General features: G+C 31.6%; 11 protein-coding genes, 1 long non-coding RNA gene, 1 other non-coding gene and 1 pseudogene across 16 annotated transcripts; 4 read left to right on the forward strand and 10 right to left on the reverse strand.

Annotated features, from left to right (window-relative positions):
* Window positions 1-4344: 4344 nt before the first annotated feature.
* LOC108347308 (FCS-Like Zinc finger 17) lies at window positions 4345-5080 on the reverse strand. Its single transcript, XM_017586475.2, has 2 exons — window positions 4727-5080; window positions 4345-4635 (listed from the first exon to the last, which is right to left on the reverse strand). Exons 1-2 carry the CDS (start codon window positions 5011-5013, stop codon window positions 4449-4451), a joined length of 474 nt encoding a protein of 157 aa, XP_017441964.1. The 5' UTR covers window positions 5014-5080; the 3' UTR covers window positions 4345-4448.
* A 13102-nt stretch (window positions 5081-18182) lies between these two features.
* LOC108347724 (AT-rich interactive domain-containing protein 4) lies at window positions 18183-26357 on the forward strand. The gene is made up of 15 exons (XM_017587146.2): window positions 18183-18741; window positions 18839-19027; window positions 19880-19933; window positions 20081-20169; window positions 20596-20872; window positions 21157-21213; window positions 21544-21575; window positions 21740-21875; window positions 22291-22464; window positions 23295-23933; window positions 24690-24827; window positions 24918-25016; window positions 25419-25519; window positions 25662-25752; window positions 25876-26357. Exons 1-15 carry the CDS (start codon window positions 18595-18597, stop codon window positions 25996-25998), a joined length of 2346 nt encoding a protein of 781 aa, XP_017442635.1. The 5' UTR covers window positions 18183-18594; the 3' UTR covers window positions 25999-26357.
* Window positions 26358-27748: 1391 nt separating this feature from the next.
* LOC128194084 (uncharacterized) lies at window positions 27749-28433 on the forward strand. The gene is made up of 2 exons (XR_008245387.1): window positions 27749-27888; window positions 28113-28433. It is a non-coding gene; the product is annotated as an uncharacterized LOC128194084 (long non-coding RNA).
* A 4808-nt stretch (window positions 28434-33241) lies between these two features.
* On the reverse strand, window positions 33242-37702 carry LOC108346313 (uncharacterized). 2 transcript variants are annotated; one of them, XM_017585364.2, is made up of 6 exons: window positions 37326-37702; window positions 34921-35270; window positions 34677-34829; window positions 34455-34596; window positions 33958-34199; window positions 33242-33465 (listed from the first exon to the last, which is right to left on the reverse strand). In XM_017585364.2, exons 2-6 carry the CDS (start codon window positions 35245-35247, stop codon window positions 33289-33291), a joined length of 1041 nt encoding a protein of 346 aa, XP_017440853.1. In that variant the 5' UTR covers window positions 35248-35270; window positions 37326-37702; the 3' UTR covers window positions 33242-33288. The 2 variants fall into 2 exon arrangements, with proteins under 2 accessions (XP_017440853.1, XP_017440852.1); XM_017585363.2 differs by having other exon boundaries at window positions 33242-33495; window positions 37326-37696.
* A 1248-nt stretch (window positions 37703-38950) lies between these two features.
* Window positions 38951-40738, reverse strand: LOC108346316 (protein LURP-one-related 11). The gene is made up of 3 exons (XM_017585365.2): window positions 40486-40738; window positions 40179-40409; window positions 38951-39260 (listed from the first exon to the last, which is right to left on the reverse strand). The coding sequence occupies exons 1-3, from the start codon at window positions 40717-40719 to the stop codon at window positions 39126-39128; spliced, it is 600 nt and encodes a 199-aa protein (XP_017440854.1). The 5' UTR covers window positions 40720-40738; the 3' UTR covers window positions 38951-39125.
* A 12409-nt stretch (window positions 40739-53147) lies between these two features.
* Window positions 53148-62971, forward strand: LOC108347388 (1-phosphatidylinositol-3-phosphate 5-kinase FAB1B). Of its 3 annotated transcripts, XM_052868256.1 has the most exons (13): window positions 53148-53347; window positions 53438-53845; window positions 54371-55019; window positions 55456-56196; window positions 56966-57119; window positions 57227-57571; window positions 57846-58742; window positions 58829-59160; window positions 59504-59627; window positions 59709-59879; window positions 60159-61628; window positions 61966-62232; window positions 62348-62971. In XM_052868256.1, exons 2-13 carry the CDS (start codon window positions 53803-53805, stop codon window positions 62672-62674), a joined length of 5520 nt encoding a protein of 1839 aa, XP_052724216.1. In that variant the 5' UTR covers window positions 53148-53347; window positions 53438-53802; the 3' UTR covers window positions 62675-62971. The 3 variants fall into 3 exon arrangements, with proteins under 3 accessions (XP_052724216.1, XP_052724217.1, XP_052724218.1); XM_052868257.1 differs by having other exon boundaries at window positions 53149-53845; window positions 53938-55019; XM_052868258.1 differs by having other exon boundaries at window positions 53149-53845; window positions 54310-55019.
* Window positions 62972-64366: 1395 nt separating this feature from the next.
* On the reverse strand, window positions 64367-64439 carry TRNAA-AGC (transfer RNA alanine (anticodon AGC)). The gene has a single exon. It is a non-coding gene; the product is annotated as a tRNA-Ala (tRNA).
* Window positions 64440-65159: 720 nt separating this feature from the next.
* On the reverse strand, window positions 65160-66352 carry LOC108347254 (uncharacterized). Its single transcript, XM_017586417.2, has 3 exons — window positions 66086-66352; window positions 65798-65919; window positions 65160-65490 (listed from the first exon to the last, which is right to left on the reverse strand). The coding sequence occupies exons 1-3, from the start codon at window positions 66248-66250 to the stop codon at window positions 65361-65363; spliced, it is 417 nt and encodes a 138-aa protein (XP_017441906.1). The 5' UTR covers window positions 66251-66352; the 3' UTR covers window positions 65160-65360.
* Window positions 66353-66812: 460 nt separating this feature from the next.
* Window positions 66813-76742, forward strand: LOC108346350 (uncharacterized). The gene is made up of 7 exons (XM_052868818.1): window positions 66813-70685; window positions 72634-72696; window positions 72795-73040; window positions 73110-73668; window positions 74153-74633; window positions 74808-74889; window positions 76443-76742. Exons 3-7 carry the CDS (start codon window positions 72972-72974, stop codon window positions 76665-76667), a joined length of 1416 nt encoding a protein of 471 aa, XP_052724778.1. The 5' UTR covers window positions 66813-70685; window positions 72634-72696; window positions 72795-72971; the 3' UTR covers window positions 76668-76742.
* A 1358-nt stretch (window positions 76743-78100) lies between these two features.
* On the reverse strand, window positions 78101-84156 carry LOC108347646 (alanine aminotransferase 2). Its single transcript, XM_017587031.2, has 15 exons — window positions 83779-84156; window positions 83058-83108; window positions 82751-82801; window positions 81960-82025; window positions 81815-81876; window positions 81381-81459; window positions 81195-81299; window positions 80972-81082; window positions 80595-80732; window positions 80249-80323; window positions 79914-80034; window positions 79662-79816; window positions 79092-79166; window positions 78595-78798; window positions 78101-78418 (listed from the first exon to the last, which is right to left on the reverse strand). Exons 1-15 carry the CDS (start codon window positions 83995-83997, stop codon window positions 78302-78304), a joined length of 1629 nt encoding a protein of 542 aa, XP_017442520.1. The 5' UTR covers window positions 83998-84156; the 3' UTR covers window positions 78101-78301.
* Window positions 84157-90256: 6100 nt separating this feature from the next.
* LOC108346263 (pectinesterase 3) lies at window positions 90257-93089 on the reverse strand. The gene is made up of 2 exons (XM_017585295.2): window positions 91874-93089; window positions 90257-91078 (listed from the first exon to the last, which is right to left on the reverse strand). The coding sequence occupies exons 1-2, from the start codon at window positions 92943-92945 to the stop codon at window positions 90396-90398; spliced, it is 1755 nt and encodes a 584-aa protein (XP_017440784.1). The 5' UTR covers window positions 92946-93089; the 3' UTR covers window positions 90257-90395.
* Window positions 93090-101170: 8081 nt separating this feature from the next.
* LOC108346405 (uncharacterized) lies at window positions 101171-102871 on the reverse strand (annotated as a pseudogene).
* Window positions 102872-102898: 27 nt separating this feature from the next.
* On the reverse strand, window positions 102899-103531 carry LOC108346404 (putative dynamin-related protein 4A). The gene has a single exon (XM_017585488.1). The coding sequence runs from the start codon at window positions 103529-103531 to the stop codon at window positions 102899-102901; it is 633 nt and encodes a 210-aa protein (XP_017440977.1).
* Window positions 103532-108516: 4985 nt separating this feature from the next.
* Window positions 108517-113550, reverse strand: LOC108347495 (pectinesterase). Its single transcript, XM_052868489.1, has 2 exons — window positions 112308-113550; window positions 108517-109526 (listed from the first exon to the last, which is right to left on the reverse strand). Exons 1-2 carry the CDS (start codon window positions 113419-113421, stop codon window positions 108835-108837), a joined length of 1806 nt encoding a protein of 601 aa, XP_052724449.1. The 5' UTR covers window positions 113422-113550; the 3' UTR covers window positions 108517-108834.
* Between the last annotated feature and the right edge of the window lie 5607 nt (window positions 113551-119157).

Below are 119157 nucleotides of genomic sequence, written 5' to 3' on the forward strand. Positions count from 1 at the left end.
TATATATATATATATATATATATATATATATATATATATATATATATATATGAATATATATATATGAACGTAAACTGGTGCATGGTGGGGATCTCACTCATTTTTCTTCTTCTGTTTGGATTGATTGATGTTGTTTGACTGTCAGGATGTATGTATGGTGTTGTTGAGTGGTTGTAAAGCATATGAATGTGAACTACAATGATGTAATTGAGTATGAAGTGGACATCTCAGGGTGAGATGATTGAAAGTGATGTGTGGGGTGTTGTTGTTGTTCTGTATAACTGTATGGAGCTTTGAACTGGTATGTCTATCCCTACACTCGAAGCACTGTTCATGCTCAAATAGAGGAGAGCAGTGTAAGTGGTGAGAGTAGAGGGAGGTTCTCGTCTATAGTCTTAGAGTTTAGACATAGACAGATGAGGGATTTACCTTGCATAGTGTTGGGGAGTGCCAGCTGAACTACGCAAGTGCAAAGACGACCAATAGTTCGACAGTTATACCAATCCGGATGAGTCGTGTGAGTGTTTGAGTCATGGTTTAAAGTGGTATGCCTTGATTGTTCTTTATATGTAGCTAAACACGATGATATTTATTGATCGAACTATATGATTACTGCTTGTTTATCTAACTCACCCTTACTTCTTTGTTGTGTGCTGCCTGTGTATGTTTTCCTTTGCGATGATCATCCCCTTGGATGGGAGGCAGATGTTGTTGAGGAGGTTCCCTTGAAAGAGTTGGAGGATGCTGATAATGCAGTATAGTATTTTTGGGATTTCTAAATTTAAGTTGGTGTTATTTTGAAGTACTCTAAACTGTTTAAGTTTTAAGTTCTGTCTTTTTGTGGATGACTGTAATATCAGCTACTGAATTACTATTTTACTCTGACTGTTCTCTTTATTGAAATGTGGACGCCTAAGTTATATGATTGTGGTTATTATATATCTGTGATGTCAGAGTAGAACTAGGACAAATTTTATTCTTTAAAGTTTTAGATTTTTAAATTTAAAATTAAATGCGAAAGAAATAAATATTTTAAGATTTGATATGATTTTAGCTAGAAATAATGAATATGAGTAATTTCTTTAAATATTTTTTAAAGGGTTAATACATGATTTATTTAATATATTAATTGACATAAAAGAATCACAAATTTACACACCAAATACAATTTCTTTTTATACGGTATCAGTTACTTGAAAAGGAAGTAAAATATATATTTTATAAATATAATTGTATGATTTATTTGTTTAGTTATTTTTTGTTATTTTAAGTGCTTATTAATATTTTTTAAAGTAACTCGTTTTGATATCCGATTGTTACAATGTACCACTCTACCTTTGCTGGCCATGTCATATTATAAAACTATTTAAAGTAATTCAATTGGCTAACCTATACTATAATTTAAACAATTTACCACTAGTTTATTTATGTTTAATTTTCTTAATGCACGTCTTATCTAGCATTGTATAAGTATTCGAAATTTAAAACAAAAAAATGTTGTGATAATATGTTCAGATTTTTTTATGTAGCTAATTGTAGATGAAATATTGTTTTAACCAACTTACAATATAAATCATCTACTAATTCAAATTACCCACGTAAAATTATTAATCAAGTAACAAACTTTACAATATTAACCATCCAAAATATCAAAATCAACATCGGTTCAGCTAATATGATTATTTCACTACATACGGTTTTAACCATTCAGTTAACCTAATTAGCCAACACAGATAACATAACTAATTAATTGAACAAATCATATTAATTATCCATAAATCCAAAATAATGGCTACAAATAAAGCATTACTCAACACTTCAAAAAGCGTGATAAATAGGATAATTATATGCAATATAAATCCACAAACTATGACAGCTCTTTATAACGTTCATATTAAAACCCAGAAACTAACGACTTTCTTTTAGAGCAACCCCTATTCCTTATAAACATCCATGCCTCTCAATTTGATTTTTATTTTGAAAATTTTGATACAATTAGATTATTTCTGTTTGTAGTTATGATTTTTTTTTAAATATTTATTTATAAAAAATAAAAATTAATCACGTATCAAGCTAAAATCATGTCACATGACAATGGTAGTTTGATGTGACAGAAGTCACTGTCACACGGCATCATTATCTTAATTTTAATTTGGTTTCCGAATTTTTATTTTGTCTTAATTTAGTTTTATTTTTTTTAAATTATGCAAAATTTTCCATCTCTAAATTGAAACCAAATTTATTTTTTTTATAAATATTATACAAATATTTTTATTAAATATTTTGATTAAGATTAAATTTATTTATATTTATATTTTACATTGAACTTTATTTAACATTATTTAGAAATGTTAAATTTATTTATTTTAAATTATTATAAAATTGTTTTAAATTTTACATTTAAATTTATACAATTTTTATTTTTAAACCAACTAAAATATTTGTATATAAATTATTGAATTTTACATATTTAAAAATATATAATTATTTACAAGAATTGAAAAAGTTGATAAATTTATTTTATTTTATGAAATGAAATTGATAGACAAATTTAAATTAATTTTGTTGAAATCAATTTTGAATTTTTTTTATTAACATTACTTTTAATTAACATTACTTTTTATTAAAAACTTTAAAACAATTTTAAATAAAATTCAATATAAAATATAAATTTAAATGAACTTAATATTACTAAAAATATAAATTTTAATTAAAATGTTTGTATAACATTTATATAAAAACTAAATTTTGTTTTAATTCAGAGATAAAAGAAATTGTTTAATTTTAAAAAAGTTGAGATCAAATTAAGACAAAATAAAATATTATAAAGATTAAATTGTGATTAAGACAATGATACATGATAATGACTTGTGTGTCTCGTTGTCATATATTACAGACAACCTTCCCGTGACAAAACATCAATTTGACACACCATAAATTTTAAATTTTTAAGAAAGTTAAAATTTAAAATTTAAGAAAGATAAACCATACCTAGTATCTGTTTAACGTAGTAAAGTACTAATAAAAGTAACATGATTGAATCAAAATTTTTAAAATAAAAACCAAATTTAGAAAAAAAAATAAGTAGGACTGATTTGAAATTTTCATAAAAATATAACAAAGAACATGATTTAACCTAAAATTTAATATATATCTTTTCAAGAAATTTCAAACTATATATAAGTATTAATAGAATATATAAATAACATTTCCCACCTGTGTTTTATTAATATGAGTTAGATTTAATAACAAAATTTTTGTACTTTTCAAGTAAACAAGTGTTTTTTTTTCAACTAGAAGTCAATAAATTCATTCTCCTCTTTATTGTTTTCTCCATTAACTTTTTTTTTCTTTATTTATCTCTTCATCCTTTCTTCATCTATTTAATTCAGTTCTTCTATTTTATTATTTTAGAACTAAATTCGCATTACCTTTCACTATACTTACTCGAAAAGTAATAATTTAAAATTGAAAATAACCGCTTGACAACTATATAATAATATGAATGGATGATATGACTAAAATGAAAGAGAAATGTTTGATGGACATTCAAGATATTGATAGACACTTCAACTAAAACCTAAAGAGAGAAAATAAATGATAAATTTATAAGATATATAAAACAAGAGATAGAACTAAAATAAATAGATAAAAAAAATGTATATTAAGTATTTTTCTTATAAGAATGTATATATATTTTTGTCCAAAATAAAATCATCATTTAATTGTGAATTGAAATTTAAGATACCTTTCCAAAGCAATAAATAAGGGTGGACAGTGTGACTCAGCAAAAATAGGATGTAGTCAAGTCTGTTAACATTTTCCTTAAAATATTTCTCTTCTGTCACTTTCTCTTCTCTCATTTCCATTAAATACAACTGATCCATAAAAAAAAAAAAAATATATCTAATTGATTTTTATTATAAACATTTTATTAATCTGAAATAATCTAACACAAAGTCACTCTCGATGAGAAATCTAACTTTTATAAAATCGATTAATAGCAAAAATATCTTGATGGCAGTCCATATCAGTGTTTAAAGCTGGGTCCAATATTTATTATTCCTATGCAACAGTTCATGTGATAAGATACTCATTAAGGAAAATTGAAGGGCTAGAAACGGAATTTAAAAGCGTATCCTTATCCACCATTTTGCTTACATAAAAGAAAGTACGTCAGGGTAGAACAGCCAGCATAGAATATTCATAATAATTATTATTATTATATTATATTATTATTATATTTATTATTCTAAAGATTAAACTAAATAAACTATATAAGAATATTAATATTTCTTCCAGTTAAAAAAATATTGAGCAACACGTCACATCATTCTGTCAAAATTCTCAAAAACAAAGAAGAACTGTATAACATGTTTCATATAGTTATGCAGCAAATCTACAAAAATTATTTCCAATGGTTTTCATTATACTGATAAGGATTTTGTTCAGACTCTAGATTTGAGTCTCTGCATTCGAAGGTCCTTCAGTATAAGGCGAGTCTCTTGACGTGCCTCACTGCAACATTGTCTGTAAGATGCTACCATTTGCTTGGTTGAGCTTTCTAATTCCTTCATCTCATCCAAAACTATTTGTCTGTTGCGGCACTCTACACTGCAGAAACCTTGATCCCCTCTGCACAAACATCATATCACAAATCAAAACACATCCTCGTAAAATCACTATGCTAATTCCAATGTTAAAATAACTATGTATGTATATATACCTGTACATGTAAATATCTTTGTCTGGACTGAGCTGCTTATTGCAGAGATTGCAAGTTTTAAGGAAGCAGAAGTCTTGAGGGATGGAAAACTGGTTTGGCTTTCTCATTGCAGATTTCAAGAGAACGTTTGATGTGGTCTTTGAGCTGGTGATTTGAGGGAGAAGTCTCAAACCAACATCCATGCTGCTACTCTCGAATGATTTCTCATGCTTTCTTCTTTTGTTCGTGTGCTTCAATTCTTGGTGTTCAGCTTTGAAGGGGCTGATATTGATGAACTTTGGAAGCATGGTGAGTGGAGAAATAACGCAGAAGGAAAATGGAATATAGAGGAGAAAGAAAATGGAAGTGGATGAATTGTTGAAAGGAAGGAATGGCTGATATTTAAAGGAAGCATGCCCCCACAAAAAGGGCATTGCATTGCAGCATCACTCATGTTTTACTGTGTAAGTTATATAACACGTGTTGCATGAAGTTACATTAGAATACAAATATTTTTATCTGAGATTGATGCAGGCTTTTACAGCATGCTTTTCCATAGGTCAAAAAAACGAAAAAGATGACAAGAGGGAGCATAAAATAATGGAGTAGGTGGTGAAATTATGGCTTGTGTCTATTTCTGGTGTTTGTATTATTGCTTTTGTTTGGCCCACTGGGACACGGCTGAGAGATGCTGACAGAGATTTGTTTTTATAATTATAGTTTGCAATATACACACATGAAACTTGTGGTACCAAAGAAGACATGACTTAAAGTATGGTTAGAAAATTAAGAAAAATGTTTTTTCAATAACTTTTTTATAACCTTTTGACAATCGCGTAGCAGTATGAATTTGTTTTATAAGATCACAGTGACACGTAATCAATTGTGTTAAACATCGTCTTGAACATCGAGATTACACACATGGCACTGGCTCAGCCGGACACTAAACCTTGGAATCGCACCATTGTTGCAAAGAGTTCTTATATATATTCTTTCCGGTGGGAAAGGGAGAATGGCAATAGCCACTGACCATATATCTATGAATAGAATATGTACCATATGTATTGATGGAATATTCAAAGGTTGTGCCATTAATTTGCATGGTTGAATAAATCAGTAAAACATTCTTTTACTTAATGAAAAAAAAAAAAACTGTCATATGAGTGTGTTATAAATGAAAACAAAAATCTATAGCTTTTTTCTTTTTTACATCAATCTAATCGCTTTAAATTATTAAAAAATAGTGATTTGTATTTTTGTAGAGAAACCATTTTTTAATTTTTGAGAAGTAATGCAATCATCAATTTGAAATCTTTAAAATTAAGACTCTGTTTCACTTTTAGGTAGAGTGACATTTGATTTTCTTTACTGAGTATTAAGTGAGTTATTTAGCAATTGTAGCAATCCAGTGGATATATATAAAAAAAATCAATGTACTCTCTAAACACGTCAATAAATAATTCTTAACCTCAAGCTATAATAAATATCTCTAATTTTTCTAACATCATCTATAAACATTTAACAAAAATACAGTTGAATGCTTCTAAACATTTCCATTGAAGGTATTGTAGCAACAGAAATCGTGACGGGAGTTTAAGAAAAAAGTTTTGAGAGTCATCATCATAATTTATTTTAAAAAAACTATGTAAAACCATAAAATAAGACATAGTCTACGAAAACTAAATTTTAGGTTTGGGAATTGGTTACGCATGTATAAGAGAGGTATTGTCCAAAAACAGTACCTTTCATTAAATGTATAAAATTGATGTGGTTTTCCAAAATATTTAATTTTCCTTAAAAAATAATTATATAAAGAAACTAATAAGAAACACAAAATATATTTTTTTATGAGTTCGACAAAGATTAACCTTGCTTCTACGTATATCATTTATGATGAACAATCAGGGATCACGTAGTTTTTTATCTAGAAAAAGGTAGGTTTGTAAATCTGTTTGAAAATTATTATGTTTGTTTTAGATTTTTGAAAAGTGAACCCGACAAGCATTAACATTCCTCGTACGTATCTCCATTCATGATGGAAAATAAGGGATCATGTAGTTCTGGTAAAAAAAAAAGTTTGTTTAACAAATGTTGTCATTTTTTTATTTTAAAGATTTTGTATTCTTTTATTTTAAGAATGGTGAAAAGGAAAGAAACTGGTCATAGGCCGCGGTACTTATACCTTTTTTTTATGATTTATTATTTTTTTTAAAAGAAAATACTTGATAAGAAAATATTTTTTATTTTTGGAATAAAATTTAAAAATAAATATCACGTGATGTGAGAGATGTAACCAATACGAAAAGAAACGAGGGAAACTATTCTTTTTATGTTAAAAAAAACGTTATTTGTGTGTAGTAAAATAATACGTTTAGAAAAAACTTCAGAGTACAATCAAAAGAGAAAAAAGAAAGGTGTAAATGTGACATACCTTTTAAGCTTTGGGTACTTCTCTAATTCTTCCTTAGTGGTTGTCGTTGACAGAACCTTCTTGCATGAGAACTTATCTTTTTCTATACTTTCTTCCTCTCTTTCTATCTCTTTATTTCTGTGTGTCTCTCTCTGTATTTTTTTCGTCTCCCCTTTTTCTATCACAGGGTACGTATTTATATATACAAATTGTAATATTACTCCACTACCCCTCTTGCCACCTTTCATGAATGGTAAGGTATATTGTATTTTTTTTTCTTTTATTTATTTATTATTTTTATTATTATTATTTAAACATTCCTAATTTTATTTATTTGGAGATCTTTCATGGATAGCGTTGTTGGTCCCAGATCAGGTGACGTTGGATCTTTTTCCAATCCCTCCCATTCTTGATAAAAGAGAGATTTCTCCTCCCCTACTATTCCAGGTGAAAGCTCCTTCCATTGAGCTTTCCTTACGATTGCCTTCCGCCGAAGAATAGTCTCCTCGAGAAGACTACAATTGTCTTTAATTATTTCTATTACTATGAACTGTATTCTTTAACGACCACTTGTGATCGACTTTTGAACATCTTTATTATTATTATTATTATTAGTATTATTATATATTTATTTATAGACTTAAATCTAACGTAAACTAGCTAACCATTTTTTTTAAAACATGGTTTAAAGTTGATTTCTTGATTCACGGTAAAGTAACTTTGCGTCCTTACTGTCAGATCTGTCGGTTTATTTTTATCTAGGAGCATTAATTTGTTTATTTATTTTGTTTAAGTAGTGTAAGATAGATTTTATTTATCACAAGGGTAAGACCATCTTCGGTGTAATGGTTAAGACATTTGGTTTTTCAATAACTCTACTCATATTGGTGTTTCTTCCTCAATAATTCTATAGATGTTCAATCTTTCTTCCTCGGTCTATACTAAGGTAAAAATTGGACACTTGAAGAGTTGTATTGATTTTGGGTATTTACAAGACTCAAGCCACAAGTGAAATTGTCAAAGGCTTAGGAAGGAAAATCTATTATTGTAAATTTTTACTCTAATGATGAAATTAATTAAATCTTATGTTTTTCCTTGATTCATTCAGTTTAAACATATCCTACTTACCTATATATATGTGTCTAGTCGGTTTAACGTGCAATGCTAGTTATTAATTAATTCACTTAATTAGTATCTACACTTATAATATTAAGACATATTCTAATATAATTTAGTACACTATCCAGCAGTACCTTATGTTTATAACTCCTAATCCTATCATGTATCCACACCATAAAAATTATAAATTCAACAAATCAATGACAAGTAATAGTTGAGACTGTATCAAACATGTTTAGAATTGAAGTTCACTCAAAACAACCATGAATCGCTACACTGATACCATAAAACAATGACAAGTAGTATTTGTTCATCATGTGAATTATGAAATCATGATCAGCCCTATACTAGACATAATGTATGTAAATTCCACATAGACTAATAACTAAAGATAATATCATGTGGAAATCAATAGCAAAAGATTGACTTCATTTACCTAATTAATTTATTATTCATTTCAATAAACAGTCAAACATATACGCATCGTAATGCCAAAGTAATTAATTTCCACTTGCTCATTCGATACACGTACTAGAAACTAGATGAGCTGACTCCCCAAAGCCCTTGGCAAGCTAGGCATATTAGAGGTTTCACAGTTGGGTTGTGTGCGTGTCATTTCTCTGTTCACACAGAGAATTATTGTCATTATGATTCATAATGAGTTTGTAGGATAAATCCACAACTCTTAGGTCGTCATAAGGACGAACCGCTCTGATACCATTAATGTAACATCCCGTAATCTCACACTTGATAATTCATAATTTATATATTGTAGCATTACATTTAAGGTAACATCCCATAATCTCACACTTGATAATTCATAGTTGATATATATATATATATATATATATATATATATATATATATATATATATATATATATATATATATATATATATATATTATGTTTTAAACTCAGATTTCAACTACAAACTCATAAATATAACTCGAATTCTTCTATCTCTTTCTTCATTGACACTGAATCAGACGACATTCCTTCATCTGCTCCCGTATAACGAATTATACGATCATCGCACATACACAAATATAAACAAGTAGGGTGAGCTAACATGCAACCAATCATTTATAAAACATGCATAATTACTTTGATACACTTAACAAACCTCATATAATAATTATGTCAGACACCCTTATACCATCATACAACAATCGCATCATAGATACTCATACCATCATACAACAATCGCATCATAGATACTCATCCCACAATACCACAATTACTAATAGACACTCATCCCACAATACTTAATAGACACTCGTTCCACAATACTCAATAGACACTCATTCCACAATACCCAATAGACACTCATTTCACAATACCCAATAGAAACTCATTCCACAATATTCCATACCATCCACAAGGTTAGTCCTCAACACTATGTCCAAAACTGGCACATAGACTAGTACCTCCTGCCCCTCTCACCACATAATTCATCCTTCTCTACTTGAGACTGAATGATTATTATAGTATCAAGATAACCTCCAACTACAGGACCCTCAACATCAACATATACACAAATACCATATCATTACTGAATCTCTCCACGAGACTCATACCATGCTCATATTCCTCAACTCACATTATACCCTTACAAAATCTCCCCATAATACTCATATCATGTTCAGATGCATAAATTCAAATCCAATAAAATCCAATCATCGCAGAAATCATACAAAATGAATATATCACAAAATAAATTAACAATACTAAAATATCACCATAAATGGTCATCGGAGAAGAATCAAATGTTTGATGAATCAAACTCACCATAAACGCCAGTACATATGACTAGTCACAACTTACTGGATTTGACCAGGGCTGCTCTATGATCAGGGATGTACCAACTCCGATTTTTAAGATTCCTCTATCCTACCATCACAATTATAATTCATAATTCCATATCTACCACAATAGCATGAATTCATCAGAAATTTTCATTCCAACAAGATATATTGCACAATAATTTAACAGTACATAATCTATTCAACAAGATTTAAGTTAAAAACTTGTTGAGTAGACTTCCAGGAAAGAGAGGTGTGTCACAATGGACAACTTAAGTATCAAGTCTTTCCTTAGCCAAAGTGTTCCTCAACTAGTTTTAACAAATTTCTTATTTACAGATTCAAAACAATAGCATATAATATTAGCACAAAAATTCACTATAGATAGATATACAGTAAGCACCTATGTTTTTCATTAATAGTATTCACACAGAATTTTAAGACATGAATAGTAATAAAACAATACTAAATCATAGTATAAAAGCTTAGAAAGGTTAGCTCCCCTACATCTATTCCAAACTCAATCTCTTGCTCATAATTTGTTTCCCCGAAAACCCTCCAGAACCTCTACTCTTCTTGCTACTAAAAATTTCTTCCTAACTCTTTCTTCTCTATTTCTCAAGCTTTCTCACTTGATTCTTCCTCTCTTTGTGCAGAATAGTCTCCCTTCTCATGGCTATTTATAGTCCAAAAATTTTACTATTCACCAATTTTTTAATATTATTTATTATTTTAATATTATTTTATTATATTACTATTTTAATCACCACTTGACATATTGGATCCCTCAATAATGCCTTCAAACCTGGAGTGCTTTATCCACTATCAATATTTTAATTTTTTATTTTATTTATTTATTTATTTTAAAGAAAAAGGTAGAAAAGAGTTTGAACCCATGTTCTTGAAATCAGCACAATTTTCTATCATTTAAGCTACCAAAATTTCTTATTTAACTTTCCACATTTTATAAACTTATTATATTTTCTATTCACAAATAAATTTATTACAACTAGTAATAAAATTGTTACTATTAAGGTAAATATTTTTCATGGATCTTACAAAAAAAAATATAATAACTTAAATTAAAATTAATACAATTACTAACAATCAAATTCTAACATGTTGCAATAATTACATTAGGCCTATTTTGCACCTAAAAATGTACCAACTAAAACTAAAAATTTCTATTCAACCCTCACATTAAGCTAAAATAAGCTAACATAATAAGTTATTTCACTAAAATTCCAATATTTTAATTTTAAAAAAATACCAATTTCAATCCATAATATGCACTATGTTATCAAGACATAAATAATCTCTATGAACAAATGTATGTTGTTAGCTCTCATTATATAGATATAGTTTATTTTGCAAAGGAAAATATTTTCAATATTAAAAGTTGTCAATACCCAATTTCGTCTGGGTAAATATAATTCATCACAAAAATAAATAAAAAACATAAAAAAAACCAAAATGAAAAATACTATTTATTTTACTTTTTGCACCCCCAAATTTTCTTTTAAACACTTAATCCAATGGCCCAAAATAATCTCTTACTTTTTTACTTTCTCATCACCTCTTTTCTCTTATCACACCCCACTCTCCACATCACCATCCACATCACCCTCCATATCTCATTCCACATCATCTACCTTTTTCATTTACTTTTTCCACATCATTTTCATATTAATTTTATATATCAACTTTTCTAATTATTCCACTTACATTTTTTAATTATATCTTCTCCATCAACATTTTTTATTATCCATTTTTCTCCACCTTATTTTTCCACCCACTTTTTATATTATTTCTTTCACTTATTTTCCACATTAACTTTTACTATTCACTATATTTTATTTCACCTAATTTCTCCACCAACTTTTTATATTATTTCTTCCACTTAATTTTCACACCTACTTTCTCCACCAACTTTTTATATTATTTCTTTCACTTAATTTCCACACCTAATTTCTCCACCAACTTTTTATATTATTTCTTTCACTTATTTTCCACCTTAACTTTTACTATTCACTATATTTTATTTCACCTAATTTTTCCACAAACTTTTTATATTATTTCTTTCACTTATTTTCCACATTAACTTTTTCTATTCACCTTTTTTTAATTCATCTAAATTTTCCACCAACTTATTATATTATTTTTATTCATCAACTTTCTTCATCCTTAACTCTATAAATACCTACATTCTCTTCACTACACACACAACACAATTACATAATATCCATCTCTTCTCTCTAAAAATCTCTTCATTCCATCCCAAAACTCTACTTCATTTTTCTCTCACATTTTACTATTTCCTAATCTCTATATACATAATAAATCTCATACCCCATTTCTACTATAAATCTATCTTCTTCATCTTCCATCTATCTTTCTCACAACTTATTACAAGCAAAGTCTTGCTTCATCTTTCAAATCTTTAACAAGGTACACATTTTCTTTTCATTCTACTTATATTCATTTTGATCATTTTTTAGTTTATAAATTTATCCTATTTTCTACCACAATTTTATCCTATGCTTTTTGATATTTTTACGTCATAGATATTTCAACTCATCTCTCTTTCTTAATAAAAAAAAATAAAAAAAATATAAAACTTTAAAAAACATGTAATAATAAATATCGGTATGAGTACTTGTGCGATCGTACGCATCAGCCTAGTACTCGTTACCCAAAATATAAAATAAACAAAAAAAGCCGTATGAGTGCTTGTGCGATCGTACGCATCAGCCTAGTGCTCATTACGCAAAACAATGAAAAATAATGAAAAAAAAGCCGTGTGAGTGCTCGTGCGATCGTACGCATCAGCCTAGTGCTCATTACGCAAAACAATAAAAAACATTGAAAAAGCCGTATGAGTGCTCGTGCGATCGTACGCATCAGCCTAGTACTCATTACGCAAAAAATCTAAATATTACATCAAAATACCAAAAAAAATATAAAATCTTCAAAAAACCAAAAACATTCACTTTTTTCAAAACAACAATCAATATCGCCTTGCCAGAACTACGTGATCCTTGATTCTTCATCAAAAGTGGAGATACATAGGAGCAAGGCTAGTCCTTGTCAGGTTCATTTCCCCAAAAAATCCAAATTTATCCATAATCATTTTTCAAGCAAATTTCTCAAACAATTTCAAAACGAACTACGGAACCCTGATTTCTCACATGAGAATACGTAAGAGCAAGGTCAATCCTTGTCGGGCTTCCTAAAAAATAAAAAATATATTTTTCTTTGCATCGTCTTGTAATCTTATATTCGGGGAATAATAATCATTTTGAAAACCACATCATATTCGTGTATTTAGTTAAAGGTACTGCCTCAAGGCAGACGTTGTAGGGTGCTAATACCTTCCCTACACGTAACCGACTCCCGAACCAAGAATCTGGTTCTAATAGACCATGCCTTATCATTTTATGGTTTTTCCGTAGTTTTCTAGAATAAACTATGGTGGCGACTCCAAAATCTCTTTTTTCAAATTTTGTTTTCCTTTTTCGGATCGTCGTCCCGTCGCGATCCCGGTTGCGACAAAAGTGTTTCCAATATAAGATAATAAAATCTTCAAATGTTCAAATATAACCAAAATCTCCAATTATTTAGACACCACTCCAACTTCTAAGTTGATATCACCGAAAAGGAGAAGAAAACTTCCATATACAAAGAAAAAAAGAAAGTAAACCAAATAATATCAAAACAACGAATTTACCTAGATAAAAATCGTAAAAAGGATAAACTCTCGGTCTTAAATTTTAAAAAGTATAAAATATTTAGAAGTTTAACTAGATAACATTTTAAAAGAATTGAAAATTGAATTATTTTAATTTTATTTATAAAAGTTGCTTAAAAAAACACTTTCATTTTCCAAATTAAAGTTATATTTCTTAACCTAAATAAACTAACTCTTACCTTGTACAATGTATAAAAAGTAACAACACATATCACGAGTAATACATTCGCTAGATGAATTGAGAAAAATAAATTTGTCCGTTAAATAAATTTGTAGTATTTTTTTAATGGAAATTAGTATTTTAAGTTTTTGTTGTTTTTTAAATGTAAAATTTAGTAAAATACATCAATGTAATTATATTAGTTACTTTTAACTTAACAATATTAATATATTAATCTTATAGCGGTCATATTTCAATATATTTGTAAATATTAAAATAATTATATACCAACATTCAATGAAATTAGTATAAAATCTAAACTAACTTATTTATTGGATATTAAATATTAAATTAAAACATTCCGAAGCATCAACTGAACCTATTTAACCATAAATAAAATAATTCAAAGGTCAAAGTATGAGCCGACCAAAAAGGTACGGAAAATTAAGTCTTTATTGTCACGTGATAGAAAAAAGAAATCTCATATAAGCATACATAAGGCGTGTACTAATTCAAGTTGCTAAAATAAACAAATGCTGCCGAAATATTTAGTGAAACGTGGGATTGTGTTTTACCTGTTTCTTTATAAAATTAAGTTGAACCAATTTTAATGCAATATCTTTAAACGTATTATTTTGTGCACTTAAATTAATTAAATACAGCTATAAATTTATATTAAAATATAAAATTTAGTAATCTAATGTCCAGATTTTATGTCTATTTTTTAAAAGTAGATAGTTGAAATTTTAAAAAACTATGATTTTCAGTAAATTTATAATTTTGGAAAGATAAATGTTGTTGTGGATAAAGAAGATTTAGGCGTCAATACTCTTATTAAAGAGAGTTGATTAAAAATTTAAGAAGTTTAAATTCGTAGGTTTTTGTAACTTCAAATCACAATGTTGTATAATATAATTGTTATGATTACTGAGTTTCTAGATAAAACGAAGGAAAAGCGGTTCGACGATTCGATTTGAGAAATATCACACCACCTTTTTGGATATTGATCAAATTAAACAGCTCTCTTCAGGGGAGATGATATCTTAAAGTTCAGAAAGAAAATATGTACGTTAAAGGATTGTGAATTAAAATATATAGTGTTATCTCAGTATCATAAAATTAAGTTCAATTTACATTTAAGTGTGACCATGTATCAATATCCTAAAGTCTTATTGGTGGCCTTACATGAATAAAAAGGTTGTCAAGCTTGTAGTTGTTTTCAAACATTAAAATTATTATGATAACCTAACTAAACATTCCATTGTTGATGAAATAATATCCTCTAAGTTACATGACTTAAACTAAGGAGAGACTTTTAAATGAGTAGTGGTTTATGAAAATTTGATGGTGGTAGAAATATGATGCATATATGATGATTTTAATATGATGATTTATCCTTTTAAGTTATATGATTCAAATAAAGAGAAATGTCATAATTGTGTTTGAGTGCTCTTAAGAGAGATTGGATAAACTCTTAAAGAATAATGATTATAGGAAACCTAGAAGGGGTAATATAATGTTGATGACCTAAGTTGAGTAGTATGATACAAAATTAACAACATAACTTCACTAAAATTCAAATGTGATTTTTATTGGAGGAGACACTTCTATTTATAAACTTAGGTAATTTTAAAGGTGTCTTCAAATTATAAAAGCAAAAAATCCTAATACTTTAACTTGAAGACCCTATAAAAATTCTATCCATTAGGAGGAGGACACATGACCACTAATACTCTTTATTACGAGCATGATACATATTCACTACTAAAGAGAGATCCTTTTCATTAGGAGCATACCACGTGGCCATTACACTCTCAAGAAAGAAAGACCAAGAACCCCTCAACCTTGGAGAGCAAGCCTTCTCCAAAGGCGCATGTTGACTTGGTAGTTAACCACAAAATGCCCCCACCTCTAGGTCATTACCAAGCCCAAAAACCTTACATTACTTGACCCAAATATGGAAATCTAGATAACTTGATCCATTATATAAGACCTAAAAAGAAATATCCTATAATACTAGATCCATAATACAAGATCCAAAATAAACATATTATACTAACAACTCACTCGTGATCCATAATGATAAGAGTTTGTACTCACTTTTTATAAATGATTCTAATTTTTCTTGAGTGTGTTTGATCATGACTAGGAGGTATGTCATTAAGTATGGAGGTGATATAGTATTTTTATGAAATTTCATATTGACTTACCATACATTGAGGAAGCATGATTCAATTTGGATCATAATGGAAAAATTGCCAAAAATTACACACTTTCTACTTATAGTACTAGTGCAACAAATACTTTTTATGCCTATTTAAAAATATTTTTTATGTCGATTTTGAAACTAATATAGATACACTTTGACAGAGAAAGTTTTTATTTTTTATGTTGATTTTGAAGCAATTGACACAAAAACATTCTACCAAATTCTCCATAAAACTCTAATTCCACCATTTCTTGTTACATTTAAATCCTTAACAGTGACGCAAAATCTCAAACATTTCATCAACTCTTTATCACTTCCCAACTTCTTATTCATTTAAAATTGGCACTGCACAAACTTTCTATGTGGATTTTAAGTATAGCTAACATAGAAACTCTTTACTTTATTATAAAATTATCATCATATAATTTATTATAGTGTGTAAATTATATCCTGACATAATAAATTATTATAAAAAATTAATTTTGCACTAATATAAATTTAAATTTTTTTATAGAAAAGTTAACTCAAATTTATGATGAAATAGTTAAATTATATGATATTGTCAAAAATTCAAAATTTACTTATAAGTTTTGACAAACTCTGTAGGATAGATGGTAAAATTACCCAAAATTAATACAGCAAACAAATGAGAATATTAAGATGATTAATGAAAGATTGAAAACATCTCCGAAATGGATAAAATTTTTATACAAATGATATTTAGAATTCCGTGAAGTAATCATATATTTACAAAAGTGGATGGTATAAGAAGAACAATCAAATAAAATATAAATTGAATCCAAAATTTATAAATCCTCATCAAATCAAATGTTCATTTTTTTTGTTAGTTTATAGCTTAGAAAAGAATAACATATAGTCTTATTATTGTTTAAGATTTAGAGAAATAATATGTATTTTACATTATGTATCACTGTTGAGTAAAATATAGTGTTTGTTTTTAAAATTTGATTCTCCTTTTAATATTTGTTCCTATAAATAGCAACATTTTTTTAAGAACTTCAGCTGTGGTTACAAGTATATATTCGTCTCTATTAAATCAATTTTAAAATTCTATTAAAACTATAAATATTAAAAGTTCAACCACATATTATAATTTTAGTACTAAAAGATATATCCTAATAATTTTTAATATGTAAAATATGCTTTATCCACTAGAGATAAATTTTATAATATATATTAGTTTTGCATGATAAATATTAATATATAAATGAACTTTTTTGTAAAATTTTAAATATGTTATTATATTCTAAAATTCTATGCTTAAATACAATAGTTTTAATCCACAGTGTGCATGCATGATGTAACAATGCTATTCAGAGTTTTTTTATTTCTTTATTAATCTAACATCAATTTTAAGTTAACCATTTTCTCTCATTCTAGTATAACTTTTTTTTATGTAAATTTATTATCTAATCAAATAAAAGCAACCGAATAATTTTTAGTTAATTAGTATTTTTATTTAGAGGAAAAATGACACTCATTCACAAAAAATCTATATTTTTAATTTTAATAAAAATTGTCATAAATTTATTAAATTTATTATAACTATTATAATAAGATTAGATTATAAATAAATGTTAAATATATTATTTTTATTTAATCTTTATTTTTTATTTTTAGTTTCATTTTTAATAACATTAGTATAAAAAAACATAGATGACAGAAGTAAAAGATTGTATATCTTCATGATACCAAGAAACATCTGGCATTATGGTATATGTCCATGATCTGCAAAGGCCAGTTTATTTGGAATCCCAAGGCTAACATAAAGCAGTGGTTTGTTAGTTTTATATAATAATAACAACAAATTATTTACTAAAAGTTGTTATATTTACTATGATTTTTTCTTAGTCAATATGTAATAATTTTAATTTTTCTGTGTATAAAAATTTATCTCTTTAATTTGAAAAGAAAATATAAAATTATTTTCCAAATAAGTCAACAAACAACACAAACTTACCAACCGCACTTCGATAGAACTAATGCAGTGTAATTTTGTAAAAAAACTAAATTCGGAAGCAGAACGACGCCGTCTTAGTCTTCAGAAAGAACAACATGAGAATATGTGAATCCCGAATCCGCATCACGTTTTTCCAATCTTCTTCTTGTTCAATCTTCATCTTCCAATCCCAATCCATCCATCGCGTTAGGGTTTTAATACTTGCAGTTCCTCATCCTCTTGTTCTCGCGCACTGTCATTGCCGCACCTTCTCTCCTCGATCGCCAACTATCTTCGTCCCTCCGACTATGCAACGCACCCTCGCAATTCCTCCGTAGTTTTGCGAAACAGGTTTTCTTCGGTGCAGCAAAGTGCGTAACTGAGTCCCGTCGGAGTCCAACTTTACACACCAGAAGTTTGTTCGTCGTTTTCTCAGTGTGAGTGCGTCTCTGAACGGTTTTCCGTTTAGCTTGAACAACGATGTTTCCTTTCCATCCGCATGGAGTTCCGAAACACGCATGCACTCTTCTTGCTGTAACCTGTGGGGCTAGTTTTTCTGAACACATGTCCTCACAGAATCAACACAAATATCCTTTCCCCGAGCTAGTTTCAGCAGGGCGTCTTGAGGTATGCAGGATTAACGCATTCACATTGTTGTAATGTAGGTTTTGGTTTGATGTTGGGGCCACGGGAATAGCATGATGTGGATGTTTTGTTAATGCAGGTTCAAACGCTTCGGAATCCAGATAAGGATCAGTTTAGGAAAGTGCTGGAGTCGTACCAACCGAATTTTGTTTATTTGCAAGGAGAGCAGCTAGAGGATGGCAGAGTTGGTTCACTGGTTTGGCAAGGATTGGAGTTATCGACCTCTGAAGATATCACAGAACTCTTTGGTTCCACATTGCCTACGGCTGTATGTATTCTGAATTTTTAGCTTCTTTTTTACACTGTGTGTTTTTTCTTGATGGTGCTCTAGGTTACATGTATTAAGGTCAGTGAAGAAAGTGGAGAGCTTGTAAAATTTGTAGTTTCTGTATCGTTACTTGCTTGGTTATATTATGGTGACTAATAGCCTTGGAAAAAGAAGGAAAATATAGGAAGTAGATCTGCATACTATTAAGAATGTAGGAGAGAGAAAGAAGGAAAAATAAAGGAAGAAGGAAAAATAAAGGAAGTAAAAATGCATACTGTTAAGAATGTTAGAAACTTTCCTCTATATTTTCCTAGACCAGTTGTATGGCACATATATTTGAACCACGAGTATTGGACCAGTCAATGTGATATCAAAGAATTTAGACTATGGAAACTTGGTGATGTTTGGAGAGTTTTGAGAGGAATCTGGGTATTATTATTATTATTATTATGTCATTTTTTTATTATTATTACTATTACTATTACTATTATTATTATTATTGTTATTATTATTATTATTATTATTATTATTATAGGATGACTAAGTCTCACATTGAGTAATATGGGATGCTTGGTTGGTTACTTAAGTACTTGTCTATCCCCTTAACAACTAGCTTTTAAGGGAAGGTTTCCCAAGTTCTTTGGTGCTTATCCCTTTATTCATGAAATTTAATTGTCTTTCTCTCAAAATTTTGAGCTCTAATTCAGCCTATTTCTTAAGACATTTTTTTTGGCCAAATAATTGTCTTGATCTTATAAAAACTAATATGGTTCATCTGATTTACATTTGTTCCCCAGAGTTGGCATTGTGGGTATGGTATTTCATTTGATGCAATTTCATTGATTTCTTCAGGTTTATTTAGAAATACCAAATGGTGAAAGTTTTGCAGAATCTCTTCATCTTAAGGTAATTTTGTCTTAGTTGCTTGTTAAAACTCAGGTATCAATACTCAACAAACTACAATTTTTGAAGGATGATAAAAAGCAAAAGAACCCATTGCATTCTGATAATTCTATGGTGAAAGTTGGCTTATTTAATTGGTTGACTTTGCAGGGAGTCCCATATGTTATATTTTGGAAGACTGCCCTTTCTTCTTATGCTGCCTGCCATTTTCGTCAAGCATTTCTTTCAGTTGTACAGAGGTATGATATTTTTTATTTTATTGCAACTTGCAAGCATGTGGTGCATTCACAATGAAATGATTTTATGTCCTAAATCCAATTGTCCTACTGATTAAAGTCATATTGATGGATGGTTGCATACGTGTTTAATGATGCTTCCAGTTGTGGCTCATCCATGACAGGAATACTTTCTTGTGAACTCTGGAATTTTTCTAGTTTATCTATTGTTAAAGTAAATCTTTGAAAATTTTACTAATATTTTTGTTTGAACTATGAAGGGCGACACTTTGCACAGTCCTGTGTGCCATTTTTTTTCTCATTTTCTGTGTTCATGCAATATTTGAGACCCTTTATTTTCTTCGGAAAAGGAGAAATTCAAGTAGTGGATTTTGGTAAGATTTTGAAGGCAGTACTTAACATCTAGTGCTGTTTACAAATGTTTTGCAGTTCGTCTACACATACGTGGGATGCTTTTCATCTTGCACGTGCCTCTTTTGAACTTTACTGTGTCCAAAACAACCAAGTACTTTTGACTGACAGTCATGGTGCTCTTAGTGAGATGGGGCCATACCTTCTTGGTGACTGTCTCAAAATCAATGTTGACCCTCCAGAGATTGATGAGGAAGATGATGACGAAACTTCCCCAGGCACTCTGCCTGCCATAAAGATACATGAAGATGAATTGAACTTGAGGTTTCTTATTTGTGGTGCACCTTCAACTGTTGTAAGCTTCTTTTGAATTCTACTTCCTATTAGTGTGCTCTAAAACCACCTTTAATCTTTGATGCTAATTTAATGAAAAATGTTTGTGGTAACTGTGACATTTTGACATGCCCCCAACTACATATGCATGTTAAAATAAGTTTCTCTGTTGTGGAGCAAAGCAAAAATATGTTTACCAATTTGCGACTGACGAAAGGATTGTTATATAACAATTCACTTAAATAAACACACCCATCCACACTAGATATCATTTATCGATTACTCATGGCTTTTGTTTCTTTCCAGGACGAGACATTGCTGAGATCTTTGGAGAATGGACTCAGAGCTCTCTTAACTATTGAAGTACGTTGACTTTAAGTTTAGTTAAAATATCTTAATTGGATGATAAAACTCCATGTCAGCAAAATCTTTATATGTATAACCTTTCTCATAATGTAAAACTTAAAAATTTACTGTTAATGAATAAGATTCACTGTTTTCCCCCCTTCTATTGAATCTGGCGTATTCTTTCCTCAGGAGCAATTTAAATATAGTCTAATAAAATGCAACTTCCCACTGTAATTTTAGTAGTCTTTTACCCTCTCTTGTTTTGTAGCTTTTTGCTACAACGTTTACATCTGCTTGAGATGGTCTCTTGGGAGGTTTTCTCAACTTTTGTATTTATCTTTTCAGATCCGAGGTTGCAAGCTCCATGGCAAGTTTAGGTATGTCAATATAACTTGCGTATGATTTATACTCATACATTTGATGGCTTGAAAAGTGTTTCTCATTCAAATTCCTATATTTTCATGGATATTCACTGGGACTTTATTGAACTGATGAATATGATTTGCCACTATGTAATATATCTTTTTATCCTATGGTACAGTGCCCCACCACCACCTCTTCAGGCAGCCACTTTTTCTCGGGGAGTTGTGACCATGCGATGTGATATATCAACTTGTAGTTCTGCACATATTTCACTTCTGGTATCTGGCAGTGCACAAACTTGTTTTAATGATCAGGTACCCTCCAACTATCTATGCTACTGTTGTTTAAGTATTATTGATGTAGCCAAGAATAAACACTATTTGCTCTGTGATATATAATAATTTTTTAGTTCTAATCCTACATTTCTCTCATCAACTTTTTATAGGCATAGATACATATATTGTGTTTCTTAATGTTGGAGTTATAAGGTTATATATATATATATATATATATATATATATATATATATATATATATATCAAGATGTTTTTTAGTACTATTTTATCATTTTCTTTATCATTAAATTGTCCAATGACTAATTTGCTAAGCATCAAGTCAATAATTTTATATATATACATCGCGGAAGATAATATATACATCGTGCAAGATACTTTTACCTGTTGAAAATTTTAAATTCTTATTCTTTGGTCTATTTGTTTTACTTTTTAGCTCTTGGAGAGTCACATAAAAAATGAGATAATTGAGAAGAGTCAACTAGTTCATGCACAACTCAACAATGAAGGAAACAAACAGAATATTTCTGAACCTCGCAGATCTGCTTCTATTGCCTGTGGAGCACCTGTATATGAAATTTGCATGAGGCTTCCTCAATGGGCTTTGCAGGTTTTAACATCTTTCTCCTTTCTCCTTCTTTATTATAATGTTATCTTTGTTAGTGTCTTATTGCTTAAAGTTATTATTTCTCAATGTCTTTCCTTCTTGCTAGTTTCATACTTGGGATTCATCAATGCTTTAATCATTGCTTGTTGTTCTCTTGTGGGATTATCTAACCTATATGTTAAAACTTTATCCTACATTTTCTGCTTATAATACGTTTCATGTCCAATTTTGTACTAGGAAGGATTAGATAGTAGTATTCCTGCCTGGCATCTACCTTTGTTGTAAAGTACCCTGAATAACTGCTTTTTCTTTCATCTCTTCCCCTTTCAAATGGGAGTACCAAGTTCTTTAAATATGCTGCTGTTTAGCCATATTATAATGAGAATGGTTCTAAGATAATCAAGGAATTTCACTCTGGGATTTTTCATTATGATTTTTTCAAGAAGTAATCATTGTCCCTACTAATCACACTGTTTTGACCTACCTGCTTAACCTGTTTTCAAATTGGATAATCTACATTTGCATAGCTAATAATCTAAGATAACCAAAGATTTGCACACTGGTATTTATCATTTTTATTCTTTCAAGCAGTAATCATTGTCCCTACTAATCACACGGTTTTGACCTATCTGCTTATCCTATTTTCAAATTGCATAATTTACATTTGCATGGCTAATAATGAACGAACTCAAACAGTGACAAGGACTTTTTCATAAATACATGGATGTTAAGTTCAGTATCCAAAGTTTGCATCCTATAAGAATTGGAGTTGTACATTAGGCATATTCGTTGTTATTCGGATTCATAATTGCTTGTTTTGTTGCTCCCTTCAGATTTTGAGACAGCTAGCACCTGAGGTTTCGTATCGAAGTTTAGTTGCACTCGGTATTGCTAGTATTCAGGGGTTGCCTATAGCTTCTTTCGAGAAAGATGATGCTGAGCGTCTACTTTTCTTTTATCAAAATTGTGAGAAAGATAGTGGTACAAGCAAAAATAATATAATATTTAGCAGTCCTCCTGGTTGGTTGAAACCACCCCCTCCTAGAAGAAAAAGGTGTGAACCAAGCCAAGGGGCTAGCCCTGGTGTTCATGACGGTGTCTTTGCAGGGCACGGTACTGTTTGTAAAGTAAATGAAGAGGAAAAGGATAGAAAAATGGCGAATGGCATTAGCACCCCATTAACTCCTGCTAGACAGAGATTAAAAGTATCTGCAATGAGGCCAATCCCTCACATTCGTCGCCATAGAATGACACCTTTTTGTGGACCTTCTGAGACAGACGGTTTTAATGGTGCCCAAGTTGAGGCTAATTTGCCACTTGTTGCCCCAGCAAAGCGGAGTACTGGGTCAACATCTGCAACACACAGAAAATCATTTTCAAGTGCAGCTCAATCTAAGCAGGTTATTTCATTGAACCCATTGCCTCTTAAGAAGCATGGTTGCGGTAGAGGCCCAGTTCAGACGTGCTCTGAGGTTAGTTTTCCTTTGTCCATTGTTGTAAGATAATTTGATGAACTGTAACCTATGGCTACATGACAATTTTTTATTCAAAAATTCTAATTATAGGGATTATTTCTTTTAAAGATATAACTCGAGTATTGTGCTCTGTTTTGATTTTGAATATAGCATTAGCTTACTTGAGAAAAATACAGAGGAATTAGAATGAGTTTTAGAGTGTGTTTTCCCCTCTCTTAGGATTTCATATTTATAATAACCTGTCATACATAAGATATAATAATGTATAAGAGAGAAGAGAATTCGAAAAGATACACCTAGGAACTAGGTCTAGCACAAAACACACAATACCTACAATAAATCCTATTCAAGACTATTTATTGTAACAATCTTCAAATAGAAACGTCTAAATTACTGCATAAGTTGATGAAAATGGTTGCTGTCATCCAGAAAAGAGAGTTTTCTTATATGGTTTTAACATTGATGTGAATTTTAATTGCCTATCCTAGAAGGACGATCTTCCTTTTCTAATTAATGATCTTTTTGGATCAATATTTCATAAAAGAATGTTATTCTAAGACCTAAATATTGCTAAATCATACTGGGCCAAGGGCCAACTGATATACGATGCAAACATTCAATGACAATCTATATTTAAAAAGCAAAAAAAAAAAAAAGAAATCTCTTGCTTTTCTTGTTTTCCTTTTAGTAATTTTTGGTCTGTATTCCATGAAGAAATTTTGTCCTAATCATTCCTGTAACTTTCTTTATTAGGAGGAATTTCTTAAAGACGTCATGGAGTTTCTAATTCTCCGGGGACATAATCGCCTAATTCCTCAAGGAGGGCTTATTGAGTTTCCTGATGCCATACTCAATGGAAAACGTCTTGATCTCTACAATTTGTATAAAGAGGTGAGTTAATGACTCTATTCTTTCAGAATGATTATGGATAAGTCTTTTTTTTTTTGTATATTTTCTTTCTCAATTTGTTGGTCTTTTTAGGTGGTTACGAGAGGAGGATTTCATGTTGGCAATGGCATCAACTGGAAGGGGCAAATCTTTTCAAAGATGCGGAATTACACAACTACCAATAGGATGACTGTAAGTTCTATGCGTTGACTATATACCTTGAGTAGTTCATTTGGTCCCAAAGCTGAGTGTTGCTTGCCCCTACCTTAGACGGAAAGAACCTTAAATTAATGCTTTCTTTCTTTTACAGTATTCTGTTCTGTTCCTCTTTCCAAAAACTAAAAATGGCGCAATCAGTTTATTTTATGGGTTGGGTCTTTGACTTAGACGTTGGTTTAAGTACTGATAATCATATGTTGCTGGCTATGCCTCTGTTATAGGTTCTTTAAAACATTGTTAGTTATATTGGCATAGAAGTTAAGATTGCACTGATGAGAAGTTCTTTGACTACTGAAGAAATTATGTTCTGACTGAATGTTTGTTTATTATGTGAAATGAACTGGAAGCTAAGGGTTTTTGTGCCTTCTTCTACAGGGTGTTGGAAATACTCTGAAAAGACATTATGAGACCTACCTTTTAGAATATGAATTAGCGCATGACGATGTGGATGGAGAATGTTGCTTGTTGTGTCACAGGTTTGTACTTAATATTTTTTTAGCCAATGAAGCTATGCAGTCTCATTATTTTAAGAGTCTTAATGTATCTTTCACTTTATGATTGGCAACCGTAGCAACAGCTAATATATAATTTTTATGTACACTCATTACTGCTAAACAGTAGCGCAGCTGGTGATTGGGTGAATTGTGGCATATGTGGTGAGTGGGCCCACTTTGGCTGTGACAGAAGGCAGGGTCTAGGCGCATTTAAGGTACTACTTCATCACATAGAATTATTGTATATACGATTAGTCTTGATGTTATAAAGAGAAAAATAATATCACTTTGCTTTTAATTATATTAAGGTTCTTGTCTTTAATTGACAACTTTTGCAGGATTATGCAAAAACAGATGGGCTAGAATACATATGTCCTCATTGTAGTGTTACAAATTTCAAGAAGAAACAAAATGTTGGTAATGGGTATTCTCAAGGGTCAATGCCTTCACGACTCCTTTGATGGTTTCTTTTCTGGAAGAGCAGACAAATTACTTACCTGCTTTGCGGATTTATCTGTACTCTATGTTTTAGATAGATTAGTAAAATATAGGAGGAAAAAAAAATTAAAATTAGGTCAATCAACAGAAATGTCATTAGGATTAGGCGAACCCCTTTCACCTTTGTTATTAATTAAGGGGAACAAAAATTCCTAATTCAGATAATGGAACTCTTACCACTTTCCGATCCCATCACATCAAACTCTCCATTGTGAGTTCAGAGTTAGTTTATTACGAGTGTCCTATTGTATTGAAAGGAAAATGTGTATAGACTTCTGCACTGAGAATGTTTATATGATTTAATTAAGCATATCATTTTCAAGTCTTTTTATTATATTCAAATACTACTTCTTGGTTGTCAGATTTGATTGAGTAATGTCAAATAGAAAAAAATAATGTATATAATTGCTCATATAATTGCGTTCTGTATACGATCTAATTGCTCATATGTTCACAACCAAGACAACTTTTGAATACAGAAGGAATACTTTTTTGGGAAGAGATTATTTTGATAAAAAGCACTTTTTTTTTATCAAAATTAGAATAAGCACCTCGTAACATAATTTTAAGACTTTTAGTTTACTTAGAATCACTTTTAATTCTACTTTTAAGTATAAATTATTCTGTTTTGAGAATTTGCATTTTCTTTTGTGAATGGGCTGTCTAATGAAACTTCAAGAACAAACTTGCTCTTTTTTTTTTATCATGAATTAGATTTTATTGAAAAATCTACCGCCCTTATAACTCCAATAAAAAAAAGTAACATGCTTATTAAAAAAAAGGATATAATATATAATCTTCACTTAAAACTAACGTGTAAATTGTAACTTTTTTCTGTTTTGAAGCATTATTATTATTATTATTGATGACGAGACAATGCATCCCATACTAACTAAAAAAGAATAAACTTACTTTTGCCATTTGCATTTGGGATATGTTCTAATGTTTCGAAACACATGTCAAAAACAATATTTTGTAAACATTTCCTAATATTTTGATACGAGCTGCACAATAGAAAAAAAAATACCGATTCTCTTTGTCCCTGCAATCGAACAGAGAATCTAATTAGGTCGTTATATTCAATACGACAAGGTGTTAAGTGGGTAGTTATACTAATTGTACAACGTGGAGAAGTTTATATTTTGGCCTAATTAATTTTGAAATAACTACTTCTAAAAAGTATTATAAATTAAAAAGGCTGAAAATAACATCTCAAACGTGAATTAATTAAAAGAATTGATTTATTTAGATTATGAAGTAAAGTTATTTCTGGAATACCAATTTGTTTCTATAAAATTGATTTTGTATCTCGAATCAATCCTATTTACCATGAAAGGTTTCTTTTAAACTTTTCTCTCCATCAATCAATTTTATATTAAGTCTCTTTTTTGTTTAATATAGTAATTTGTTACAAGTTGTAATCAATCTCGCCCTAATATTTTTAAAATTCTCAATCAACGTGGTCCTTTCTGAAAATTTGGGAAAGTTAGTATAGAAGATTCTAACTCAAAATACTAAAATTACACGGTAGCATTTATAATGTTTTTTTGAAAGAAAAGAACATTCTCACGAAGGAATTTGATTAGAAGTAGTTAAGAAAGGAGAAAGAAGTTATCAAAGCATTATATCAGATTCTATCATGGCGTGGATTCAACATAAATATTCCTAAGGAATAACTGCTTGAGTTAATGTTCCTTTCTGAAAACACCACACACTCACTCATTTCTCTTATATAAGATTCATTCTTCCAAACCAACCCTTCATCCTTCAAAAAACACATTTCTCTAATTTCTCCTTCACTTTCTGCTTTTCATGGCCAACATTATTGTCAACCCTTCTTCTTTCCTTCTCAGGTTAACCCCACCACTCTCATCTCTTATTCTTCTGCTTTGCATCACTATAATCCATTCTCACAAAACTTCAAGACAATATCATAAATTTTTTGGTGTTATAATATATATACACATTTCTTTAACGATTTTAACTACTGAGAAAGAAGTTGTCCATAGTTTATTGTGTACTGTTTTTGTTTTATGGTATGCAACATGTTAAATATATGAAGGCATTAATGGTGCAGGAAGCGATGGTGTAGTGTTGTAACAGAGAGTTTCAGGATGCAAATGGAAGGCAAAAGAGTGAAAGGAAAAGCAAATAAAGAAGATAAGTTTTGGATGAGAGATCCAAAGAGTGGAAATTGGATTCCAGAGAAACACTTTGGTGAAGTTGATGCTGCTGAGCTTAGGGAGAAGTTTCTGCCCAAACCACACACTAAATCTACCAATCAACTTAACTAGAATCTCGTTCAAACAAAAACCACTTATATGTAATAAATATATGTTCTTGATGGTCTCGCTTACCTCTATAATAAGTCAATTTCATCATCATTAATTGTTCTCTATATCCAATAATTCTATATTTACTTGCTCTCTTAACTTTTCATTGCATTTTTTAAAAATAAAATCTTAATATAATTTCAAATTTTAAAACAAAAAGTACCTTTAATATATATAATGTATAACTCAATTATAAAATATCTTCATAGAATATATTTTTCTAAAATAAAAGAATTTTCAATGTGAGTTTTCTTCAGGAGAACATCCTCACCAAAATGAATCAAACTATAAGTAGTAAATAAATTTATGTATAAAAACTTAAGATATCGTAACTCAAAATCTTAAAATAATTAATTTATGAATTCATTTATTTATGTATATCATTCAACTTATTTGTTTTTAGTTAGGGTGGAAACTTCCAACTTGAATTCTTAATCAATTTTGTATTGGATTACTAAATATTATCATCGTAATTTATTAAAGATAATAGTATAAAACTATTTGCATATATAACTACTTTATTTAGATAATATTAAAGTTATATATAGTTTCATTGTTTTAAAAGATTAATTTCATTAATCAGTATGTGTCAAGGAGATTCTTTTGTGTGTATATATTGAATTATATTATAAAAAGTGACTTTTAGTTTAATTAGCAAATAGTAATGTTAAAATTTTACTTTTAATATTGTTCAAAATGTAATTTTAACTATATTTCTAACTAATTTACAATTTGAACCTCTGAAAACACAAACATTATAAATAAAAGATTTTATTTTATTAAATTAGATGTATTCCTCTTTCAAATTTGTATTCACAAAATAAAATTTAACCATCCAAAAATATTTGTTGAAATATATTATAGAATTTTAGTGTGAATTTGGTAGTGACTATATGTATTCAATCCATTGTTATCCATAGCTAACATCACACGTTATAACTAATTATGAAGAATTGTCTCACACTCCTATCATTTATAGGAATGACAATGAGTCGGATTGAACATAGATAATGTCTACTTACTACCCCATCATACTAAAATAATCTATCCATTATCCATCTTGTTATTTATTGGATATTCGTTTAAAAAATATTTGCACGTATTATAAAACTCATAGATACCCACGAATATTTAAAAAAAATATTTTATAAATTTTTAAAATAAAATATAAATAAAATTATAAAATAAATAAATAAGATATAATATAAATTAAATTAAATTCTGATTTTAATTAAATTTAACCTAATACAATATAAATTAATTTTAATTTTAATTAAATTTAACTTAAAATATAAATTAAATTTTTATTTTAACCTTTTGCAAGTAATAGATATCTACGGACACTAATAGTATAATATTCACATTTAACTCGTTTATAAATAGATATTAAAATATTCATTATTTACTACCATTCATAATAAATATTTACGAATACTAACTGTCCGTCACAATAAAATATATTTTTCATTTTATAAAAATATATCAGTGAACACAGGATTTAAAGTGTAAACTTGATGATTGAAACTAATAACATGATTGTCATTTTTCCTCAAAAATTGGAATTGTTGAGAATGAGAATTAGAATATGAGAATGACATCCCTCTTGTTCATCCCTCCCCAAGAAGAGCCCAATTCAGTTTTCACCTTCTCTTAAAAAACAAAGTATGAAATTTCTTTTTCCAAATGTGCTTCCAGCTAAAAGGGTTAGTCCCTCCCATACCCATTGGAGAATAGATTCTTGCAAACTCATTGGGTGAAAATGGCTCCAATAATTCTTCTTGCTCGATTCTTTTTCTTTTATTGTGTCTATTCAATGGATGATTGATTGCAGAGTTTGGGTTTTATGCTTCATAGGTGGCCACTCATTATGGCCTTAGTTAAGTATATTTTACACTCATATCACAAGGATTTTTTAGACTAATCTTACTTACGGTAACATGACATTATAAATACTTCAAAAAGTTTTTATATGTAGTCAGAATTAGATTCTCTGTTACATTAATTACTTCTGAAACAGAAAATTTGTTTAATCACTATGCAAACCCATGTGTATATGTCAGACCTCGTAAATTTCACCCAAAACCCCCTGCTCAGACTCATTAAAAACGCACCCAAACCCTCTGCGCGGACGCCAGGTGTCAAGCGTCGAAAATTCGAAAATCAGATAGTGGAATGCAGGTGTCAGCAGACGAGCGGACGTTCGTTTTAAACAAAACTGATTTCTCTGAAAACCGCGTCACACTCTCTGCATACACTCATCTTCTCCAAAATCCTGATCTTTCAAATTCTCCTTCTTCTCTCTAGAAGTTTTCCATTCTCTCTACCAAAACTCATCTATTTCCTCCTCCGATCATATTTCAGAAACCGTAGAAGTGTTCCCGGCGTCATAAGCTTCATTTTGAACCGATCATTTCCGAGTTCTGAAACTGGTAAGTTTCCTCTTCCTTAACCGTTTGTTCTTGTAAACATGCAAACCAAGTTCTGGTTTCATGAGCCCTTAGTTTAATTCTGAATCCTTTTTGGTTTGTTATTTGATTTTTGGTTCGAAGAGTAGTTGAGCGTTGAGGGTAGAAGGAATCGTAGTTTTTGCAAGCTGAGTTTTAGTCTGAAGGACGTACGTTCACACTAGAGGTAAGGGAAGCTTATTTAATTTAATTTGTATGCTGTTGAAATGTTTGAACGTTCGATGAATGAATGATTTGGATGCATGATGGTTAATATGATTGGATTGAATGAACGTTCGTTGATTTAATGAGATGAAATGAAATATGGCTAAGTTGTGTTATAATGTATGAAATATATGAAACTTATATGATATGGATTGTATGAAGTATGAAAGTTGATAATGATATGAATTTTATAAAGTTATGGAGTTATAAGTTAAGAAAAATGAGTTGGAATGTAAACGGATTCTGTATATGAGATTTCACTATGATAAAGTACGTTCGTTATTGAACGGTCATTGACCGTTCGATTTTTCTATTAAACCTAGTTGAAACGGGATTCTTTCATTTGGAGAGAATCCTAGTGTAGGACGAGTGCCCTTGTGTGGTAATACTATGTTTGAGCGTTCGGCCAAGCATAGTTATCCTTGAGTCTAATGTGATGAACCCAATATATATTTATATGTAATTGTATATTATTGTTGTTCGAAAACACCAAGTCAATAGTAACTTAATATATTTACCAAACCCTTTTATTATAAGTTTATTAGTGCTCGGTCTTACACCTAGCACACATTATGAGTAGTGCTCGGTCTTATATCAAGCGCTCGTACTCGTTCCTGGCAAAATCAATCTTGATGAATTAGCATTCGTCCAAATTTCAGTAGTATATTCTTACTATGTTCAGTCATTGACTGGCATTCGGTTTCTGTATATGAATGATTCTAAAATATGGTTATTAACGTTCTGAAGTGTCTACGTTCATTTGATCCGGCCTACAGCCTCTGTACTTGAATTATTGTTGAGTACGGATTTGAATTCACGAGAGTCAGTTCATTTAACTGATTCACGATGTAAATAACGTTCGTCATATATGGTATATATTTGTACACGAGAGTCAGTTTCTTTCTCTTGGTCTTATTCTATTATGGAACGAGAGATTTTATCGGTCTCGTTTCTATCGTTCGTCCTCGTTATGAAGAGGGCGAAACGTTTGGTATTTTATGTGTTTAGAAAGGATGATGAAAATGATGCCTAAGTGAAAGGTTATAAAGAATGAAGAGTATATGAGATGAATGTAAGATTGTGGATTTGAACGAGCGTTCCGGGGAGGAACGACTCTTGGATGAATATTGAAATTTGTAAAGTATGAATGTGGAAATGCTTAGCTGGCGGTTCATCCTGATGTTCCATGAGTACTCGTCCTCACGTAGAGGAGGGTAGATCATGTGTGGGAACGGCAGGAGGTCCTAGTCCTTAAGGGTACTTTGGACGGAACGAACTAACCTTAGGTGGCAGCTGATGAGAATTCCAGTTACTACATCACCCGGGTGCACGAACGTCGTAGCTACACAGAATTCATACAGTCCGAACAGTCAGTCTAGTAGTAGGTCTTTTTTGTATAGTATGTTGAAATGTACTTGATGTGTTTGAATTGATAAACGTATGTTATTTCTTGAATTAAATTACATAAGCTTACCCTGCGTTTTCCTTGTGTTGTCTTGTTGTACGTCCGTCTTGTTTTGCAATGATCATCCGTGTGGATGTGAGCAGAGGGAAGCGCGCTACTGGAAGAGGCGCTTGGAAGAAGAAATTTTGGAAGATGCGAACCTCGTAGAAGTTGAAGTAAAGGCCGAACAGTAGGACGTTCGGTTAGTAGTTAGTAGTTTAGCATGACCATTCGGTCACTTCCTTTCCTTCCTTGTTATCTGACCGATCGGTACTTTGACTTTTGTAAGCCGTTCGGTCATGTTTTCCCTTAATCTTGTACAGTCTATTACTTTTGGAAATTCTATGTAAGGCCGTTCGGCCAAAATCATACACTTGTTTAGTATAAGACTGAATTGATATATTATTAAATGTAATTAATTCTATTATATGGTTTATTACTGTATTTTTGGGATGTTACAGTATATTGAGTGAATGATGGTTTATGAAATTAACTGAATTATATTAGTTTATTAAAGTTAATTTTGACTAAAGTTTTGATTATAATTAAAATATATATTTATTTTAAAGTAATTTGTGATAAAAACTCCTCTTTTAAGACCATGTATATCTCTATCCGATATAAATTTATGTGGAAAAGAAGGTCAACTAATTTAGACTAATTCGTTAGGTGTCTGACGTGAATCAGAGATCCTTGGTTACACTGAACATGCTAGTGCATGTCTTGTAACAAAGTTATGTCATAAAACACAATCTTGAAGTGAGGCGAACAATTTAAATGAATGGAAAGATAGTTATAAAGGAATAGCTACAAGTATAGCTGGATGAGTTCATCACTAACAACTGATGGAGTAAGAACACCTAAATCAGTGAAAAGCAGAGTGAGATACTGTGGAGGAGTATAATCCCGCGCAGAACATTCAACCTCAACCTTGGATGGAACAGGCACACCAAAATCAACAGGGCGTAAGGCAGGGGCCAAATCCTTTTGATCCAGAGGGTAAAATCGAGCAAACTGTCAATTACATACAGGTATGTAGCAGGTCCATTACTAATCGAGTTTTATTTTGATACACGGTAATTATCTTATTCTAACAATCAATTAGACAGAATTTTATACCCAACTTTTAAGGAAACTGTCTATTACAAAACATGATAATCTCACCATTGTTCATACATGGGAACCATTATTGGGTGACTCTTATAAATTCCACTTTGAGCAGAAGAAGAAGCATAATGTTGAATTAAGTCTAAGAGGTTCTCATACGGAATCAACTGATTTTTTTGGTTAAGACTCTTTTCTTATAACTTCTTATAACATACTGTACTAATAAAACAAGCCAAGACTCGTGACACTATTAATCAATGGCCTAAGTCATTAAGTCATAAAAATTACCGTGTTAAACAGTAGTGTATTCTAATCAAATTCCTATTGATCAATATAACAACTAGGCAGAAAAATGGAATCAAAGCATACCTTGTAACTTTCAGCAGCCACATAAACTGGCTTGTTCATACTCTTAGCCACCATTGCAATTTGGTAAGTTCCCATCATGTTGATTATACCACCACTTTCAACAACTCCATCTGCCCCAACAAACACCATGTCAACCTCATCCATAGTATAAGCCACTGCAGAGTCTATAACAAGCTTCACAGCCACATCAAGCTTCGCCAGCTCATTGGAAAACCGCAACCCCGTTCTATCTGGTCTCCCCTCTAAAAATTAAGAGTGATCCATCAATTCCATCCTTAAAATATTACCCTCTTTCTTAGTTACTCCTTAAAGTTACTCCTTTAAAAACTATTTAGCTAATTCTGGCAATAATAGAAATCAAGCTGAGTAGTAAGCTCAAATACAAAACATTCTTCAAATCACTGTTTGAACTTAATCAGAATACAATAATTAAGAGATTAAAGCGGTAAATATATTTTCAAAACTAAAAAACCTCGTTGCTTTAGAGAGAGCAGAACCTGTGCACAAGACTCTAAAGAGCTTGTTATTCTGTGCAGCGAGTTTGAGAATCTGAAGCACGACTCTGGAGAAACCGTGAACAAGAATTGTGCAACCGTCGAATATAAAATCCTGGCTCAGCATTGCAATGATTTCGCGAGCCTGAAAAAGGAACCGATTGAAAGAGTGATGATGCGAGTGAGTGAAAGGGGGGTGGGGGAGTGATTGAGTGAGTGAGTTACCTTGAAGGAGATTTCGCCGAACTTATCGGCGCGTTCGAGCAAGCGAGACTTGGCGGAATTGAAGTCTTCGTACTCGAGAGCGGAAGTCCTGGTGACGTATCGCATGAAGAGATCGCAGGCGGCGGTTAAGGAGATTGAGGTTGTATCCCAACACTGTGTGCAGCGTAACACCGGAACAGAATCGGTTAATGATAATAATCACAAAATCAATTTCAATGAGAAGAGAAGGGATGGGGGTGGTTACTTTGAGGGAATCAGAGGCGCTTTTGAGTTGGATTTCGAGCTGCATCATGGTGGTGGCCTTGCTGGAGCGGATGACGGCGGCCAAGGCACGAATGGCGGCGACGGCCTCCGCCAAATCGGGGTGCTTGCGCCAGGTGTCGAACTCCTGGATGACGGAGAAGGGTTCGTCGGCGTCAGTGTGGGAAGGAGGAAGAGGAGGAGATGGAGGAGGAGAAGAAGGGGTACGAGGGACAGTGGCGGACTGAGCCTGAGCAAGCCAATCGGTGCTCACTACCCCGAACTGCACCGCTCTGTTCTCGTAGTACGCTGATGTCTTCCGATTCTCCATTCAATTCCTCCTCGTCTCACTTCCTGTAAATCAGCCAATCGGTTATTTTATTTTATTTTTACACTTTAGAAATTATTTTTAATTAATAAATCAAAAACAAAATCCAGGGTGAAATAATTATATATTTTGTTGAGATATATGGTGAATGTTGATATATTATTCACTTCAATAGAGAATAATACTCCTGGAGAAGTGATAGTTTTTAGACCAATATCTCCTTTTTTGGAAGTAACAAAAATCATTTAATACGTTCCCTTAAAAGCATCTATATTTATGATGAAAATAAAAATATTAAGAGATTTAGATGTTTAAATAATTCAATCTTGAGAATATAATTCGACTCAGTTTACTGTCCCATCTTAAGCCTCGCATTGACGACTTAATTTTGTTACAAATGATCACACAAAATAGGTCACAAGAATATGTAAGCTAAATTAGCTGTTCTCCCAAAGTTTACTCCAGCAGCTCTGTGAGAAACACTTAAAACTCTTTCCTCTCTACCCTTTTCTTATACCATCTTGAAAATTTTTCAGAACTGAAATTAGGAATGAAAGGAACTGCTGACATGTATAAGAGAGCAGAACTGAGAATTAGATGAGACTAAAGAACAATATATGTTTTTCTCTTGAAAAGCATTTTATTACCATCCCCTCAAGAAATGGCCTATTGCCCTATTGACATGTTCTCTTCATACCACAGCCTGAACTCATTCCATGGCTTTGGAAAGAGAATTTGATCCCATGTGCCAAATAACTGATTTAGGAAAAGCCGTGTCTTATCATTCATCTGTAATTTGTTTCCGTGTTTACCTGAGGCCAGAAACTAATTATATTCAATGAACTGTGCCGGTGTATTGAATAAGCAGAGTATAACTAATATTGCAATCACATTTCAAAAGTTACACAAAGTGGATTAGCAAAGAACTTGTCCAGATCTTTAGTTTATCATCTCCATTTTCAAAATCATAATAACACACAGGATAAGGTTCAGATTGGTGGCACTCCCATTGCTCCTTAACAAAGGCTAGTATCCATTATTTTGTAATGATTTTAATCGTAAAGAGTTTCCTGCCATTTCTGATGCCTTCAAACCTAGTATCACAAGTTGGTGGGATCAGAATAGGATTTCCGGGATTACTTGTAAACTCATGGAACTGGCAAGCTTTCTCAAAGTTCTAGATATGCAAAGTTGTCAGCTGGGTTGCGCTATGTGGAAGAAAAAAATGCATCCCATGGGTCTTTTTATAGCACGATATCTACTTTCTCCTGTTTGACAACTCACAAGGGATACTCCCATCCCAACTGATTCATCTCCCCTCTCTATCCAAAAGCTCAATTTTCATTGCCATGTTCGGAGCTTCCAATTCCATGTCTTTGCATTTTGGTATGTCCTTCATGCTCAGGCATTCCCTTATCTGATTCTTTTCTCCGTTACCTTTTTCAGGCTTAGCTTCATTGAAGCCTTCAGGCTTAGCATTCAGTTATGATGCCTGTGCTCAGGTTCATTGATGAGTGGCAGTTACACTTTACACATGTTCTAAAAATCATCTACTATATTACTAAGCATGACCATTTTATTTTATACACAGCCTTTCTGCGTTAACATGGGTATCATTTGAAATATAGTGCACTTTCTTTAGATATATTTTGACAATAAGTGTAATTGCGTTTTCAAATCACATGTCAAATCGCATGCTTCATGTTCTTCTCCTCTTCAATCATATACTATACAGAAAAATATAATGAACAGGAACCAAATACTGAAAACATGGCAACACACTGTTAAGAACTTATATTCAAAGAAGGTTGGGGAACCTTCAAAACTAACATCCACTCAATAACCCAGAAACAGAAACTAACTCATACGAGAAATCCTAAATAACAAGCTAAAAGATAGATCAGGTTTAAATCCTATTTTCCCCCATTTTCCTATAATACATTTTGAAAGGTTTAATTGTATTCAGTGGTTCCTGATATCTAACATATGTAAACTAAACCTCACCAGCTACCAACAAACAAATGCCAAATATTAAGCAGTGATGAATAAACAAACAAGAGAAAACAATAGCTGGAACAAACCTTGCTCGTTACAACCAAACACCAAAGATGGAAGGCTATAATTGGAGGCATCGTAGTAGAAACTGGGAATCAGCGCCTTAACGAACTCATGGTAAAGCGAGGAAACATCTATGCCATCCTCCACCAGGAAGGCGAACACGTGATCGGAAGCAGCACACCAGGCTTTCAACCAAAGGGCGTGCAGGCCACATTGCCCGTCCTATAATGCACAACCTTTTCATCGATCGCGTCCACGAACTCAAAGATCCGAGGCACCTCTTGGAGCTTCTTCGGAGGCGGCGAGGGAGTGGAGGCACCGGGAGAGTGCGGCGAGGCGGTTGAAGACGATGTCGTTGACAACGAAGTTGAAATTGGGTTCGGGTTTTGGGTTCGAATCGGGTTGGGAAGGTGGAACTTATCATTTTTAATCTTATATTATCTTAGAATTTTGTAAAGAATTTTTTTAGGAGTTGTGCGAACTTAAAAGGCCAATTATTTTGGGGGTAGATTCAAATTTATTCTGAAACCAAATTATTTTTGAAATATTTTGGAAAACAAATCCAATTATTTGATAAACTTAATTTGTTTTATAAGTATTAATATAAAAATAATTTAATGAATAGTATTTTGTAAAAACAATGTTCATCTAAACTAATTCTGCATAAGTTTTAAGTTAATCTTTAGAATTGAAGAAATTTGGAAAACTATGTAAGCATTAAAACAAGTATTTTTAACTTAATACACGATTATTTATATTTATTCCACACACAAAAAAAATACAACTAGAATACAATTACTAAATTTATAAAATTTAAATTTAATAATTTAATAGTTTTTATTTAATTTTTGTAGAACATTCTTACAAATTTTAGGAAGTGCTTATAGAAGTTATTAATTGTGAATGTTAACAATTAATCATTTTAAGCAATATTTAGCAGTATTAAATCGAATACGTAAATGAACATTATGAAATATATATGTGAGAATTTGACTTATCATTTAAAAAAACCCAAACAGGTTCTATGTTGAAGAAGACATTTTCTATACCTTTTTTAATAAAAAAATATTGAAGTAAAATATTTTTCCTTCCAAATTAAAAATGTAGAGGATTAGCTTTATACTTGTAGGATCAACATAAAATAGATAGCCAAAGCCTCTTAAATCTTAAACATCGAATGAATTAATCCTTTTTTTCACTTCTAATTCATCCGTTTGAATTTACACTTCTAATTTTCTTAAATATTTATAATCAAATCCTCCAATGACTCTTTTTACTGAAATAATTAGGAATTTAAGTTGATTTTTTCAAAGAAAACTATTTAAAGGATTTAACTCAAAAATAAACCAATGTTGATTAAGACTTAAAAATATAAATGTAAACTTAGGGTTGATATATATTAGGAAAATTTGAAAGATGGTGTGTTATTTATGTAGAAAATTTGTTCATTAAAATTTTGTTTTTTAAAAAATATTTCGAAGAATGAAAAAAGAAAAAGTATTTAAACTGTTTTAAACTTTGATTCTTAAATATATAAAAGTATTGAATATGATAGAAAGAAGGTTATTTCAAATATACTATAAAAGAAACTATGCTAAAGAACGTATCATTAACACTTGTATGTAGAGAATCAAAGGCTGCATTTCCGGAAGAAAACAAAAGTGAAATTAAATTTGATTTCAATCATTTTGTGATTGATTAATCACACACGCACACTTTTCTGCAAAGCTCAACACAGAAACTGTATTTAGCAATCGATGTGCTATAATTCTCACTCAATATGTAAATCACTAGTGTTGTGGAAACTGTTGCTTCCAAAATACTTACATTTTAGAGTTTATAAGATTGTATGCTACAACAAGTCCCATAACTAGAGAAAGATCTATATTTTGCTCCACTACCATTGTGAAAACATCATCTCCTAAATCAACTCCACTATGTGACTTCTTCCTCCTTAGCTGCAAACACAAAAAACAGGTATAAGTAAAATAATAATAACAATTCTAAAATCCTTCTACTATGTTCTTCTACCAATCTTCTACTTTCTACATATATATATATATATTTTTTTTTGTAGGTATTCATCGATTTTCAATAATACTAAAACATCTTAAGTCATTACATCCATACCTTTCAAAAACCAATTCCAAAACACAAATGACTTAGTTGATGATACATTGATATACAACTTTTTTATATTCATTTCACATTATTTTTCTTTACTTTTTAACTTTTTTTTTCTAAAAATATAAAAGTTCACTTTTTTATGATCATGTTATCTTTGTAATATGTGTCAAATGAATGTAAAGGTACGTCAGTTTATCGTTACTATAAATTTAAAAAAATAATTCTTTAAGACACAAATTTTTTATATTCATTTCATACTATTCTTTTTTACTTTTTATTCTTTTTTTTCTTGAAAAAATACAAAAAAAATTACACTTTATAACCACTTTACCCTTATATTGTGTGTCAAATGAATGTAAAAGTGTGTAAGTACCATTACTCCTAAATTTAAAAATAAATGATACTTTGACACGTATAAAATTTTTACATTGATTTGATAAAGTTTATTTCTTTATAATCATTTTATTCTTGTATTGTATTGTATCTCAAACGAAGATAAAAGTGTGGTAGCCAACCATTACTCAAATTTAAAACTTACCCATTCCCATAATTTTTACCTAAATCTGCACTACATGTGTAAAAGAAAAACCAACTAAACAATCTTCATTTAATGCATTGTTTTTTATGCATATATCTCCCTCGCTGATAGATATTAAAGATGAATGAATTGAGTTCATGAGACATTTGAGGAATTATGAACTTAATGGTGGGTTAAACTTTGCTGATTAACAAGATGTAAGAAACCTTACCTCTGCAACCACCACTCCAACCTCATTAGATATTTTGCAAGCTGAATTGCAGGTGCTGCTTTCTATTTTATGAATATAGGGTTGGTTTTTGTCCAAACCAAGTTCAACTTCATAGATCGAACCCCCTTTAGAGATCTTATAAGTTTTTGAAACTCGAAAGCATGGTCCTTTGTGGTCATTTCTTGTTGCTGGAAATCTATAACCCTCCCAGAATCTGGACAACTTATATTGCTGAAACCACAAAAGACTAAAATAATGTTATACATCAGTTATTTTATGTGAAAGACTGTGCATGAAATTTGCTTACCTTTTTTAGCATAGTGAACAAAATATCACCATTTTGGTCCATGAGATGAACTTCTGCTCTATGCTTGCAGTTGTAGTTATCAACTCTGTATGCAATCTGGCCATTGGAATCAAAGACAGTGCACCCTTTTCCATTCAGTACAAGAGATTTCATCCATAGGGTAAAAGTTTCTTGCTTGCAAGTGAAACTGCAGGTAGTAGAAGATTCTAGTGCTTGGGGACAAACTTTTCCCATGGTTGAAATTGTGTGTAGCATGTCACTGATAAAAGGTTTTTATATACTAATGGGATAATCATATATTATTATAGCCACATGAAATTTTTAATCAAAGTCGGTTAAAGAAAATAAAGCATAGAATGATTCTCAGTGAGTGGTTTGAGGATGAAGGCAAAACACAAAAATAATAGTACAAACCACACATGATATAAAATACAATATCATGTCTCATTTGTTAATTATGTTTTTGTTTAATATGATTTCTTGGCGTGTTCTTTGAAATTAAAGCAAAACTCCACAACTGCAGCCGTAAGCTTGTTTAGAACTAATTGCCCTAAACCTTATCATCAATATATAATAGTGACTTTTTGCTGCAGGTCATATCAGACGTTACATAATATAATCCCCACTTGTTGCTTGATGATGAAATGCAGATGAATGTATGCCATTCAATAGTTTTTTTATAGTATTAGTAGTTGCACAATGCAAAGGTTTCATTGTATGATCTTGTTATTATTATTATAAACCAAAGTATGTACGGAGACTTCAAAATGATAGTATTTTATATTATACTTGTTTGGAACAAATTTAATGCACTGGTCTGCATTTTTACACTTTTAGTTTTAAAACTTGTATGCAATATTGTATCACCATATAAATTAAGTAAATTATATCGTTTTATTAGAGAAGATAGTATATTGTATGGGCTTTAACATGGTGATTATGGAGACCTTGACATATTAAAAAATCTCAAAAAGTAAACTTTGCAAAGGAAATTTGAATGGTAATGAATACAGAAAGTCTGTAAATAAAGAAATATAATCAAGTAGCATAGAACTGGAATGAAATTATCACAGCAAAAATATTTATTTCATTAGTACACTGGTAAATAGTTATACTATTAGTATATTAGTGTATCAAAAGGTGAGATAATTACTATCTCTCTTGTGATCATGAATATTTTTTATATTTATTAGGTCAGGACTATTTTTTTCCATATTAAAATTATAGTTTATTTAACAACATGGTTAAGTGGTTAAAGTGACTTCTTCCATGTGAATGTTGGCATTTGGTCCAAGGCTTCAAATTTATTAGGCCACTTGAGTCAAATAATATGGCCCCAAGCAGAATTGAAATAAAATCAGCAATAAAGTTATAATATATATATATATAAAATAAAGTTATGGAAAATGTTCTTTTTAATAATTTTTTTATAATATCACTGTGGTTAATCCGTTTTAAATATACAAACTAATAAAATAATGATACATTCGTTGTCAAAAAGTTGTTAATGAATCCTAAAGTTATAATATATATTTGTGTGTGAGTGAGACAGAGAGATAACAAGAGTATTTATTTTGTTAGTATATTGGTAAATATTATATTCAATTATTAGTATACTAATATTATGTATGAAGTAAATTAACTATTTTTTCGATATTAAAATTATAGTTTATTCAAGAACATGGTTAAGTGGCTAAACTAACTTCTTCTGCCATGTGAATGTTTGCATTTGGTCAAAGTCATCAAATTTATTCGGCCACTTGGGTCAAATATTGTTCCAGAACAGTTAGGGGTGGGCAAAGTATACTGCACTGCACTATACTATAAAAATTTGCAGTTAACTATAAAACAGTTCTCCTAAACTAAACTGAACTAAAAGTAGTTCGAGTGAACTGAACTGCACTATTTTTTAGTCCACTCATAGTATAGTGCAGTTCAGTAAACTAATTTATATTACACTTTGTGCTCATTTGCTGAAGTGTCTGGAAAATAAAATAATACAAGGACACATGGCCCCCTTTTCTTACTTTTGTTGATTAAAGAATTTGTAAACGACAAACACATGGGAACTCATGCTGAAAGGAAGAAAAGAACACGGAGCAAAGAGGAGTGATGTCTCGTCCTATGGGATCCATCCACCCAAGAAAGTGATCTTTTTCATTGGAAAAGCCAGCCAGCATGTTCACGGAGGAGAAGAAACTTCATGTAAATTGCAGCTGGAAGAAGTGGATGCATGGATGGCTGTCCAAGGACCTTCACGGTCCAGCAACAAGAAGAAGACGTCCAGCAACAAGAAGAAGACCTTCACGGTCCAGCAGCAGAGAAGATTGGCATGGTGATTGGAGAGCTGGAAGAAGATCCCACACAGAAAAAAACACGGCTGCCACATGAAGAAGCACACATCAGCCCTAATCCTTTCGAACCCTAACTTCAAGGGTTTTCAATTTGGGGGTGAAATTCTCAGTTAGGGAGAAACTGTGGTTCACAGTTAACTGCACTTAAATTATGTAGAGTTCAGTTTGTTTTAACTGAACTGTAAAATAGTTTAATTAGTTTTAGTTAAAATAAGTTTAGTTTTTTTAAGTATAATATAATTAGGGAGAAACTGTGATTCACAATTTAGTTTTTTTAAGTAAAATTGTTTTAACTGAACTGTAAAATAGATTTGATGACTACATTTTCCTTAAAACGTGTTTTAGTTTAATTATTTAGTGCGAACTGGGTTAGCTCTTATTTAAGAAATTTTGTGCTTAGAAAGCAATTTATACAAATTTAAAATTGCATTGTATGATTATCCAATCAATTAAAGACTAAATAGTTAATCTTAACTTAAATCATCCAATAAGTTATTAATGAGACTATTCAACCGGAAAATAAAAATAAAAAGTATGATTAATTTATATTTGGATCATAATTAGATTATTATTAATTAAAACTTTACTCCAAAATTTATAAATATAGTTTTGTGATAAGGAAATAATATATTTATATGTACCATTAATTCATAATTGTAGAACTTAACATCATCTGAACGTTTTCTGCAGGTATTCTCTAAACAGTTTAGACGATAGGCCTAAATCTTTATCAATAGTCACAATTTAAACAATAGACCCCAACCCTATACTCCACACTAAATAAATAACATGTGATTTAAAAAAAATAATATATATATTTTATTAGAGGTTACATTTTAACTATTATGATAAACACTAAAAATTGTTTACCATTGTGACAATCTTTTTTACTGCTAATACTATTTGAATAACTTTAAACTTAGTTAATATTTTATTTTAATATAATTGTTTTTTTCTAAATTACTCCACTCGTTCTAGAATTGAACTCTTCCATCACCATTTCTTCATGAACGTCACTGCTTCTACTTCTTCATGAACACTACGTACCCTTATCATTGTTTCTTCGAGATCAACATTTTTCTGGTATTTTTCATTTAATATTTATGTTCGCACAAATTTTTCGCATGAGCTCTGTTTTTGTTTTCTGAAATATTTTTTTATCTTCGACTGATTATTTAGGGTTCTTGTTCACAATCAATAATTAGCGTTTTCGTTCATACAACAGATTCATAATTACCTCATTTGCTCATAATTTATTCGTTTATTTAGGTAAATGTTTGTAATTACTTTTTTTTTCAGCTTACTCTTCTGCTTAAAGAAAATTAGTTGTTGATTTAGAAGTTTTTTGCCCAAGGAAAAATAGGAAAGTCTTGAGAAAGAATTGCTTAACAATATTCACTAACATTCAAGCATGTTTGTATTTCATTTGCTCTGTTTTGTATTCTCTTCCTTTCTTTTTATTTACTTGTTTTCAAGATTATTTTGAAAAAACGTATTTTAAATATAGAAGTATTTTAATATTTTTCTTTAATTTAAAATAAAAATAAAAAAATCAAAAATTATTTAAATATTTTTAATTTTAAAACTTAGAATTCATAATACATAAAAAAAATTTGTCAACTAAAAATTTAATACAATTTGAAAAGTTATATAAATTAACAAACTCATATATATATATATATATATATATATATATATATATATATATATATATATATATATATATATATATATAGATTTAGTGAAACTAAGAATATGGAAGGACTTACATCTCATCTATCTTTCTATAATGTAATCACCTGTTATTTTTATATATAGTTACTATTATTAGTATTAATTTTTCTTTAAAATATAAAGGCACGTGTCTCTCTTTCATTTATAATCATATAAAATAATCTAACAATAATATGATGAAATCTCTCAATAAAATATTTATTTTAACTTGAAAAAAAGTTAGATTTCAACTTTCCAAAGCCGCATATGAAAGTGCGGTTACGCGCAGCCGCAAATTGAAGTGCAGTTTTTTGTAACCGCCATTCGAACGACGTTAGTATAGAATCATAGATCTAACTGCGGTTATATGTGTTGAAATAAAATCCTACCTGAAAATTGTGATATCTTCTTCCTTTCATAATCACCGCCATCAAGGATCACCCGCACAGATCACCATCACCACGATTCACAACCACCAACTCAAAACACTGACTCAACCAGTGACCAAAATGTTGAAAAAATGTTATGCTTGAGTGAAACAATGGAACGAAGAAAAGGGGGTGCATGTTAGGGTTTATACCAATAGAAAAATATTTGGGTGGTTGGTAGTTACAAAAATTGTTGTGGTTAGGAATCATTAATTAAATATTAATTATGTTTTGACTTTATTAAATGAAGGACAAAAATGTAAATTTGGGGGTGCAGGATGAAGGTGGTGAAGTGCAAGGAGAATCACTCTTCTAAAAGTAAGTCCAAATATTTTTACTGTAAATATTTAATTGGTTTAAACCCTCGGATGGTCCTCATATTTATATGGGAATCTCAAATGGGTCATCGTTTTTTTTCGTCGCAATTGGGTTATATTTTTTGTAAAAATGAGCCAATTTTACCCTAACCGTTAAGTGTTCTCAGACGGCGTTAAGTTTAGGTGAGCTGTATTTTATATTTTGATGGCGTGACATTGTTCATTAAAATTGAATGACTGATGTGGTTTAAAATTGTTCACATCACACCTCAAATCAACTTCTTCTTCTTTTGTCTCATCACTTTCTCTCTCTCCCATCTCTTCCAACGCTCAAAAGCTGCAATCTTTCTTTGTTTTTCCTCTTCTACTTCATCTTCCAACTTTTCCAGTTCTTCTTCATTTTCTATCATTTTTCATTATCATCTCCTTCTCTTCATTAAAAATATCTCTCCATTGCTCCATCCTTTATTCTTCTCTACTTTAACTACTTTGGACTTTGACTCATCACTAAATGGAATTTTAGAATTACAAAAATATCTAATTATGTGTTAAATTAATTTAATTGTAAAGCAGCTGATGCGTGGTGCTTTACTAACATTAGTTAGGTCAGGATGCAAAATTCATTGATTGAAGACTTTGAAAGGGTTCTACCTGTATGAATGAGGCATCCATTAAAAACAAAAATAAATAAAATAATTGACTTTATTTCTCTGCTTTTCCTTTCGAAAGCAAAGTCTAACATGACAGCTGATGCATCATGCATCCATGACATCGGATGCATACTGGCCTTTTTTGTTCAAAGACTGTTAAATAAGAGGAGATGAATATTTAACGATTATGCAGACCTTCTTCCCATCCAAAAAACACTTTTTCATAAAAAGAAAAAACTGACTAAAATACGATAAAGCTAAGCAATGAAGAACAGGAAAAATACTGCAGAAGTCAGAAGTAGTGTATGTTTAGTGCGTAATTGATATTGGTCAAGAAGAATAAAGCCTGCTTACCATACATGTGTTTCGGATTATGTGAAACGCGATAATTGGTCAGGAAAAATAAATGATGATTCAGATGAAAACTAGTGATTTGAAGAAAAAAAAACAATGAAAAATAAGTTAATTTAATTTATTGAAAGATAATAATGAATTTGAATAAAAAACAAAGAAGTTGGAAGATGAAGTAGAAGAGGAAAAAACAAAGAAAGATTGCAGCTTTTGAGCGTTGGAAGAGATATGAGAGAGAGAAAGTGGTGAGATAGAAGAAGAAGAAGTTGATTTGAGGTGTGATGTGAACAATTTAAAAACACGAGTCATTCAATTTTAATGAACAATGTCATGCCATCAAAATATAAAATACAGCTCAGCTAAACTTAACGTCGTCTGAGAGCACTTAACGGTTAAGGTAAAATTGGCTCATTTTTACAAAAAATATGACCCAATTGAGACCGAAAAAAAAACGATAACCCATTTGAGATTCCTATATAAATATGAGGACCATCCGAGGGTTTAAACCTATTTAATTTATTACTATATAAGAAATTTAAAAAGAATAAAATGATGTTTTATAAGTAATTTTTTTACAATTTAAAAGAGTTGAATTTTCAGCTCACATGAAGATTATTTTTCTTAAATTTAATTCAAAATCGTTCCCGTTGTATTGCTTTTTATAAGGTCAAATAAGAGAAACCAAATTTAGCTTCTGTTTGTTTCGTAGATGGAAGTGTACAAATGGATAAAAGAGAATTAAATCCAAAACAAGAAGCGCGAAATTTCGAAAAACAAGAAAACTTTTCACCCATAACTTTTCCCTCGCAAAGAAAAGTCTTTAAGTATGATTATTTTATTAATTTTTTCAATAAGAAATTGATTAAAATAATATATTAATTGATAGAAGCTAAATAAAAAAGATCGAATATTCAATTTTTATTCTAACGTAATATAAATAATGATAATAATAATAATTATTATTATTATTGTAACACAGTAAAATTATCTTACTGGTTAAAGTATTAAGAATAATCAAAATTATAAATATATAATATGTATTTACAAAATGAAAACTCATAATTTAAAATTTTTATAAATTAAAAAATCAATATAATAAAACATTTATATATTTAAGTTATACTTATTAACTATTAAACACTTAATAATCATCACACTCGTCTCTTTTATCTATATATTCTTTACCTACATATAATTTACAATTTCGTAAAAAAAGATAAAACCACTACAACATACAAAATAAGGGTTAGTTAGTGAAATTTTAGTAAGATATATTCATCATACACTTAATAATATTAAAATTTAAAATATAATGGTCATATCATATAATAACAATTCATAAATACAAATACATTCAAGACTAAAATTTCGGAATGATATATATTAAGTTGAATGTTCATGAAGTCATGCACATGCCATGTAACCTTGTAAAACACTATAACAAACAATTTTATTAAAGAAAATCTCTCGTGAAAAAGTTAGTTCACTATAACTTAACCAAAAATGTATTCTTGCACCAAATTTCACTTTAAGAACATTCTTCAATTCTAACCACCTAAACTCTATTATCTATGAGTTTAGTAGAGTTAGGATGATCCTAGACAACGTGTCAATTCTCCTCATAATTAATCATAGTCATACAATACACACAAATAACAATATATGAAATTCAGAAACTTAAACAATAACCAATAACTTATCATTATCACTGAAACTTAATTTTTCTTTCTCATTCATAGAACATGTTCATCCATAAAATGTACACTTAACTCATTTGTTACATAGCACAATACCCAATTTCTATGCAACCTAACATATACCTTTACTAGAACCCATGATCCTTCCAAGTGTTCATTATATTCCAAAATTTAATATCTTATTCTGTTAAATCAACACAATAATCATCATTGAAACCTCATATTTTCAATCATCACATATTCGCTTAGCAAGTCCCCTTCTCGCTTAGTCAAATACTCATGGATGTAAACTTGACCACTAAAAAAGTGTTTTTCCCAACAACTTCGACACTAGAGCTAAAATCCTGCATATTTGCCCAACAAACTCAACCCTTGCCCAACCATCACGAGCTCTCTAGATTTCTTAAAAATAAACTCACCCAGTGACCATTTTGCTTACTCAACAAGCAAGCCCCTATAAGCTTGTTTTATCAAGCTCGCTCAATAAGCTCTAACTCACTCAGTGAGTGAAACGTTTAGAGCTCTTTAGAATTACACTTTCTCACTCTCGCTTAATAAGTATGCATAAAACCACAATTTATATAGGTGTATTATATCATCCATTTGGTCCATCTAACCACTTTTACAAGTGTTTTAGTTCCCAACAAGCCTACATATGCACGTTTAAAATACATTATGTGGGCCAAATTGACCAAGTGATGGATCCTAGGCTATTCATCAATCACAAACCATAGGCACATCCCATGATTTCACTACTTCATTCAATAACACAAATCAATTCATCATACAATTTCACTAATCTTATACATACTAGATTATATGACTCAAAATACAATTACACTATCATTTCAATCACGTTCAATTTATCACACATTTTATAATTTCAGACTATTTCAATTAAGCTTATAGTCAACCATACATACTAACACATCACTACTTTATAAATTATTTTATCAAATCAAAGCATGAACATATATAAAAATATCACTTACTTCCCTTATCTTAAAATATTTTTTTCTTAAAACTAAACTCCCTCAACTCATGAAACACTACCACTCACAATTAAAGACCTATAATAGGTTATCTAAACGAGACAAAATTTAGTATAATAAATCATGAAATAGCAAAACAAAAAAAAAAGCAAAACAATTCAAATCAAGAAATCCATATATCCATATTAAAATGATGAAGGTGTATAATTCAATACAACAAATAAATATATGACTGAAATATTAAACAAATATCAAATAAGCTAAAATTACAAAATATTATTATTAATGAGATAAAATGAACTAAAAACTAAAAATAAAACAAATAAAAATATAATTGATATATAATAATACTATAAATATGTATATAAAGTATGTTTTACTGGTAGTCACAATTTCAGTATCCCACACAAAAATAAATGTAACCTGTAAGATACAAATAACACCATCTTTATAAAAAAAAAAAAAAAAAAATCAACGTTGACATAATTATCACCATTTCATTCATTTTAAATCTGCATTCATATCCGTGATACTAATGTGTTAGAGTAAGTTTAACCAAAACATTATACTCTTTTCATAACTATATATCTGGATATATCTTTAGTACATTGAATTATATTAAATGCAAATCAAACATCTTTTGATACATTTATTAAGTTCAAACAAAGTCTCACATTAGATAAAAGAAGAGATAAACATGAGTTTATATATATATATATATATATATATATATATATAAAAGATACTTCCATTGATAAGAGACCTTTTGGAATGATACTATAAGCAAATCCATGAGAGCTTGACCTAAAGCGAACAATATATTAATAATCCCTACAACATATATAGAAACTTTTGTCTAAGTGAAGGAGTAAAAAGTGTTGGATTGCTCATACATAAAATTATAATTTACAATTAATTATCATGGAAGAATTTTAAGAGGGTAATAAGGTCCACATTTCCATTGAGATTTATTCTTTAGTTTTCTCACATTTGAAATTTAAAACATATTGTAACTATCTATATTTTTCTTATTCTATTTCTATTTTAATGATTGTTTTCAATTTAGTTAACGTATATTTGTCAAAAAAAATTATTATAATTATTTCATGTTCAATGATAGAAATTAAGACTTAAAGCAGATTAAATATTTTTTTTATTTTTTTTAACGTTTCTTAAAAACAAATCTAGATTAAACATACTTCATACTTAAAATAGATAATATATTTAATAATTCATATCAATCTTCTTAATAAATAATAATTATTTTACCAAAAGCCAAACTTATGGCCCGGATTGTTGAATTAGAAGTTTAAGTTTTGACTACTAATAAATATTCAATTCAATAAAATACAATTTTACTAACTGAAATAAAAAATATAACTTAAAATATTTAATATTTAATAATTTTCTTTTAAAATCCATAATAACTCTTGAAACATGTACTAAAACTTAAATAAAAAAATATTTAATATTTTGGTCAAACAAGCATAAGATGCATCACCAAACTAAAAAAAAAATATTTGAAAAAGTTTATGTGGAACTAACTATAATGAGATAAAAGAAAAACAATTGGAGACTATCACTTTGATATTATAAATATGTTTAATTTGATGTCGTGTTAATTTAAACATGTAATGTTACCATGTATAATGTACATTAACATTGAAGCTGATTTGAATAGATTTAGCTTTTACATCTTAAAAGTAGTTTTAAAATTCCATATTCTAAGCTAAACACATTAATTACTTATGCTAATATCTCTAACACATTAATTTATATCATTTTTCCCAAGTCAATGCTATAAACTACCTTTATTGCAAAATTAGCAGAAGAAGTAAACATTAGAGGAAGGCATTTACAAGCCAAAACATATCTTAACATTAATTTGAAAGTGATTAATAAACCAGAATAAAAAATATATTAATTTGAGTTTCTCAACCACTATTTTGTAATTTTAGTTTAAATTACTGGTAGTATATTATAATAATTGTTATAATATTAGTGGCGCCAACTATATTTGTTTTTTATAATGACTTCTTATCAAAAAATACATTAATAATTTTTTTACAATTACTTTTCCAATCAATTTTATTTTTTCCGTAATACTCAAATTTTTTTTATTAGAGTGTATTGTTTTTTCTACATTTTTTCTTTTACATTCTTTATTGTTATATTGACTATAATTTATTAAGGTTATTAAGTATTTAAAAGAATCACTAAATATAAATTGTAAAGGTTATGCTTGTTAATTAAGAATAATGTTTATGGGGTTGGTAAAATGCATTAGGCTCACGTCAACAGCATAGAAAGTTAGTTTTGGATGGGTATGGTAGAAACTTGGGATGATTAATTACTGTTTTAAACCAACCAAGTTAATTAATGTGAAAAATTGAAATATTCAAGTCCATAATTACACTTATTTAAGTATTCAAGTTCAGTTCATAATTACATTCATACTGCTTTTAAATTTATTTCTATGAATTTGTTTTAAATCCAAATTTATATTTTTAGATTTTAAACTTAATATAATTAGTTGGATAATATGAATTATATTATTTTTCATTTTAAAAATTAAAAATCAATATATTCCAAGAACTTGTTTAATTAATACAATATTTTCTACTCAATCTGTAAAAAGTTTCTTAATTTGAGTTTCATTTGTCAAATCCACTTCAATCAATACCCATAATTATATAAACAGTGAGCCTTATTTATTATTTGAACTATTATTCATTTTCTAAAAATTAATATGGAAGAGAATAAGATATATATATATATATATATATATATTAAAAATATTACATTAAAACTGATATATACACAGAGTATACATAAGTGCTTATATTCTCATAATATAAAAATAAAAAAAAGGGTTTTATAAACAATACTAATCAAATAAGGAGAGAAAAAAAATACATAAAGAAGACAAATTTCAATTAAATGATAGACACTTATACCTTATCAATTTAATGTTGAAAAATATCTTAACATTTAAATAAATTAATTTAAACTTATCATACATATATATATTTTCGTTTAAAAATAAGTCCAAATTAAATAGATTAAATAAATATTCATTTAATGTAATTTAGATCTAAAAGTTTATTAAAAAATGTAATTAAATGCACATGCATTTCACATTCAGTTGGAATAGAGTGGGATATCATGTATATTTCTTTCCTTGTTTATTAATTTATTGAATAAAAAAACCACGAGTTAAATAAGTTAATCACTTTGCTAATTATAATATATTTTTCTATATATAAACTCAGACTTTATCATATGTTTATATAATTAAAAGTGGTGATGTCAATATCATCTTCAGATGGACTGCATTTAACTTAAAAAATAAAAATTAAATCATTATTAAAATTTGATTTTCACTGAATATATATATATATATATATATATATATATATATATATATATATATATAAAAAGGAATATGTTGCTTGTTGCTTAAACCATATGTTAGATTTTGAATTATTTGTGTCCAACGTGTTTTTTGATTCAACCACGAATCATACGCGGTTTTGTTTGTGGATAACGTTAGTGAATGTCACGTTCCTTTCCTGTCAAATAAACCTTAATTATGTACTTTTCATTTTTCTAAATTATTACAAGTCAGAATTAAACTCCACTAATGTCTTTTTTAATTTAAATATTTATTTTTAATATGATAATATACAACAATGTTGTACACATTTCCATTCTTAACCCTTGTACATTTTCTTTATTGTGATTGACACACAAAATTTTATTGTTTGATTTTGGAATTATGTATGAAACAAAAGGACATTTAAGGAATTGTCCGGGTGTTGTTGAATCTATTGCTTTTGACTTTCAAAGCGTTCCCTGAACTCTGACCAGTCATGCTAACATGTTATTTATTATCTTGACTTTGGTAAAACGGACAAAATAAAATTAAGATAATGGATGCAAGAAAATCTTTGATTTTTGTGAAACACCAATAAAAAATATTTATATTATATAAGCATAATAGTTTATTATCTAAAAGCAAACCTCAATGAATTTTGATGCAAGTATAAAAATGAGTTATTGACATGAAAAATGCAGAAAATGTACTTAATATTCCTTGAGAAATGGATTTGTTTATTATTATTAATTAATTAAATTGATTTTGTCAGGCAGTGGGGGTCTCCTTCTGGGGTCACAGGAAAAGAAATTAGAAGGGTAGCCAAAACGACGACTAGTTTCTAACAGAAAGAGATGGAACAAAAAGGGAAAAGTCTTCACTCAATTTGCATATCCAATTCGGAATTTTCTAACGATCCTTCCTTTCCCAATTTCGTGTAATCGGATAGAATTCCAGACAGTTGTGACAACAATTATTATATTTGTGTGTATATACTTTTTTTTCTTCTTTCCCTCAATTTACATATAAAATAATTATAGATTAATTTTTGTGGATGACGATGATGATGATCAGGATCCAAATTTGAAGTCGTAGAATTTCCATTCTACAGCGAATCGTTTCTGGGTTGGTCTTTGCGTTACCTTCTTCATTTCTCTGTATATCTCTTTGTATATTTGAAGTTTCGGTGTAACAACAGGGTGTGTTAACTACGTGGGGGCAAATCTGGTTTGCAACCTTTTATTATATTTACCCGAGGAGGATCTGATTGTGATTTTGGTCGGAATTTGATGTGGCCGTCTGCTTGAATATCCTGTTTGATCACCAGGGCTGTTTTGTTTGATTGGCTAGAGAATTTTGGTTTTTCGGGGTTTGCTTTTGCAATGGGGGACAAGTGGAGTAGCTTGACTTTTTGAGTTGGAATTTTTACATGAAGGGTGATGTTTCAATTGCGTATGATTGTGAAGAAAGGTTTTCATCCAGGTGTGAGCTTTTTTTATCTCCTTTGCATTAGGTGGCTTTTATCTTCCTGGTTCTTTTAATTTGACTTGGGTTATTTGAAATTTGCTGTGAAGTTATGTTGCAGTCCTTGTTTAGTAGTGAGGAGTATTTCTGAGAGTTGAATTGGTTGAAAGGTGGGGAAAGTAGGTTTCCTTGTATGAATTTTGAATTCAATGGCCAAGAGAGGTGGCGATTGATTTTTTTTCCAAATTGTGGATTCGGTGATGAATTTGTTTCCTATGCTGAATGATGAACCACAAACCGCCTCGACAAGGTTGGGGATTGTTTGTGAATATAGAAGCATGGAAATTCGGATTGTGAGGGTTTGCATCTGAGTGGTAGCTTACAAGTATAATTGCTTAGGATATATGGGATTGATTTTATATCTGTTGGGGTTCTAGTTCTTTATGTTGGATTAGTTCCCTATTCTAAACATGGTCTGTTAGGAGTGGCAAATGGGCAAGTCATAATGAACCGGCAAACAATATTGTTTGTCAATGGATGCAGTGGACAAGACTTTTTCTGAGCTTGTCAGCATCGTCAAAACGTGGATTCCCTGGCGATCTGAACCGGCAAATGTGTCTAGGGATTTTTGGATGCCCGATCAGAGTTGTAGAGTATGCTACGAGTGTGATTCACAGTTTACCTTGTTTAACCGTAAGCACCACTGTCGTTTATGTGGACGGATTTTCTGTAACAAGTGTACAACAAACTCGGTTCCTGCCCCAGTTTGGGTAATAGCTGGAAAAGATTCATGTACAACAAACACGAGTGCATCGAACAAGCTTGAGTTGGAAAAGATTCGTGTATGTAATTATTGTTACAAGCAATGGGAGCAAGGTGTAGTTGCTTTTGATAACAGTATTCCGGCTTCCAATCTGGATAATAGTGCTTCAGCATCAACTTCAAGCTTGAATAGCAGTAAAACCAGTGCCACTGCAAACAGTAGTAATATTACTCTTTGCTCCATGCCTTATTCAGTTGGATCTTATCAACAAACGCAACAGGGTTCTGTTCTGAACCTACATAAATCACCTGTGAAGGGAAAAGACACGGATACTGATAGGGAAGGCTTATCGGCATTAGGAGGGAGGAGTGATCTTGTAGCAGATCTGGGTGATTCATTCCCGAGGCAATGTGGATTCGCAATTAATAGGTATTGATTGTACTGTTTTGATTTAGTTTACTGATAGAGAGAACTAATGCTTGATTGATCACATTGATATTTCTTTAATTAGGCATTTGTCATGTAGTTTTGTATTTATATTTGTCTTTTGTCAATATATTCTTAATTGTGCTTATGAAAACATGAGAATCCAAAGGGTGTGTAATAACCTTTTATTATAGTTTTTATGATAACCAGAATTATGCCGGGGAGTCTTATAAGTGAGGACTTTTAACATTTTGTTCGAACTGTCATCTATAGGTATCAGGAATCCTTGAATCCAAATATGTGAATGTTATTTACTATTTGACCTGGTCTTTATCTAATTGGCTCTGCATTCTCAACCAACCAGCAGTTTTGTATTTAACCAGTGCTCTTATTTTTTCTAATATTTTGTCATGGATCATGTGATTTTTTCTTGTTTCAGGACTGATGATGATGAGGATGAGTATGGTGTGTATCGGTCAGATTCCGACACTAGACATTATTCTCAAGTGAATAATTACTATGGACAGGCTGAGTTTGATAAGATAGGCCTCATTGATGGCTCAAGGAAAGTGGATAATGATGTTGAAAACATTGATGCAAAACTCCCTTCAAACTACAGTTTTGACACTGACATACAGGGTTTGGAAGGAGCCTCAATTATTGCAAAAAATGAGGATGAACCTGATATCTGTGATGAAAATGAAGCCCCTTCCTCATTATATGTCTCAGAGGACGTTGATGTTGAACCTGTTGATTTTGAAAATAACGGACTTCTCTGGCTCCCTCCTGAACCAGAAGACGAAGAAGATGAACATGAAGCTATTTTGTTTGATGATGATGATGATGATGATGGGAATGTCATTGGAGAGTGGGGGTATATACGTAGTTCTAGCAGTTTTGGAAGTGGTGATTATAGACAGAGAGATAGGTCAAATGAGGAGCAGAAGAAGGTAATGAAGAATGTAGTTGACGGGCACTTTAGGGCATTGGTAGCTCAGCTGCTGCAGGTTGAAAACCTATCTGTTGAAGATAATGACGAGAACAGTTGGCTGGAGATTGTCACATCTCTGTCATGGGAAGCGGCTACAATATTGAAACCAGATATGAGCAAAGGTGGAGTGATGGACCCAGCTGGTTATGTGAAAGTCAAATGCATAGCATGTGGGAATCGCAATGAAAGGTAAATGATATACTTTAATATATTTCATATTACATGTTCTATCTACTGTTCTTGTTCTTCTGGATCAGTCGATATATCCAATTTGTCAATTTGGAATGCATTTAGCAATGGGGTTTTAGAGCTCATACCCGCTTTTTCGTGCATGTATACACACAATGTGTGTGTTTCCACATACAGATTATACCGGCTAACAAATATAATAAACAAAAAAATTATTATAGAGAATTAGTCCTGTGGTTTTTCAGTATTATATTTCTGATTCCCACTTCCAACAGAGAAAAAAAAAGAAAATTGATAATAAAAATAAACTAAAGAAAATCACTGGAAAAAAAAACATTTCCAAAGAGTCAGGAAAATTGTTTGAGTGTTAAAAGAAAAACAACAAATCAAAATACGTGCAATTACATTATTTGTTTAGTCTGGGGATAGATAGCATGTAATGCGATGAGAATGTGGCCGGTAATTATGTAGAGAATAATGGATCAAACGGAAACTGGCGCATGAAATCTAGATAGTAGCACTAAACGTTCTTTGCGACAACTCATGTATCTCTCTTTGTTTTATACTAAGACATAGGATTAGGAATATACAAATGATAAGAGCTTCTACACTAGTAATTATTTTATTAGTTTTAAAAAATCCGCATTTTCTCACTGGCCGAAATTGAACATAATTTAATTCACCTGATTTTATGTTAATCACTAGGTCTTATCTCCTGTTATATGTGACATTCCTTTTTCCTGACTTCTTGGATTCGTATTCTTATTAGTGTGCTGGTTAAAGGAGTTGTTTGTAAAAAAAATGTGGCTCACCGGCGAATGTCATCAAAAGTGGATAAACCTCGCCTGTTGATCCTTGGAGGGGCTCTGGAGTATCAGCGTGTTACCAACCTCTTTTCTAGTGTAGATACCCTATTGCAGCAGGTTGTACATGTTACCATTTTTTTTATCTTTAGTCTGGTGCTTGCTTGGTTGTTGGTACACATGCCGGTATCATGGGTTCATGCTTGTATTTTATATCATTTATCTAGGAAATGGACCATCTGAAGATGGCTGTGGCAAAGATAGCTTCACACCAGCCAAACATGTTGTTAGTGGAGAAATCAGTCTCACGATATGCACAGGAATATCTTCTTGCAAAAGACATAACTCTGGTTCTCAATGTCAAGAGACCACTTTTGGAGCGCGTAGCACGTTGCACAGGTACTCAAATAGTGCCTTCAATCGACCATCTTTCATCGCAAAAGTTGGGTTACTGTGAATCAGTTCATGTTGAGAAGTTTCTTGAAGACCTAAACTGTGTTGGTCAGTGTGGGAAAAAAACATTGAAAACATTGATGTTTTTTGAAGGTTGCCCAAAACCATTTGGTTTCACTGTAAGTCTTTATTTGTTTTTTCTTATCATTTTTATTTTATTCAATGTAATAAGAAAAAGGCCTTCAGGGCATCAGGCAATTGTTGACTTTTAATTTCTATATACTCTGATCTTTATATACTATGCAAACGCAATGAAGCATGTCTGACCAAGTGGTTAAGAGTTTGCCACCCCTACACTCCAATTAACTATTTCAACAAAAAGTTGGCCTATTTATGGTCATGCTTCATGCCCCCAAAGGAGTTCATTTATCTTGTGTTTCTAATTTTGAACAGATTTTACTGAAAGGGGCTGACAAGGATGAGTTGAAAAAGGTAAAGCATGTGGTTCAGTATGGAGTTTTTGCAGCTTACCATTTGGCTATGGAGACATCTTTTCTTGCAGATGAGGGAGCATCCCTGCCAGAAATTCCATTAAACAGTCTGGCCCTTCCAGATCAAGCATTAGCCATTCAGAGGTCCATTTCAACAGTTCCGGGCTTCGGTATTGCTGACAATGAAAAACCTCAAGGGCATGAACCTGACACTGGACCACGGAGAACCAAAAGTGTCCCAATTTCTGAACTAGCATCTACGACCTGCAGTGCAGGGCCATGTGTCTCTAATGGTGCTTCTCAATTGATGCCACTTGGATCAAGTCTCGACCATTCAACTGCCTTTTTCTCCTCCATTGCTGCTTCAGGAAATTCAATTGCAGAATCACACTATGATAAGCTTCATCCATGCTCTAGTAGAGACAGAAATGAAATGAACCTCAAACAACCTGTGGTGGAAGAAACTTCTACGGTGGACGACACCCTGGTTATTTTGGATGATCCTACTGCAGTCGACCCTGGAACTTCAAAGAAATTATATCAAGGCTTGTCAACTAACACTCCACAAAATGATGATAGCAAAATTTCTACAAACCAGTTAAGTGGATCAGGATCTCTATCTCCAAAAGATGGTCCAAACCATCCCGAGAATCTTGAAATCCCAAACGAAGAGTTTATTCTTGAAAAAGAAGAGTTTCCTCCATCCCCGTCTGACCATCAAAGCATTTTGGTGTCTTTGTCCTCCCGGTGTGTATGGAAGGGAACTGTGTGTGAGAGGTCTCATCTCTTTCGAATTAGATACTATGGCAATTTTGATAAACCATTGGGTCGGTATCTGCGAGACCACTTATTTGATCAGGTAATTAATTGTCTGTTCTAGGAATAAATGTCTTTGTTGGTTGAACTATCGCAGTAGTTTTTATTGTTATTGTCACTACTTTTCAGAGTTATCGATGCCATTCTTGTCAAATGCCATCAGAAGCACACGTGCACTGCTATACTCATCGTCAGGGAACACTTACCATATCAGTCAAGAAACTACCAGAAATTATCCTACCCGGGGAAAGGGATGGAAAGATTTGGATGTGGCACAGGTGCTTGCGGTGTCCAAGAATCAATGGCTTTCCTCCTGCTACACAGAGGATAGTAATGTCTGATGCTGCTTGGGGTTTATCGTTAGGGAAATTTTTGGAGCTCAGTTTCTCAAACCATGCTGCAGCCAGCAGGGTGGCAAGCTGTGGCCATTCATTACACAGAGATTGTCTTCGTTTTTACGGGTGATTATAGTCTTCCCTATTTTTTGGTTTTAGCTAAACAAGTAATGGTCTAAGGTTTATGAGTGAACAAATCTTGGTCTCATTTTTACAACGATCTTCTTGATTTAAGACACAAAGGTTGGGTTAAAAAAATAAAGCATTTCTTTATTTTTCATCATCCTGATTATGTAAAAGAGAAGGATTTTTATAACCTATTTTTTGGAGGACTGTTAAAACCTTACAAAACTATTTTTTTTATTGTGCAATTCAAGCTTCTTCTTTTTTTCTGTTGGGCTAACATCTGTACTTTTAGCAGCCTTTTTGTGGCTTTCATTAATCAATCAAACTCATGATTCACTTGCAGATTCGGAAAAATGGTTGCTTGTTTTCGATATGCATCCATTGATGTTCACTCTGTCTACCTTCCCCCCCACACACTTATATTTGATTATGGGAATCAGGATTGGATACAGCGAGAATCAGATGAGGTTCAATACTTGCAGTCTTTGGATCTTAAAATTAAAATTTGGTTGTATGATAATAGTGCACCTAATTTCTGGTTGTTACAGGTGGTCAACCGGGCAGAGCTTTTATTCTCTGAGGTACTCAATGGTCTCAGTCAAATTGGAGAGCAAAGATCTAATGCAGTCCAAATCAGTAATGGCCATAAAACACCTGAAGTAAGACGCCAAGTAGCTGAGCTAGAGGGGATGTTGCAAAAGGAGAAACTAGAATTTGAGGTGGGGTCTTCGGTATTATACTTTATTAATAGCTTCATTTAAGTTCCCTTCTCTAGTATTGGCATGGTTTAATGATTAATCTTGTTACTAGTAACTGTTAGATATAAAACCATCCATGTGTTAGTAGAAATACTCTAAACTTTATGTTTTAGCAGTATTTTTTTGGTTAGAGTTTTACTGGACTGGATATTTCTTAAAATTTTATAATTTAAATTTGAAACAACATATAAGAAGTTTGAAAGGCTTGAAGTTGAATCCTTCTCTCTTCTAATTACTTAGGAATCTCTTCGAAAGATTTTGAATCAAGAAAAGAGAAATGGCCAACCGGGGATTGACATTCTGGAAATTAATCGATTGTGGAGGCAGTTGCTTTTTCAATCATATATGTGGGATCACCGCCTTATTTATGCAGCAAACTCAGTCAATTCCAATAATGGATCCGGTTCAAGCAGTCCAATTTCCGAAGATAAGGAGAAAACTGTTGATGAAAATAAAATGACCATCAACGCTGTTCATGGTGGTCCAAACCTTAACGAAAACCCTTGTCTTGGAGGAGGAAGTGCAGTAGTTGATGGGAAAATTTCACAAGATCTAGAAAGCGAGATGACCGAAAAAGAAAATCATGAGAAAGATGACAGATCTATTTCAAACAGAAAAAGTATAAATGATCAATCTGATCTCTTAGAACCTGAATTGGGTGTTCGCAGAACTCTATCAGATGGGCCACCCATCGTACCTAGTTTGTCTGAAACACTTGATGCAAAATGGACTGGAGAAAATCACTCTGGATTTGGCATTCCAAAGGATAACAGTTCTGTGAATCCCGATTTGGCAGATACTTTGATGATCGGTGTACAAAAGGAAACATATCATCTAGAAGATCAAAATGGTTCCAAGAGTTTTTATTCTTCTTTTAAAGGTCAAGATAATATGGAAGACTCTTCGAGCTGGTTAGGAATGCCCTTCTTGAACTTCTATCGCCAATTTAACAAAAACCTTTTTGCTAGTACGCAGAAGTTTGATCCCCTAGTTGACTACAATCCTGTTTTCGTGGCATCTTTCCGGAAGCAGGAACTCCAGGGTGGGGCAAGGCTGCTTCTGCCAATTGGTGTCAATGACACTGTAATACCAGTATATGATGACGAACCCTCAAGTGTTATAGCTTATGCCTTGATGTCATCAGAATATCATCTCCAATTGACTGATGAAGGAGAAAGGCCAAGAGAAGGAAGTGAGTTCACTTCATCATATTTTTCTGACTCAGGCACCTTCCAGTCATTCTCTTTTGTTGATGAAACAGCCTTTGATTCTCAGAAAAGTTTTGGGTCGATAGAGGATATGATACTTTCCATGTCTGGGTCTCGTAGTTCGTCAATGTTTGATCCAATGTTATATACCAAGGCTATGCATGCCAGAGTTTCCTTTGGAGAAGACGGTCCCCTTGGCAAGGTAAAATATTCTGTGACTTGTTACTATGCCAAGCGTTTTGAAGCCTTAAGAAGGGTGTCTTGTCCTTCTGAGCTTGACTATATAAGGTCTCTGAGTCGCTGTAAGAAATGGGGAGCTCAAGGTGGGAAGAGTAATGTATTTTTTGCCAAAACATTGGATGATCGATTTATCATTAAACAAGTTACGAAAACAGAGCTAGAATCATTCATTAAATTTGGTCCTGAATACTTCAAGTATCTTTCTGAATCCATAGCCACTGGAAGTCCGACATGTCTGGCTAAAATTCTTGGCATATACCAGGTACGTATCTTTTGAGCCTAACATTTGTTTCCTTTAGCTTTATTTGTAAACTGAAAAAATTTAGTAGAAATCAAGCCTAAGCTGTTATAGAAGTTAAAGCGTTCATTAGCGGTGATAATTGTAAGTAAACCAAATACCAAAACAACTGTTTATATTTTGTTAAAGCATCTGACAAACACAATTTTTAATGTGGTAAATACACGATGACTAAGGAGCAACCATCTTTTCAGATTATTAATTGTTGGATAGATGGTATATAATTCTGTATTTTGCTTCACTTGATTACAACCTATATAATCTTAACCTCTTTATGTTTGAATGCCATTTTATTGGAAAGGTTACATCGAAGCATATTAAAGGAGGGAAAGAGTCAAGGATGGATGTTTTGGTTATGGAGAATCTTCTGTATAGGAGGACTGTGACACGACTTTACGATCTTAAAGGATCTTCCAGGTCTCGGTATAATGCAGATAGTACCGGGAAAAACAAAGTTCTACTGGACCAGAACTTAATTGAAGCAATGCCAACTTCTCCTATATTCGTGGGAAACAAAGCCAAACGATCTTTAGAGAGAGCTGTCTGGAATGACACAGGTTTTCTTGCTGTAAGTCTCAACTTTTGTTTGAAACATTCTTCCTTCTCTTAACTCTCTCTTGCTTCTTGCAAAATGGGCATCATCTTATGTCCATCTCACATGCATTTATTTTCCTATTGTGCAGTCTGTTGATGTAATGGACTATTCTTTACTGGTTGGGGTGGATGAAGAGAAGCATGAGTTGGTTATTGGGATCATTGATTACATGAGGCAGTATACCTGGGACAAGCATCTGGAAACATGGGTAAAAGCTTCAGGCATACTTGGGGGACCAAAGAACACACCTCCAACAGTTATATCACCCAAGCAATACAAGAAAAGGTTCAGGAAAGCAATGACCACTTACTTTCTCATGCTTCCAGATCAATGGTCTCCTCCTTCTATTGTTGCTAGTAATTCTCAGTCTGATTTAGGTGAAGACAACCCACAATCTAGGACCCCAGCTGAATGATTCTTTGGTTTTGTGTGTAAATTTTTTCTTTCAATTTGGGGAATTAACTCCCCCATAATTTTATATGAAATTTTTTGTTTCCCCCTCTTATATCATATAGGAATTCTTTTTGTTCATTTGTAATTTTGTCAACTAGATATTGTCAATTATTTGTTAGAAGATATACCTACAGAGGGGCTGTTAGTAGCCAAGGATGTTTGTCTGGGGTAAAAGTATTTGATGACCTCAGGATGAAATCTTTGTACAAAAACCTGTAGCAACGTTCTAGCAACTCGTTCTATACATGTATATTTCTCAGACCTGCTCTTCAATTTCTCTACTTTCCTTGCTATTCCTATGTTGTGCTTTACTTCAGATTTTATCAGGCTGTGTTTATGTTATCTGGGGCCGGCTTAAGGAGCCTAACTTATATTTTAATATCTCATTCATATATAAATTTCCATACATTGATGCATGATTTTTCAGACCAAGTTATCAGTTCTAGATTAATCTAAATTTCTGAAATATTAATTGTATGACAGGAACTTGTAATCAGCAGCGAATTTTAGAATAAATTATTCATCTAAAAGTTAATAAATAATATTATGGTAAATATATGAAAGTTGACGTCTCTTAAGAAATTTTGTATTGGTTGAAGATTGAAGTTTTGGTAAGAACTGATATCAATGGTCATCATTTATTTTTATAATTGAAATATTCAACGAATTGTTAGCAAAGAAATTAATATTATGCTAAAAGTAATAAAACTATAACAACAGATTATATTATTTTCCCAGTGATTTGACTGGGATAGTGCCTGGTCTATTAGGTGCAGAAGACTTGCAACTCTTATTAGATGATTTTTTTATTTGATATTTTGAGTGATGCTCCCTCCACCGTCTTATCTTCTCTCAACACCTTTTCAATTTTTTTTAAATTTTAAATTTATCTTTTTTACTTTTTACTTTTACCAATTTTACTTTTTATTTTTTAAAACTCTAATCTCAATCCTATCTTATTTTCACTTTCCCTTCCCCCACTGTCACTTACTCTATTTCTCTTAATTTTCTTAACACAGACAGAAAAAGCAAATTCTGCATGATATAAATTTAAAACATTTATAATTTCTGATGAGTTTTGAAGTATCATGATTCCATAATATAATTTGCTAAAAATTTCTTTCTCACTTCCTTGTCTTTAAATAACCAAACTTGAAAATCTATGCTTAAACTTGAAACTCTAAACCACCAAACCATTTAAGCTGCATGAGTTGAACTTCTCTTCGATGATCATTGGGTGTTCGGTGAGTCTTAGGAAATTTGAAAGAAAATGAAAAATATTGTGTTAATGGAAGTGAAAATTAACATAAAGAGAGAAAGTGACAGTGGAGAGAGGGGGTGGAAGCTTGGTGCCGAGGGTGAACGAAAAAGTGAAAGTGAGAGGAGATTGGAATTAGAGTTTTAAAAAATAAAAAGTAAAATTGGTAAAAATAAAAAGTAAAAAAGGTAAACTTGGAATTTAAAAAAATTGGAGAGGTGTAGAAAGAAGATGGGGTGATGGAGGAGCATGACTCTGATATTTTTTATGCAGCGAAGGCAATTTGGGATATTGGGCTTGATGCAAGTTGCGATAGCATACTGGGTAACATAAATCCAAACCCAATTTGGGTAATTAAATCCTGCACCCCTTAATTGTTTTCTCGCACCAAAAAAATGGAGATGCGGGGTATCAATCCCCGTACCTCTCGCATGCTAAGCGAGCGCTCTACCATCTGAGCTACATCCCCAACTTAAGAATCATTATTACATAATAGTACATATCTTAAAGTATTTATTAAGAAATCTAAAAAATTAATATGAAAAGTAAAAAGAAAAAAAACAATATCGCTATCATTTAAAAAATAAGTACATACCTAAATAACTTTTAGTTCATTCTTCCTTCCCAAAATATCCCTTATTAACATAATCATGAGTTAAACTATTCCATATCAAAGGAACATGTCTTTGATACATTTTGTGATCTATTTCTAATATGATTATGGTAATTGCTATTGATATTGAAAACAATCTTAAAATTACTTAAAACTGTGTTTACGTCAATGGATTATTTGAATGCTACCAAAACAGATAACAGATAACAGATTCCATAGACTGAAGGAAGAGTGGTATTATTCTAATCAGAATAAAACGACAATTTAAACTGATGAAGATATTTTCTGAAATTCTTGACCTACCTCAAAAGGTAGCTCCAACCCACTGTTTTTTGGTCCATTAATTTTGTTTTCTTCTTCTTCCAAATTTATCCTTTTTGCAATCATATATAACACACACCAGTTATATATTTTTAATGGTTGAAATTGTTGATTAATTAAAAAAAATAAAAAAAAATCGGATGTAAGTATTATTATAAAGCCAAATTCCTTGCTTGCTGCTCTGTGAATCATAATTACTTAACTTCCTTTCATCTATCAGATAATAAAATTCTGATGTGAAACTGTATGAACAGATTGAAAAAGAAAAGCATCTCCATTCACCACTGTCAATTTTTACAACTTTCATGAACTTTGTTCTGAGGAAAGAACTTGTCCTATTTGATTAACCAATTACAGCATATATTTGTGCTATTATTCCTTTCTGCTACAAATTAGCACTGCATGTAACTGTTAAGGTTTTTGAGTGTGACAAAAGCCTGATTGGTTTTGGACAAGTTAAAGCCATCTGTTGTAGTTTAAATCCTCTTGTTGACGAATAACTCCTTTTGCTAAATGGTTGATTTCTTCCCCTTTAACAATCTGCAGCCAACTTTGTTGTTGCACAAGATTCATGATTTCAACATCCCTGCACCCAACAAATCAAATTTCCTTCAGTCAGATGAGTATACAACAGTACTACTATTGAGTTAACACCTTTTCTCTATTCTTTAAGGTGAGGGATGATTCATGTAATCAAGTGCTGTTAATTTCATGATTTGAATTTAGTTATATGTTCTTAGAGATTGATTCATATCATTGAATTGATGATTCGGGTGTCAGCATAACTGAGATGTTAAAATCGATACTGATACTGATCTTGATGTCTAACATGATCTTATTTGGAGATTAAATTACAAGAGGGAGTTAGTACAAGGTTGGATAAGATTCTCTACCTTGGATGATGGGTTGGCCTTGGAATTCGTTGATAACGAGGCCCTTCATCATATCCTTCACAAATTATTTCTCCACTCTCATCTTCATAGCAAATTATGCCCTGAGATTTGTCCTCATAAATCTGTTTAGGAGAAAAATAGAGATCAATTAACACAAAACATCCTTAAACTCGGTCTAATTTCTGTTAAGTGTGTGATTCTTCAATTTGGATAAGAGTAAAAACCAAAAAGGCTAGCATATAGATATAAGAGTATGTATAAAAGAAACATGACAAGGTATTAATTAACCTTGTTCTTGATGGATGCTGTGATTCTAAATGCTACTGGACCAACTGGTGCTTTTTTCTGTGGGACAGAGCAGTGTTTGGACTTCAAATCTTTGCTGGCATATTTCAGAAATGAACCATGTTTCTGAAGTGAGATTTGAGCTGAAGAATAGCTGTTAACTGCCATCAATTCTAATTCTTCAAGAAGAACATGAAGAAAAGTAGAAGATAAGATGAAGAAGAAGAAGAAGAAAAGGAATAAAAGTATTGATGGATGGCTTATTGATATATAGTAATAGTACAATGATAACGTCACAAAATCATTTAGTTATTAATAGTGAGCATTGGTTTGGTGGGCTTTGCTCATATAATAATTTCAATTATTGATGGACTATGTCTTATCACGATGCAGTAATATATAATACATTACTAGATAAAAGTTTCTTCCTCAAAGTCTTCATTCAATAAAGTCACTTTATACACACATTTATTTCATATAAATAAATTTTGTAATGTCAACAAAATTATTTGTTGGTATTATATATGCATATATTGTGAGTACATGCAGTGTTTCTTCAGTCTGTGTCCTACATTAATTAATATTATAACATTTAAGTGAGTTACAAAGTTATTTTTATATAATGTTTCATATAATGTTTAGAAACTACAGTGTTTTTCTGGTAAGGATCATTTAGCTGCAAAGATGGGAGTCTAAGACTGATAAGAAAGTAATAGATAGCAACCACATAATAGTTTATTCATAGCTTAGTTTATACTTAAACTAATGTGGCATTATATTTTGGTAATGAGAGGAAAATGCAGTACTGTGCACTAAAGTCTGAAATGGTTGGAAGAATGGAAGAAAAGAAGAGACTTAAATATTTGAGTTATCCACATGGCATGTGAAGTTTGGAAGGGAATTTGCAGACCATACGCAATGGTTAATGCATATTGCATTCCACTTTACATTAAATACTAATTCTGACGTGTGAGATAGTGATTGTATAGCTTACGTGCAAGAAATATGGAATCAAGTTTTGAGATTCAATTGTCTATTACTAGAAAAGTATAGTAGCAGAAAACAAAAGATTCCTTCCATAGGTTGAGTGTGCATTTCTCCTTTTTCAATCTCTTTTGTATTTGTGAAACACTGAACCATGTTATTGCTTCCCACCAGTCACAAAAAATTGGTTTCCCTTGACAACCTTTCAAAGCCTTCAAATCACCTTAATTATTTGTTGAATTTTTCGATCTCAAGTTCATCGAGTAATATCGATATGGTCAATTATTATATATCATTAAGTCAATCATAAAATTCATAGCGGCAATCATAAAATTCATAACGACTTTATCTTTAAAAGATATTACGCTGACAAAAATCACAGATACCATTTTTTATGCGGATGTCTTAGTAACAAGGATCTTTCACAAAAAAGTTAGCTATATTTATAACTGTTTCTTTCATTGTAGAACATGAAATGTCTTAAATTTAAGACCTACCATTTATAAAAAAAACTCTCATCTGAACATGCACATATGACATAGTGGACATTTTAAAAATGAGTTATTGTATAAAGTCCTAAGTTTCAAGAATAAAAAGAAAACATTTCAATAACTATATATTCTTTTAAGCTATAAAAAAATTGAAGTGTAAATATAAAATTATGAATATGTGGGTTCTATTGAAACAAAACTAATAAAAATGTACTTATATATGCTTAAAAGTGATGTGACTCATTTAACGAAGAAAAAGAATCTTCGTAAGTTTTTTAGTAAGACTCTTGGTATTGAATATGTTTTTATGAATAGAATATTTCCTTTATGTGATTGGTAGATAAACTTCATTTTCAACGGTGATATTAATATGTTTTTCAATGAAGAGTACAAAAAGTATTCCCAATATTATCAAAAGGATGTAAATAACTTGTTAGAGTATTAACTTAAACTGTTTTATCCAATTATATATAACTACTTAATCAGAATCTGCATACTAAAATATCTTCTTAAAAAGTTTTTCAGCTTGCGAAATTTGATGGTATTAGTATTATGCTTTGTAAACGTTTACAAATCAGCACATGCAAAGGCAGACAAAAATTCTGTCACTGTACATGTGTTTGGACTTTGGATGTTTTCTTATTAATGGTGTCAAATCCAATTTTCATGGAACTTCAACCTATTTAAAATCAGTTACTGAAAGTGTGTTTTCTGTTGTATGAGTTAACACTGAGAAATTTAATTTTAGAGCAGTTTTCATTTTGAAAGTCTGTTTGCAAAAGAAATCCATTCATTTTTATGCAAACTTAGTTTCAAACAAAATATAAATGTGTGAGCATACTTTGTGACAGTAACCAAACTTTTAATATGAAAAATCATTTTTTGATGTGGAATAAAACAAAATGAAGCTAAAGGGTACTCTGATCTTGCACCATTTATCAAAAAATGTCACTGTGATCATAAGGGTAAAACTATCATGGTTTCAACTCTAGGGAATATTTTATCAGATGCATGATATCCTGATACACATATAAGAACAGTATCATGGCCATTGCATGTATGATACTGAAAACACCAAAATAGTTGCTCTCCTAGATCTCTCTATGGTGTCAGCGTAGCAAGATGTGAAAAGGACAACCATAGAGGGAAAAGGGAAATTACAAAGATGAGATGACGAATATTAAAATACAGAACATAGAGACACTTAAGAACATATCATCATCATCTGCAATGAAAACAACTCTTACTATTTTTGTTTCACAGGATAGACTACAGCACTAAAAGGACCTTCTCAAAACACTCATCTTCATTATATAAATTCAATTTTGCATCCCTTCATTTAAATATTTTCTTATTAATCTGTGTCCATAGGATACATCTTAATCAGATTTCAAAAATAATGCTCATAATGCTTTTGCCAGTTACTAAATTATTCAACTTTATATACTTCATTTGTTTCATGTGGACAAGAGTTTCAGAGCAGTATATAGACTAGATCTAGATGGGTGAAAGTGAAATGGAGAAATTGTACAAAATAAGGGAAATGAATCACAGAAATTGAAACAAAGACAGTTTGCAGATCCACTATAAATATCCACATCTAGATGTCTGTCTAAAGTAGCTGAATGATCACATTATGCAGGAACCTAAAAGAGAGGAGCTAGTTATAATAAGCAGTACACTATAAAGAAATCTCTAAGATAAAAGTTACCAGCTGCTGGCCAAGAGATTGTGGATTTTCAGGGTTGCAGAGTTGCAGTGAAGTATCTATTTTCATATAAAAGAGAAGTGAAAATGAAAGAGAAACAAAAGTGCATTATGTCACATAACATAAGTAGGTTCTTATGCAAACTTAAAGGTTAGAGATTAACTAAAGATGGACTTTATCCCATCTCAACCTTTGGGGAAAAAAGATTTGCAGAAAAAAGAAACAGTACATCTCATACTTCAGGCATCATCTGATAAAGTAACTTCCTTAACCAAAAGAATAGGAAACAGTTCCTAATGGAAATGAAATTATTCACAAAGTAAAAATAAGTTGAAAATGCTAATACTAGCTAGCAACCAAGTCATGCAAGTGCAAATACACCATTTAGTTTGTGTCAACAATTACTGTATCTAATCCAAAGAATCAAGGGTAAAAACAATGATGACTAATCTTAAACAAAATCATATCATGAATTAGCAGCAAAAAAATATACTTCAGAAGATACCAAGTTTGGTCTTGGGGGGAGAAACAGTAACCTCATAAAATGGTTGAATCTGGGATTTTCCTTATATGAAATTTCGAAAAGAGTTATGTTGGGAATCGAGTCCATGTCTCACATTGAATAAAAGTGTGAAAGACTCGTTACCCCATTATTTTAAGGTTTTTGGTAGAGAGTGATGTTAATCACTTATGTGGTTAGGTTCAGATATCATTGGTGTTTGTGTCTTTTCGGTGAACTTCCTCCTCAATAGACCCAACATTAATATCAGAGCCGAATGGTTCGTCTTGGTGACCGGCTCAGGTATCATTGATGTTTGTGTCTTCCCGGTGAACCTTCTCCTCGATAGACCCAAGAAGTAATTCATCAAAGACAACTTCACATATGAATACAATGTCTCTATCTTGAAAAGCTACGAAGACAAGTTAAAATGAAAGTACTTATTCCAAAGTGCAGAGCAAAGTTAGTAAATTATATTACCTAGAATGTGAAAAACCAAGGTTTGAATTTTTCTAATAAAACAAAGTGTCCATATGTAAAGTACAAATGTGTCTCAAATAGAATTTTGTTTTTACAAAATTAAATGTGAGAAAGAAAAGTGAAGAGTTAAATTACATTCTGTGGCAAGGTGGCACTCTCTCCTTGTACAGCACACAGATTGCATGATATAGAACGAAAGAAAAATGAGAAATATAAATTGGTGACAGCATAAACAGTAAAAAGAAATAGAAAGTTGGATAATTCCTTGTTTCCAACAGAGAAAGAAGTAATAAAATGGACAAAAGCTGGTGAGACAGCAAAGCAAGGGAAAGAAAGCAGAAACCTTGGTTACAGGGAAGGATGAATGAGAGATAGAAAGCCGTTGAATTTGGAAAAGAGGGGACGCAAATGCTGACACTGAACAAGAGAATGGCTGAAAAGGTTTCTGCTATTACTGTACTTAATTTGCAACGGATTTTCCCTGCTTATTTTCACTTTCTTGAATCTTCTTTTACACCACCAGTCGTTATTTCTAGGATTTTTTAGAAAAAAATTATTCCTTTTTATAAGATCCTTTATAGTCGAACGATGCATTGATTATTTTGTAAGTATCTTAGATCAAATACTTGAAATAAATCATAAAAAATTTCTATTGTTAATCTGATTAGATGCTGAAGTTTCTTTTTAACTATTTTAACTTTATGGACAATGCTAACTAATGTTCTAAGAGCACTGTTAAGGAAATTAAATTAGTACAAATTCCAAATGTACTTGCATATTTCATGTTTGTCTTGTTATATGTTATCTCAGAGTTACTACCAGATAACAAAATAGGCTCATTTAAAATTGAAACAAATACATATTTAACGACTCATAAAAGTATAAATATAGGTTAAAACGGGTGAATTTATGGAGGAAGACGGTTATTGGAAAAACACAGTATCATTGAGATCTAAATTCAATTATATAAAATATTGATACCATTTTTTGTCGAAAACCTTAAGACAATGAGTTAATAGATTTTTTTTTATATATAATGCTCTATTCTCTCATTTCTATTTAATGTGAACTTAAACTCACACTTGAATTGTCATTAAGAAGAAGTGGTTGAGGTTATGAAAGAAGTCTCATTTTTCATGAAAGTGTTTGAATATTCTTACCTCACTCTCACTCTTCACTCAATCTCTTTTTTAACAGCCAGAATGGAAAAGTATCATTGAAAGTCTATGTTAGTTGATATTTAAATGCAACTTTACCTTGATATTAAACAAAGGCGTCTGTTTTATTATTGTATACCCTAGAGAAGATGGTAGAACACTAGAAGTGAAATAATATATTAATTTGGCATGCAAACTATGCCTGTGAGAGAGACTAATAAAGCTTGGTTAACCCAAGAAGTAGGAACTAGACAACACTTAGATTTAGTCTAGTAAAAAAAATGAGTGCAGTTAGTGTAATTAATATATTAGATGGTGGTAAAGTTAGGTATTGGTCATTCACAAAAGGTAAGCCTTCAGTTCTTTTTGTATATGAAAATTCTTACTCTCTGATTTTGCCCTAGAATATAACAAGAATAAATGATTCTGAGTGGGAAAAACAGAGAAGCCTTGTACACAGTATCCTAGTGGGAAGGTAAAAAATAGGATCAAAATTCACAAACAAGAACCAACACCAGTAAAGTCCAAAGATTCCTGCCTTCATAAAGTAAAATGTTGAAGAAAAATTTCCAACTATTCTCGTAATACTCCATAAAAAACATTAAATGAATAGTGTTTTTAAATATACCATTGTAAGCATAAAAATATACATTAAGTTCTTTCTTTACCTGGGAGAATTTTGTTTTTTACCACGCATCCTGTTAAGAAAATTAACTCTTTTTAGTAGTAGTGTTTTTCAACACAAAATGTAAATCTAAAGCCTTTTTAAGAATTTGAGACGTAACTTGTGAAGAAATTACCATTACAGAATGTACATAAATACTCTAGAGAACAAACAGAAAAAGAGCAAACACATTGAGGTTTTGTCATATATATATATATATATATATATATATATATATATATATATATATATACCCCTCTGTTTATTTGAACTGTGTTTGAGGAAATTATATTAGAAAAAACATGGAAGGAAGAGTTTGTAAAATCTCATGAAATCTAGTTTGAATGTAGTTTACCGTGGAAAAATCTGTGGTAGGGTGATTGATGTGACATATGGAGGAAAACATAATATAATTATTTATAACATGTTATTTTGTTTGCATTTTTGTTGGCTTTTTTCACTTGATGCCCTTTCTTAAAGGATTTCTTTTGCAAACCTAACGAAAGATCCATCTTTGGTTGATGGTGTACTCTCTTTCTCTCGTGTTCATCCCTTCCATCTCCTGCAGATAGAAAAGACTAAGGAGGGTCCGTGAGGTGAGACACTCACACACACAGTGGCAAGGAAACAGGTCTGTGTTTTTGGCTCCTTGCATGTGAGTCAAGTCATTAGTGTACTTACCATAGACCCCGGTTCCAACCAAGTCATACATACTTTTTCCTTCTTCAGTATGCTGTTCTGTTCTACTGCCTCCGCGGTCACTTTCCCCTGACCCACACACTGTTCAACACGCATCACATGAAACTAATGCAAAATTTGCAAGTAACGGAACCACACTAGAGACACTGCATTCCCATTTCTCTCACATCACCGACCCCAGCAGGTTCAATTTCACTGTGCCATGCCATGGACCTCCCCAACCATAAATTCTTCCAATCTCCATCTGCATTGGCAGTGGCAGTGGCACCACATGGGGTAAATATACTGCTACGCTTACTAATGTTCTTTCTTTGAAGGCTTTTCTCACTCGTTTTTGTGATGCAGGAAGCACTCTCTGAGAGCAACGTGAACATGTATGGGAAAAACAATGATAACCCTTTTGCGGATGACTTCCCTGATCCACTTTGCAAGCTCAACCTGAAGGAAACCTCTGAGTTTGTCAAGTCTTTGCCTGTGCCGAGTGGCAGAGCCGAAAGCAGAGGCCACTCTGTTTCACAACAGAGGAGACTGTTAGAGGCTCCCTCCACTCCTGGGAGACCAGTTTTCACCTTCAGCTCTGGCCTTCCAAGAAAGAGCTTCCCTTCCAAGTGGGATGATGCAGAGAAATGGCTTATGAGCACTTCTTGCCATGACTCACCTGCTCACAACAACATTAACAACAACACTCTCAAGGTTTCAGTCTCGGACTCCTCAAAGGTTGCAACCAGACAACAATGTGAAGATGTTGGCTTTAAGCAGCAAATGGAAAATTTCTCGGAGAAATCAAGGGTCACCGAAGAAAGGGTGTCCAAAGCTGTCCCCAACTTCCACTGGTCTCCTTCGTTGGACCACCAGCATAACACCCTCAGTGCTTTCCATGGTGTTAAAGACATTGTACTCAAAGGTGGGATATCACAGTCTTAACTTCAAAATTTGACTTTATCCCTCCTTTTTCCTTCCTTTATTTCTTTTCCTATCTACCCTTTTAACCATCGTTATCATCCTCTTTCTTTTCCCTTTTGTCTTTATTATATTCTTTATTTCCATAGACTTTAAACTGTGGGTAGGTTGAATAAAAAAAATTTCAGGTTCAGATTTCCTTTTAGTCTGAAACTGTTGTTTTGAGCACGATGGTAGCCTGTGTTGACACTGTTGCAACTTCTAACATAGCCCAAACTCATATGTCTCGTCTATTGAATTAAAAGATGAGTACTAAAAATCATGAGTGAAATTAACAAAATTGTGCTCTTCAATATATTTTTCCAATTGTTGGAATTCAGGAGAGTGTGTTAAATGTATTTGTAATTGAATGGACCATAATATGAATAATACACTGTACGAATTTACTAGCATGACAAGTTGCTGACATGCAATGAATTGCAATGCAGATAAGTTCACAGACAGCATAGAGCCTATTTTGCCAAATTTGAGATATTTAGAGCCAGCAAAGGAAGGGTTCTTGTTTAGGAACCAAGTTGGTGGGGCAATGCAAGATGCTTGCACAGAAGTGGTTCAACATAGAGACATTGGCACTGAGATGACTCCTCTGGGAAGTTCCACAACTTCAAGATGCCACACCCCAGTTAAGATTTCATCACCTCCTCGTCACAACACTCCTGCAAGTAGATCAGGACCATTGGCCTTGGCTAGCACTGCCTGCACTCTTGATGTCATTCAGCTGGAGGAGTGCCATTTTTCTAAACTGCAACTAGGATCACAGTATGACATAGTCACTTCAAATTGGAGCTCAAGTGAAGAGGAAGAAAAGGAAATATCAAAAAGTTTGAGGCACAATGGGAGCCACAAAGCTGATTCCGACTGCATAGCTGCTTCATGGGAAGAAGAGGAGAAGACCAAGTGCTGTTTAAGGTAACACACACAACCTTTCAGCATATTGTATCTCTAACACATTCTTTCTAAACCATTTCCCAAAAATTATGAACAAGTTAATTGAATATTGAAGTGAATAAGTAAATTTTGTGATTTCTAATAAATTTGTTAATATTTTCTTTATGCTGTTTACATCTGATAATGTGTGTGTAGGTATCAGAGAGAAGAAGCAAAAATCCAAGCTTGGGTAAACCTCCAAAGTGCTAAAGCAGAGGCCAGGTCAAGAAAGCTTGAGGTATTTCATTGTCATTCATAGACTATATTTTGTGTAACAAATTTGTACAATTTCTTGCACAAGAAAAGAAATAGACAGAAAAGAGGAATGTGATATAAAATTGGAGGTATAATAAAAGAGGATGAATAGAAAAAAATACTATAAAAAGTGCTTAATCAATGAATAACTAGTATCAAAATGCTATTCTAAGCCATAGATGTACGATCATAATATAACTAGTATGAAAAAGCTATCTTAAGCCATAGGTGTAATAGCCGTAATTGTTGAATGCTAAAACAAATGAGTTTAGTTCAACTCCTCCTAAATTAATTATTAGTAGTACAAGTTAAACTCCAATCTCGAGATAAAGTCCAATTAAACTTTTTAGGGTTGATCTTAATCATATTTTGTCTGCATATAAACTGAACAAAATCTGATTTTAGCTTTATAAAGGTATTTTCAGTATGTAGTTTTTCAAACTTTTAAACCAAAGCATTTAGTTCTGTGTTTTTATATGATATTTGTTAATTGTTTGTGTTTAAAGGTTATTATGTGGCACCTGCTGTCTGGCATCATGTCATGTGAGACTCTCAATTTTTTAATTAAAAAAAGATGTTATTTATTTGTCCTAAATGGAATGTTAGAGATTAAACATCATTTCATTTCTTGGAGGGATAACAATGAAAAATACGCTCAAATTTCGATCTAATTTTGTAATGCTGTAACATGCAGTTTCCTAGCTGGTTACCCTGTCCTGGTACTTTTAGCATTGAAATTTGAAAAATGATAGGAATTTGAAAGTACAAGATAATCCATTACTGAAACTTTTCACTTTTGGAAGCAGTTTGAACCTTTTTGCAAGAGCAGATTCCTGTGAAAACTCACATGGTGTAGTAGTCTATGTTGTCCTCAAAACAACCAACTATGAATAAACTTTAAAGTTTTATCATACATTACCTGTTTCAAACTTTTGACCACAATTCAATGTTTTGCCTTTGGTGGGCATGTTGGTGATCTATTCCTCGAGCCACCCCCAACTCATGGGATACCATCATTATATTAATGCTTTCTTGACCAGTCCACTCTGCAATTCTCACTCTTTCCTCAAACACATTTTCGTCTTAGTTGAAAACCAAAAAATGAAACCTTGAAGTAGCAATGTTGAGAAGATTCATTTTTTTAGTGATTTTGGTACAAAATATATATTAATCTTTCAGAGTTTTGTTTATCTATAATATTTTAATCTAATTTTTTGTTTAAAAAAGCAGTCTTTGGTTAAGAACTTGGACAGCTGGACAATGGATTGTAGTGGGTAGGGAGGGAATCAATCTACTGTTCTATGTGGTGTAGACCATAATAATAAAACCAAATTCCAAAGTTGAAAAGTTCTAGGCATGTTGTCCTTTTCAGCTTCTATTATTATAGTAATTGATTCTAAGTTCACACGCATTGAAAACATGAACATGGTTAAATGTAGCACTGTTACAGATTACCAAGCTAGTTTTGAGCTTCAGAATCATGTCATTGAAACTAAGCATGTTTTTTTCTTTTTCATTATTGAAAATGTTGGTTAGGTGAAAATACAGAAGATGAGATCAAACCTTGAAGAGAAGTTGATGAAGAGGATGTCAGTGGTTCACAGGAAAGCTGAGGAGTGGAGAGCAGAAGCCAGACAGCAACACTTGGAGCAAATTCAGAAAGCCACAGAGCAAGCTCAGAAGATAATTCATAAACATAACTCACATTTTTCAAAGCCAAGTTCATGTGGTTGCTTCCCTTGCAATAACAACCATCATTGAACATCATAGTGTTGTTAGGACTGTCTAAAGAGACTTGTTAAGGATGAAAATATTTAATAAAAGCAAATTTCATTATTTGAAATTTTAAAATTCTTTTTTTTATTTAATATTATATTTTCTTCTTCATAAAAAGAACAAGGCATTCAGGTTTTTTATACTGATTATAAATGTATTTCTGTTTTCTTTTAGTATCTTTAATTTAATTTGAAAATTACTACTAATGATACTTTTTTTTTATTATCTATATAAATGGATGTGTTTATTGATCTATCGAAAATTTAAATCATAGCCATAAAAATTATAATTCCTTAAATTATATGATCACTACTTTAAACTAGTTAATTAAAAACATTTCGTAGTTAAATTATGACGTTATTTAATCAAAATGACTGATGTCATTATTTTTATTATTCTTCAAAATTAATATTTATTTCTTATATATACTAACAAAAGTATTTTTATCCCAAAAAAGTGTTCATTCATTTTTTTTTAAATATAATAATGCAAAATGGATCATTTAACACTTGCCTGTACAAACACCAAATAAAATCCTAGAATCACTTCTTTTTTCATTTTTACTCTTTTTGCCGCAACATTAACCGTAAATTTATCATTTATTTTTACTAAAATAACTTAACTCGATAAATACACTACCTACTGTAAATACAAACATGAAGTAGGTTTATTAAAGAACAAATAAAAATAAAAATTGAAAATTTAAACATCAGTAAAAAATTTAAATTAGATATGCTTTAATTTTCTATTCAAAATACTAAATTAATTTTAGGACGAAAGGAGTGATATAAACCCAAAAAGACAAAATTTGCATAATGAGAGAGTCCATGCAATAGTTTATGTCAAACTCATGGACAACACAATGGATCCGAAACGATGTGGATTTGTTGTTTTTTCAGTTGTTTTGTTCTGATGGTTGTGTCGTTTTGTATTTGGATTTGAGATGGAAAAAATCCAAAAGTTGAGATGGAAAAAATCCAAAGTTGACATGCAAACAATAAAAGCTGTCCCTGCTTTTCAGATTTCTTCCGTCATAAGGTTACGTGAACAGAGACAATCACAGCCAACCAGAGAAGCCTATGGTAAACAGAGAGAGAAAGTTTCCAACTTTCCAAATACCCTTTTCATCAGTTAGGACAATGACTACAAATTAATCAGTTGAAAAACATTCAAAGTATGCAAAAATGCAACAGATTATTATAAATAAGTTCAACTAAAAACTTGATTAAATTAAGGATTGAGTCACTGTTTTCTTCAAAGAGACCCAGTTGATTATTTCATTTTGCAATTTCTTTTATTTCATTTCTTTAAGGTTTGTTTCAAAATATTATGACTTGTTTCTATCCCACCATTGCCTAACAGCCTCTTCAACTGGTTCTTGAGGCTTTAATCCTTGCATTGGAGTATAACAAAGAAGGTTGGTTCGAAAAAAGTTTATTCAATTAAAAAGAGGTAATATAGGAATAAGCTTCCACGTCTTGCACATTCAATATGCATGTATAAGTGGAGCTAACAACAAATTTATTCCAGAAAACAAAAGGTCCTATTTCTGCAAAATTCATTCTCATCAAATTTCAATTGGGTACCCTTTGTGTTTAGGGATGAAATAGAAGCAGGACTTAGTCACGGAACTCATCCATGAATTTTTCATGGAACTCTGTCAAACGGGAGACAATGGCTGGAATCTTTTCTTCTTGGGGCAAAATGGTGCATCTGAAATGCCATGTGCCAGGAACCTTGCAAGAAAACAATTTACCAATACAATCAGTTTACAATTACCAAAAAGATGGAAAATGCTACTTATTTGGAACCAATAATCAATTTTGTTGGTTAATCAGTAAATAAATACGCCATTACCAACGTTAATTGAAGAGATAAGGCATTTTTCACAAAAGATAATACATAGACTAACCTGTCCAAAACCAGAACCAGGAACAACTACTACTCCTGTGGCATTAAGCAACCGCTTGCAATAGAAGTTATCAGGTGCAGTTTTTGCCTCCTCTGCAGCTTTGATAGCCTTTTGGGACAGACGAATTTGGGGAAACAGATACATTGCCCCTTCTGCTTTGTTGCATGTTACACCCTCTAGTTTGTTGAATGCATCTTCTAGTGTCTGTCAAGAATAAATGGCAACAGAAAGCAAAGATTAATCAGTTAAGGTTCTTGATGAAAGTGATAATGGGATTGTAAATTTGTAAATATTCTAGTGAAAACGGTTGTCATTTCTATAGTGTGAGTGAGAGCCCTTCAAAATGAACTTCGGTGGTATAAAACTATGTTAATCAAATCCTTGCATGCACTGGGAGGAAGGGTTCCTTAGAGATGTTCTAAAATATTACTCTTGAAAGAGAATTAAAATGTTGTTGGTTGATTTTACTATTTCAAATTATTTCCTAGGTAACTAACCTTTGCACGCCTAGCAAGCGATGCCAAAATATTTCCCTTCTCAGCCATGAATGATTCATAGGACTCGTCTCCAACCTGCACAGGATCATTGAATATTGAGTGTGAAAGACATCATTAATATCAATCTAGAAATGGAATGACAAAAATGGTAAATTTTTATACAAAATCCATGTGCTAAATATACACGGTTTACAATAACTTTATGACACTGTTATTTCACATGCGACCTCATTAAAGTTAAAGAGGGGCATTCTGGATTTACAATGGCAAAGACATGGAATATCAATACTCCAACAGAAGTGGCACAGAGCATTCTACAGTAAAAGCACCAATATCATTGATGAATAAAGAGTCACTATTCTTGAAAGGCAATACCCTAATCATGTATAATTCCTTCCAACTCACCATGTAACTCTTTAGCATAAGGGTACTCAAGATATGTTAATTCTACGATGGAACTCTTACCAATCTTATCATGATCAGAATTATGTTCAATGTTCTTTTAATTATTCAAACTAAATAAATATTCCCCCCAAAGGAAATTCGACTTAGAAGATGCAAGGAGTTAACCTTAGGTGGACTCATGACCAAGCTTGCAAGAATTTGACCAGAGATATTAGAGCAAAGGTTGACAGATGCCATTTTATATATTTGCTCCCTCACTTCTGCAGAAAAGCCAGTCACCTCCATATAACCTCCTCGTTTCCCACACTCCCCATGGTAGCCTAAGGACAAAGAAAAAGGCATCTTCCATCAATATTGATCCCTTATTAACATAAACTTCTATTCTGTATTGTTATTATAAATTTTATACCAACTTACCTTTGGAGACTGATTGAAAGGATACTAAAGTGACGTCATTCTCACCATATCCCATGGACCGAGATACCTTCTTGAATGAGTGAAATTTCTTCTCAGGGACATAAACATTTTCTTGATATACCTTCAAAATGAATTTCGTGCATCAGAGTAGTATTATGCTTGTAATGGTATATGTCATACAAGCTTCAGCAACAAAGTACTTCCCAATATATATTGTGACAGAAAAAGAGTTTGCCTAGGATATGGTAACCTTCATTCCCAAGATTCATGAAATGCAACCGTGTTTTAAATAAATTTAATTGTGTATCTAAGATTTTCAAGAGAGGTCAATTTACCTCATCAGCTAAAAGAACCAAACCTTCTTGCTTGCAAAAATCTACTATATGGCGCTGATTTTCCTCAGAAAGAACCTGGAGGCATGACAGAAAATCCATGTTACCAAATTTAACAAAAAACCTTCGCTTTCTAAGCATTAAACATCCTTCAATATCAAGACTTGATTATATCAGACAGCTAATTATAAACTTAAATAAGGTTTCATCACACATCAATTTGACCATAAAAATTGAAATAAACTAAAAATAGCTTGTAGAAGTCGTAAGTAATTTTCATTAACCCAAATAGGTTCCTCATAAGGTCTTCAAAACATCCCCCAATACTGCATAATTATTAGTGGCTCACCTGCCCCGTTGGATTGCCAGGATTTATAACAACTAAAGCCCTAACATTGATGCCCTTAGACTTGGCAGCGTCCAATTGCTTCTTGAGTTCAGGTATTTCCAATCCCCAACCGCTTGCTTCATCTAGATAATAAGGTACCTTTTGAAAAAAAATATATATACCAAAGTTAAGCTAATACTCCAACCAAAGTATTATAACAAAATAGTTCACATTCAAAGTTTCAAGTGAATAAATTACGTAAACTCTTACATATACCATTTTTCTTATTTGTCCTTTCAAAGATGGAGCAGAACCAATAACATCATAAAAAAGAAAATGAATATAAACATTGACCAAATTAAATTTTGCATTATGCAATTGCATGGAGCAAACATTACCAAGAAGCCACCATGGAGGGCAATTGAAGCTGAGTATAGAGGATACTGTGGAATGGGACACAAAATACCATCATTTTCCGACCTGATAAGTAATTGCATCATGTTATGGACCTGAAAACATAGAAGTGTTAGTTTTTAAAACTTATTCAGAATATAAATGAAACAAACTCTTATCATCATCTAAAACCATATAGAAAATATCAAAGGCAAAGTAGAGACATACTGCAGGGCTTGCACCATCTGTCATGAAAATGTCATCAGGATTAGCAGGAAAACCATCACGCTCTTCAATTCCAGCAGCTATTGTATCACGCAAACCCTTGACACCCTGACATGGAAATATGAACAATTTCATGGCCCTGCCTCTTATAGCATAGAAATAAACCATATTTGATAACCCAATAGGTACCTGACTGTGGCTATAGGCACCAGTTGCTCTACCGGGAATCTGTTCCACAATCTGCCAAGCTCGTTCTATTGCATCAGCGCTGCAATATGCCAAAGGTCAAGTTAGACCAAATCGCCAGTAACGAAAGGAACCTTTATTCTGTTCCATGTGATAGTAAACTACAACATTACAAAACTGAACTAAAAATGCCGTTGACTTATTCAAATTCAATTTGCATTCTTAATTCTGTACTCGTAGGTTTTTTGACAGAAGTTTGTTATACATTATAATCAAATTGAAAATACCACTGACTAGACCATTGCTAGTTACATATGCTACTGCAGTCATATGATTATACATTTGTTACATAAAAAAAAATCTTAGACAGATTGCTGCTTCACAGTGACTAGTTATCTAGATGCTGGCAGTTATTCTATTTATTTTTATCTTGGTACCTGAACAAACCCTGTGTTTCACTTTTGTCCAATATAGCTGGATGATCAGTTAAAGCAAGAACCTGACAGAGATGAGATTGTCATAATAAGCATTGCTTAATTTGTATTTAGCTACATTCACTGCACAAAATTATAAACAGCAAACCTCTCGGAAAAAGGTTATTGGAGACTGGCCAAGAGACTGAGGATTTCCAATGTTGCAGTAAAGTATCTATATTCAGATAAAAGAAATGTGAGAGGAATAGACAAAACAAGAGTAGATTAACAGTTCACGAAGTAGAAGCGCAGTGAAATTACAGATAGTCTCATCCCCCTCAACCTTTTTTCTTGGAGGGGATGGAGGTGGGAATATTTTAAAATAAAAATAAAAGTTCATTTTATATTTATTTCATCTTAAAAAAAAAAAAAAAAAAGGCATCTCATGCAGAATGACTAAAATTTATCCTGCAAAATTGGTTCATTTCATCAATCAATTTTTTTTTCAAAACAAATGACCAAGGAAAATTCCCATTGCAATTACTAATTGTCTTACTATTGCAGAGATGTAGAATATAATCATCTTCAAGAACAGTTTAAATGTTGATACTATAACCACCAACTCATTCAACTAATTTATCCATTTATATTGTTGCATCATAATTAATACATTTGATCCAAAGAATTAAGAATATAAAGAAATAGGTAATCATAGAAGGACAGCCTTGGGACAATAATTGGAGTTTTCACCCTATTATGGGAAATTTAGATGTTCTAGTTGTGGAATTAATCTACTACAACTTTACTAATACAAGATAAGACTGTCCGCTACACAGTGGGTTCACCCCTTGCAAGAACACCATGCACATAAGAAGCTTTATAGAACCCCTTACATACCTTCCTGAGAGTTAAGAAAAACATAGTTCTATTTCAAGTCATATAGTTGAAAAATACAAGTACCTCGTCAAATGGATGAGAACCGGGATTGGCCAGTAAATCCTTTTGCAAATTCTGCAATATTAAGGCGTTGTAAGCAGAAAGTATTGCAACAATTGTCCATAGAAAATTCTGAAGTGACCAATTTCAAGCTATATTCCAGGAAAAGCCATGCTAATAATTTCATGTCAGAGGAGAACTTAGTTTATCAGTTATCAATTTATTTTGTCAAAGCTAAGGTATAAAATGTATCCATCTTGGAATAAACCAAGGCAAAAATACTTTTTCCATTAATGACCTAATTTGAATATGTACAGTCAAATCACAGTACCTGAGCAAGTGTGACAACCTCTCCTCTAACGGCGTACTCACATTTCAGAACCTAGACAACAAAAATGCATAGTTTCAAATTACCAAATAAAATATGAAAATTGGTGACATAACCAACTTATCTGAAAGAACAAGAAACAAGTGGGGAAATATTCTACAACACGATCGCACTTTGTAAATAAATAAAACATTTCAAAATCCATTAAAACGGCCTACACCATAGAACATAAGATATATCCTCAATTGGAAGTACGGTGAAAATAAAAAAGAATCTCTTTTTGCTACTACTCTTTTCACCAATTCCAGGGTTGAACACAATTAGAAAGTAATTCAACACTCAATTGGGCATATAATAATAGAAAAATGAATGACCTATAACTAGGTCATCAGACACACCACTAGACAGAAAACAAAGGAGAAAAAAGATCAGTACCAAACCTGACTCACGGATCAACAACAATAATAATTCGCATGCCTTTAAAAAGTAAAAACAGCTATAATTAAATCAAAGGTCGATCCTTCGACAAAGAAAGACGTTATACAAAGCGTGCAAAAACCAAGAAAGAGAACCCCAAAAACATCAAATCCACACCACGCTTTTGCCCAGATAAAAAAACACGATCACACAGTTCAAAGCTTGCAACTTTAGCACACCCAGAAGTGACAAAGCGAAAAACGACAAGCGTGATGGCAGTGAAAAGAGAAATGAAGGCAACACAGACCTTTGGGTTGATGTTTTGAGCAGTGACAGGGAAAGGTGAATCAGAAGCCATGGAAGAAAAAGGAGTAGAAAAGAAGAAGCGATAGGGGGAAAACGGATAGTGAGAAGTGAGAGAGGAAGAAGCAGGAAAGGGAGGGTGATTGTGATTGTGATGATGACGATGAAGAAGGAATGAACGGTTGAAAAGGCGCCTGAATCTGTCTGCAACGATTCTCCGCATTGTGAGGGTTATATATAAAAAGGGGAGGATGGAGATTTGAGGGTCTGGATGTGCTTACAATGTTGAGAAGAGACAGAAGGCGCGTGAGTGTATCTAGAAAGAAACAATGTAAGACTTGTTTGTTCCTTTTGGTGAACTTTCCACCTCAAACTTCCACGCCGCCCACAGTGTGTCAAGATCTCAGCCATCCATGCACTATAAATAGAATTTGTACTTATACCTTTCTTTTCTTTGTTACTACGTTCTTTCATTTTATAAATTCTTTTATATCAATTTTTACTAATGCATTCATATCAATTATTTATTTGTTAAGAATAACGAGTATTTATTTCATTTATCTATTATAATGGAATAAAGTAAGAATGTTTCATCAAAACACCACGTGTGACTTTTTTTTATTCCCAATAGTACACCATTCCAATTAAATAAAAAAGTAATTGTATGTAATGTATAAATATAAATATATAAGTTCAGATGAATGTAATGTTGTTTCATGAGTGTTTGTGTTGACGTTTCAATATAAAGTATAGTATTTTTCTTACAATTGATCATTTGTGCGATATTGGTGTCTATTTGATTTCTATTGAATCATGCACATTGATTAATTGCTCTAAGCGAATGAAAATAGTGGATTTTAATGACTTCTTTTTATTTGTGTATTGTATTACTTGCGTTATATTATGTGATACTTAGAAGGAGTTAACGTCTTAGTTACTAATTTGAATGGATCTTGGATTTATGAGTGATTTCACAAAATACTAATAGAATTATAGAGTGTATATGGATTGAATTTTTCAATATTCAGTTTAGATTTATTATAGATTTTGAATTTTTCAATATTATTTATTATAGATTTAATAAAAACAAATTGGATCTATAATCTAAATTTAGTAATTCAAATCCATTTTAACTAATTTACTATATTGGAATTCTTTTTCCATCTAATTTAAAATGGAAGTAGATTAAATCTAATAATAAGATTAAATCCAATAGATCCATTTAATATCTTTAACTATTGGGTCCATTGTATATGGGTTTAGTTGATTAGATTTGATCATTTAGCTTAGGTTGATTCAATCTAACATTTTGTCTTGATTGATTCAGTTCGACCTTCTATTAGAATGGACTGAGATAGATTTGAATTGATATTCGATCGAGAATCTTAGTCGTCTTTGACCGAAATTAACTCGACCAACAATTGGGGAGCCAACTTGATTGAACTTTGATTGACTTTCGTCTGAGGTCGACTAGACTGCCTTTGGCCCAAGGTGACTTACTCGATCTTCGATTGGCGCCAACAAAAATCAACCTTTAGTGAGGGACGAATTGATCGACCTTTGTTGGAAACAACTCGATTGACCTACGTCGGGCACGACTCGAGATGACCTTCGACTAGGACAACTCAAGACTGGCCTTCAGTTGAAGACGACTCAAATTGACCATCAGCCAAAAATGACTTGAATTAACCCTCAATTGGGGATGACTCAAACTAACCTTTGATTAAAGGTGGCTCGGATCAACCTTTGACCATGCACGACTCGAACAGATATTTGGTCGAGGTTGACTTAGCCAACTTGGACCGACCTTTGACTAGGGCCAACCTACCTTTGGTCAGGATCGACTCAAACTAACCTTCCCTCAGATCGATTTGGTGGGGCCGATTCGGGCCAACCTTTGATTGTGACAGATGCGGGCCAACCTTCATCAGGATTAACTCAGACTAACATTATGTCATAACAAACTCGAGTCAATCTTGGACTTGGGTTGAGTCGGTCAATCTTTGACATCGACCAACTCGATGGGATGTAACATCCCTTCAAAATATTACTAAAAAAATTGAAATTTTTTCGTGTATATTTTAAATGTATTTATTTTACATCATTAAATAAAATTAAAGCATTTAATTATTTCACCAAATAAACGTACTACGGTATTATTAACCCTTTACTCTTCAATGTACATACAAACCATCATTTATGATATTGTTTATGATATTATTAACCCTTTACTCTTCAATGTACATACAAACCATCATTTATGATATTGTTTACATGTATAACACAAGTCATACATTAATATTAATATTAATACGTTAGATGAAGTTAATAAAAACTTAGATAACCCAAATAATCCATAATTATGACTGAAATAGATACTCAAGAACAAAGTTGTCCAAACCGTACTTTTATGGTCATAAACCAGGCCATGTATATGATAAACTATTATCTCAAGAACTCTACTTTGCAGCTCAACTTGACATAATTAAATTTATTGTATTTTTGTAAGATAGCATTATTATCACTAACTCAATCAAGTATTTTCTTAAACAAGTACCTTAAATTAAATTTTGAGCATTAAGGATAAATTTGTGTCACGTGTCCTAATAAATCATTAATAACAGTATTATTATTTTTAATTAAATTCAAAATCATAGTAACTTCGTTCATCAATATTTTACAACTACAATTTTGAAAAACATTAAATAATATAATTTTTAATATAATACAAATTTTACATCTAAAAAAAATACACAATGCATACAATATCCATTTAATTAATTTAATTAAAATGAATTCATTTATTTATCAAGTCTACATTTTTAATAATAACTTAAAAATATAGTTTTAGTCTTTCAATTTTAATACGAAATTGGAATTTGTCTATGAAATAATGAAACATTGTGATCTAAACTTTATATATAAATAAATATATTTCTTTTAATCTAATTACATTAACTTTTTAATTTTTTTGTGTGTATCAAATACGTTTCATACTAATTGATTTATTTACATCATTTAATATATATTTTTTTAATGTTAGTTGAAAAAACATGACAAGAATTTAAAAATTTAATATAATTGAATTAAAAAAAATTTCATTCACTTTTAAAGTTTGAATATCAAAATGTATAAAATTTTTGAATAAAGACAAATTCTAATTTCATATTAAAATTTAAATACTAAAACATAATTAACCTTTTAATAATTGTTATCATTTTCTAAATAAAATTTTTATTTATAATTACATGCTAAAAACATACTTAATCCTTTTAACAACTTCTCCTATTATAATTTTACATATAATTACTTCAAAATATATAGACTTTTTTAAAATTCAAAACTTTTTATTCTTTAAAAAATTAACTTCTTAAATTAATTACTTTCCAAAAATTTCATTCTTTTGAATTTCTACTTACTTCTTTCGTCATATATTATTATTACTTACATTTCTCAATTTTATTTTCCAAATAACCATCATATTTATTTTTTTCATTAAATTTGTGTCCTCAATCTATTTAAGTTCTTATTTATCTTTCCTCTAATTTTTCCTTCCTCCATAATTTTCTAAATAAAAAATAAATAAATAAAACCATATTCGGAATTAGTTCCTTGAGAATCGAATTCCAATTAATTTTCAACTACAAATTGTCCAACTACATGTCAAAATTGGGCTATTTGAAAACTAAATACTACCTACAATATGCTATTGAAGGAATTAAAAAAAAGAGACTATACTAGTGGGGTCAAATTTTCCAAATTTTGGATATTTTATCTTTATGGTGCAGTGGCTACTTTTGTTTTTTTCCCACAGAATTAGCTAGTACCTTTTCAGTGCACTCAATGATGGATATTTCAAAAATGTCTATACTATATAATATCATTTACATTTACCAATTATTTCACCACAAGCCTTTATTTTTCTCCTTTAAATGGATTTTATTTTCTGCTTAACGAATAAAATTAACTTTATGTATTACAATCATATTCCCTCACATGACGGCTTTGGAAAAAGTGAACAGAAAAAATACGAAGACGCTTTCATCCATGTAAAGAACGTACGATATTACTACCTTTAGAATATTTATATAAAATTGTGGTTTGCATATAAGTACTTTTTTCTTATAATGTAGAGTATCACTAAATTCGTTGATGAATAATCTATATTTAAAAATATAATTGACTATTTTATTAAAGTACCCCCTCTTAGAAACCCTTTTTTTTATTCACACAGTTGAAACACGAAATTATTTAAAAGAAAAAAAAAGTCAAACTTTAATATTTTTAAAATGTATAAAATTTGTTGAATAGGGTTGAAGCATCTTATCTTTGTTAACCTAATCTATTATAAAGTGAAATAATAATACTTTAATAATATTTTCTTTGAGAAAATTTTAACATCATTTACTTATTATTATTATTACTATTACATGATTCATCCAAAGTTATTATTAAAATAATATAAAGAATATTAAAATACTGTTAAAATAATGTTATCAAAATTATCATTATTATTATTTTGATGCTTTGGAGGGCAGTGATAGTTGAAATGTTGAATTGAATACTTGGATTTGTAATCTGTGGTCCAAATTACATCCATCCATGGTGGTTTGTACTGTGGGGAATAAAATGTTACACTTTTTTTCTCTTTCTGTTTTCTATCATTTTCTTAATGACGTCATGGCTGACTGTTTTGTTTATCAGAGTTGGTGCTTTGGTTCCACAGATCATAAAATGGATATTGTTGGCAAATGAATTGCCATCTGATTTCCCTCAATAAAGGGATTTGTTGACGCCATCTTACTTTTGTTTCAAATGTGAACTGTTCTTTTGTATAAATATGTGGCTACTTCTATGATTTGTCAACTGATACCATCCTACTTTATTTTATTTTTATTTATTATGTAACAAAATTTATTAAATTTTTTTATTATGGAATCTAAATCTATATTTATTGAAAACAATATTCATATATTATAATTAATCTTGGTAATTTAATATTATAATTATTATTTATGATATAGTATAATTATGTTATTATTAACTGTATTATTATTATATATTTGAGTTAAATATTATTTTAATAAAAATATATATTTATGTTGATTTTATAAATATAACTAGTATTTGTTAAAAATATTTACTTAATAATAGTTTATATTCACCATATTTAAAAAGATATTAAATTTTATATTGAGTTGAGCATTAAATAGTATTTTACAAGTGAATTTTCTCTTTTCAAGTAAAATTTATTTATTTATCTACAAATTCACCTATAAGATCACATATCTTTATAAATATATATTTATCGATAAAAAAACAAATAGTTAAGAAGTATTAAAAAATACTTATTGAAATAAAAACATTTGATAAAATCATCTCATTTTTAAATAAATTGTAAATATAAAATTACGAATATAAATGTATTAACACGATGTTTTGAGTAATTTTTAATTTTATTGATATTCGTGAAAGAGATCAAAACCTATAAATAAGTAAAAAGAAAGAGAGAAATAATATTAATAATAATAATAAACATGCATACATGCAAAGACAGAGTAACTTATGGCATATATGCATGAGATACAGTGAAATATTGAATCTGAGAACTTGTGTTGAAGCCAAGCCATTGTAAAACTGAGCAAAAATGTTATCACTTGGTAATGTAAATTTATGGTATCTCTATCTGAAATGAACTTTGATGGTTTTTAATGAATGATACTTTGAGATTTTTTCCCTCACCAGGACATATATCAATAAATTTTTCTCAAGACACCTATTTTTTAATAAGAATAACGAATTTATATTGTATAAAGTTCAAATTTTGGTTATTTAAGAAAAATAAATTAAAATTTCCAATAATCAAATCTGTTTGACTATTACACAGTAATTCGTTCCAGTGTGTAAATAAAGATAAAAGTGTGTTCTTCCGATAATTTTTATTGACATATATGCTCGTTAGGAAAAAAACCGATATTTGAAATACCTTTTGTTTCTTTAAAGATATTTGGTCTAATGGATTCATTTATACTAATTAAACGTATAATTATTTAAATAAATTTTATGTTATTTTTATAAGTTTTATAAGGTGACATAAACATTCTACATAAAAGATCACTCCAAGAATAAGGTTATCCTTCTTTAATTTAATTTTACAAGCCTTACCCCTAACTTGCATATTAATACGTAAAACATTTTATTTATTAATGTCTCAACTTTATAACATGAAAATTCTAAATAATCCACGAAAGCAATAGACAATTTTACATCATACATTCTGATGAGTTAATGTTTTTCTAACATAAAATAATTTTCATAAACAATCAATGGCATATTTAATAACCTTACAATTTTTCCTTTCAGTATAAATGCTTTAAAGGACATGCAATTGTTCACCAAGCTGGCAGAATATTCAAACAGTAGCTTCCTTTGGAATTAACATATTCATTTCTTTTTTTTATTTTCATCTGAAATCTGACATATTTTCCAAACAAAAGAATTTTATAAACCAATAAAAAGTAGGTAAAAAAATGCGTGTAGTGTAGTAATACATGTTAGAAGAGCGTGATTAAAAAGACAAGTTAAATATGAGTAACAGTTGATACCCACACATTTTTTGTATCACAAGGTGGAATCAAACTGCACAGCTGCATTTGGCAACCAATCAGGGCCTTGGATAAAGGACTCCACAGTGAACCTATCTGCATCGGTGTCCGTGAGAGTGGGCTTATAACCGGCCCATTTGACCCTCTTGGACACGTCAGCTCCTGGCCCATTATTCTGATATTCTGCGTAGAAGATGGTACTTGCAGGTTCCACATTAGGGACCCAACTCATCCACCCCACCGGATTCAAGAATGACCCAATATCAGATTGCATGATGACAGTGGTGGAGAAATCTTTCCATGGCCTGCCAAGGTATGTGGGAGCAGTGAGATTGTTACCCAGAGGAGTGATCGTTGATTTCTGAACTATAATTCCAGTGTTCTGGTTAGGATCTTTCTTTCCCTGAGCTGTGATGGTGTTGAACTGGTTTGGTAAAGGCTGTCTAGGCATTATTTTGCAATTTTGGAACACAACTGCTGCATTGCCAAATATGAAGTCTATGGTGCCTGTAATGTCACAGTCACGGTAGAATTGGCGGTTGGAATGAGCATAGAGGGTATCTTGGAAGCCATCAAATGAGCATCTGAAGAACACAGAGCGATCTGACCCAGATCTCAATGCCACAGCCTGGTGCTTTGAAGCACCTGCATTGTTCACAAACCCTATGTCTTTGGCTATGAATCCCTTGCCTTTAACAGCTGCAAAAAGTAAGAAATTCCTGTTAGTAATAGGCAGTGATGGTATCCTATCTTACACTATCGTATTCGTGTGTTTAATGCAAAAGTTAATTTGTTAAATTTTGTACCAACATCATAGTTTCAAGCATAAAAACAGGTCAACACCTAAATCCATATCTATTGTCTGAGGACAGCATTTATGGATGTTGGATATAGGTGGATGTTAGGTATGAGAAGGTAAAGCAGACATCACATGGGAGGTCATGAATGATGCAGAAAACAGCATAATGCTTGATGTGTCGTGTTACAGAAAGAGCTGACAAACAGCCAATTGTGCGAGAGGGGACACATGATCACACTTGATAGCATGTGGCTCGCCAGAAGCACTAACGCACTTGCCACATGCTTCTCCATCAAACTTGTTTTTTTTTCCATAACAATGATGAATCCTCACAAATTCGGCACTTGTTATATTCAGTATACTTTCCTTCATATGTTTTAATATGAACATAAAAAGTTAAGAATATTTTTTTATATAACTATGAAATCATCGGGTATATTTTATCAATAAATCACTCAAATTAATTGCAGCTATACAATCAATTTGTTTTCATTTTCCATAAATCTGATTATGCACACAGAACAAAATTCATGCCGAAGTATGAAAGGGAAATAATCAAACCAAACTCCAACAGAAAATAGAATCATTCTAGACCTTCTTAAATAATGCACCAATTTTCAAACATAGAATTAAAAGCACAGTAACTGGTGATAAAAAAAATGCAGAAAATAAATAAATAAATAATTTATATTTACCGAAAGTTGCAGTTTCGAAAGTCGGCGTTCCGTCTATGAAGTTCCGGCTACCGACGATGACGGTTTTGTCCTTCCCATCACCATAGATCATCACATTCCACGTGTTCTTATCCAAATCGATGTTCTCCACGTAGCTCCCTTCCTTCACGTACACCGAGAATCTCTTCTCGCTCTTCTTCTTCACCAACTTCAGCGCCTCGCCGATCGTCTTGAACTGTTCACTACCGTCCTTCGCCACCACAGCATCCGGCGTCGATTCGTTGTTCTTCTCCTCCAACAGCCTTCGCTCCGCCGCGCCCAGCCACTGCGGAAACTCTAGCAGCCGCCGGTGGTGATCCGGTTTCTCGAACTGCGACAGCAACCGAAGGATCTTCGTCACGATAGCCAAGCTGTTGCTCGCGAACTCCGTGGAGTTCCTCATGGCGGTCTCGATCTCCTGGAGAGAGCCGCGAGCGGCGGTGGAGTTCAGCTCGCCAAGCGCGTCGAGGCACGTGTCCTGGTCCGTGAGCGTCGCGCTGAGCCACGTCTCCACGTCGTTGACGCTCGCCGAAGAAACAATCCTTCCGGTGACGGTTCCGAGCGCGGAGATCGAGTCGTTGAGGCGGTCCAACGCGTCACCGATGACGGAACTGCAGACGTCGATTGCCTTCTGCAGACGCGCGTCGTGCTCCGCATTGGCACGGAGCTTGGAAGGGAAGCTGGAGAGCTTGTAGAGCTCGTCAATGGCGACGCGTAGCGAGAGCTTGAAGAGGAGCTCCGGGTCGGTTGTGTTGGATTCCGGCAACGAGGATATGGAGGAGAAGCAGGAGTCAGGGTAGCGAGTAGCCTTGCACACCGCTTTGAGTGACGCGGCCGGAGACAACTGAGTTTGCTGGGCCGAGTCAGATGAGGGCGACGATTTGTTGTTGCGGTTGTGTATGACGACCCCTGCAACCGCAGCGATGATGACCGCAATTAGAACGATGGAAGACACTGTGATGATTATGATTCGCTTACGTGTCTTCTTCTGATAGGCTTGCTGTTCCAGCTCGTCAACTTTGCCGTAGCCCTTGAATGACTTAATTGTATCCATTCTTAGGATCTGTTTGGTTTGCTCACACTATCTACTCTGTACTAAAAAATGGCTCTTTCTAGCTTCTATACTTTCCCTTTTATATGGAACTTTGGTGGCATTTCATAAAAGAAAAAATAAACAAATAAAAGACACGTTACCGAGTCCTACGATTCAACGTGTGACATTTTAGATTTACGTGAAATGTTACTTTTTTCACTTTAATAAATTAGTAACACATGATAAGATTTTATTTTATTTTTCTTTACTTTACTGTGGGAGATTTTTATTTTATTTTATTTTAATTTAATGTTAATTTATTTTTATGCTTTGGGATAAGAATGTGAAGAGTGGCTTTTCCATAATGCTTCTTTGCTAAGATTCAATGCAATCAGCATCTAAGAACAAATTCATTTTTTTTTTATGAAGAATAAACATTGGAAAGGTTAGCATTCACCATCATGGTGTTTCGTGTGCTCATTGCATTCCCACTAAAAACTTTTACTTAAAAGTGTTTTATCGTCTTAAGTTTCAACCAACAAAACCCAAACATTTTTCTAACAATCCATGGTTCTGATTTATAAAATTAAACTATTTAGAACATTACAACATTGGTTCTTGTTGGATTCTTAAATTGAATACACGGTTTGGAATTGTTGGAAACTAACAGAATAAAGCCACACGGTTTCCTTAATTCAGTTTTCACACTCAATCTCAGCTGTGCTTTATGATTCATTCATTCCACAACTGTATACACTCAGAAGACAGAGACCTTTTATTTATTAAAAAAACGCAGCCTGTTTTAGTCAAACCATCAAACAATCATATATATAAACTCATTTTAAAAAAATAATTTTACTTATTTACTCTACATATTCTCCTATCAATCTTTATTCGAATAATTGAACTAGTTATCAGTAAAAAAAAATTAAAAATAAAGTATAATTATTTACAATTAGATATGATTAAGTTATGTTAATCAAAATCTTATTTCCAAATTTATAATACAAATTTAAAATAAGAAGATAAGTAATTTTTATTTATTACGATACTATTAACTTCTAAACTATCAAATTAAAATAACTTTAATATCATTTCACCGGTTTGAAAGAATGGTGAAAAAAACTTAGAAGATATTATATCTTAAATTATTGATCTTGATTCTACCTCCCAAAAGACTTATTTTTTAGAAAATTGAAAGATATAAGATGTTGATATAATTACACCAACTAAACACCTAACAAATAAAATTATATTAACAAGCCTCGGATATTTAAAATATTAATTTGAGAGAATATTTAATTTATTAATGGATGTGGCAATGATTTGCGCTGGCAAGTGGCAACTATCCGGTAATCGCGCCATTCGCATACGGTTTGTTTGATTGTTTCTTCTTTCCTCGTCTCACCACAAATGTTGCAAATGTGTGTTCCCATGAAACTGCAACTTCAAAATCTACAATGGATAAAAGAATGAAAATCAAGTTTTTTTCTGCCGCCTATAATCACTTTTAAATTGAAGCAGATCAAATGAAGAAAACAACGTTATTCTTTAAGAGTTTAATTTGATACATCATTGTTGTTGTTAATGCCAAGCAGATGGTTTTCATCTTTTGAAATTTCTAAGCTAAAGATTGCTTATTTTTCTAACATTCATTTTTCAATGGAAATCTATGTATAGTCCAAAATCTTTAGTTCAATGAGAACTTCACCTAAGTTTCTTTGCTGTTAACAATTGACAAGTTTATTTGTACTTGTTAGAATTTAAATGTTAAAAGTTTCTTATTATATTTCTCTCATATTTATTAATGGCTTTTCAAACAACGCATTTGAGATATGTGACAAAAACGCTAGCATTTACTCCACAGCCGAATTGGGTTGAGTAGTGGTTGGGTATGGGCCAGCCCTCATTAAGCACTCTTTTGCTACCTGAACTTCCATTATCACTAAGTGCACCTCCACACTAACATGAAAAGACTAAAATACCTGCAGCTGTCATTAAAGATTTTACTTGAAATATCAGATACTATCTTATATTTTCATTCGGTAATATTTCATATTTTTAAAATCAAATTTATTTGAGGATATCTACTTAAAAATGTATGAATTTAGTGATGTTATATCTTTTAATGTAATTTGGTGTTAGGTATAGTTTAATGTAATAGCACGAATTTAATCGATATGATTTTTATTGGGAAATAGTTGTATACTTATATATTTAAAAAAAGTTTTAAAAGTCATTATGATTAGATATATAAAAATGGAAAGTAGAAGTAAGAAGATTGAATTAAAAATGAAGAAAATATAAAAACTAAAATTAACGTTTTTAATTATTAGTTATTTTATCACATAAAAAAATATCGTGAAAAACCAGTTGCCAAAACACATTGTTTTCATCAAGATATTTAATTAAAATAGTTAATTATTGGAAAATTTATAAATCTTATATTTTGTTTGTGCTAGTTTTTATATAGTTATTATCTTTGAAATATTTCATATATCTCTTGATGATCATTTTTAAGTTCAAAAGTGACAATAATCCTTACGGTAAAAAAATTTTTGGGTTAGTGATGATTTACAGTGAGAGGAAGAAAGAGAAAAGATGAGGTGGTCCAATGATACACAAATAACAATTACTTGCCGGACTCGTTAGATTCACGACGAAGATGGATGAAAGGTTCTTCAGTTTTGCATTTGTTATTGTATAGATCCACATTAGGTATTTTTTTATACTTTTCTTGAGTAGTAACCTTAAGTTTAAGGAAAATGTATTTTGATGCTTTCTCCTTGTTTAACTGTGTTGATGTTGGTCGCACTGAGTTAGGTTAACCTTCAACTTACACTGAATAAGGTTTATTTTTGGTTCAGGTTGAATCAAGTTAATTTTCATTTCAAATCGAATTAGTTTGACTTTCAGTATGAGATGACTCCTCAATTATTTTTGGATGATTTGTCTCAATCTCTAATGTAACCAACCCAACAAGACCTGCACCTTGTGCCAACTTGACAAAACTTTCAGTCTTAGCTTACTTGAGTCAAACCTCAGTCGAAACCAACATGTCCTAACTTTTTGGCTTGACGTGTCCTTCATATGATATTTTGTATGATTACGCTTATAAGATATTAATATTGGCGTTTGTTGATATATGACATAAAGAGACAAAACTTTTCATGTCCTTGTTGGTAAGATGACTGTCACATTAGATGATGTGTCCGCGCTGCTACATTTATACAATTATGTTTAAATGAAACCCTAGACTTTGAAATAACTTTGAAAACTTTCATCGACCTATTAGGCAGGGGCTACACAAGGGGTATATTTGAGCTCAAGCAATGTCATGGTCCTTATGTAAGACTGCATAAGTTGAGAGGTCTACATAATGACTGTTTTGAGAACTAGCAGTGAGAGTGTGCCACACATGCCTACTTGTTGCATCTAGTTTTTGGATAAGAGTATCATATACATTTGTGTATCGTACTTGATGCTCTTCAAAGACCTGCAGATATGTGACAGATATGCTTAGGGAATTATTACACTTACCCACTTGTAAGAGTAGTTGGAAGATGCTAACTTTACAGAGATAAAACAATTAGTTGGATATTTTACTCTTTTACATGTACACACATATCTTACACTTCGATTTTCTTTATTGTACATGTATATCTTGCACTTCGATTTCCTTTATTGTTTCATTATTGAAAAATATTTTTACTTTTTTGTAGAGTTAAGTACATAAATACTCCATTGGGATGGGAAGTTGTCTAGTTACGATGAGGGTAACTCGAGCAACAAGTTTTTATGACTAGGAGACAAATTTCCAACCTACATGAGACCAGGGCACAATTGAATGCCTTGCCAAATGATGGGTGATCTAGACCCATATGAATCACATCATACTAGTCGTCCTCATCTTGAAATCAATATGTTCCTTGGTTATATAAGAGTGGGTGAGATTGTATATCCTCATTTGCCTGAACATGTGGTAAGGCAATTTGGGTAAGAACAACTTATTCCATGATCGCCAAATGTTATTTTATAAGCTAACTCAGCTACTATTGATAAGTGTTGGTTGTGCTTTCCCAAAAATGTGTCGATGAATGTCACAACCACGTCCTCTCCATTTGCACGTGTTGAATGTGCTTTCATCATTATGTATTCCTCTTCTTCCTCTTCTCATTAATAATGCTTGTGGATTCACAAACACAGGGTAGCCTCCCTCTTCAAATTATGTATCATTTTTTCTCTCAACCCATGGTTAGGCTCGTTTTGTTCTCACACTCTTCACCCACGTCCTATTTGTGGCCTTTGACATTGACAACTTCAAACAAACCATGAAGCTCCAAGACAACAACGTTATCCCAAATAACAAGACTATTGGAAGTCTAATGTTATGATTCTCCTTATAAACATAGGGTGTAAATTGCAAAATCACTGTTTATCTCATGTTAACTTGGATTAATTATGTCATTCAACAATTTTGCATAATGCTTAATGTAAAACTGCTCAGTGACATGATTGACTAGTTGCTTGATTGAAAAGAGTTTGTGTTGTGTGGTTTTGAAGAGAATTGTTTTGAAGAAGAGAGTGAAGAGATTGTTGTGTAAAAGAAGATTGAGAGAAGAAATAAAATGTGAATATTGTATGTTTATGTGATTGGTCCTGAGAGTGGAGAGGAAAATGATTAATCACATGACACATACAGAATGGAGAAGATTTATGAGTGAGATAAGTAGGAATGACAACGGATCGGGTCAGACACGAGTATTGCCTAACTGCAACTTGACCCGCAACCTGTTCGCTACTCGTATGGGTACTCACAAATACTCAAAAAAATTAAAAAAAAATATTTTATACATTTTAATAAAATTTAAATAAAATTACAAAAAATATAATATAATATAAATTAAAATTAAAATTTAACCTAAAAAAATATAAATTAATTTTATTTTTAATAAAATTTAATTTAAAAATATAAATTAAATTATTATTATTAATTTTTGTGGATGAGGAATACCACGGATCGCATAATCTAATATTCGCACCCGACCTGTCTAGAAATGAATATTAAAATACTTGTTACTCGTTACCTACAGATAATAAATATCTACGAATAGTAACTACTCGCTACAAATTTTATTCTCATCGTGAATTTTATCCACATGTACCAATACCCACATTTTTTTTTTCATCCCTAAAAATAAGTATAACACTTATAAGTGTGCAAACGAACCCGATCTTTGGGAAAGAGGGAGAGCATTAAAACACAAACTGGACTCCTAGTTCATTATGAAAAAGGGGGTGAATAAGAAAATACAGGGTCAGGAAGTAATTTATTGGGCTTTAGGTTATGGCCCATAATTAAGAAGTGGAGTGTTGAAGTGAGAAGGGTGTTTCATCCCACACTCTAACACTTCATCCTCCACATCCAACTTTTTCAAAAATTTATTATTAACCTTAGTAAATACTTTTTTTATTTTTTTTCTTTTTATTTAAAGTAATCTTACACTTCTTTAACTATGTACTTTTTTTAACAAAATTTTTAAAACTATCTTTTATTTATAATTTAATAATTATTTAATTTTAATTTAAAAACCTAATATTTTTTCATATTTTAATAATTATTAAAATTTAAATTTACATATTTTAATAATTATTAAAATTTAATTTTTTCATATTTAAATTAAATTATCATTAAATTTTAAACAGGAAATAAAATCATAAAAAAAGTCATTGGTATCCTATAACTATGTTATCGGATTTCCAATTCCGATGAAAGTTTTTAAAAATTTGTTTTTTATTTATACTTTATTAATTATTTAATATAATTAAAAAATTAATGTTATTTAATATATTTTATATTCAAATAACTATTAAAATATAATTTATATTATGGTTAAATATGTTTTTAGTCTTTAAATTATTGGTCGTTTCTGGTTTTAGTTCCTCTTTCAAAATAATGTACAATTTGATCTTCATTCTTTTCGAAACTTTGGTTTTAGTCCTCTAAAACTAACACCGTTAAAATTTAGTTGACGTGGCTAACGGTAGACTGACACACTATTTTTTTTTTCAGTGTTTCTCACCATTTCTTCTTCTCTCTCTTCCTTCCATCTTCCACCTAACTTCATCTTTCACAACAACTCCGATCACAAAGCTGACAACTTCTCAACCAAAGCTGACGGCCCATCTTTTGCATCTGGAAGGAAAAAATATGTACTAAATAAAATGTACGGAGTTAAAGAAGTGTAGGATCACTTTAAATAAAAAGAGAAAAAGTAAAAAATATATTTACTAAGATTAAAAAAAAATTTAAAAAGTTGAAAGTGTAGGATAAAATATTGGAAGTGTAAGATAAAACAACACTGTTATTTTAAATAGAAAGAGAGAAAGTAAAGAAAAGTATTTACTAAGGTTGAAAATAAATTTTTGAAAAAGTTAGAGTGTATGACGAAGGTGTTCGAGGTGCAGGATGAAACACCCAAGTGAGAATGGGTGTGAGAGTGAGCAAAAAGTTATTCTCCTTTTCTTTTATTTTAAAAGCTGGACAAAAATCGAAACGGGCCTATATTTTTTTTCTTTTGTTCTCTTTTTCTTCCCCTCTTTTTTCGTAAATTATCTGTTTCTTTCTATTTCTTCTCTTTTAAAAATTCGTTTATTATTATTATTATTTTCAATAAAAAGTAAATTTTCTAATTGTTTTATTTTCTTCTTATTTTTTTATTATCAACAGGAAATATATTTTCAAGATGGGAATAAAATTAAAACATGATAAGAGAATATATTTAATAATAGTAAATTTAACTATGAAGAGATTTAATATTATATTTGTAGTAAAAAAAAATTCAATTAAATTAAAACCTGATAAAAGAACGTCACGTACAAAAAAAACATACATATCGGCAAAGTCATCCACGAGGTGAGGTGTTTTTGGAACCAGATTTTTCGGATTGGCCATGATTTAAACTTACCGTTTAATATTTTTTTATATATTTTAGAATATATAATTTAGAATATAATTTTTTATATTTCATTATATATTTTGAAATATAAAATAAAAGTTGCCAATAATCTAGAATTTAAATATAATTCGAGTTATACATTCTAGAATATAAAATAAAAAAAATTCAAATAATATATTTTAAAATATAAATTTTACCTTTGGCACAATCTAAAATACAAGAATTTATGGGACGTAGAAAGAAATTTATAGAAGTGTAAGAAAAATCTGCCATATAATAGTAACTTCGTTTATTTGTTTGGCCCAATTAATATCAATTAAGATAAATAGGGTTATTATAAGATGTTAAATTATGTTAGTCAACATGATATGACATAGGTTTGAGTTTGTTAGGTTAAAAAAAATTACAAAAATACAAAACGGGAGTGTTTGACTCTATATTTCCAAATACTAGGTTTGATGAATATTATTATAATAATATTATTATTGATTATTATTATTTTTGTTCGTTTATGACTTTATTATCATATATTAAATTAGCATGTGTATTGTGTTTATTATTTTAATTGTGTTGAAAAATTAAAAAATTTAATGATAAATGAAACTAATAAAATATAAATAAAATTAATAAAATATATGTTTAACGTTGATAAATGAAAGGTATATAAAAGTTAAGAGGGTTAAATATGTTTTTAATCTCTGAACTATCAAGCGATTTTGGTTTTAGTCCCTATTCAGAACTTTGATGGTTTTTAGTCCTTATTGTTTTGAAACTCTGAGTAATAGTCCTTAAAATTGGACGGTGTTAAGTTTCAATGGATGTGGCAAACGACGTTGCCACGTGATCACTCATCTGCACTATTCTCTGTCTGCCACGTTGGATGCTTAAGTGTTTGAACTGAGATTAAGTTAGTTAACCACTTCGTGATCTTTTATAAATCAGATTTGAAGAAGTTGGGTTCTTCTTCGTGGCTGCAGCTGGTTGCTGTTACAGTAAACTCGACCAGACATAAATCAGTTTGAACATTTTTCAAAAGCAAACTCAAGCACAAATACAGAGGCACTCAGTCTCACCAAAATCTAAAAGAGAGGAATGAGAAAGACAAAAATTAGATCTTACATCAAACTTACTATTACAGTAAACTCGACCAGGCATAAATCAGTTTTCACAGTAAATTTTTCAAACGCAAACTCAAGCACAAATACAGAGGCACTCGATCTCACCAAAATCTAAAAGACGGGAATGAGTAACACATCAGATACAACCTACCAATCCATTATCTCGTTACTATTGTTGGTTTGGAGGGTTTGGGGAAGGAGGCATGCCAGGTCGAGGAGGACCAAACACCGAAACACCGTTGCCAGGTGGTGGGGGCATGCCGGGGCGAGGTGGAGGAGGTGCGCAGAGGAGCCGAAGGTCCTCTCACCATCTGTCCCGGAGGAGGAGGTCTCATGGGGAGCTGTCCAAACTACGAGGGAGGAACAGAGAACTAAGGTGGACCGCCACCAGGTCTTGGAGGAACAAATTGTTCGGGTGGCATCGGAGGAGGCGGACCCCTGGCCATGGGGGGAGGAGCGAATTGCCCTAGCATCTGCCCCGGTGGACACATAACCGGCGGACCGCCAGGATACGGCGGCGCATTGAGCTGCGATGGACGCGAGAACTGCGGCTGCATCATGCCCGGGGCAGGGCCGCCAACGCCGCAAACTGGACCGGTGAGACCAGGTTGGGCCTGGACAACGGGAGTGGGAGGAATGCCCCTTCCGGCAGTACGACCGATGTCGGGGCCGGCGAGTGCGGCGGCATCGACGACCTTTGAGCGGGACTCTTCCGGCGGAGGTGGTCCCTCGACGGTCATGGAGATGACTTCCTCGCCGCGGAGGAGTACAAGACCGAACGTGCGGCGGTCCTCACGGTCACGAAGAAGAACCCAACTTCTTCAAATCTGATTTATAAAAGATCACGACGAAATGGTTAACTAACTTAATCTCAGTTCAAACACTTAAACATCCAACGTGGCAAATAGAGAATAGAACAGATCAGTGATCACGTGGCAACGCCGTTTGCCACATCCACTGAAACTTAACACCGTCCAATTTTAAGGACTATTACTTAGAGTTTCAAAACAATAAGGACTAAAAACCATCAAAGTTCTGAGTAGGGACTAAAACCAAAATCGCTTGATAGTTCAGAAACTAAAAACATATTTAACCCAAGTTAATATTATCAAAAATACTATATTGGGCAGGAAAATCGGGAGAAGTATCGAATCTAGAAATCCGATTCTCCATTAAATTATTTTTAAATATTTTATTATATTATTTCTAAGGTTTAATTAGGTAATTTGTATAAATTAATTTAATTTATGAAAAAAATAAATTTAGTTAAAATTGATAAATTTATTTGAAAATGATATGAAAAATTTTAATTTTTTTAAAGTAGTGTTAAGTATTATTATAATTTAAAATAAATATTAAATATTTACAAACGAAATTATTTAATTCATAATCAATTTAATTAATTCAAATATTTATATATTTATAAAATTCTAATATTTTTGTAATTATATATGTTAAAATTATAAAAACAAGATATTTTGATGGAGATCGAGAATCTTAAGTCAAAGAATCTGATTAAAAGATATTAAAAATTAATCATGTCTTAATGAAGGATATTATAGGTGTTTCAGAAAATTTTGGAGATATGAAATCCTTAAAATACATGGTAAAACATCTTAGGTATTGGAAGATTGTTCCCTCCACCATCACAACCTTCTTCTTGCACCTCCTCAATTTATTTATTTTCCAAAAATATCATTAGGTTAATTTTTTTTACTTTTACCTTTAACTTTTTATGATTTTAATTAAAAACTCTAGTTCTTTACCCTCATTCCAGCACACCCACGCACCCCTTCTTCTCCATCTTTTTTCCATTTCCGTCACCCACCCCCTCCTTCCCTCTTCTCCTTCTTTTTCCCATTTCCGTCATCTTAGACAAGGTATCTGCACAAGCCGCTTAAAGCTGAACCAACTTCTTTGCCAAAACCGGAATACCAATAACGGACTTGTCAATGTTGGATAAAAGCTTGTGTGTCTTGAATAATTTGGCTTCTTCTTCACGAGCTTCTTCGTAGGACTCATCTCCAATGCGATTTCTTACACATACATAGCCATGACTGATGTTCACATCATCCGCATTTACCTTACCACACAGTCCCTCCGGGAACATATCAACTTTTGTGACAACAGCAAGAGTCCTCGCTCCCGTTTTGTCAACACTATGTGACATCCTAATGGACTCACAAGTTGAGAAATCAACAATGACAGATAAAACATTGAGAATAATGCTTTCCTCATGCTTTATATACTCCATAATAGTATTCACAACCTGGTCATATATATCCAAAGGTTGACCTTGAATAGGCACTCGCGTAATGCCGGGAAGATCGATCATGGTGAGATCAAGAACATCATTCTTCTTCACGACAAGAGTTAATGGGGTGTTCAAAATTCCTTTCCAACAGCCGGCAAGTTCATCTGTCACAGAACAAATGGCTTCAGAGACGTGAGCCTCATCCATGGGCACATGTTTGTCATTATACTCCAACTCCAACTCTGGTTTAGGAAGCGAGTGGTTTTGGAGCCTCATGACCAAGGGTACCCTTGTGCTGATACCTTGTCCACGGTGACGAAAATGGAAAAGAGAAGGAGAAGAGGAGGGGTGGGTGGGAGTGAGAGTAGGTGACGAAAATGGGAAAGAGAAGGAGAAGAGAGGAGGAGGTGAGGGGGTGGATGTGCTGTGCGCGGAAGAGAGGATAAGGAATTAGAGTTTTTAATTAAAAGTATAAAAAGTTAAGTGTAAAAATAAATAAAAAAATTAACCTAAAGATACTTTTGAAAAATAAATAAATTGAAGAGATGCAAGAAGGCTGTGATGACAGTGAAGGGAGCAATCCTCTACATATTGAAAGTCGGACTCATCAACAACTCAATTTAAGAAAATGGACTTAAAAATATGGATCGTGATATTTTAACAACAAAATTTTAACACATTTTTAACAACGCCAGGTGTCAGTAGTGCATTGGTCCAATTTTTTTTCTTTTATTTATGAAATTGTGACATCGAAATTGATGAGAGCTTCAGAAAATTTGGAATTCCAAATATACTCCTTGCCCTATTTCATTAAAAATCACCGTTCTCTTTCTTCCTTCTCGTTCATCATCTTCGTTCTAGCTCCCTCTTTTGGTTTTCGATCTCCCTCTTCCTTGTGGTTGTCGCTCTTCCTTGTTGTTTTCCTTTTACGTTTTTGTTACATATCTTCGTTTTGGTCAATGTCGTCCTCTTTGTTGAGTGTATTGTGCAAAATGGCAAGTTCCGGTAACCATGGTCCTTCGACGAGCAAGGTAAATGCATTCTTCCTTCATTTTGTACATTGCGTTTTCGGTTTGGATTTTGGGTTTTCCTTGTTAAATTTTTTGTTGTTTTTGTTTTAGGGCTTTTATGTTTTGGTTATTTTGTTTGTTGTTGATGCAGTTGAGGGTTAGTCACTCCTTTTTAACAAAGTATATTTCTACTTTGAACGAGCATTTGACAGAGGAGCACCGGTCACTGATTGCGGAGATGGTGGACAAAGTGTTTTATGTGAAGAACCATCCATGAACATTGGATTTTTTTTCCCCGAAGGCATGTCCACCAATCCACCTCCAATGAAGACTTACGTGAGGATAAGGTCACGAAGGCGTTACAAGAGCAGAGTGGTTAGGACTCCTTACACTCGATTTCTTAGAATAAAATATAAGTTATATTTGTATAGATTTCTTAAGAGAAAGTAATACAAAATTGTACATAGATGAACAAATGTTTGTAATTTGGAATATATTTTGTTCAATGTTAAGAGAAAGTAATACAAAATTGTACATATTATTAATGTTAATTGAATTTCCTTTGTTATTGTCATTGTGAAATATGGTTTTGTTTGAATTGTTAATGAATAAAGTTGCCACTTTGATTAGTACTGATATATTTGATGGAGGAATGAAACAATGCTTGTGAATGATGAAGTTAGGTGAAGTCCTGGAACTTCTACACCAGAAAACACGGTTGTAATCGATTATAACTCATTGGTAAACGATTACACAAGATTTGTACAGAAACTTGTACTGCAGGAGTTAGCTGTGCTAACCTAGGTGACCATAGTAAAAAATTTTAATTTTTTGGCATAAATCAACTGGTTTTCACTTGATTTTAGTGTTTGAGTGTGAGTATAGGCTGGAAAGTCATGTTTGGGCACCTCATAATTGAGGAAATGAACAATGATTATGAGATGAACAACTTAGATGAAGTCTTGAAACTTCTGCACCAAAAAATACACTTGTAATCATTTACAGATGCTTGGTAAACGATTACACGAACAAAATCAAAGATTTGTACAGAAACTTGTACTGCAGGAGTCAATTGTGGTAACCTAGGTGACCATAATCAAAATTTTTAATTTTTTGGCATAAATCAACTGGTTTTCACTTGATTTTAGTGTTTGAGTGTGAGTATAGGTTGGAAAGTCATGTTTGGGAACTCCATGATTGAGGAAATGAATAATGTTTATGAGATGAACAACTTAGATGAAGTCTTGAAACTTCTGCACCAAAAAATACACTTGTAATCGTTTACAGATGTTTGGTAAACGATTACATGAACAAAATCCAGGATTTGTACAAAAACTTGTACTGGAGGAGTCAGTTGTGGTAACCTAGGTGATCATAGTCAAAATATTTAATTTTTTGGCAAAAATTCACTGATTTTCACTTGATTTTAGTGTTTAAGTGTGAGTAGAGGCTGGAAAGTTATGTTTGGGCACCCAGTATTCACAAAAGTAATAATGTTTTATAGTCGATTTTTTTGTTCAAAAGTCATGTTTTGGCACTCCATGATGGAGGAAAGAAACAATGTTTATGAGATGAGCAACTTGGGTGAGATAACATGCTGTCAACTTTGACCTTTGCTAGTTATTTTACTGATAACTTTTCCCACCGACCTCCAAATGATGTGATTCTTTTTTTATGAGAAACTAGACTCAAAAATCTTTCCAATGACTACTAATTTGTAATTTTTGGAAATCTGAATTGGTACAGTTTATTCTTTCAAGTTAGCGTTTCATATATTCTTGTCAACTCTGACCTTTGCTTGTTCTTTTGCTCATAACTTTCTTCACCGAATTCCAAATGAGTTGATTCTTGTTTTGTTGGAATCTAGACTCAAAGACCTTTCAAATTATTCCTTGGAAATCAAGTTTACACCTTTTTTGACACTGTAATCGATTACAAGGACACTGTAAACGATTATACGAAAAAAAATCTGGTTTTGTACAAAAACTTGTGCTGTAAGAACTAGTTGTGGGAACACAGGTAGCCAAAGACATTTTATGTTATTTTTCCATATTTCTTCAGTTGATGAGAGTTGCTTTTAGTGTTTAAGTGTGAGTAGAGGGAGGAAACTAGGGTTTGGGCAGTTCATGGTGAAGGAAAGACCCAATGTTGGTGTCAAGACCAAGTTGGTTCAAGTGTTGAAACAAGTGCATGCCATTTTGTGTCTTGTAATCAATTACAAGAGCCTTGTAAGCGATTACACGAACAAAAGTCTAGTTTTGTAAAAAAAATTGTGCTGCAGGAGCCACCTGTGCGCACATAAGTAGCCAAAGGCAATTTGAGTGAGATAACATGCTGTCAACTTTGACCTTTACTGGCTATTTTAATCATAACTTTTCACACCGACCTCCAAATGATGTGATTCTTTTTTATTAGAAACTAGACTCAAAAAGCTTTCCAATGATTACTAATTTGTAATTTTTGGACATCTGAGTTGGTACAGTTTATTCTTTCAAGTTAGTGTTTCATATATTCTTGCCAACTCTGACCTTCGCTTGTTCTTTTGCTCATAACTTTCTTCACCGAACTCCAAATGAGTTGATTCTTATTTTGTTGGAATCTAGACTCAAAGACCTTTAAAATTATGTCATGGTAATCAAGTTTAGGCCTTTTTTGCCATTGTAATCGATTACAAGGACCCTGTAAACAATTACCACAGTGTTTTTTCTGCAGATTAGCTCTGCACTTGTCCAACTTGGTCCCCTAAGTAAGAACGGCTTCTTCTCCACTTCTTGGGGTCACCTCCCATCACTTTCCACTCTCTACCACCACTGAAACACCAACACCAAGTAAATACAAGTGGACTTGTGCCTGAAAGTAACAATTTTTGCCAATGATCACCCATGACATCACAACTGACTACTTCAGTTCAACTTTCTATACAAAACAATGATTTCTCTCATGTAATCGTTTACCAGGCCACTGTAAACGATTACCAGAGTGTTTTTTTTTATAGATTAGCCATGCACTTCTCCAACTTGGTCCCTTCAGTAAGAATGGCTTCTTCCCCACTTCTTGGGGTCACCTCCCATCACCTACCACCCTCTACCACCAGTCAAACACCAACACCAAGTAAATACAAGTGGACTTGTGCTTTAAATTAACAGTTTTTGTCAATGATCACCCAGGACACCACAACTGACTACTTCAGTTCAACTTTTTGTACAAAACAGTGATTTCTCTCGTGTAATCGTTTACGAGGCCACTGTAAACGATTACGACAATGTTTTTTCTGCAGATTAGCTCTACACTTGTCCAACTTGGTCCCCTCAATAAGAATGACTTCTTCCCCACTTTTTGGGGTCATCGAACATAACCTCCCAACTAGTAATGACCCTTAAATTCACTTGTATAGTTTTTTGGTCAACAAATTCCACAACTTATATTCATTTATGAAACCATTGCCTACATTTTAAATACTTATTAATATTCTGCGTTCTTTTTTCAATATAACATCTTTATTCATTATAACACACACAACGTAAAAAGAATTAAACTCATGACACCCAAACCGCCACTAGACTTCGAATCAGAAAAAAGATACAAGAATAGGGTTAGAACGACTGAGAAGATAGAGGTTAGATCGAGAGAGAAGATAAAAGGGATGAAAGAAGTGTAGAGGTGAGAGCGAAAAAACGAAAACGAAAACCGCGAAACCAAAATTGTTAAACTTGTAAACTTTTCTTCCAGTTTTGCCCTTAGTCTGATAATATCTCTCTATTTTCTTTTTATTAAATTTGGTCAATGCAAAGACGCCACCTGACGTTGTCAAATTGTTGACAAATACATAACATTTTCCTAAAAATATATATACGGTCCAAAGTTATGCTGTCCAACTGTCTTTGTTTTTTCTTCCAATAAAGCTTTTTCAAATTAAATCTTTCAACTCCTGCACTCTTTGCACTCTTTTCTCCCTCTGTTATAGAATTCTCAATTTTTTTACTACCATTTGTAATTATTATTTAATATGCATATTGTTGTAATATTTATAATTATTATTTATATGACTTATACACACATATATATAATTGGTTTTAGTTAGTTTTAATGTTAGAAAATAAATTAAAGAAAAAAATTAATTAAAAATGTACATTTTTTTTCCAAATTCAATGAACTGGTCTATTTAAGCTATCAACAATTGTCTAGATTAGTGTCTTTCTTTTAAAGTTCATGGATCAGTGAATGAGATTAGATTAAACTATGTAAACCGTATTGAACCAGACCGAATAAAAGATGACATAAATATTTTCAAGTAAATCAATGTTTGGATCATGCAAGATCATAACATACACTTATTTTCACCATTATTTAGCCAGTGGGTGATATCACAATAAATAGCCTAAGGTTGAAGAACATGGTGTGTTCCAAAACCCAACCAATACAAGTCAAAGACATTTTTCTAAAAAGAAAAAAAAACATCCTCTGCATCAATCACTCTCTTTCCCCTCTTGTTTGAAATCTTGGGGTCAACTTTGTTCCTTTCTACCACCACATAACAACAACATGTAACAATCACAACCTGAACCTAATTTACAAGCCAAGAGAGAAAGGAAAGCCCGTAGAGTCCAACCAGCTAGAGCCTCCAATGAAGCTTCCAGGGGTAAAAGCCCGGGCTTCAGCAGCATCAGTTATAACTTCGAACCCTTTCCAAGAGACCCTATTGGAGGTTCCAGCACCAGGCCCAGTGTTCTGATATTCCCTATAGACCAAAGTGCTCAATGCAAAGTTGCCACTCCACTCATGCCACCCAACAGGGTCAATCACATCACTGATACTACTCTGCATGATCACAGTTCTTGAATACTCCTTCCATGGTCTCCCAAGATAGGTCTTGAAACTCTTCTTCACAGACTCCAAATCTGAAGTTGCACCAATCCTACACTTCTGGATCACAATGCCAGTGTTTTGGTTAGGGTCTACCCTTCCTTGGGCCGTCACCATGTTCTTCTGACCCGAGTCCGGACGCCTGGCATGGATGTCACAGTCTTGAAACACCACTGCAGAGTTACCAAAGATGAAATCCACTGTCCCTGCAATGAGACACTTGACAAAGAATTGACGGTTGTTGTGGACATAGAGAGTGTCTTGGTATGCTAAGATGTCACAGTTGTAAAATGCTGATAGGTCCCCTCCTACTCTTAGAGCCACTGCTTGGTGCTTTGAGGGTCCTGCTGTGTTTTGGAATGTTATGTCCCTAGCTAGGAAATTTTCACCCACCACAGCTGCAACACCAAAACAAACAAAAAGTTACTTCCAAATTGACTACACAAAATGAACCAAACATGGAAATATAACAATATGGGTCCAACCATTTCTTACTTTTTAGACCCTACGGTTGCGTGTGAGGTGTGTATTCACCTTTATTATATATTTTCAAGCCTCAATAATCAACTTGATTTGAATTCCTTGATCTATCATAATCAGTGTTATATAGTCTATAGTTTCTCCTCTTTAACGGTGAATTTGAAGTGTGAAATATGGTGGGTTTATTGATGGAGAAAATTCACCAGAGAGACACAATACTAAGGTGTAAATCCAACTACATAAGAGATTAAAATCATTCTCAACTCAAAACTTTAATACAGTCAATTTATAGGTTTTTATTCTTATATAGTATTCTATTTTCTCATTTTTTCCGTGTTAAAATAAAAATAAAGTACCGCATTGGATAAAATATATGAACGTGAATTTATATGCACATACTTATAATAATAATAAAAGAACTTTTGAAGTGATACAAAAAAAGTAAAATTTTGAAGACTTATACTCAGCAAAATCTCTATCTAGATATGCTCATTTTCTTTCTTGAAACATATTTATACAAAATAATTAATCTAATATTATTTAACCATGCAATTAAAACAAGAGATACCATGAATAGACTATATGATTGAATGGTTTTGTCCAAACGAAAGACATATCTAGTGGTAACTTGTAAGTACAAAAGTGAGACTTGAATTGCATGCTTCTCTTGGGGCATGTGGGTACAAATAAAAGCTTACAGGTACGACATATATATGACAGACTTAGGGAAATGTTATTCAATTAAGCTAAGATGAGGCATAATACAAAATAAGATGCGACATGTGCAAGTTGGATTTTACTAACAATTAAACGAATATAGATCACAGGATAATGACAGGTTAGCTGAACATGTTAAGGAAAAGGAAACGGGTGCTTAGATTGTGCATTAAGGGGTTATATATTATATTAGTAAAAAGCATTATTTTTAATTAGAGCTAAAATTTTGATTCTATAATAAATATAACAAAAAAAGTTCATAGCATATTATTAAAATTAATCAGAGAACAGCATCATGCGTGAATGTTGGTGGCATCAAATTCAGGCTATAAAGTGGAAAAGGGAAATGCCGAGAAAGACAGGACAACAACAATGGCATATATAAAGCCAAAGTTAAATAAATTTGCTGATAAAAAAAAGTTAAATAAATTTTGTCTAGCTGTATTCCAATCCTTTCTCCTACAAGCTAACATACTTTTCCTCTTAGCTGGAGTAGTTTTCCCACTTATAAAAAAAAAAAGAAAATTCAAAAGAATTTTTTATACAAACTAAAATGCTTTTCTTGTATAAATGTTGAAAGAGTTTTTTTAGATAATTTAAAAAAAAAAATTAACTCGTTTATAAGTTAATTTTAATTTATAGAAAAGTTTACTTCATCATTTTTTTCTTAAAACATTTTATAGAGAAATGCTCCTAACATGTATAACTATAGTGACTTTTGAAAAACATGTTTAACTTTTATAAAAAGAAAAAGTGTAAACCTTTTTTTATATTAAAGAAACTTTATCCTCTTAGAAAGCAAAATATAAACACTGGTAGAAAGAATATAGTGTCTCTTTCAGTCGGGGAATCCATAGTGAAAGTGGGACAACACATAGATTGGTGAATTGAATATCGTCAGAGGAAAAATATTTGTTTTGAATTATGTAATTTATTTGAGAAATATAAAACTAACCTTCTATAAACACAACATTTACGTAATTTTCTAATCTTCTAATTTTCTTTTCAATCATATTTTCCAGTGTACGACAGCACACAGAAACCTTGAAAATTGACAAGCCGAAGAAGAAAGATGTATTCAAAATGATTTTGAAACAGACATGAGAATTAAATAAAAACATAGAATGGCAGAAAAGCACGAGCACAAGACAACAAAAAGAACAGTTTCCTTGCTGAGAATGGAGACCAACTCATGTGGGTGCTGACTGTATTTATTGAAAATGATTGTTGAATTTGAAGCAATAGGTTTGTAAATCATTGTTATGGTGAAAAGTTAGGATCACACTGCGATCCGACCCGGAATTATTGTTCTTGCTGTCTCCTTTTGGGACCTTAATATCCCGAAATCATAGGAGTTAACATTGTTTATTTATGTTGTCGTTGCTCTAACCATATTCTACACCAATCATCTCACTAACAACTCATTCTCTCCAGAAAAAGAGATTAACAACATTTTAATTTTTCCACTTAATTTTCTGACAGATGCACGCTACAGTAAAATGTAGAAAACTTTTGTATTAGTTGTCGCTTGTCAGAAACTTCGGCGTTCTTTCAATGTCACATTAAAACAAAAATGTCAAAGCATTTTCTGAAAACAACACGTGCACAGCATTTTTTAGAAGCAAATTACATGACTGCATAAATATACTAACATAACACAATGAGTTAAACAAACACGCCAAGGATGAAATGAAAGAGATTTTACGATCTTATCGAATATCAAATATCTTTTGTGACCACGCCTTTTTACAAATGGTAGGGTCCTGAATTAAAAAGCGACATTACCGTTATACCCATCTTATTGTATACTTAGATTTTGAAGAAAGAAGTAAGAAAGTTGAATTTTTTATTCACTGTTAGAGATTTATTTGTAGTTCTCATAGTTACAGTAATGGTGTTAAATGTTATGGACTTGTGGGATTGTTTGTTTAATATGGTTAGAAAAATGAAAATGCTGATGAATGAAGGATAGATAAACTCACCGACGGTGGCAGAGTGGAAGGTGGTGCTACCGTCGACGACGTTTCTGCTGGCGGTGATGATGGTGGTGGTTCTTCCATCACCCAAGAACATGATGTTGGTCTTCTTCTTTGGAACTTCTACATTTTCTTTGTAAACTCCAGCCTTTATCCTTATAACAAATCTTTTACTACTCTTCAACGGAGCCGCGTCCACTGCCTCCGACACCGTCTTAAAGTTCCCACTGCCGTCCGCAGCCACCACCACATCGGCCTTCACTGTCGTTGCCTGAAGCAGCCTCCTGTCGGTAGCAGAAATCCACTCCGGCCAGACAACACCAGCATTGCTCTCCTCGGCCAAGAGCTTTCTATTTTGGCCAACGTTGTTGTCTCGGAGCTTCGTGCTCTGTTCGAAGTTGGCAATGTCGGTGTCGGTCATGTTCTTGGTCATGGCCAGTGCGTTGCTGCACATGTGTTCCACGTGCACCTGGCCTTTTTCCAGAGCCTTCCGGATGCGCTTATCGGCGTCCTCGTGCGAGAAGCCGTCGAGGCACGTGACCTGGTTGGTGATGGCGGCGCTGATTAAGGTTTTCAGATCGTCGGCGTGCTGGTACAGTGTTTTCTTGTTGGGGTAGAGCTCGAGATCGCGCTTAGCCTCTTTCAGCTCGTCGAGGGTCTCGTCAATGGTTTCGAGACAATCGTGGAGCGCGGTTTTCTCGCGCTTCGTTAGGCCGTGCTTGGTGGTGAGCTTCTTCACGGTGAAGTAGTTGTGCTCCACGGCGCGCGTGGTGATGTCGAGGGAGAGTTTAATGACGTCACGGTGAGAGGTTACTTTGTGAGTGACGTTGGGTTCTGAAGCCACAGCAGAGAAGCAGAGTTCTGGGTAGAATGTAGAACTACACGCGCTCTTAAGAATCGCGTGGGACTGGTGGGAGAGGGACAGAGAGCTGCTGCTGCTACCGTCGGACTTTTGATTTTTGTTTTTCACTCCAGCGACAATGGCCGCTACGGAGGCTGCCACCAGGAGGGTGGCGAAAAGAGTGAGGAAAAGCTTCTTCTTGTAGAAAGATTTTTTAGAGAGAGAAGTGTGGTTACCGGAATCTGAGATTCCGGTGTAGGGAAGTTTTGGGTTAGTCATGGCTTAGTTTGATAGTAAGAAAGAGAGAGATGGAGGAGGTGCCCAGAGACACTGGAAGAACAATCACTTATAACGTTGGATTAGAGTTACTATTTAGATTTTTTTTAATTGAAATTTCATTACTAATTAACATTTACCATCCCATTTTTGGATATAAAAAAACACAATTTGGAAGATAAAGGTCTTAATTTAATTTGAACATAAACTATGTTTTTTTTAATTAATGATAAAAATAAAGTTAATAGAATCATGATCTTAATTTAATTACATTTGCATCATTATGCCTATTTGAGAGGTTATTATTCTCGTGTAATTTTTTTGTGTAATTTTTTTATTCTGTTTATCTGTAAAGCTTTAAAGCAACACAAGTTGCAATACTTAATCTGCCTCTTTTCACTTTTTCTATTTAGTTAATCCAACTAATAATTGTCATTAACAATATATTGCTTCTTTTTTCATTTTTTTTTTCTTTATTTTTTTCCTTTCCATCTTTTTGATATTATAATTGACGACAGTGAGTATTAAATTAGTCTATCAGCACGTTTTCGAATAAGTTTGCTTTCTTAATCGTGAATAATCCAAACAATTTAAATATTTTTTGTACTTTCAATTTTAATAATACAATTTGTAGCCTATGGATACATCGTTTATTTTATATTTAACTCATAATGTTCCACCACTATTTAAGGTAACCATATCCAAAATTCATTAAACCAAAATTTAGTGAAGTAATATATAAACTCAATTTTTGTGATATATATAGTTGGCAAAGACAGTTCCATAAGACCATGAGAATAATCCAACATCATAGAATCCTAATTTTCAATTAATGAGAAATTCAATCCATATTTTACATATTTTATTTCAATTATATCAGTGATTAAGGTGTAATTTTTCTCTCTCAAATAAACCCATTAAAAAAGAAATCTTTCCAAAAAAATCCACTCTCCTCTTAATTTTCAAACTAAACTCATTATTTACTAATAAATAAAAAAATGAATGTATAAACTTGACCGTCACATTAAATAAATTCACTGTGTTTTTATATTTGTCTTTTACCTTAATATTGTGGGAATCGGTCTAAGGACGTGTTTGTTTGTTCGGAAAGCTTAGGTCTGAATATGGTATAAGGATATTTGGAAAAGCACTTTCCACCAGAAAGCAATAGCCTAATTTTACAATCAAATTAAATCGGTTCCAATCAAAACTTAACCATTCAACGTAACGCACCTACGTCATCTTCTTTGATTTTCAAACCCTAGGTTTAGGTTGCACCACAATATTAATAAGCTAGTTATAATATATATATATATATATATATATATAATTACTAATATTTGTTTTAGATAATTTTATTAACAATGTTTTAGTAAAACAACATTCATAATTCATCATTTAACATATATAAATCTGTTGCAGGTGTAAACATAAGTACATACTTCTGTATTTAGAAGTTTCTAAAAGTTGCATTGGGGTGAGTATAAATTATAAGTAAAAAGGAAAGTTAGAAGAAAAGGAAATAATAAGCTTGTTTTAAAAGATAAAATTAGTTTATACATAAATTATTTTTTATAAGTTTTTACATATGAATTTTCAAAATTCTAGTTTTTTAATTTGTGTCTGTATTAATTTTAACTTAAAAAGGTTATATATATATTTTTTAAGGAAATACTCTTATCAAATTTTATTAAAAATACTCTAAAAATATATTAATATATAAAGTACGAATATCATTTACCAAAGTATTCATAAAAGTAGATTCAATTACAAGTGATGATGTAAAAAAAACATATATATTTTTTAATTATCAACAATCATATATAAAATAGGTTTGATAATGTATATGATAATATCACTATAAATTTAACGAAGAAAATATATAATCAAATAAATATTAACTTTATTTTTATTTATATTATGTCATTATCATTTTAAAACACTATTAACACAAATTATTCTTTTCACTTATAACGAAAGTGCTGATGGAAGAGATCAGTACGATGGCTGACAATCCAACCAATCATTTATACATACACTTGAGATACTTTCAAATATATATATATATATATATATATATATATATACACGCACACAGAAATTTGGTAATGTTTTTTAGTTAATGTGTCTATTGAGTTTTAATAGACAAAAATATCTTTATATATTATTGTTAAAATATATCAATAGAAAAAACAGCTTACGCATTAACAAACTCATATATATATATATATATATATATATATATATATATATATATATATTATGTCATTATCATTTTAAAACACTATTAACACAAATTATTCTTTCCACTTATAACGAAAGTGTTGATGAAAGAGATGACAACCAACCAATCATTTATACATATATTTGAGATACTTTCATATATATATATATATATATATATATATAAAGAAATTTGTTAACGTGTGTAAACTAGATTTTAGTTTTAGATTTTAGTTAATATATTTTTAATGTGTATTGAGTTTTAATAGACAAAAATATATTTATATATTATTTTTAAAATGTATTAACAGAAAAAACAGCGTTAACAAACTCGTATATATATATATATATATATATATATATATATATATATATATATATATATATATATATATATATATATATATATATATATATATATATATATATATATATATATATATATATATAAAATAAAAATTTTGTACTTCCTCTTCCCTCACCAACCAAGAGTCGATTTCAGTATTCCTTTTTGAGTAGGAAACTGGTGCAGGTGAAAACTGTTTTGAACACTTAATATTTGTGTAGTGGTTTTATCAAAATGCTAAAGCTAATCTCCAAGATGATTAATATATTCTAATGTTATTATTAAAAAAGAAACTAAATTAATGCAGAAGTATTTCTTTGAATCTTAAAATCATAGAAAGTATAGTGATAATTATATAAAGTATATTAGAGGAGCAGTATTTGTTAATTTAATTTAGAGTGTCATTATCAAGCTACCAGGCACGTTGATGTGCAGTAGGAAACTGAGTTGTTGAATTAAGGAAAGTGTTGTTTAATGAAGGATCACGTGCTAAAGATAGGAACGAAGTATGAAAATCTTCCTTGACATAATTATTTATATAATAAGATAAATTTAATAGTAACAGATATCTGCACTCTTTCATACTGTTTCCGTAAATAGAGTGAACTTAATCATTTAAACAGTTAATTGAATATATGGACAAATAACTGTTGAGGCTTAATTAATCTCCAATTGTAGAACATGATCAACCACCCTTCAAGCCATTTTGTTTTCTTTTTCTCAGAGTATATTAAAATATTCTTTTGTAAGCTTAATGCAACCATTTGTCATAACAAAAATATAGTTCAGATAACGAAGTCTCAATAATATTAATTAAAAAATGTTATACACATAATAATTCTTTTATTTTCCATCATCGATGCAACATTTAAACAAAACTGAGTTATTATAATGATTTGACAGGAGTTATAAAGCAGCTACTGGTAAAATTTGAATTTTTTTTAAAAGATTATGAGTTTAATTTTTCTACTAACATTTAAAAGATATAAAATTGGTTTAATGAGTTTGAAAGAAATTATGAGTTTAACGTTTTTACTAACACTTAAAAATTCGGCTTAGTGAATTTGAAATAAAAGATGAAAAAGGTTATAAATTCAACTCTTTCATCACTAAAAACACTAATAACTAATATTTTTCGATAAAAAATATTACATATTTATTCTCTTTGGGTTTATTTTTTAATATATACATTATTTATTACCATTGCTCGTTATATATAATACGACGAAGGGAAATAAATACAAAAGGACTATGTGCTATATTATATATATATTGATTGAACTTCATTATTTAGTTGATAATTAATTAATTGGTAATCTATCAAATAATTATTTTAATTGATTAGGTAATTGGTCCCTTTTAATCAATTTTCCTGAACTTTTACTTTGGTAACGCAACATTTATTTTTCTGTTTATTTAGTGTTGTTTCAAACCTAAAACAATAAATGAAAGAGAAAATTTTCTGCAACGTGTATTTGGTCATTAATTATCCTTGGTCATCTATGAATTATGTTTTTGCGTGTCTTGAGACATCTTTTGAGAAGAGTAATGATGTTTTAATACATCTAAATTTTTTACATTCATTTTATATTATTATTTTTTATTCTTTTTTTTTCTTAAAAAAAACAAAAAATTACACTTATGATCATTTTATATTATGTGTTAAATAAATGTAAAAATGTGTGATAATATCATTATTGTTTTTGAGAAATCATCTTATCTCATGTTCTAAACTTTTTCGAAATGAAGAAACACATTGCAGGCAAATTGCAATTGTTTAACGCCATGTTCCTGAACGAGACTTTTGTCTTTGACACAACGTTTTGAATATTCAGTTCTTCCGCATCGTATTAACCATGCGCATTCACCTTTTCTTTTTCTATTGCACCGACCACGTGTTTCTTTTTTAAGTGATTATATATATTGAGCAATTTTTTTCTAACACTTTACAGTGGTCACTGTAATTTTATAGTGTTGTAAAAGATAAAAAAATGTTTTTGAAATGCATTAGATGAATTATCAAATACAAAGCTTATCCGAGAAACATGTGTGAGCTGACTTTGATAATTATTAGAAACCAACAACAACGTTGTGTGTATATGTCATGGGCCATAGTATTTGACCCAATCTCAATCTATTTATTTGCATACATTGCATCTAAGTGCTTAAATAAAAATACACACACAACACATTGCTGACAGATCTGACAGCTTCCAAACTGAAAGCTTGTGAATGGCAAGTGCATGTTTGAATTTTCCGTTTTACAGTGTTTGATGTTTATTACTATTTTTTTCTTGTAATATGCTAAGGTAACAAGTTTGTTTATATGTATTCTGTCACAAAAGTACTATGAATTTCCATACCCCATGAAAAGAAAACAAACATATATAGTATGACTCTCTTATCAGTTTTGGAGTCAGCAACTTGGAATCAAAATGTTATGGTGATCCTTCGACCAAATTTTAAGGATAATCAAACTGTCACAAATCCTTAAAAACTGTAAGTAATACCTCATTCAAGTTTATAAGCAAAATATACTTACCGGTCATAATTAAAATCATGTTAATCACAAATTCATCGCAAAACTTATATTTTTAAGACTTTACTTGATAATCAATCAGTTATAAAACTGACTTAAACAATAAAATGTCTTTCACAATTACATTATTTAGAATCGGAATATTAAGAATATAAGAAAACTTCAAAAACAAAGTATGAAGACAACTTTAAGAAACTTGAAGAAAAGATGTGAAAAAGTATTTTAACCGTGATCTTACACCCAAAACAAACTAGTGCAGTAACCATTAAATGAATATCTAATCTAACTGATTTAACTCATCACGTACACAGCATACAGTAGTAAAGAAATTGAAAGTATACGTTACATACCTTAAAAAAGAATAAAGAATACAATTTAAAAAGCATCAAGAACACATTATGAATGTAACGGTTCTATTTGGTCCAAATTATTATACACAAAATATACAATAGAATGATTCCGGAACAGACTCTACACAGATTACAGAGTTTATGCAGACACAACACGTGGAGGATTTTCTATTTGCATATAATTAAATTAGTCCAACGCATTCTTTATTCACAACAGAAGACAATGCTGCCATAAAAAAAACATACAAAATATATATATATATATTGTCTATCAGCCAACT

This window comes from Vigna angularis, chromosome 9, assembly GCF_016808095.1.
Source record: "Vigna angularis cultivar LongXiaoDou No.4 chromosome 9, ASM1680809v1, whole genome shotgun sequence".
NCBI lineage: Eukaryota > Viridiplantae > Streptophyta > Magnoliopsida > Fabales > Fabaceae > Vigna > Vigna angularis.

Coding starts and splice junctions, on each gene's coding strand:
- LOC108346350 (XM_052868818.1), top strand. CDS start 72,972: ATGGACCTCCCCAACCATAAATTCTTCCAATCTCCATCTGCATTGGCA. Junction 74,634..74,807: donor AAGACCAAGTGCTGTTTAAG/GTAACACACACA, acceptor ATGTGTGTGTAG/GTATCAGAGAGAAGAAGCAA. Junction 74,890..76,442: donor CCAGGTCAAGAAAGCTTGAG/GTATTTCATTGT, acceptor AATGTTGGTTAG/GTGAAAATACAGAAGATGAG.
- LOC108347254 (XM_017586417.2), bottom strand. CDS start 66,250: ATGGCAGTTAACAGCTATTCTTCAGCTCAAATCTCACTTCAGAAACAT. Junction 65,920..66,085: donor CAGCATCCATCAAGAACAAG/GTTAATTAATAC, acceptor TCTCCTAAACAG/ATTTATGAGGACAAATCTCA. Junction 65,491..65,797: donor AGGCCAACCCATCATCCAAG/GTAGAGAATCTT, acceptor TGTTGGGTGCAG/GGATGTTGAAATCATGAATC.
- LOC108346313 (XM_017585363.2), bottom strand. CDS start 35,247: ATGGAGAATCGGAAGACATCAGCGTACTACGAGAACAGAGCGGTGCAG. Junction 34,200..34,454: donor CTTTAGAGTCTTGTGCACAG/GTTCTGCTCTCT, acceptor CTTAATTTTTAG/AGGGGAGACCAGATAGAACG. Junction 33,496..33,957: donor TGGCTGCTGAAAGTTACAAG/GTATGCTTTGAT, acceptor TGTAATTGACAG/TTTGCTCGATTTTACCCTCT.
- LOC108346263 (XM_017585295.2), bottom strand. CDS start 92,945: ATGGATACAATTAAGTCATTCAAGGGCTACGGCAAAGTTGACGAGCTG. Junction 91,079..91,873: donor TTTCGAAACTGCAACTTTCG/GTAAATATAAAT, acceptor TACTTTTTGCAG/CTGTTAAAGGCAAGGGATTC.
- LOC108346316 (XM_017585365.2), bottom strand. CDS start 40,719: ATGGGAAAAGTTTGTCCCCAAGCACTAGAATCTTCTACTACCTGCAGT. Junction 40,410..40,485: donor TGTTCACTATGCTAAAAAAG/GTAAGCAAATTT, acceptor TTGTGGTTTCAG/CAATATAAGTTGTCCAGATT. Junction 39,261..40,178: donor TTGGAGTGGTGGTTGCAGAG/GTAAGGTTTCTT, acceptor TTGTGTTTGCAG/CTAAGGAGGAAGAAGTCACA.
- LOC108347724 (XM_017587146.2), top strand. CDS start 18,595: ATGTTTCCTTTCCATCCGCATGGAGTTCCGAAACACGCATGCACTCTT. Junction 19,028..19,879: donor GTTCCACATTGCCTACGGCT/GTATGTATTCTG, acceptor TGATTTCTTCAG/GTTTATTTAGAAATACCAAA. Junction 21,576..21,739: donor AAGCTCCATGGCAAGTTTAG/GTATGTCAATAT, acceptor CCTATGGTACAG/TGCCCCACCACCACCTCTTC.
- LOC108347646 (XM_017587031.2), bottom strand. CDS start 83,997: ATGCGGAGAATCGTTGCAGACAGATTCAGGCGCCTTTTCAACCGTTCA. Junction 80,324..80,594: donor CTGGCAATCCAACGGGGCAG/GTGAGCCACTAA, acceptor TCATGCCTCCAG/GTTCTTTCTGAGGAAAATCA. Junction 79,167..79,661: donor TGGTCATGAGTCCACCTAAG/GTTAACTCCTTG, acceptor GATCCTGTGCAG/GTTGGAGACGAGTCCTATGA.
- LOC108347495 (XM_052868489.1), bottom strand. CDS start 113,421: ATGACTAACCCAAAACTTCCCTACACCGGAATCTCAGATTCCGGTAAC. Junction 109,527..112,307: donor CTTCCACTCTGCCACCGTCG/GTGAGTTTATCT, acceptor TTGGTGTTGCAG/CTGTGGTGGGTGAAAATTTC.
- LOC108347388 (XM_052868256.1), top strand. CDS start 53,803: ATGTTTCAATTGCGTATGATTGTGAAGAAAGGTTTTCATCCAG. Junction 55,020..55,455: donor TGTGGATTCGCAATTAATAG/GTATTGATTGTA, acceptor TTCTTGTTTCAG/GACTGATGATGATGAGGATG. Junction 56,197..56,965: donor TGTGGGAATCGCAATGAAAG/GTAAATGATATA, acceptor TATTCTTATTAG/TGTGCTGGTTAAAGGAGTTG.
- LOC108347308 (XM_017586475.2), bottom strand. CDS start 5,013: ATGCTTCCAAAGTTCATCAATATCAGCCCCTTCAAAGCTGAACACCAA. Junction 4,636..4,726: donor AAAGATATTTACATGTACAG/GTATATATACAT, acceptor ATGTTTGTGCAG/AGGGGATCAAGGTTTCTGCA.
- LOC108346404 (XM_017585488.1), bottom strand. CDS start 103,531: ATGAGGCTCCAAAACCACTCGCTTCCTAAACCAGAGTTGGAGTTGGAG.